Source organism: Trematomus bernacchii, unplaced genomic scaffold, assembly GCF_902827165.1.
Source record: "Trematomus bernacchii unplaced genomic scaffold, fTreBer1.1, whole genome shotgun sequence".
Taxonomy (NCBI): domain Eukaryota; kingdom Metazoa; phylum Chordata; class Actinopteri; order Perciformes; family Nototheniidae; genus Trematomus; species Trematomus bernacchii.
This window is the reverse complement of record NW_022987558.1, coordinates 857,434-986,007: the sequence shown is the minus strand read 5'-3', so window position 1 is coordinate 986,007 and position 128,574 is coordinate 857,434. Positions and strand designations below refer to the sequence as shown.

Genomic DNA, 128,574 nt, shown 5'->3' with positions numbered 1-128,574 from the left:
TTTAAATTTCAAAGAATTCGAGGCGAGAACCAACTGCCAACGTTCGACGACCGTTTGTTCCGAACCGTCCGAAGAAATGACACCGCTTGCGAGCCGAGGAAGAGCCGAGAGAAAGGGGAGGGGTGGGGGTGTAACAGCCTAAAAACTTTCTCAAATGTTTTTACCTAGCAGTACCATGGACGACTGGGAAACATGTTACCTCTCTTCGGAGTGACATTACAACATTGTGGTGAATATTGAGTACTTTTCCATCACCTTACAGCTTCCGAGTTTCGAGTAGAAGCGTCGCTAGTAAAACGCTATCGACCTATTTGCAGCATTGCAGCCCAAATGTTTACTAAATAGCAACACCAGCTAATTTGCTGTTTATAAAATGGGGACCTGGGAGAAAAACTGGAAAACAACAGCGTCCTGTTTCCTTGTGGTCTGGCTGACGGTGTCACTATGTGGGTAGGCTACTAGTAGTCTGCTACCGTACTACGACTACTACAAACCACCAGCAACACTACTACTACTAACGTTACCGAGCTGCTTACTAGAGCGAAACCACCAAAAGATGCATGCTATTTTTCCAAGTTTCTAATGCAGACATTGTCCTCCATTAAGGAAGCTTCCCGGAGTGGTTTCGTGTAAACACTATAGGCGTTGCGTAGTGGATATTGCATGCCAAACGTCGCTGTGTAAGAAATAATTAGGCCCCGTCTAGTTTGGGATAATAAAACGTCACTTGAAACGCGTTGTTTGTTGTTTGTTATCGAGCGACCCGGCTGACTGCCTCGGAGTCATAATACTCCTTTGACATTGTGCAGCGCCTCTCGTAGTACTCGCACAGATCAGCGCAGAGAAGGCCCGGTTGCAAATCCGTGTTTTCTCGGCTTTTCCACTCGACTTTTTTGCACTGCAATCAACTGTCAATGCACCCCAAACTCATCCCTGACTGGACCATTTTCTAACATACATTATCAGTCATGTTTTTCATTGGTTGTCACATGAATTTGAATGCTTGTTTTTGACATTTGGACAAAACATGTCCTCATCTGTCCCTGCAGATTCACATTGTGGCATGCATTCCTCATAATTTACTTTGTATAGGCAGCAGACACATCTCTGATGGTATAGGCATTTGTGCATATGTAGAGCAGTTGGTCATTGATGTGGCATTGGCAGTTCTGCCATTTGGTCCCAACAGGAACAGTCACCTCTGATCTATGCTACAGTCTCATGATCAATATGGGCCAGAAAAGCACAAATCCCAGGCCTCTATGTTTCTATTTTATTGATATAATATCTACAGCCAGGATATGCCACCCACAAAAGAGCTGCCAGTATTTATACTACGTCACAATGGATGTTCTCCATAACAAGCGCCAGTCGCACACTTTGCTCGGTCTATTGCAAACCCAAAATACCTTAATTAAATGGTCTCTTTTATTCGTCTGCATGTAAGATCACATCCCACTCACTCATGATTGCATACACCTAAGTGTGTGAGACAGAGAGCATGTTCTTTTTTTTGCTGTTTCATGTGTAAGTGTGTTCCCCGCTGACCCAGTTAAGGGCAAAGCCGCCCTGCCAGGCTGGAGTACGAGGGCACCAAGGCAGGCTTTCACCATCACATACTGTCTTCTTCTGTATCACCAACAAACCTTCTTCCCTCTCCATCCCTGTCCCCGTCACTGCAGCCCTGCGCCCATACAGACACCCATAAAACGCTTTTAGGGAGGGATGAGCTGCAGTGTGCCTGGTAACTACGTACACAATCACGCTGACATAGAGTGCAAATGCAGCTTTCAAGAGGGTAGACACAATCTGAAGACAGCTGCATACAGTCATATGCCCTGTGTATTATAGGCAGCCTCAAATGCCAAAACGTCTCACACACACACATCCTGTGCATGTTGCGGTGGGGCATAGGCTAAATTCTCTTCGAAACTGCCCGGACAAACTGGCATTAAGGTGGAGGTCTTTTAGGGTTGTTTAGTCCAGTAATCCAGTAATAGATAGTGTACAACTTCTTCTTCCTGAAGTGTTGACATAAGATTGCCTTATGAATGACCATTGTATGTGTGTGTAGGTGTTTGCCCCCTTGTCCAACCTGCTCAAAAATCACAGCAAGGTTCTCTTTGCATGAAAATCTATATTTGTAATTTTAATTTCAATATCATAGAAGTCATAATTTGTTTTGGTATGTTTATTTTACAGAAAAGCAAAACTTGTGTGTGTGTGTGTGTGTGTGTGTGTCACAATGAATGTGAGTGTGAGGCAATATATAGGTCCAAGGGAGATTTTAACAGTGTATGCATGACTGCACTGTAAATTCCACGGGAGCATTTAGTGTGTGTGTAAAGTTTGATGTGGCTATATGCTGTGGAGGGGGGTTGCATTGTGTGTTGGGTGAAACAGCATTTTTTTTGCTGTTTAAGGGGGAGTCCAGTCCAACGCCATGGAGACAATAGCCGTCGATTATTCGTCGATTATTCGTCTTATTAGGGATTTACAGTAGCTTTATTCCAGAGCAGCAAATATCTCAGTTTTAACCTGCTGTGCGGCTGGAAGGTGCAGACGTCCTGAATCGTCTAAATTATGACTGAGCTCCTCTCTGTTTCGTCTCGATGCTGCCCAGAGGACAGTCAGGATTCTCCAACAATTTCCTTTATATTTTTAGTCCTTATAACTTATGCACTAAAACCCGAGATAAGATATTTAGCCGCGCTCTCGGCATCTCTGATTGTAACAAACAAACATTAAGAGTTAAAGGTCTGCAGTTGTTTCCATTAAGGCGATGTTTGTGGATCGTACACTGTGTGTGTGATGCTTTTGATCTGTTAGAAAGAACGGGTTTTATGTCAAATGTTAAAATATTATAAAATGTATTATATGGCAGCACTGCAATTATCTATCCCTCCTGCATGCATTTGTATATTTTTACCCTGTCTTTTATTTTAACATTTGTGTCTGACCAAATTGGTATTTTGTCTGTGATCTCAAATGAATTTCTGTGGTTAAGATTATTGTTTTAAGAGGAATGGATTCACAAATGGGAACACATGGTTGAGGATTAAATGGTTCCCTTTTTAACTACAACATATGAGGCTATCTCTGATTTAAAAAAAAGTAGTTTTAGACTTGTAATAAACTCGCGCTTAAAAAAATACGACGGTCCGTTTTTTAATTCTGAAACTCCTCTTAATATCTACGTTTAGCACACACTCTCTAGTGCACTACAGTAACGTAAGAGTTATATAAAGTGACTACACATAAATGCAACTGGCTTATCAGCCAAAGCCTCAAGCATTTTGTAAAGGCCATGAGCATGATCCAAACACATTTTTCTAAGCTAAGATCAGATCCTCCCAAGTCATTCAGTCCAGCAGACATCCAGTCAAGTGGCTCTGACTCCTTCCTGTCTCTCAGCGCAGTACGGCGACTACAGGACCAACAATCCCCTCTAGACTAGATGAGGAGTTTCATTTTAGGTAATTCTAATTATTCTGTATTTGTTATTGTCGTATAATGCACAGTATAATCTGCTAAGTGGGAAGGAAAATGTATGATAGTGGCAGACAGTTACACACTTTTCCAAATATTTTTTTTGAAAGGCATAGATATTGCCGTTCAAATGGCTCCATGACAGTAACTGTAGATCAATTCCACACATTAAGCGACCATACTAAGTGCTATTTTGCCAATTAGTAAACAAATTATGAAAAGGGAGGTTTGATCAATTCTAATGGAAATAAAAGCCTGTGTTGTGTGTGAGGGCAGAGGTCAGAACAAAGAGCCAGGGATGTGTGTGAATGACGCAGGTTGGGTTTTAGCCATTCAGGAGCGAAATAAATGCTTTCTGTACTGCAGAAAGTAGGAGTGCTGTCGATACGGGTCTATGTTGTGTATGTTTTGTTACAACGCACAAACGGTTATCAACAAGGTCATCTTATGTATGTGTGTGACAACTTTTCCGATGTCTTGAAGAGGAACTGTGAATGTGTAGCGTGTGAATTTGTCTACGTGTGTGTCTGTATTGTAGAAATGCTCGGCATCTGCACATGTTGATGAGCTTAGTCGAGGGGAGCACATATGTACGTGTGTGAGAACAAGTGTGTGTGTGTGTGTGTGTGTGTGTTTGCCTGTGTGTGTAGACTGTATTTAGCCTGTAATCTTGCATCAGTGAGTGTGCCTGATCCAGAGCCAGCCTTTTACTTTCCCTCATTTTGGGGTGTATCTTACCGTGGCAGATAATTCCAATTATATTGCCGTTTTGTAGAAGTGTGTGTGTGTGTGTGTGTGTTAGTCAAAGAATAAAGGACGACGGGGAAAGACTGAGACATTGAGAAAGAGTGAGAGAGGGCCAGCGAGTACTAGAATGACTGTGGAAATTCCCAGTGACTACACAAGAACAGCCCTATTTGAACAAACAGCCAAACAGCCGCATACTCCCACCTCTCTCTCTCTCTCTCTCTCCCTTTCTCCCTTTCTCTCTCTTTCTCTTCTCACACACATGTTACAGGGTTACCTCACTCAGGCCATTGCAGGCCTTTCCATCCCGTAGAAGTCAAATTAAATGCTGTGTGGCTGTTGCAGGTCCGACGTTGAAAATGTAAAATCAGCCTGAAACACACAGCGTGAGAAAACTACTCCGTCGTATGTCGAAGTAGCTGGAGGGAGTATCGTGAAGAGATCAGGTGTGTGTGTGTGTGTGTGTGTGTGTGTGTTGTGTGTGTGTGTGTGTGTGTGTGTGTGTGTGTGTGTGTGTGTGTGTGTGTGTGTTGGTGTGTGTGTGTGTGTTGTGTGTGTGTGTGTGTGTGTTGTGTGGTGTGTGTGTGTGTGTGTGTGTGTGTGTGTGTGTGTGTGTGTGTGTGTGTGTGTGGTGTGTGTGTGTGTGTGTGTGTGTGTGTGTGTGTGTGTGTGTGTGTGTCTTTTGTGTATTTCAAGCTAAAGACATGTAGGCCTCGTTAAAGGCAGACCTTTTGGATAATGGAGTACTTAAGCGAGTGACCTTGAATGTTTAAGTTTCTTTCTTTCTTTGAATCGTCATTTTTGGCCCAATTTCCTTGTATGCTCATCCGTTAATTGCCTTTTGACAATTGTAGCAATGATATAAAATAATTTTTTCCTACATCGCGTTTATCTCACTATCAGAACCAATATGCTCACAGAAATCTAGAAAGTGTGATTATTAACATCTCAATTCCTAAATTCTAGGTGGTTCTTGTTAAATATAACATTTTTCCCACTTTTTCATTAACCCACATAGAACCTGACCCATTTATACCTTTGGGAAAATGAGAGGAACATAATTTAGACTAAATAGACCACCTAGAACACATTTCCGACAACGAAACCCCCCCTAGTTCAAATATCTGAAATGTGACATATGTCACATTGGGCTTTAATGGTAAAATAACTCTCATATTTAACTTAATTAATGAGGATGATTTTTTGGTTTAAATTAGTTTGAACATTCTTTGAATTGAAGAATAAGAAACATATTAACTCAATATAATTGAATCAGACTAAATTAACTGAGCAGAAACATAATCGTATTTCTAATTGTGCATATATGTCACTTTGGGTTTACTGTGAACGTTTAGGGTTAAAGTCCCGATGTGACACCAGTATCACCGCGATGTTTGTCTCATTTTGTTTCATATCAATGTGATCAAGAAATGTTTCCACAACAGGTTAAACGTAATAAAGGACATGTTATGTAAGCATTTTCATTCTTAAATGGCTTGAAATTTGACCTTTATCAACAAACATTCGTTATGTCACATGTGTTAGTCTGGACATGTTGTTATGGGAACACAAAGTCACATGACCTGGACCAGGACCCACCAGACTGTTCATGGTGTGGTCACTTAGGGACTTCATGAGATAAAAACAAGGCTAAAGCTGTATAAGGAACATTTAAAGTTCATGTGACACCCGTATCACGGTGGTCCTTATGGGTTAATATTAAGATAAATATGACACGGTCTGGAGAAAAAATATGGATGTTATAGGTTGCTGTCTAAATGGTGGATAACAAAAAGAGACATTTAATGTTTTGACTATACAAACTGCATGTATGGACAAACAAACACGGTCATGCTCGCATCAAGGCTCTAGTATATCAGGGCAGTCATTGAGAGCATACGTCAGATTTAGAGCCAATGCGATAGCCGGTGCAGTGTAGCACACTTCCAGGACTGACGTCATTTTTATTCTCAGCAATTTTTGATTATGAAGATAATAAATGACCACCTGTCTTCTGTTGTCTCCCTCTTCTTTCCAGCCTGCATACAGAGGACAGGAGAACAGGGGACAAGGAAAAGAAGAGGGAGACACAAAAGGAGTGCCTTAGGGAGTGAAAGAGAGGAGCGCAACAAAATCTGCACTTTGTGAACAGCGAAGAAGAGATGAGACCACTAAAGAAGCACAGAGGGCGTTCACCCCCGTTAACGAGAGGCAGAGGGGGGAAAAGGAGGAGGAGGCTCGCAGCCCCTCCAAGAGAAAGACCCCAAAAGAGTCAAGAGAGGAGACGCTCGTCCAAAAACCACACAGCATACACCCAACACCACCTGCACCGCAAACAGACCCCCGCCAACAGCCCTGAACACTAACGAAGAACCAAATCACAAATAGCAATACCCCCAGGGGGGAGGGAGGCGACTGAGCTGAGGAAACCTGTGAGTCAGGAGAGAAAATAGCACAGAAGGCAGACGAAAGCCAGAAAAGGAGAAGATAGTTGGCACGAATGGAAATAATCTTTTGGCCATTAATACTGTAGCATTTTCCTCCCTCTGCCCCGACGCCACTCTCCACAGCCACGCCCCCTCCGGCCACCATCACGTCCCCAGTTTAGGCTCAGTCTCTAGTAGGAAAACAGCCACATTCAAGGCTCGTATACCCAAGAAAAAATACACATATGAGCACTTTGCTACAATGCCCTGACCACCATTACTACCTCCAACCCTGCACTCATACACAACAGTTCTATGCACTATTAATAACAGAATCAGTGGTATTATTAATACACCCAATTAATAATTCCAAGAACCATATAACAAATAGCATTTATAAAAGCATCAATAGTACTACGAGTAAACACTACAAGTGGTATTAACACTGACTAACAGTAGTGCTGGGAGCCATCTTTTATCAATAGCAGTAATAGTAGAAGTAATATTGCTCAGGTAATCAGCCATCAGTGCTAACTGTGGATAGTAAAGCTACAGAAGCAACCATTTTGTTTCCACGGAGGACAAAGCCCTCAGGCGAGCAGATTCCCACGGAAAAAGAGTCCCAAGCTGGGAAAATGAGTCCGAGGGGGCCCCCTCACTCAGCACGCTCCTCGTCCACCCGACACAGCCAGCGAGCACCAGCTGACCTGGACGCGATGGACGCACAGGACCAAACCTTCATCAAAAAATAAAACTCCCAGCTACCCAGCTCCTCTCCATAACTCGACACATTAAAGAGCCCAGTCTGTCAGAGGGTCTCGCTGAAGCTCTGGCCAAAGGCATGAAGAACCAGAGAGTTATTGCTCGCCGGCCAAGAGGAGAATGAACAATGGGGGTAAGGGGCGTGACTCTTTGACTTTATCACCTGCGTTCAGACCAGGGGGTGGTGCGTAGTGTGAGTGGAGAAACAGTTGAAGTGGCAGCTCCATGGAGAGGAGACCCTTGTTAAATACCCTTTCCATGTTGGGACTGTAATGGCATCACCTTAGGGGGCTGAGAGCACTGTGGAGTCTTTTGGACGCCGCCCCCCACCCGGCCTGGCACCTGTGGCTGTCAGGACCCAAGTATGCGTGCCCTTTGGGGAGATGAGGGGGGTCCTCTGCTGTACAGAGAGGGGGGTTGTCATTCCGGTGGACCCCCACCCGGTGTGTCATTTCCTTACCAGGTGCTCCTGAGTGAAGACGCAGAGACTCTTGGGGAAGAGAAAGAGAAAGAGGGAGGAAAGCTCTGGCTGTGTGGGTGTCCCGACAAGTCTTAGGCTCCTCACCCCTCCCTGGGAGGTCCAACAGTTGGACGGAGGGAGGGCCAAAGAGAGAGCGGGAGAGGGAAAGGGAGGAGAGGGAGCGGAGGGAGGAGATGGAGGTCGAAAGGGAAGTGTGCCAGTTGAGTATTGGCATGGGGGCTGGGAGGGGGAGCAAGGTTGGGCCATGGTTTCTCACATGAAGGGGTTGCAGGAGGGCATCCCTATGGTAACGCACTCCCGACCCCCCACTCCTCCACTGCGTCATCGAGCGTCGCCGGCAGCACAGTTCATGGAGAAAACTCCCCCAACAGAGAGAGAGAAGCAGCCCAACACTCCGGAAGAGGACGTAGAGGTGTCCCGTTTTAACACTGCTGGCCCCAAGACAAACGATGGCACCTCTCAGCACCGAAACATCATCTCCAAGTCCAGTCGCTACCCCCCCCCCTCCCCCCCCACCTCTCTGTGGTGCGAGGCCTGGGACCCCCTCACCCCTCCACCCTCGCCAGCCCACAGCCACCCCATTCCCCTGCCTTATTGGTCTCTGAAATGAGCCCGACCACACCTAACCTACCTCCATCAAAGACCACTCCCACTCAGACCCCTACTCCCACTTCTGGTGTGGGTCCTCCTTGCTCCTCTCGCTCCAGGACCCCCCTCTCATTGGCTCAGCAGAAATACAAGAAGGGCGACGTGGTGTGCACCCCCAACGGGATCCGTAAAGTTCAACGGGAAGCAGTGGAGGAGGCTGTGCTCCAGGGAGGGATGCATGAAGGAGTCCCAGCGCCGGGGCTACTGCTCCAGACACCTGTCCATGAGGACCAAAGAGATGGAGGGAGGAGGGGGGGGGAGGCAGCAGCTCAGGGACAGTCACCCCTGACCTGCGGGGGAGAGCCAGCAGTGAGTTTGAGTGGGATGACACCTCAAGAGAGAGCAGCGAGGCAGGTAGCAGGGGAGACTCCAGACCCCACTTAGTGCTCCCGTCCATCCTCCCCCATGACCTCTCCTCCCGCTTTGACTTCGATGAGTGTGAGGCCGCCACCATGTTAGTGTCTTTAGGGAGCTCTCGATCTGGCACCCCCTCTTTTTCTCCCATCTCCAACCAGTCGCCCTTCTCACCCGCCCCTTCTCCCTCTCCCTCCCCGCTGTTTGGCTTCAGGCCGGCCAACTTCTCCCCGATTACCGCCTCCCCCATCCTGCAGCACCGGAGGCACAGGCAGCCCAGCGGGACAGGGGGAGGAGGAGCAGGGGGGAGTAAGGTATCAGCTGGAGGAGGAGAAAGGGAGAGACACACTTCAGGCATCCAGCCCTCCTTCCACAGCAACCTGATGTTTACGGTCCCAATGAGCCCCAGCAAACGAAAGCCCGACGCGCCTCTTCCTCCTCCCCTCCCCTCACACCACCATGATTACACACCCAAGACGGAGCAGGAGTCGGGGGACCTCAACAGCTCCTTCAGGGTGCTGTCGCCTCACACACAGGCTTCCCGCACACACACACCCACCTTCTCCCGACCCAGAGGAGTGACGACCCCCTCCAGCAGGCCACCGTCCTCCACTAATGTCTCCCCTCCTCCTCTGCTGGTGTCCCCGACCCCTCCTTCTCCCCTCACTCCAGACGGAGGGCCCCGTCGTGTGGTCCCTGTATCCCAACAGGCCTTACGTGACTCCCCTGTCATTGTGAGAAATCCCGAAGTCCCACTGGCCACATTTACAGAGTGTCCCCTAGGAAGAGGAGGTGGAAACGAGGGAGGGGGAGATAAAAGTTCATCTAAAGACCTCACACCCCTCGCCCCTCAGTCAATTCAGGGCCTCCAGGTTCCTGTCCCCATTAACGCTGCTGCAGCCACAGTACCTAATGGCACAATTCTGCTGCGGAGCGCGTCCCAAACTCTGGTGCTCGCGTCCCCGACCCCCTCTTCACTGCCCACAGCTGACCCCCCCGCCGCCCCCCTGCTGGCCCTGTCAGTTCCCAGCAGCACAACAGTCACAGCTCCCGCTCCCAGCAGCACGGACTCCTCTGCGGACGAGAACAGGGGGACCGGGTTTGGGGGTGAGGTCCAACAGCCGGTCCCCTGTCACCCCTCTCCCACCGCTCTGCTGCCCCTGATCCTTCCTGCCGAAAACCTTCACCCCGCCCCACGGAAGGACATCATCATGGGACGTCCCGGCACAGGTGAGAGAGTCTTCATAATGTGTGTGTGATTGGTGTGTGAGGTCAGGGATTTTGAAGGAATGAGAAGGAGATTTGAGCTGCAAAGTGTGAACTGGGCTGCATTTGGAAAGCATATTCAATACTCTGATCACATGATCAATATTTGTAATCACTTGACAAAACTCCAAAGCAAAACTCCTGAAGCTAAATATATAATTTTGAAAGGAAATAAGATTAGAAGAAAAAACATTGACTAGGTAATTTGAAAAAAAAAGTGTTTTAAATATACAGTCTACCTATTACAAAATGAAGAATAGTTATACAGAATTCTGAGAAAGTATATATTTTCTGTTATGAATGTGCTTTAGTTAATTTTGTATACTATACATGAGATGTTGAGACAAAGTGTATTCTTACACGAGATACCAAATTGTAGCTCTGTACAATTAATCGTATTTTAATCGCAATTACGATTTTGGCCTGCCACAATTACGAAAACAACATAATCGAAAAAAACGATTATTGTGCTTTGCTAGGTTGTGACAGTGCACTGCAACATATTTGATCTAATGTATTTGTATTTATCATATTTATATATGTTTAGTAGCTTGTTGAAGTGCACTCCAAAATATATGTTGATCTTGTTTATTGGTATTTATTATTTTGATATTATTTATTTAAATGTAGATATAAATGTATCATTTATTTTTGTATTGGTTTTTCAGTTGAATTATACGTTCAGGGAAATCAACAGTTAAAAATACTGTTCAAATTATTATTTGTATTTAAAAGTTCAATAAATGGATGTTTTCAAAGTCAATGAATAATCGTATTTAATAATCGTGATATCAATTATTGACCAAAATAATCGTGATTATGATTTTTGCCATAATCGCACAGCCCTACTGTACATACAAATGAAAAATTAAGGAAATATTCTCCTTGATTTCATTTTTTTTTTTTTATAAATCCAAATATTTAGAAAGTAACATTTCTGTAACATCCCCTAGTTGTGTGGCATAAAGGCTTAGGGGCTCTCTGCGTAATTAATATCCTTTAGTTTGTGTTTATATTGTATTTACCATCCATAGAGTAAATATGACTAAATCCGGAATGGTCTCGTACCTTCATAATGGATGTCTTGTTTGGTAGCTGTGAGGCTCTGTAGTGTGATCTGCTGCCAAAACAGAGATCCCTCTGAAAGGACTGACGAGTCGCTCTGTTCACTGGCCTTGAACTAGCAGGTTATCCAGCATTTTGCAGTAAAATACTAATAATTCTTGTAGTGAGACTCCACAGAGAAATGCAGAGATAGTGCAGCTACATCTTGAGAAAAGCACCAGAGGAGAATCAGAAATAGTTTTCTTTATTAATGTGAATTCAGTTGAAGCTATTGCAAGTTGCATTCATAAATGAGACGAAGACGAGACAAATGATGTGAAAATGTAGTTTCACGAGTTGGCTTTTGTTTAATTTTTGTACACACACAAACACACATGTTCACACACAGATTGAAAGAGAGGGAGATGTATTGAAGCTTTAATTTTTTTAATTTAATAAAGGACATTTTCCTTAAAAATAAAATGGAGACTAGAGGACCATCCATCTTCTCCCGCTTATCCGTGGTCGGGTCGCGGAGGTAGCAGTTCCACAGAGAGAACCGTGCTTTGTTATTTGCTGCTCTATTAATATTTTTTCATTATCAAATTGTGTGTGTGGTGTGTGTGTGTGTGTGTGTGTGTGGTGTGTGTGTGTGTGTGTGTGTGGTGTGTGTGTGTGTGTGTGTGTGTGTGTGTGTGTGTGTGTGTGGTGTGTGTGTGTGTGTGTGTGTGTGTGTGTGTGTGTGTGTGTGTGTGTGTGTGTGTGTGTGTGTGGTGTGTGTGTGTGTGTGTGGTGTGTGTGTGTGTGTGTGTGTGTGTGTGTGTGTGTGTGTGTGTGTGTGTGTGTGTGTGTGTGTGTGGTGTGTTGTGTGTGTGTGGTGTGTGTGTGTGTGTGTGTGTGGTGTGTGTGTGTGTGTGTGTGTGTGTGTGTGTGTGTGTGTGGTGTGTGTGTGTGTGTGTGGTGTGTGTGTGTGTGTGTGTGTGTGTGTGTTGTGTGTGTGGTGTGTGTGTGTGTGTGTGTGTGTGTGTGTGGTGTGTGTGTGTGTGTGTGTGTGTGTGTGTGTGTGTGTTCTGTCCACCATCCTCATGTCTGCTGGTAGAACTAAACTCAATGCTACAGCTGATCATGTGACCTATGTAAGCTCTCAAACGGGCACTTAAAAAAAGTTTGTGAGAATCTCTGCTGATGACTCAAACATTTTTTTTTAAATCACTATATCAAACAGTTGCAATAGGGCACCCAGTAAAGTATTTACCCTCACGGTAACTCAGAGGAAGAGAGCCCCGATTGACATGGTTGGACAGATCATTTGTGCATACTTAAGTCATTGCAAGATAAATACACCAAAGTAATAATACATTGTTTGATTTGAAATGCAAACAGTAAGTGACACACTATTCGGATGAAAAAATAATTTTCTCTGTATTAATGCATGTGCGTGTGTGAGAGAGAAATAAATATATGCACAGGCATGGGTGGTTTTCTGTTGGGATTAGGCCAGTACGTTATACAGGAGTAGTTTGGTCGATATTGGAGAGTCCCTCTTATATTCTAGTCCTTATAGACAGAGACTTCGTGGCTGAGTGGTAGCAATCATACCTACACTATATAGACAAGAACACAATGCAACCACAATGGATTCATATAGAAAGGAACGAAGAAGTTCCATAACAATCTGAAGAAAAACTAAATAATGGAGTGTAAGCTGCTTCAAATCAGTGCTGCACAATAAATTAACATTTAAAGACGGCAGCAAAAGGGTTGGTTTGGAGCGTGTGGGCTACATGTATGTAGGCCAGTTTCCATCAACTTGTTTTTGATTTTGTGTTTTAGAGAGAGAGGGAGAAAAAAAGGGATTAGATCAGAAAGAGAATGAGGAATGCCTCGGAGAGTACACCCAGCGTAGATAAAAGACGAAGACGGAGGAAAAGAGAAATATTTAACAGCAAGTTTTGGACAAATCTTGCAGTTGTTTGTTTCTTCAAAAAGTCTGACAACATGCTTATGATAAGTGTGTGTGTGAGACTTCCTGACCTTAGCGACTATTATCGTCTCACTCACTACTCACTATTTCCGCTCACTCTTGCTGTGAGTATGTTCATGTGTGTGTGTGTTTTTAAAACAAGGCGTAGGTAGCAGTCTTAGCCTACACTACAGTATAAGACTGTTGGGGTGTGTGTGTGTGTGGTGTGTGTGTTTTGTTTGTTTGTGTGTGTGTGTGTGTGTCTGTGTTTTTTCTGTCTGTGTGTGACTATGTGTGGGATATAGGTTGTATGTTTTGTGTGGGTGTGTGAAGAATTTCTTTTTCAAGCCCCTGTGTGGGAAATGCTGTACTATAAAGTGTGTGTGTGTGTGTTATTCATCATCAGCTTAGAATAAGAGCCTACTTCTTCAGTTCTGTAATATACAGACATACAGTGTAAGTTATTGTCATTCACTTCCCCAGAGCATTTTACTCTCAATGTGTGTGTGTACTTATCTCTGCGTGGACTTTTCCCAAGTGTGGACAGAGAAGTGGACAGGAAAGGGAACGCTGGTCATTTTGAGTGTACGCTCCCTCATCAGATCCCCTTTTTTCCGGCAGCTGAAAGGACGCTGAATGAATGAATGGCATCTCTTTGTGTGTGTGTGCGTGCACGCTCGCCAGTGTGTGCGTGTGTTTTTATTTTAAAGATCTACGAGCACGAACATGTGGGTGTTTTTTTTTGCAGAGTTAGAAAGCATGCGTTAGCTTCTGCATATGGTCGTAGGAGAGTGTGAGATGCGAAGGAAAGTAGGAAACACCGTGTGCAAAAACACGTGTGTATGTTTGCAAGTTTGTGTAGGTGTTGGTGTCTGCTTAACAGCTTGTAAAATATCAGCAAATGATAAACAGTACGTTTTTTTTTTGAATAGGTTGATTAGTGTTCTGTGTATGTCATTGGGAATTTTCACAGAAACTTGATCTTGAAGAATAATTGCAAATTGAAAATGTGCGTCTTAGTTTTATGGTAATAAATATGATTCAGAAAACAGTATCAGTGTTCATTTAATCAATTTATACCAAAAAGACCACACATTTGATATTGGTCAGAAAGTTTTTCTATTAGATTATAAATAATAACACATGCACTAACTCGGGGGCTGGAAAAAAACTTACATCCGGTCTCTCAATTAAAAAAAACAATTGGATACATAAAAGTAATTTGCAAAAACCAAGTGTTCGGTATGTTCGTGAGGTTAGTTAGGAACTTGTATTTCATTAGGATTAAATACAATTACTGTAAAATGTGTGGTATTTTATTAAAGGACAATATTTGAGCAAACCAATTTAGTTTGAACAGTTTATAGATCTTACAGTTATTTGCAGATGTAATGTGTAAGAAACAAAGAGAAGATGATATGTAAAACGCCGTGAGATGAATTAATTACATTTAATTCAGGGATAAGTATGTCTGTGAGATACTCCTCTTATGTTACACACATTATAATCCTACATGTACACATTTACTGTATATTCAGTGTTTTTTCTTCATTCACACAGAATAATGCATCAACCCGGGCTTCATTTAAGCTCCGCAACTGTGACTGTCACGCACTTTTAAGACAAAGCTGTGTATTTGTCCGTGTGTACATGTTTTCCCACGTAAAAGTGCTAATTTGTACGTTAATTAAACATCTTTAAAGGCGTCACCGTAACTTCCTGTGAAATCAAAACTGTTAAAGGGACAGCGAACAGAAGTCTTAGCGACAAAGATGAGACCTTTTTTTTCTTTTTTCTCATGGTGTCACGTGTGTGTTGCATGCAGTGTGTTTTTGTGTGTGTGTGTGTGTATGAGACAGAGTAACCAAGCGTCAATCATCAGAGCACCGGATATGATGTGTGAGCGCCAAAACGTCTGTTGCCATGGCAACAAAGCAAACATCACACGGAGGTAGCCAGAACACAACTGTGTGTGTGTGTGTGTGTGTGTGTGTGTGTGTGTGTGTGTGTGTGTGTGTGTGTGTGTGTGTGTGTGTGTGTGTGTGGTGTGTGTGTGTGTGTGTGTGTGTGTGTGTGTGTGTGTGTGTGGTGTGTGTGTGTGTGTGTGGTGTGTGTGTGTGTGTTGTGTGTGTGTGTGTGTGTGTTTGTGTGGTGTGTGTGTGTGTGTGTGTGTTTGTGTGTGTGTGTGTGTGGTGTGTGTGTGTGTGTGGTGTGTGTGTGTGTGTGTGTGTGTGTGTTGTGTGGGTGTTTGTGTGTGTTTTTGTGGTGTGTGTGTGTGTGTGTGTGTGTGTGTGTGTGTGGGGTGTGGGGTTTTTCTTTCTTCGTCCCCGCCCTGCTGCTGCTCCTCTGCGGGTTTCCTCTCCCTGCTTCCCGCCTTGTGTTCCGTTTCATCTCCTTTCCCTTTCCCCCCGCCCTTTCCCTTTTCTCTTTCTCCTCTCGTACCTCTTCCTCTTTTCTTTTTTTTTTGGCTCCCCTTTCCCTTTTTGTCATTCTTAGTGCCATCGTCTATCGATCTAGCTCTGAAGCCGATAAGGAAAGTGTCCTTTTCACAGAGGGACCTAGAGGACTTTGTCTCTGTCCGTCTGTTTGAATGTGTCTTGTGTCATTGTTCTCTGTTACCCAAATCCCCGCTTCAACAGAGACTCTGTATTGTCCACGTCCTCAAACTGCTCGACAGCTCACACTCTGTGCTGCAGGATGGAGTCTGTGAGCATCATCATTATTAGCATCATTGTTTCTTGAACAGGATATCTTGTATTGTGCACATATCAAATGAAGGTTGCATGAGATATATTTCAATATTAGCTAACATAAAAGTGGTTGAAAGTCAAATGACAACATGATCAAGTGTGCTTGATTCTCCATCTGTCTTGTGTCGCCCGCACATGCAGTTTGTGCAACACTGAGTAAACATGTCACACTCTGTGTACACGTCAACGCACTTTTTCACTCTCTTATTTAGCACTTAGATTTTTCTCTGCCCTCTCGATTCCCTCCGTATCGTTTTTTATTTTCATTTCGAAAAATAATGTCACATTTATTTTAAACCCTTCGCTCCATCGCACTGCAGTGTTTTCGCTTCTCCTCCTCTCCACTTCCTCGCTCTCTCATCCTGGTCTACCCGGATACGGATACCCGGGAATAACATCCCCACTCCCTCCCTCCCGCCCCTGCTTTACGTAACGCTTAAAGCCCTGCATATCCTCCCTGGCCATGGCAACAACCACATCTGGATCACACAGCCATCTAGACTGGCACCAAAGCACATATGAGGCCTTCAAGACTTACTACAATACTCACGTGCAACGATAATCCCATTTACTACCGTGAGATGCATACTTTTGGGAGATTCTCAAAATGCACTGGTGCAGTGGGAGTCCTTAAGTGACTCCAAGACTTTGACTGAAAGTTAGACCCGTATTCAGACTTGCTTCTCACTTGAACCCACAGTAATTGTTCTCTGAAGATCACAGTTTTCCCCACAGTCCCAAAGTTTCCAACGATAGGACTTTAGCTCAGGGGATGTCTTTCTTCCCCTTCATCGCCACTCTGCTCTTCTCCTATCCTTGAATCTGTGCCTTCACAGGCTTTGCTCTGGTTGTTCTGCTGCTGCCTGTCAGTTGGCCATTTATCTGCAGGCTAGTACTGCCCCCAGATGGCCAACACAAACATTACAAGTTCCTTCACAGTTGCTGAGAGAAATCTGGGTCCACGAACGGCGATTTGAAGTTTGCCTTTCATGTATTTGCTTCGATGCTTATTATTTAGAGTCGGAGCATCTGCATGTTTAGCCATGGAGCGTGAAGTGTGTCATGTGACGGATGAGATTTATTCAGTTCCCAGTAATTGTTGCTATGTTCTTCTCAATACTCAGCGGTGCGTTCTTGTGACATTGAACCAAATAGCAGTTTTCTTAACATTAGCTGAACCATGATCAAGCCCAGTGTCTTAGAAATACTTTGCTCTCCACAAATCCGTCCCTCTGGGTGTCCGCAAGCCATCTTAACAAATAATTGCCCAACTTTTATTTTGATGATGGCGATGGTCAGTGGCACGGGGACCTGTGCCCGACATAGCTGTTGCCATGGTAACTGCAAAAGGACTGGTGGATCGAGTTATAATTGGACGGAGCAAATGGTGGGTTGTGAGAGGGAGAGACGTGGAAGATGAATTAAGGGATGAGAGAGATGGGATGGGAGTGAGCGAAGAGGAGGTGCTCCGCCTCCACGGTGCCAGCGTAGGTGAGGAGGAGGAGGAGGAGGAGGAGGGAGGAGGAGGAGGAGGAGGAGGAGGAGGAGGAGGAGGAGGAGAGGAGGAGGAGGAGAGGAGGAGGAGGAGGAGGAGGAGGAGGAGGAGGAGGAGGAGGAGAAACAAAAAAGTTTCTTGTATGAGGTCACGTGGTGTTTGACAGATGTAATTGGGGGGTAGAAACCTGCATACATGCGCACATTAATAGCATGAAGTTCTGCTAAGAGGAGACAGCCAATGAACGCTGCTGAACACCTACACAGATATCACACGGCAGCACGGAGAGAGAGTTAAGCTCAGCTGAGGGGGATTTCTCTTCTGCTGTTTTTTCACCCTCTCCCTGCTTTTGCTGCTTATCACATATGACTAAGTGCCAGAATACTGTGGTTTCCCCACCAACGTCTCATGTTTACCTCACCTCCCCTCTGCAGCTCTTCATGCTTTTAGTCAAACATATTTTCTTATCTTGCATCGTTTTGTGCTCAGATAGCTGCTGAATGACACATCTCTGAAGTGACACACTTGTGACTCAAATGTATTTTGCAGTATTTTCTTGTGAATCAATCCAGAATGATTCAACCCAGGCTAAATGAAAAACAGATTACTCTATACTGTGAGTAATTGGATAGATGAAGATTATTACTAAGGGGTTTTTTAATGTTTACAGAGGGTTGTGACCACAGAGCGGCCGCAGTAATCCCTCATCTCCACCCCTGCCCTCCTTCAGCCTCCTCTCCTTTCACTCACACAGCCAAGCTGTCCAACTCCCTCCATTTAGCTCATTGTGTTTCGCTGGGTTGACTTATTGAGAGCTTGGTGCAGTTGATAAGCCTTAATCTCTTATTCTCTCTCTCTGTGTCTCTTATTCTAAATCCTATTAATTCAACCCTAACCCTAACCTCCTACTCATAAAAGAAGTACATACAGTCCACCCACACTTTGACATGACACAAGATGACCTACTGATGCTAATGGCTGAGAAGATACGTTTTGAAGGAGCTTAGGCACACTGCAAACATGCTCCTTTTAGTTTGAGATGTTAGCATTTGTTTTCAATTCACTTGTACAGTAGCAAAGACCCAAATGTAATTCTGAAGGGTGTGTTTTAAGCCAGGAATTTTTTTGAGGTGGACTTATTTTTTGCATAAGGTTGAGAATAAAGTAGGCAAACTTTCAGTATGTGTGCCAGGCATAAGGAAATGTAAGAATAAAGTTGAAATAAAATGTTAAGAATACAATTGTTGTATCAGGAATACATTTTACGATTAAAGTTGTACTTACTACTGAGATTAAATCACTATCATAAGCCCATACTGAACGTTTATTTTTATTTTTGACAACTTTATTTTGGATCTTTAAGCTTTATTCAGGCTGTAGACTCTCCCCTACTGTAGAAATGAAACCTGGGAGGGGTTAACTTTGTTTACTACAGAGGACAGTGGCTGCCAGTAACCCTCACAGCCTTATTGGTCAGTAACCGAGCTCCTGATGGTCATTAAGTCCCTCCCAGTATTGTATTTGTCTCATGAGCATGACTTCTTGACTCATACAGTGTGACGGGAAACCAGATCATGGTTACACAACTGTGTGTGTCTGTGTGTCCTCCTGTATTATAATATAGGTTTCTTTAAATGCTTTCCCTTTGTCTCCCTTTTGCCTCCCCCCTTGCCTCCCCCGTCTCTGGCCCCCCACGCCCTTCCTCCATTTAAAGAGAAAGTTCTGTTTTCACAAGTTGTTTTTCTCTGCACCCACCCACCCTCCTCCTCCCTCTCTGCCTCTCCTGCTGAAAATGACTCTCAGTCTATTTTTACCCTCTGGTCCTCTCCACCCATTTTCCCTCTGTTTCTAACCACCTCTATACTCTCCTGTTTTCAATTATTTTCTCCCTCTATACCTCTGGCCCTGTGAGTGTTGCATCAGAATATTTGCTGCAACAATTCTGTCTCAAAGAGGCACATTTGCATGATGGAGGGAAGGAAAAAATGTTTGAGGATTAAAAACAGCTTTTTATGGTGGAAAAATATTACATCACTATCCTCTCTACTGTTAGCTGCTCTCCCTAAAACCAAAGTAGCATTGCCAGGAAAAATATTTATTATCCCTCTCATTAGTGTATTTTGCTGATTCGGTCTGGACGTGGATATGCATTGTCATCTTGAACCCAGAGCCCTCTATAACACCAACCCCCTGTGCAGATTGCATAAAAGACTCAAAGGCGGCGTGGAAAGTAAACAGTAGCTCACTAGCGCCACCCCGCATAGGATGGTATGTATGGAAATAAAGCTATATAACCGAGCTATTGCGAGTAGGAGGGATCGTGTCTTACTTCTGTTAAGCCATTGGTTAGCCTACATCTGAGTGTCGGCTTCTGATTGGTTGTTTCAATCATCAATCAAGGTTTACTACGACTCCTGCACCAATGACATTAGCGTGGGGTGGGCTTACTGAAAGAAACATACAAATACACATGTTTTGATTAATGACTTGAACTCCAACTCAGGTTTTCAAATAGATACAAAACACGATATTTATTTTATCTATCTGTATTTTATATTTAGGATCAGCTCAGTTTGTGTGATAAGAACATAATTTGAGTGTAAAGCCGGGTCACATTGCATATGACTGGCATTCCAGTGCACACGCCGACCAATCAGGGTTGACGGCGGGCAGATGACAGCTGGCCGCAATAGCCAATAGGAGAGTTGGATTTGCTGCGGAAGGCGGGATAAGGCTGGGCGAGGTTGACAGGACGAGAAGGGGAGGGGGCGAGATGCAGGGGGGGGCAAACAGCCTAGTTTACAACAAGAGGGAAGAGGGAGGGAAAGAGAAAGAAAGGGCCAAGGCTTGTGAGAGAGAGAGACGAGACACAAATAAAGGAGTAAGTAAAGTCAGGCTGGGATGCTGTACGGGGACTTTTCTGGAACAAAACAACACGCGTTACACCGAAATTAACCGAAGTGGAGCCGATGTCGTCCGCACGAAGTGGCTAGCTAACCTGCTGCAGACGGACGGATCTCACCGACGGCTTTAACGTTGCTGTAGCGCTTCTTTTAAAGCCCCCCCATCGGGTTCAGGTCCTGTATTTTGGTCATATTGAACCAAGCACTCGTTTGCTGCCTTGAGGAGGAGAAAAAACTGCGATTCATCCCATCTTTTTCTCAGTTCGCAGTCTGGAGCCAGGAGTCCTCACCGTGGTCGCTTTATAATCGCTGTGTTGTAGACTAATCAGTTGCTAGCTAACGTCAGGTCTGTGGTCAGATCGGCCAGGTAGGATAGGAGCTAGTAGACTTATATACTGTACAGAAGAGCTTGTAGTAGAGAACAGTGTTTGTTAGCTCTTTTGCTAACCAATCAGATAGATAGTGGGAGCACTGGGTGATGGATGAATGCACCAGATTTACTGTCAACGACATCTGCTAATGCCTAGTAAACACGAGTGAACCCAAGTTTGGTGGTTATCCTTTTTACTAAGTGATTTCATATCTTGGCAGGTGTTTTAACCAATCTGCCAGGTTTAGACAGGTGCATGGAAGCAGATGTTGGTAAAAATAATTTGATCTAATGCAACTTCTGAAAACGGTCCTTGCTTGATTTTCTTTTCTCTTTTAGCAGGCTCTACGTGTGAATACGCTTTAGTAGTTAAGACATGAGAACAATTTCGTTTATTTTGCCTCTGTCTGTGCGGCGGGTGCACGACCAGGGGCGTTCCCGAGAGGTCGGTCCCGTTTGGAGCGGTGCTCTCGAGGCTCCGGTTGTTGCAAGAGGCAGATAAACTGGCTTCTCTGTTGCTTTATTACATGAATCAGCAAGTATTAAAGTCGATGTGTGGGTAAGCAGTGCACACTTGGACATTAAAGCAGTTTCCTCTGTCGCACTTCCCAGTTAGACGAATCACATTAGTTTTGATCGCCCCAATTTGCTTGTTGCAGTGTTTCTAAGCCTGATCGATACAGAGCCCTCTTACAGCAGGTAGTGCTTCTTAAACAGCTGCCGAGCCCACCTGTCTGCAGCTGTATGGTGGTGCAGAGTGAGCTTTGACATGGCCCAATAACACTGCGTAGTTCCCGGGCGGATGTTTTAATCCAAGCCGTGGATGGGCTGCAGGCCTTGTTAACCCCTTCATGACCGAGCTGCTGGAGTAATGTAAACAAACAGAGAGAGGGCATCGGGGGTAATTAGACCAAAGTGAGGAGAGAGAGCTAGGCTTCGATCATAATCATCGTTTTAAATTGGTCGTCAATACTCTGTTGCATTCTGACTTATTTAACTTACGTTTTGTATTATATTGAATTCGTTTATAGTACATTCTGTACACTGATGTTTGATTCATGTGCAGTTTTATATGGCGGCATTCTGCGATACGGATTGATGGACTCTTGTTGACAGACGTATTTAATGTTTACTGGCATTGTAACTAAAAAGGATTCTTCTTCATGCCACATCCTGAAATCCCCTTGATGCAGTTGTTATTGTGAATGATGAACGCAACCTCTTGGGATACAGACACCATTGAGCACTGGTCATCTGTGAACTCTGCAATATCTGCTCGAGATTTTGGATTAAAGATGTCTCTTAACCCTGGATTTATGTGTGTAGAAAGGAACTTTAAAGGGACACACTTTCTTTTTTGATTATTCTTTTTGGGAGAAACATCAAGGATTTCATTCAATCATGTTCTCATCAGAGAATCCACAGTATCTCCGCCAAGGATTAAGCATGTTTGGTTAGTCCTTATCACTTACCTTACTGTTTATATATTTAAAAATAATCCTTTTTGTCAGATCTATTCCATACAGCAACATTATATTTTTGTGCACTTGAGGCATAATGCAACAAAAATGTTAAATTATTATTAAACAAGCTATTTTTGTAGGTTTATATGATACAGATACTTTAGTTCATGGAAAAGCATCCTCATCAACTTGTGTTTTTCAATAATTAAGATAATGATGATGTGATTTATACAGCTCTTACTCATTTATGGGGGTTCAGAGTGTACTAGCTTCTGTTCTCCATCCAGCCTGTTATTGAGAACAGACAGTCCTTTTGTACATCTGCTGTTGTTGGAGTTATTTAACCACTCAAGTGGCTGTAGGTGGGCTACTGTGGCAGTGCTGTTATTCTGGGTTGCTCTCATTTATGATATTGTTATATTCTGCCAGGAAATGAATAGCTTTCACCTAATGTCTCAGATGCCCATTATTAGAGTGCTAACATGAAAGCTACTGTGAAAACAGTGACCCAGAATTTAGTAATTTATGTGTGGTTATATGACTCTAAAATGATAACAAAAACATGAATGCTAGCGTCACAAACATATTGGAAGAAATTATTAGAGTTTGTGATGGGAGTAAGATTGCACCTCTTGTCTTGGTGTTGCACTGAGGATCTTGATTTTCCAAATAAGGACATATATTATCTTTAAAATCTGAATGTAACACAACCTTGTTGTCTTGAATGTGATTTCTGAGCAGCTTTTTATAAACGTCTGGACATCCTGTGGTGTTATCTGAAATAAACCATGCTGTTATCCTCCGCAGTCTGGACCAACGTAGAGCCCCGGTCAGTTCCAGTCTTCCCCTGGCATTCATTGGTCCCCTTCCTGGCACCCACCCAATCAGATGCTTCTTCTCTGCCAGGAGAGGGCCATCACCCTGTCAACCACCCCCAAGCAGCCAGTCTGAAGACAGGTACTGTATTAATTTATGTTGGATGCAATGTAACCTGTATTATCAGTTACTTGGATACTGTTTTAAGTTCCATATATTGGTTTCTATGCCCCGGACAAAAATGCATCTCTTTGTTGTTTTTCCTCAGACTGTCAGGGGGTGGCAGCACAGTCACAAGAGCCTGCAGAGGCACCTCCCATGGTAGAGAGAGGTCCTCCATCCCGGCCTACCCCCTCTTCTGATGAGCCGCCTCCAGAGAAGGAGAAAGGCGATGCGGAGAGGGAGAGGCCAGACAGCGAAACAGAGAGTGACGTGGATGACCCGTAAGAGCACTTTTTGCGTTATGTAGTGATTCAATGTGCAAAGCTGTGAGATTACATAAACACTTAAAGATACACCCTGCACCTGCAACCTTGCCAGTGTCTTTTTATAAAAAGTGGTTATGTATTTGTCCCAGTCAGCCCTCACAGTAATGTTCTCTTTGTGGTACCCACACATACAATATGGGAGTGTGAAATGTTCTGTATCTTTGCGCTAATTTGGGCAGAAGAGCTCAATGCCAGAACAAAGCAGATGGGAACAAAAGCATTCCATCTCTGGGCTTTATCACTATATGAAAGGCAGTGGCCAGGCCGTCAGCCATTGAAATGGATGAGCTATCTGCTGAATCTGCTGATGTATCTCATGGGAGATGAACTACTTGTGCTCTGTGTCTGCATCTGAGAGACTTGAAGCTCGGGGATAAATAATACCAGAGACAAAAAAACCTCTTACAGTTTCAAAGCGAAAGCAGATCTGCATGTGCGTTTTGTCCTCAAGGATACAATCTAATATAGATTACACTTTGTTTCAGCTTTCTCCCAGGCGTTGTACCAGAGCCTCCCCTCGCTATATCACCCGTGAAGAGACGCACTCAGTCCCTCAGTGCGCTGCCCAAAGATGGAGATAAGAGCAGCCCTGGAAAGGTTGATCTTTATATTGCTCCTATCATCATCATCATAATGATCGGAATTCTCAATGTTCCCTTTACTAACACATGTAATATCTTTCTGTCTTTCAGAGGGAGAAGGACCACATCCGGCGACCAATGAATGCATTTATGATTTTCAGTAAGCGCCATCGAGCATTGGTGCACCAGCGGCACCCGAACCAGGACAACAGGACAGTCAGCAAGATCCTTGGGGAGTGGTGGTATGCCCTGGGACCCAAAGAGAAACAAAAGTATCATGATTTAGCTTTCCAGGTACACACATGCAATGACCAACCAATGTATCAACATTAGTGGCAATAGACAACTTTTCTTTCCCAGCTTTTTCATGTGATATATTTAAAGACAACTGATATACTTTCCATTTTCCTCAGCCTAGAAAAAACATATTATTGTGATTATTTCCTTCTCCTGCTGAGAGTAATTGCAGTCCACAGCTCTTCTGCGGACAGCAAGGGGTCTTTCACTTTCCTCTTGCACTACAACCGACACAACCTCAAAGCTAGGATGTCGTCATCAGTCAAATTAGCATATGATGCTAATGGTTGTGACTTTTGGAGCTATTGCTAGCTACTTTCTTTGGAAAAAAGTCGGCAACACTGCTTTTGATATACTGCATTTATTTTCCCTTAGCTTTAAATTAAGCATTTCCGGCGATGACCGTACCCCCGTGGCAGACAACTGCATTCTGAAAGCAAGGCTCTGGAAACCTAAATCTTAACATCAATGGTGTCACTATTCTATACCCGTTACATTGTGAAAACAATATTTACAGTTCATGCATTAAAAGTATCTATTGCCTCTTTAATCCTTTTGTGCTAACCTATAGTACACATACTACATTTTTGTCTTCTTTTTCACTTGCTCATTTTCCCTTCTTCTGTTCCCAGGTGAAAGAGGCCCACTTTAAGGCCCACCCGGACTGGAAGTGGTGGCAACAAAGACAGGAAGAAGTCCAGCTCTGATGGCCGTGGGGTCCCGGGGGGGGAAAGACATCAGAGAGAGGAGCATGTCTGAGTCTACAGGTTGGTTTCACCTAAGGCTGTGCAATTAATCGTATTTTAATCTCGATTACGATTTTAGCTTGCAACGATTACGAAAACAACCGTAATCGAAATAAAACGATAATTATTTTTATTTAAAAAAAAAAAAAAAAAAATTATTGATTTTTTTTTTCTTTTTTTCAGTTGAATTATACTTAAGTAAATGGATAATCGTTTTAATAATCGTGATATCAATTATTGACCAAAAATAATCGTGATCAGCCCTAGTTTCACCCAGCTCTAATGATATCACATAAAGATGTATATTTTACAACATGTTTTATTTACAGTATCCTTTCCAGTACTTTAACAGTGCTCTTTTTTGCTCCCTGACAGAGCCCCATTCTGTGGAGATGAAGGGGGTTGGGCCTAGTCTGGTGGGCGTGTGTGAAAGAAGCGCAGCAGAAGGTCATGTGGGCCAGCTCACCCGACCCCGGGCCTTCTCTCAAAGCGCCGTGCACAGCCTGGAGCGCAGTGACAGGGGGAACACACAGGCTCTGGCAGAACTGGCACAGGTATGGAGGAGCAAATGTTGATTTCGTTTTTTTTAACCTTGAATATTGTGAACATAGAATCAAGATCATTATCACTGTTGGATACAGCAACAGTTCTGCTGATTTTGTAAACATGACTTGATGAAAGTTAGTTTGTTTTACAGGAGAGTCACTGCAACAGAAATACTTTTCTCTGACAGATTTTCTTTAACCCTTAGATGCATAAGTGGGTCTTTTTTGACCCGGTGAGGTGGTTTTCTTGAAGTATCTTTGTAATTACATTTTTTTTATCATTTCATATTCCAGCTATTCCTCAAAAAACATGTTTTGGATATCATGCCATTCAAATTTTAAATTAAGTTTTTGTATTTCTACCCCAAGCTTCCATAAGTGGGTCAAAAATGGCCCGCATGCATTTTCTATGGGATCCTATGGGAACCTTTGATTCTTATCACCTGTTGCTGTCAGGAATACATTCACTGTGGACCACACAGACTACATCACAAGTGACACCTCTCAGGAAGATTATTTTACACAGCCAGATCTGATACCTGTCAGTATAATAATAATAATAATAATAATAATACATTATATTTTTATAGGGCTTTTCAAGGACTCAAAATCGCTTTACAATATAAGGGAAGGTTAGGGTGGGGGGTATAGGACTATCAAACTTGATCAACCGGCATGGATTGATGGGGGGTGGGCTATGAGTAGACAAGAGGAGAAGAGATGAGTTTTGAAAAGGGACTGGAATACTGTGAGGGTCTCAGAATAGCGGAGATCTTGCATCAATATGTTCAAACGTTTTTTTTCAAAATGTAAAAAATCTCTAAAATTATAAATAGTGAAAAATTAAATATAAAATATTTCTAGTGTGAACCAAAATATAATATTAAATATTATAAAGTGATTTTTCTTAACCAAAATGACAAAAATTGTATAAAACACATATTATTCTAATACGTGTCCTTTTTGACCCCCTTATGGAAGAGAGTAGGGTCCAGTCACTCGTGCATCTAAGGGTTAATAGCATGTCAATTTTGACAGTAGAATATAAGGCATGTTTCTATAATGAGAGGTCATGTCATACTTCAGATAAAATAAAGCAAACTGTTTCAAAAGCATCTCTGCTACATGGTTCCTTACTTTTTTTCAGATGTGTGGGGATGGTGGCAGTCAGTATCCGAGTCATGCCCCGTCCCTGTCTCGGTCCCAGCGGGGAGTCAGCGAGGATATGACCAGTGATGAGGAGCGCATGGTAATCTGTGAGGAAGAGGGAGATGACGATGTCATTGGTGAGAATTAAGACCATCTCTACACTGAAAACGATTGTTGGATTACCTTTGTTAAAGTGTTAGTACACTGCTTCTGTGTCATTAATGTACTTTATACATTCCCAGCATCTGCATATTGAACTCATCATTGTTGGCTGTATGTTTCCTTTTGAATTAAATGCACAGAATGTGGCTGAATTGTGTCCAGTCTTTTTTTACCACTGCCTTGTTTTGATGTTAAAGATCAGATAGGATTGATAGTAGACTCTAAATACACGCTGAAGCGATTGGATTATGAACTGCAAGGATTATCAAGTGTAGCTGTAGAGTATTTTTTCTTCTCCACAGAGGACCCTTATCCTAGCAGCTCCATAGACCTCAAGTGTAAGGAGCGGGTGACTGACAGCGATAGTGAGAACGGTTCTGGAGATGAAAGTGATCGCAAGGTAACCAGCTTGAACAATATATTTTTATCTATCTATCTGTCTATCTGTCTATCTATCTATCTATCTATCTCTCTATCTATTTCTCTATCTATCTATCTATCTATCGTCAGTCATTCAAAAGTACTTGCCTTCATTTAATCTAAAAATAATGTCTTTCTTTACAGAGGGTTTTCGCTCCAGTCATTTGCTCCTCGTCTTCCTCGCATCATACCCCGCATGGCAGGAGTGTCTCACTGTCCTCTTACCCCAGCAGCAAGCGTTATGAGGAGGGGCGATCAGGAGGGGGAGGGTTTTCAGATCACAGGAGGAAGGACAGAGGAGGAGGAGGAGAGGGTAAGGACACATTTGGGGGAGAAGGAGGAGGAGGAGGAGGAGGAGTGCAAGCCACATCTCTCTCCCTCACTTCTGGCCAATCAGTCATCACCACTTCTTCAGCTGGAGGGCATCATCCCTCCACGGTAGGATCACTGAGCGGGACCTTTCTCCCGGGCATGGGCGCTGTGAGGGTGGCGTCCACGGTGGTGACCAATGTGATGCGTCCTGTCATCAGCACACCGCTGCCCATCGCCAGCAAATCCAGAGACGGAGGCACATCGTCCAGCCCTCATCCGCCAGAGAGGAAGTCCCTGACTCCCCAACAGCAGCCGCACTTTCTGATTGGATCAGGAGGCGGTTTGCCAGCCACAGGGGGTGGGTACTACTCTTCATCATCACCTCATCCTTTAGGTGCAGGCCATGGTGGTGTCGTGACTAATTTGGTGTTAGGAGGGGCTCTGTCTGCTCAGCCTGCTGTACAGCTCCTCACCCCCTCCCACCACCAGCAGCAAGCCTTCCCCTCCTCCGCTGTGTCTCATAGCCAAACCAACGGGCCCCTGCCTCTCTCCCTGCTTCATCCCCAGTTCCTTCCCGCCTCTTCCCTAGCCTCACACGGGGGTAAGGCCATCACACAAGTCCAGTACATCCTGCCCACCCTACCTGCCAACACCCACCCCAAGAGTCCTCCTCAGCATCTCAGCCAGCCAACCAGTATCTTCAACCTGCCCACAGCTCCACCCACACACATGTCTCTGGCCAATGGGAAGCAGCAGGGGTCCGGATACACGTCCAGCTCTGCAGTGGGAGTGGTCAGCCCGGGGTCTAGAGGTGAGAGTTTTAGTAGAGGCTTGTTTGATCTACCTTAATGGACTAAAACAGAACAGTCTATTTCAAACACACAGATCATCTTAAAAAAGTTATATTAAACCTTTTGATTCATATTGAGAGAAATTATGCAAAAGGTATTAATTGTTAATCACACTAAAATATCAGTCAAAAATAATTGTGACAAGTTATTTTTTCAGAATCAGGCAGCTGAACACTCTGAACAACTAATCGCTCGTGCATAGCCTTTTTATACTGCTCCTAATCAAATTCTATTCTCATCTAAACTCCTCCCAGTTATGAAGTATGTTTTTCTCGGTTTCCAAGCAAAGCGAGAATCCTAAGAATCCTTGTGGTACTGTCAGCGTTTCCGCCAGGGGGGCGTCTTGCCGTCATTTGACGCCCTTATTCAGCTCAGAACGCCCTGAACTCGAGCCGAGGGCGTCCAAAAAAAAAATAATTCGAGAGAAGATCGAGTTTTTATCGCTTGAAATGACGTAAAGGAAAAAGGACAAGGACATCCCTCCCTGTTGGAGGGGCAAAGGAGTCTGGTTTGATTATTTTCGCCGCCAGCAAAGCGTGTTCCTGTGACGGAAAGTGTACTGCCGGCGAGCCTTGACGGGGGGGGGGTGCTAGTGGAGCACGCGCGTGAACTGCGAGCGCCGGAGCCTCGCAGCGGCGAAACTGAGGCTCCGTGGTAAACTGTGGTAACATGAAGAGCAGTTTAGGAGCCGAAAGACTCTTCTTAGTGAGCCGAGCCAAATGATTCGGCTCACTAAAAAGAGCCGGAATTCCCATCACTAATACGTAAAGAGATAGTATCTATAAGGGACGGCTCAATTCAAAATTCAAGTCACGTGACACGACGTGAAGTCACTCAGCCCTGCTCTGGCGGAAACACTGGGTACTGTTACATTTTCTTTGTTGGCTTTAGAAAACGTGCTCCATCTGAACGCGTGTCTCACATTGAGCACAGATAAGCCTTTTAGAAAGTAGAGTGCATTTGGCTATAATTCCGCGGTCACTACACATTAAAATCACTCATTCTTCCTTTCTTCTCTTTCTCTTGCTTCAGTGCAAACACAATCTCCAGTGCTCCAGGGCAAAATGTTTGTTCCCATGGCAACAGTACGGACAGCGCCAGCCTCTGCCCAGCAGTTTCCCATCGTGGCTCCACCCCTTCCTGTCCAGAACGGCGCTCAGACGGGAAGCAAGGTCAGTGAGACAGCTTCACTGCAGACACTGATATGAGAATCAAATTGTATCAAAGTAGGACCACTTGCATTGTAAATCTATAAATGTGTATTTGTTATTTTCTTTATGACTTCTCCTTTCCATGCCAGATCATCCAGATAGCTCCCATGCCAGTGGTCCAGTCCCAGTTGCCTCAGGGCGGAGCGGTCCATCCTGCCAGCCCCTTCTCTGTCTCAGTGGGCACGGCTGCTCCAGGATCAGCCCCCTCCCAGACTTTACTCCTGCCACCAGCTCCTACCAGGTAGAAAACAACACACAAACTACATAATAAAGCTTTATTTATAGAGCACTTTTCATACAACGCATGCAGCTCAAAGCGCTTTACAAAATGACACATCACAAGTTCAAAAGAAATTCCCCTCAGATTATTTGTTAAGAACTTTTTAAAAGGTACATGCAGCAAAATATAACATTTGATCAGGTTAACAGACACAAGGAGGTAAAATGTATGATAATAAAATAAAATAAATAATGGTTTCTCTCTGACAGTCGATGCAACAATATAAAATATACAGGGTTCTTACGGTCATTAAAAACCTGGAAAAGTCATGGAAATTCTAAATGCTAATTCCAGGCCCTGGCAATATTTTTCCCAAAGTTTTGGAAAAGTCATGGAAATGTAACTAAAGTTGCATCAAATATAATTTATATTTTATCTAATCGCCAAAATAGTAATACTATAATGATAATAAATACTGTATCGTATAGTAATGAAACGTAAAATGGCATTTAACTCACGAGGTATTTTGCTGGTGAGAGATGTTGGTTGCTTTAGCGTGTAGAAGCTAGTAAGCCTATTTGATTTGTTTTAGATAGGCACAACATGTTTCATATGCAGACCTTATTTTCCTGTTCCATGTTCAAATAAACTATTTTCAGTGGTACGCTGAGAAAGAGTAATTTTTTTGGTCATGGAAAATGAGGTAAAGGTCATGGAAAATCATTGGTGAAAAAGTGTATGAACCCTGGGTATAACAAATTGAATATGGATCCTATTCTTTTTGAACTTACGACACCAACCCTTTTGTGCTTTTTGTTCTGCATTCGCCACTGGCTTGATAACATCTAGCAAGTTATATACACAATTTGTAGCAGGACTATTCTGTCAATCAATCATTTCAAATAACCGTGACCTCATAGTTTGTTCTGAGGTGGTAAACATCACTTTTTTCGCACCAGAATAAACGTAACAAAGAATGTAAATTGAGTTTTCAGCCCCAACAGTTATTCTAAATTGACTGAAATGCTTTTCTGAAATTGCCTGCCAACCCCTTTTTATTTTCATGAGACTAAACCCACACACCTGCCACTGAAAGAAGACTTCAACAAAAGGTTACTTCAGAAAGTCACCATGTAAATATATTATCATTGAAGCATGCTGCTTTCTGAAAAACACAATAAGTGTTGATTAAACGCGTGACTAGTGAAGCCTTCTTGAGAAAACGGTTTAATTAGTATTAAACGTCGGCCAAATTAGGATTTTTCATGCACATAAAGATTCAATGCTGTTGATGAGCCAATTTAAGGGTACGATGTTCTCCTAGTTATTTGATCTAAAAATATTTGTACTGCAGGGAAGTTATTTTTATCTCTCAAAGCATTTATCTGATAGCCCTCCAGTTTGCCCTAAATGTTTAGCTTCCTTCATTCCAGCTGCTTAAAAGATGAAAATCTAAAAAAAGCTTTAACTACAAATTAAGCAGCTTGAACAAAATAAGAAATTGGTTGAGCTATATTTGATCTATTTCCTGCTGTGATCGATGTCATTCTGTCTGTTGTAGCGCTGAAACGTCCTCTCTAATGCTGCGTTTCCATTACAGTTTAGTAGCTGGGGCAGTAACTATAGTAACGCAGTGTAGGCGGAGCCGTGACGTCATCTTCAATGCGAACCACAAAACCAACATCAGCCGTTAGCTGTTAGCACACAGAGCTCACAGCTCCTCATATCTGTTCAGAAACTAGACAAAAGTTAAACAAGTACAAACCACAGACTGCCTGTGTCATGGTGAATACAGTCGCTGCTTTATTTATGTCTGTATAGGCCGTTGTTGTGAGTGTGGACGGTCGGAGCATACACTGCGTTAGCTTAGCCGATCTCCATTCAGAAAACACGCATTTTAAAAGGTTTTTCGCCTGCCGTCTGTCTGCAGACTTGACAAAGCATTAATTCATGGTTTTTACTAACCGGTATCAGTATGTTGTTACTTCGGCATCATTTTGAAACGTGTATTACAATTAAATCACGGTCAAATATGTTCATTTTGTTGTAGTTGTAGCCCCCTTGCCAGCGATTCTCTCACTAGTTTAGCATACTCAGCCCGGTTGTTGGCCCGGAAAGAACCTGGATTTTGGAGAGCCAGAAAAACTGTGAAAAAGTACCCGTTAGCCGGAACTACCCCTAGTGGAAACGCAAAAAACGGGCCGGGTTTAAACCGTGCTACGCGCTGCAGTGGAAATGCGCCATAACACTGGACTTGTAACGTCCTATGATGGAGATCTATGTTGGAAAATCCAAAAGCTATTTCTTTGACAGATGGATGATGATCAGATGTCTGAAAGGGGCTATAAACTCATTATGTGCCAGTAAAGCTCTGACTAAACAGGCGCCCGTTTATGAACATATGCCAGCCTCAATCATCCATCATGATCTCAGTGAGCCAAATATTTGTTACTGTATGATATAAATCCGGCTGATGCCTTCTATCAAATGATTCACAAAGCGCTTCAGAAGAAAAATGGATAAGGCGTGCTGTGAGAAGATCCTGTGTACATGCTCCATGACAAATATTTATAAAGAGGAGTTCCAACACATGAGCAAACATTTGAGAGGATGCAGCAGCTTGGATCACCGTTATTGGTTTAGTGTTGTGCTTTCTGTTGAAGCAGCATTTATTTTTCAGAAGACGCCACTCATGGAGGAATTAAATGGGGGACAGCAGGCCGCTCATTAAGGATGCACAACTTTTTTTTTGCCAATAGTGGGAAATGCATATCATTATGTATATTGGGATAATCACATTCTTGGTGATAAATTGTCAACTGTTAATACAAAGCTAAATGACACAAAAAATAGGTCAATATTTCATTTTCTTTGTAAAAAATGCTGCTAAAAGTACTGTGTGTATGGATGGAACGTCTTTACATAAAATACGGCAGCAGTGTTGCATAACTGAGTCATGTTGCAGGCTGCTTGCTTTAGGGGAGGGTAGAACATACAGTGTATTGTTTTTCAGATTGCAATGTTGAGCAAAGGCCATCGATCCAAATGTATTATTTAAAGATACTGGTGTTGGTATCTGCACAAACTCAAATGTACCATCATCAATAACAAGCTCTATGTAAACGCAGATATTACTTATAATCTGAAAGGTGGGGTAGGTAATTCACCTCAGAAACACTTTTTGTTATATTCCATGGAATGCTCTTAACATCCCGATAGCAATGAATACATTAAATGCTTTGACAATAAATGCATTAAAAAAAAGTCATCTGTGGAAGCCGTGGCGCTGTAAAAAGCACGACCAATCATCTTGAGCCGGCCCGGCTAAAATAACTGGATGGCCTACCTGCCTGTCAGCCTTCCATCTGTGCACAAACTTATCTCGTGCCCTCATTGGTCATGTGCACGTCCGTGTGTGTTGGAGGAGGGGCTCTGTAAGGAAGTCTGAAGGAAGGGGCAGATTTTTTTTGGCTGCGTACTTTCAAATTCTAGCGCACTCGAGCTGGTTTCTCCATTCTTACCTACCCTACTTTTAATTTCAATTCCCCAAACAGGTTTAATTTTCAAAGATAAATTAATTTTTTTTGTTGTTGATGCATTAAAGTAACTCCTGTTATGATCTGGTACTTTTAGATTGATAATACATTACATGTTACTTGTTAGACACTTTTATCCAAAGCGACTTACATACTCAATACTGTGGACAATCCCCACAGGAGCAATTTGGGGTGAAGTGTCTCAGGGACACAACGACATGCTGACTGCAGTGGGGTTTGAACCTGTGACCATCTGATCCCCTGATAATAATGATATATAAGTTCAGTTGTATTGTTTCTAAAGGCAGAAGATTTCCTAAAGCACAGCGGACAGACAATGGGAGAAACAAAAACTCCATGAGGGGTGCATCTGCAGCCGAGCAGCTCTATTCTGGATGTGTTAGTCATGCTGCTGGTGGCTCATTTTGCCTCTGCCTGCCACCCCCACACTACCTCTCAGCTTCTAACACACACACACACACACACACACACACACACACACACACACACACACACACACACACACACACGTCATCCAGGGCTGCACGCTGTGATGTACACTCGCCCCCTGACCCTCACTGCAGTTCTTGATTCCTGCTCATTACTAACACCTTCTGTCACCTTTCTTGACATTTTCTATTACAAAAATGTCATCCTTTCCTCCTTTTCTCCTCCTCCCTCTATTCAACTGTCCTCTTATTATCCTCTTTATTTTCTCTGTGCCTCCTCACTCAGGATCACTTATGTCCAGTCCACTCCAGGGGTCTCATCCACTCTGGTCTCCACGACAACAGGCTCCTCCATCACCCATCAAGCGCTGCCGGTGTCTGGATCTGCCTATGTGCCATCGCCCCTGGCAACACTGGGGTTTCACCGCCATCGCACCTCCTGGACAGACCCTGGTGCAGCCGCTGATCTCAGGTCAGTGCTGTGCTGAGCTCCTGCTTCACATCTTTAGACGCTAACTCTGTTTGTGTCATGTATACATTAAGTGATGTGAAACTCAGCAGGAGTTTGAATGTTGCTTCTTCTGTGACAAACCCAGCCAAAGTTAACCATTGTAGCTTCTATTAAAACTTGTTCTTGTTATGAATCTACTATTGATGAATAGATAGATGGATATTAGATACTATATTGACTTACTTACAGAGGCTTCTTCAATAAATACAATTAATTTGACCGTACTTTTATACACGTGTAAGGCTCTAAAACAGAGTTGTGCTTACACATTTCAATCAACCATAATCTAAGTGAGCCAGTGGTTTATCATGTATGGATACACTGTCAGTTACATCTCTGGTCTCTTCGTGCAACACAGAATCTATATTTGAATATACAAATATTTCTTTTTACAAAACGATTATTAACATCAAGTTCTTTAACTCTGTTAGCTTGAACATTCTAGACCAGGGATGGGCAGTACTTGTAGTCCTGATACCGTCCACTAGACTCCTCGTTACGTCCCGAGCTGCGTACATGATTTCATTCGGCAGCCAAATACCGCAAAATAATCTGTGACACGTTTGTGTGTATTGTGTCACAAGAAACACCGGCTGTTGTTATGCCTGCTGTGACGTTAAGTTACCGCTTGTAATTATGCCGTTACAAGCGTCAAAGTTGTATTTATCATCTGAATTTGGCGAAACAAGTTTAATATTCTAAAAACCAAGACTTTGTTTATTTGAAATCAGATGAAAACAAACTGTCACGGACCCTGCCGTGTTATCTATGATTACTATACACTTTTCATTCATAATTTCAGCGGGAGGGAGGGGGAGCGGCGCTGAGGAACAGCAGGGTGCGGGTTGACAGGTGTCTGTGTTGACATTCCCCTTATTGTGCGTCAGCAGAGACAGGCTATAAGTGTCTTAGGTTCAAGTTAGACAACTAATGTCTGGGTTAGTGTTCATGACTTCATGTTCAGGTCATCTTAATGGTTCATCTTAGTTTCAAATAGTTTTATTCCACTGTTAAATAACCTGTTCAAAACAAACATGCCACTTGTAAAAATTAAATAACATTTCTGTGAACTGATATTGTTTTAGTGAGCTTATTACAGGATGTTCCCTGAAAGATTGTAAAAAGTCAATGAAGATGTCAGATTTAGTATATTTGTTAATAATTACATACAACACATGGAATTTGTGTGTGTGTGTGTTCCAAGTGAATCTGCGGCCCCCTGGTGGCCAGTACATAAATGATGTGGCCCCCACCACCATCAAAGTTGCCCATCCCTGTTCTAGAAACATACATTTCCCCTAGAATATTTACAAATGAGGTTTTAATGCAGACTACAATACTTATATATATATATATATATATATATATATATATAATACAAAACTACAACAACCACATATGACTCCTGATTATATACACATACAAACGTGTTTTGACTAAACCTTTGGTGGATATTCATGTGGGTTTCAGTATGACGACGATGTGAAACTAGGACAAGGACTTGTTCAAATCACTTTAACAGAGTCATATCAGGACTGCAGGACGGACTTAATCCCTAAATTGTTTTATAAATCGGGGGAAAAAGCAACAATTTGGACATTTATTGATGTGAAAATGTTGTGAATTATCACTGAGTTTTACACAACATTAAATATGAGTTTTTCTTCCTGGTCTCCTGTCTCTTCCTCCAGGTCAGCCTCCGCTCCTGGCCCCCTCTCAGTCTCCTCAGCCCTGCACCTCGGCCCCTGTCTCGGGCTCCGGGGCCCAGATAGTCACCGCCATCTACCCTCCTCCTTCCCCAAACGTCACCATGGCAACAGGGATGGTCTCCATGACAGCCGTGCCCTCCAGCATGGTCTACTCGGTCTCCAGTGCTTCCCCTCACATCCTGTCCAAACACACAGCATCCCCCGGCACTGTCACGCACACACACCAACATCCAGACAGACACCTGCCTGCAGACAGACCTGCAGACAGACCTGCAGACAGACAGGCAGACAGACAGGCAGACAGACAGGCAGACAGACAGGCAGACAGACAGGCAGACAGACAGGCAGACAGACAGGCAGACAGACAGGCAGACAGACAGGCAGACAGACAGGCTGACAGACAGGCTGACAGACACTCAGAGATGCTGATGCATTCAGACAGACATGCGGAGAGGCAGACCTCCAGCAGCTCAGCGGCCCCCCCCAGTGGCTCAGCTGTGAGATCCTGCAGTCCTCCTCTTCAGAGCCAAACACCGGGTACGACTGCACATGATGCTTCTTAAGTTAAAGTAGCAAGACGACATCGTAGAAATACTCTTTCACAAGTACAACAATCCTGGATTCAAAATGTTAGCTGTTTCAGAATCATATATAATACACATAATTGTAGTGGAGTAAAAAGTACAATATTGAAGTATAAAGTAGCTTAAAATGAAATGTTGCATGTAATGTTTCTACCAGAGGTGGAAGAACTAAGATCTTTGAAGTAAAATTAGCGAGACCAAATTGAATTGTTACAAGTAAAAGTTCGCAATCAATATCTTACTTAAGTAAAAGCACCAAAAGTACAAGTGCTTATTTAGCTAAATATCAGATTCATATATATTACATATTATGATGTTAATTATTATTATTGAATATCACAGCTAGTAAAGCTAATTTTGGATAATTTGTATTCTGCTGCTGGATGTTTTAACCTATAATGATATGTCATTATTAACGTATTAGTTGATTTGCATTGTCTTATAATCTGAATCTATAAAGTAACTAAAACGGTCAAATAAATGTAGTGGCGTAGAGTATTAAATGGCGTACTGTGAAAGTACCTCAAAATTGGACTTAAGTAAAGTATTTAAGTTAAGGTACTTCACTTTCCACCACTGTTTTTTTTTAATCTGATTTACATGTTAGTAATTGTTTGTGTTTTTACAGGCAGTGCACCGGGAACACCCAAACTAATACAGCTCTCTGTCAGGACCCCTCAGAAGGTGAAGGCGACGGTGGCGAACATCCCCGTGGGCAGCTACGAGGGAGGGGGCCGGGGGAAGGAGAGAGAGAGGGAGAAAGACAGGGAGAGGGGGAGAGAGAGGGAGCGGGAGAAAGAGAGGGAGAGAGAAGCTGCTGCTGCCGCCTCTAGTCGCTTCTCGTTTGACGCTGAGCTGCCGGGGCAGACGGCGTCTCCATCGACACATCCTGCGGAGGAGCCCCCCGCCTCAGAAAGACCCCAGGAGGGGGCTGCAGACCCCCCCGACACACGGCACAGAGAGAGCACAAACAAAGAGGTGAGAGAGCATCACACACTGGCTGTAGGCCCGGACATAATGAGGGGAAACTGTATTTATGTATGCACCATCATAGACCAAAGCAGATTCCTTGTATGTGTAATCCTACTAAATGTTTGATTTAGATTAATCTCATCTCCTCATCTCCTCTCCTCTCCTCTCGTCTCCTCTCATCTCATCTCATTTCCTCTCCCCTCATCTCCTCTCCTCTCCTCCTCATCTCCTCTCCTCTCCTCCTCTCTTATCCTATCTTATCTTCCCTGCAGGGTGGATGGAAGGAGTCTCTCCCCTCCTCACCTGCGCCTCCTCCCGCCTCTGAACCCCCTCCGCCCCCCCCACCCACTGAGAAAGAGAGTCCGACACCCAAGAAAGTCAAAATGCGCCCTCCACCCCTCAAGAAGACCTTTGACTCTGTGGACAAGTGAGTTACCACCTTTAAGAATCTCTCGTGTAGGTCTGCAGACGACTCGAGGCTTTGATGTCATGTGAGCATAGCTACAGTGTGACAATGAACATCTTAGGTCACAGTAAATCAAATAGAATATAATAGAAATAGTGCAGAATAGTCTATATATGTTGTGTAATAGAAGCTTCGGATGAGTCTTGTCCAAAGTGAACGTGTTTACTTTTGATTAATGTCACAGTTTCCAACAAGAACGGTAGAAGACGGGAAATGCACTCGACATACTCGTATTCATTTCCAAATCATGACTGGAAGGAGTAAGAGCAGGACACATACCTGCACTTCAAAATAAAAGCATTTCCTGTGAAACATTTTACCCTTAACTTCTGTCAGGAAGCAAATAAACAAATGTTTTCACTGCCTTCAATAAGAAGTTACAACAATATACTATGTCATTGGAATATTGATATATATAAGTTTCGACCAGATGCTATGGATGTTCTTTCAAAAGTTCAGGTGTTTAGCAGTCTTATGAGTGGGTGTCTGTGGACGGTGTGTATATACTGTGTGTGTGTGTGTGTGTGTGTTGGTCTGGCAGGGTGCTGTCGGAGGTTTACTTCGAGGAGCGCTTTGCGGAGCTGCCGGAGTTTCGTCCTGAGGAGGTGTTACCCTCCCCCACCCTGCAGAGCCTCGCCACCTCGCCCCGCGCCATCCTGGGCAGCTACCGGCGCAAGAGGAAGAACTCCACAGGTCTGTCATCTCACTCTGAAGACATTACACTTTGTTATACTGAACATTGGAGGATAGCTGCAGAGTAGGGTGGATTTTGTCAGCAATTTGTGTCTTAGTTAGTCTTGTTGTAGTCAAATGTCCAAGTTAGATTTGATCATACTGAGTGAAAGTCATTCTCTTTTTATAGTGAAGTTTATATTACATAATTGTCTGAGAATTTTTGTCATTTTTGTCTAAGTAATCAGATTTGAACATTTATGTCAATATAGTCTATATTCCGTACATAATGGCAGCCCACTGCTCCTAATCAAGCCCCCAAGAAGTGCGCCGGACTCTGAGGAAAATATTCGTTGTGGCCAAACGGCGGTACTACACTTCTGTATCAGTCGCTGGGCCCGGAAAGACTTTTTCCCATTGACTAACATCGGGAAAGAGACGTCTGTAAATCGTTGGATAATTTTTTTTAAACTAAATAAACTACCCAGTATGAACATTTGTATAGCTCTTATTAAAAACATTCGGTCCTCAAGTTGTAAAATGTGCTAATAACGTTATTCTGAGAGTTATTTGCCTCTGCATTATGAACGCGGATCTAACCCACGGGACTGCCGCCCGGCACGTTCATGTGACGTGTTCAGTACTACATGAGTTTTACCTTTACCCATGGATGCACAATAAGAACGGATTATATGATTATATGAATACTTTCGTGACGTTTCGCTCTCAAAAGTTGGGCCATTTTGTCTTCATGCGCCAATGAGCAGCTCTCATAGGAATGAACGAGACCCCACCTCCCACGCTGTATCCAGTTCTTATTATACATCCATGCTCCTAACACTAGGATTGGTCAAATGCAGGGAAGACGTTTCGTTAGTAGTACCTGTACTATGTAATGACAATACCATTTGAATCTAATCTAATCCAATTAGTATAGTCTAAAAACATTTTTATTTCTTCCAAGCTGTGTTGCCGCTGAGGTCCTGATTATGATATAGTTTCTATATTCAACCAGTGATAGTTATTCTGCTCTTTTCACTTAAAGGGGACCTATCATGCAAAATGCACTTTTTGATGTCTTTTATACATAACTAGGTGTCCCCGGTGTGTCGGGGAACTCACGCAGCGTCAGCAAATAAAACCCTCTCTCTTTTCCTCCGTACCCAAATCTCTAAAAACGGGGCTACAACGGAGCTGATCCAGATTTGCGTCCGATATGACGTAATATCTGAAATGTGGACCCACGGCACTATCAGAAACGTTGCTATCAGAAACAATGCCCGACTGTTTTGGACGTAATATGGTCGGTGTTTACATTAGCATCGCTAACACTCAGAGCTAACCTGTACTGGAGAGCATGTGTGTGAAGAAGCAGGAAATAAAAAGGAACTCACCTTGTGGTATAACCGCCAAGAGAGAAAGCCTTTGAGCTCCATACTGTTTCAGAAATAATCCTTGATAATCCATGATATGGCGTTTCATCACCGCAGTATTTAGTTTAGACAGTAGCTGCCGGTAGAATCTCCCGCATGAGCAGGCATAAGCTCCGCCCCTCTTTTTGATCAATTTTTTAAAAGCTTTATACCCAAAATCAGCACTTTTGAAACAGGAAGTGAAATAGAGGGATATGAGGCATGGCTAGAATGGGTGATCTGTTTGGTATTTTGAGCAAAACACTTCATAGACATGTTTATTTGCGATTCTATTATTTGACATTTTTTAAACCACGTATTGGTTATCTTTTTCTCTAGAGTCACAGTAACCCAGTGCCATGAAAATGGATAAAAAGATCAAATAACTTTAGTCGTAGTTTCCTATAAAGAAAGGAACATTGTTGCACCGACTGTCATACATGTGCAATCATTTGGAAAACAAATGTATGAATTGATAAGTTAGAACTACTAGTTTGAATTGACTTACACGATGCTCCTTACAGATTTATTTGTGATGAACCCTGATAAATACATCGATGTGATTTAAAGTGTGTTTCTTCTCTCTGCTTGTAGACCTGGACTCAGCCACTGATGAGCAAGTCTCTCCGAAGAGAAAGAGCCGGCGGCGCTCGAGCTGCAGCTCCGAGCCGAACACGCCCAAAAGCGCCGCCAAGTGTGAAGGAGACATCTTCACCTTCGACAGAGCAGGTGACGCACAGAGAAGAGTCCACATGTGCTTCATTTAGGGTCATTGTGTTCTGATATCCTCACTCTGAGTGCTGGATAGGTAGTGTATTGATAGATGGAAGTACATATATATGAATAGCTGTGTAGGTTGGGCGCCCTGTTTCTGTGTTTTCAATTGACTTTCTTTGTAATGTTTTATCTTTTTTGTTTGAATGATGTTTATGCTTATGACATAAACAAAGATGTTTATCATAGTAAATAGTTTCCTGTTGACTGAACCCCCCCACCCTGTCTGTCCCTCCCTCCCTCCCTCCCTCAGCCACAGACGGAGAAGACATCCTGACAGACATGGAGTTTGACAAGGTGCCGTACTCGTCCCTGAGGAGAACTCTGGACCAGAGGAGAGCGCTGGTGATGCAGCTGTTCCAGGAGCAGGGCTTCTTCCCATCAGGTGAGAGAGAGAGAGAGAGAGAGACACACACGCACACGCACACGCACGCGCACGCGCACGCACACGCACACACACACGCACACACACACACACACACACACACACACAACAAGCGGTATTTCTACTAGAACTAACATTTTCTTCGTCAATCAACCTGCTGATTCCGTTTTTGGCCAATTTTGTTTCTTTTCTCTTCTCACTATAATGGACAGCATGCACAAACACTTTTGTAATACACCATTTTTTCATTTATTTGTGTATAAATGTTATTATAACTTCTGCGGCATCGTCCTGCCTGCCTCACACCTTCTGACCAATCACAGTGCAGGAGGACAGGAGCCATTATTACTCTGAGCAGCATGCATGGGAATGATCTACAATATCAAATATTGATCACCTTTCTTGCTTTTTTCTTAGTTTTCCTATAAAGTTGCTAAAATTGTAGTTGTTTTGAAAAGTCACTACATCTACTGAGAAAGTCCCTAAGTTGTGAACAGTGTGTGTGTGTAACATTAGTCAGTAACTCTCCGTGTTTTTCTCTTATCTACAAGCATTTCCACAATGAGTTCAAACCATTTGAGTTTACACTTCATATAGCACTGTAATTTGGTTTTATGTATGTTTTGTGTGTGTGAGGACCCCAGGAAGAATAGCCAATGCTCATAGATGAGTAACACATGCGTCACTTCTGGGCAAAAAGTACGGCTCCGCCCACTTTTGGGGGAAAACAAAGCTGTCATTTGAATGGCGGTCAATACAAATTCTGAAGTTTTTGCCAATCCGATCAGAAATTTAAGAAAACCGTGGATTTGTGGATCTTCAAAGAGCCCGATTACGATGGCCAGACAGCCAAACAATTACATTAAATCATTTGAAATCGACGATCGGGCTCGATATGTGGTTAAATATAGCAGTAGGCGATCGATGTCCATAGATGAGTAACATCGTCACTTTACGGCCCCGCCCACTTTTGGGGGAAACCAGCGCTGTCATTTGAATGGCGATCGAGCCTGAAGCCACAGAGCTCTACTTTTACTGTCCTTTGTTCTTAGAGGAAGTACAGAAACACTGACCTCTGGATTTGTTTTAATGTTTGAGGATCAATAAACGACACAGCAGCTTGTTGGCATGATACAACTATTATTTTCCGCCTCGCTCATGAGAGTAACAGCTGGAGAAATGACAGCCTCGCCTGCTGATTTGAATTTAACCATATATCGAGACCGATCGTCGATTTCAAATGATTGAATGTAATTGTTTGCCTGTCTGGCCATCGTAACCGGGCTCTTTGAAGATCCACAAATCCACGGTTTTCTTAAATTTCTGATCGGATTGGCAAAAACTTCAGAATTTGTATTGACCGCCATTCAAATGACAGTGTTGTTTTCCCCCTAAAGTGGGCGGGCCGTAATTTTCGCCCAGGAGTGACGTAGGTGTTACTCTCATCTATGCTAGTGCTAATGTGGATCCTAATTAAGAATAAGTTCCCACTTGGAGACCCTGACTCACGTTGTTTTTCTTTTTGTTCTGGTGTTTCCAGCTCAGGCCACCGCAGCCTTCCAGACTCGATACTCGGACATTTTCCCCACCAAGGTGTGTCTGCAGCTGAAGATCCGGGAGGTGCGGCAGAAGATCATGCAGACGGCCGCGCCCTCCGACGTCTCCGCGTTAGGGATCCCCGACTCTCTGTGCTCCATGCCCGGCCCCTCGGGCTCCCAGGCAGGGGAGGGCTCTCTGCGGGGGGGCGGGGACCTGCAGGACGACGACATGGAGGGGGGGGCGGAGGGGAGCCCTGAGGACCCTCGGGATTCACACGACTTTTCAAGATGAGGGATTGCTGACAGATTAGACCAATCAGTGACCGCTGACGTCACACATTCCCCCCCCCCCACATGCTTTTTATAATTTTTTATTCTTTTAAATCCCACCCTCCTCTGGTCTGATCATTATTCCTTTCTCTGAGATGTTTGTATGCAATGTTCAGCCTTTTGTTTTTGGGTAATGTGTCCTATACCAAAAGAGGGAACTGGCACAAAAGCACGCACACACACACACACACGCACACACACACGCACACACACACGCACGCACGCACGCACGCACACACACACGCACACGCATCCTACAAACTCTTAATTCCCACACTTGACTCAGCACTCTGTATTAACCACCTTTTGAGAACGTTGCCAGTGAACGAAGGACCGTTGTGAGACCCTCTTACCCCCGCTCTGAAACGGTTAAAAGTCAGCAGTTTTAAAACACGGACATTATGTTTTGATATTTGTTTTTAAAAAAGAGCAGTGAGTATCTGCTTGAGGAACAACGTGTGTGTTAGATGAACTGTTAGCGTGTGTGTTTTGGTTCCTGCTGACATCAGGGGGCTGGGCCCTCAACAGCCGGAAACTATTTGATTGAGAAACATCACCGCGGACCTGGAGAGAGATCTCCTTTTTATTGCAGACCTTCAGGGGAGGTCGAACCGGAGGGACTGAAACAAATTGACTGAAACTCATGTGCCATCATTCCTGCAATTTCCTGTGTGTCCGAGTCCTCCCTTCTTGCGGCAGCACGTGGCACCGGGCGGAGCATCCTGTGCCTCTCTGAAGGAAGGAGGTGGGAGTCAACGGCACATCCTGGCTCTGAGTCCTAAAGGTCTGACACGGCCTTAATCCTCTATTGCCAAGCAGTTTTATTCACTTTTTTAAAATAATTTGTATTTAACATTGTCATATTCAGTTTGCTGTTGTACTATCCCTATGGTTATTATTATTATTATTACTCTTTATATCATTGCAGTGACCCGGTCCTTGGTTCTGACGTTTCCTTTATAAGATTTCTTGTATTTGTTTTTATAATTTTGGAGGCAGGTGAGAGAAGCTGCTGCACACTTCCTCCTCCGTAGTCTTCCCTTCGCCGGCCTCTCGCCTCAGCAACCAGTTTCTTTTTTAAATGTGCATTTCAAAGAGGAATAACGTTTTTTAAAAATTCTTTCAAACATAATAACGGTATGTTTTTAGCCTCTCTAAGTTTGATCTATAGCCTCAAGACTTGTACATCTCCTTCCTCCAGCCCTTTCCTTCCCTCCTTCCTCCTTTTGTCACTTTATTGCTCTCTCCAGACCTTTTTAAGACGGGCGGAGAGGAAACTGGAGGAAGAGAGGGAGGGTGATGAATCAAAGAGAGCGGTGGGATCTACTGGTTGTGTCTTTGTACAAGACTTGGTGTGTTGTAAATAATTACTGTAGAGTCAGTAGACTCGTTATATTATTGATAAGGAAAAATCTGTCATTGACTTTTAAGAAACGCATTACCCAAGGTGAAACACATGAAATGGAAAAAAAAACAAATAATAAATATGGCTATTAATGTTTTTGTGTTCTACTCGTTGTTTTGCAGTTCCAGTATACAGGAGAGGAATTTATATGAATAATTTAAGTTTGTATCTGTATCTTTCAGTATGCAAATAAAAATAGGTGTTCAATGAAAGTGTTTTATCGCTGGCAATGTGGAGAACGGGTTTTACTTTAGCAGAGATACAATCAGGGGTCGAGTATGTTCTCGACAAAGGCAACGTTTATTGTCCAGCATTTTTTTTTTTTAAAGGAATATATCACCGCAAAATCAAACACTTACATAATTCCTCTGATCTGTAGGGCTCTTTATCAATCAGTTATTCTGTGCTAGCGTTGGTGGGGAAAAGCTTAAAGGGGACCTATCATGCAAAATGCACTTTTTTTATGTCTTTTATACATAAATATGTGTCCCCGGTGTGTCGGGGAACTCACGCAGCGTCAGAAAATAAAACCCTCTCTCTTTTCCTCCGTACCCAAATCTCTAAAAACGGGGCTACAACGGAGCTGATCCAGATTTGCGTCCGATATGACGTAATATCTGAAATGTGGACCCACGGCCCTATCAGAAACGTTGCTATCAGAAACAATGCCCGACTGTTTTGGACGTAATATGGTCGGTGTTTACATTAGCATCGCTAACACTCAGAGCTAACCTGTACTGGAGACCATGTGTGTGAAGAAGCAGGAAATAAAAAGGAACTCACCTTGTGGTATAACCGCCAAGAGAGAAAGCCTTTGAGCTCCATACTGTTTCAGAAATAATCCTTGATAATCCATGATATGGCGTTTCATCACGGCAGTATTTAGTTTAGACAGTAGCTGCCGGGTCCCGCATGAGCTCAGACCCCTCCTTTTTTTGTAAAGCTTTATACCCAAAATCAGCAATTTTGAAACAGGAAGTGAAATAGAGGGATATGAGGCATGGCTAGAATGGGTGATCTGTTTGGTATTTTGAGCAAAACACTTAATAGACATGTTTTTTATATATTTTTATATATCTGAAAATAGCATGATAGGTGACCTTTAAGGTTTGTCAGATGGAGAAAAATCACACATCAAAATATTTCAAAATCAAATAATATGAATGGATATTGCAGCATTATTGAAGGGTTCACTATTCATGCTTTCACAACATTCACTTTTGATAAATAATTCTCAGTCATGTTAAAATAATGGCTCAGTAGGTTAAGGCAAATCGAACAGCTAGAACAGTCAGGTAGGATCAGAAAGCCCAACATTGTAATTTCATGAAGCCTTTTAAACCAAAAATAAACATAATATCAAAAATGTAAGCCGATACGTAGTCTTATAACCATTTCTTGCTATTATATGGATGTCTTCCCTGCCTTTTATCTAACATGTGTGCCTTTTCTCAAATATAAAGGAAGTAAAACACTCTTGGCGCTCACTGGCCAAGGAAAGAGAAATATTGACCCTGTTACTTAAGATAATCCACCGCTGTGTTGTGAGCAGTTTCATGTAGGTCTTTCTTTTGTGTGTTGTGATGGTTATAAACTAAAGGCATTAGGAAAACATGTATTTTTTAACTTTGTATTCTGTCCCTTTAACTGTAACAGGCTCATGAAGTGAAGCTCACATCATCTCTACTAGTTGACGTCATGGATGTATAATTAGAACTGGATACAGCGTGGGAGGCGGGGTCTCGTTCTTTCCTATGAGAGCTGCTCATTGGCGCATGAAGACAAAGTGGCCCAACCTTTGAGAGAGTGAAACGTCACGAAAGTATTCATATAATCATATAATCCGTTCTTATTGTGCATCCATGGGTAAAGGTTAAACTCAGGTAATACTGAACACGTCACATGAACGTGCCGGGCGGCAGTCCCGTGGGTTAGATGCACGTTCATAATGCAGAGGCAAATAACTCTCAGAATAACGTTATTAGCACATTTTACTACTTGAGGACCGGATGTTTTTAACAAGAGCTATACAAATGTTCATACTGGGTAGTTTATTTAGTTTAAAAAAAATTATCCAACGATTTACAGACGTCTCTTTCCCGATGTTAGTCAATGGGAAAAAGTCTTTCCGGGCCCAGCGACTGATACAGAAGTGTAGCACCGCCGTTTGGCCACAACGAATATTTTCCTCTGAGTCCGGCGCACTTCCTGGGGGCTTGAGAAGAACCCGTATGTGCATTCACAGAGCATGCGCCCCTTAAGCCCCGCCCCCCGAGCTCCCACTCTCGGCTCAGTAGAATGAATGGAGAAAATAAATATAGATTCGGCTTTTAGTGCATTTTACAACTTTAAGGACCGAATGATTCTAATAAGGGCTATAAAATAGTTCATACTGGGTAGTTTATTTAGTTAAAAAAAATGTATCCACCGATTTACAGACGTCTCTTTCCCAATGTTAGTCAATGGGAAAAAGTTGTTTTGGGCCGGGTGACGTCACGGACTGATACGGAAATTGCAGTACCGCCGTTTGGACACTACGAATATTGGGCACAGAGTCCGGCGCACTTCCTGGGGGCTTGGTTAACGTTAGATATGTCAACTTTAAAACATGGCTGTGTTGAATGAGCTCCAGGGTTTCAAATCATCATGAAAAAACATTTATTGATTTCACTTATATACACAACAGCACGTCAAACCTTTTAACAGAAGAAAAATCACATCCCGTTTCATACATTAATGATAAAAATGAATCATACAAATTTCATGAGGCACAAACATTGGTGCTATTCATAACGATTGCCATATCTTTAATTTCCATAACATCAAGACTGATCCCTCACATAGTCTTATAAAAAGTGGAAGATTAATTACTTTGGTCTGTTTGCTTAACTTAACTTAACATCAATTCTGACATGTTATAGCTTATCCTGCAGTACTCAATCATGTGGTTCCAGTGAGTCTGAAGTGGAAGCTGAACCCCTCACTTAGTCTTCGTTAGAGTCAGACTTCAGACTGAACTCAGTGAGCAAAGTGTGTCTTTGTCCTCAGAGGAGCTGCAGTGCGTCCACAGAGACCGTGTCCATGGCCAGGCCGTTCTCCAGAGCGCTGTGATAGATCTCCAGCGCCTGCTCCAGTGGCAGCGGCCCCCCCTCGCTCGTCTCGATGATGGCGATGGTCTCCCCGAACTCGTTACACATGATGGTCGGAGTGCCCTGCGTCTGAGAGGAGGAAGCAGAAGCAGAAGCAGAATCAGTTCAACTGACAGCAGCAGGGTTCATACACTTTTTCCACCACTGACTTCTCCATGACCTTTACCTAATTTTCCATGACCAAAAAAATTACTCTTTCTCACTACGACTGAAAATGGTTTATTTGAACATGGAACTGGAAAATAAGGTCTGAAACATGTTGTGCCTATCTAAAACAAATCAAATAGTAGGCATACTAGCTTCTACAGGCTAAAGCAACTAAAATCTCTCACCAGCAAAATACCTCGTCAGTTAAATGCCATTTTACGTTTCCTTACTATACGATACAGTATTTATTATCATTATAGTATTACTATTTCGTCGATTAGATCAAATATAAATTATATTTCATGCAACTTTAGTTACATTTCCATGACCTTTCCAGGTTTTTAATGACCGTAAAAACCCTGCAGCAGGAAGTTTTATTGATTGATTTGTTTATTCCACACATGGCAGTTATTTTAAAACAAAACATGTACACTTATCCTAGTTGTTTTTTTAAAGCGCATGGTGGAAAGGAGCAGGGAGAAGAACATTTATTTTACCTGCCCCTTCTTACAAACAAATAAAATAAAGCAATATTCTTTCACTCTCAGTTGCTTACAAATACTGGAACATAAAACCAGAACACATGTTCTTACAGCCCTTTAAATCATTCGGCAAAGAATTCCACTTCTTCACGCCAAGAGACACTCATCTGCTTTAAAGTAGTGCGTGCAAACTGATGCTTAACATTTCATTTCCTCCTATGATCCTCTGAAATTAAAACAAATTAGTTTTGTATATTTTCTGGCAGTATTCTGTTTTTTGCTCTATGCATAACTAAAGCCGTCTGTAAGTCAAGTATGCAGATATTTAAAGGTGCTGATTCAGTTTCATCCTGTTACTCATTTTAAATGTTACATTTTGCTCACCCACAAAATAGGGAAATTGTATATTCATTACTCTGTGTTATCTTTAAACAAAGAATACAAAAAAGAGAACAAGTCTTTATGAATGGGGGCTTGTTTAACAACAGCAACACTTCATCAATACACCTGTTTACTAACTCACAACTCGTGCAGTATAATCCGAGCTCTTTTGGGAAGAAGTGAGCATGTGACTGGATAAATGAGGATAACGTTTTGAATGTACTGAACGAGTTTGAATAACAGGAGCTTTAAAATAGCCGGTTTTAGAATTCTCCTTTCACCTTGGAGGCCTGCTAGAAAGGTTTCTCAGCAATACAAAGTGAAAACATACAAACATGCCCTGTTGTTAAACTCAGTTTGCTGCTCTGTGATGCTAGTTCAAGCCAGATACTTGGCATCTCATCTTGGGTGCAAGTTCATCAATGTTTGGGGTCAGGCTCTGAGCTGAGGAGACCCTCAGGATTGAGTGAAGGTGTGCGTGCAATATACCGGCGTGCCAGATCTAATAGTAATTTAAAATTATCCTGCGGGCCGAAATGAAATCCACCCCGGGCCTCGAGTTTGACACATGTGCTTTAATAGAACTAAACTTGGCCCATATGGTAGCTAATGACGTGCTTTTCTGATGAAAGTTTTATGTTTTTGTCAGAGATTTGAGAGTAGGATGTTCAAGAAGAAGTGAGCGTATGACTGGATAAATGAGGATAACATTTGAATGTACTGATCGAGTTTAAAAGACAGGAGCTTTAAAATAGCCAGTTTTGGTATTCTTCTTAAACCTCTGAGGCCTTTTTCCAGAAACCTATACAAATAGTAATTTTGTGGGATAGCTACTCCTTTAATGGTTAACCAGATAAAACTAAATGGCTTTTTTTCCAGAGATTTAAGAGTAGGATGTTCATTCTGACCTGCTGCAGATCTGAGGTCTGTATCTGGATGATCTGCGGCTGCCCGTTAGCCAGCTCCACCGTCGCCGGGTCGACCACGGCCACAGCAGAGCTGGTCTCCATGGTGACGGCCGCTTCGTCCAGCCTCTGCTGCCGGGCGTGCGTCTTCTTGTGGTTCCTCAGGTTGGAGAAGGTCTTGAAGGCTTTGCCACACAGCGGGCAGACGTGCGGCCGCTCGCCCGTGTGTGTGCGCCGGTGCTCCGCCAGGTGCATGCTCTGGATGAAGCCCTTCCCACACACCTCACAGCGGAACGGACGCTCGCCCGAGTGTGTGCGCAGGTGCTCCCGCAGGTGTGTGTTCTGACGGAAGCGCTTGCCGCACTCTTGGCAGGGGAAGGGCCGCTCCCCGGTGTGGACCCTCTGGTGAAGTGCGACTCCAGAGGAAGACACGAACAGTTTTCCACAGATGGGACACTGGTGGGCTTTGGTTCTCTTCCCTGTGGCGCAGCGCGTTCGCCCGGGGCCCAAAGAGAAGTGACTCAGTCTGTGGAGTCGCAGGTTGGCGGGAGAATTGAGCTTCTTCCCACAAATATTACAGTCTAAACCCCCACGCGAGAGACCGCTTGAATCCCCTGATTCTGTCTCTGCTGAGGTGGAGGGCTTTGAGCTCAGATCTTTCCCCGCCACTGCTTCTGTTTCGTTGTCCTCTTCTGTTCCCGTACCGGGCTGCACCAGGGTGGGGTGCAGCTCCAGAAAGTGTCCCTCTCTCTGTCTCCGGGTCAGGAAGCCGGCCTCGCAGTGGGGACACGGGAAAGGCGCCGGAGACCCCTGGTGTTGGGTGTAGCGATGAGCCGCTAACTTAGTGGGCCAGCGGAAGGTGGCGGGGCAGTCGGGGCAGCAGAGCGTGGCGGCGCTGGAGTGCAGCAGGCTGTGCTGACGGAGGTTGGACGACTGGGAGAAGGAGCGGTGGCAGACGTCGCAGCGGTACGGACGCACGCCCGAGTGGATGAGTGTGTGCCTGGTGAGGTTGGCGAGAGACGAGAATGTTTTCCCGCAGTCGGAGCACTGGAAGGGCCGCTCCCCGGTGTGGGTGCGGATGTGGTTGCGCACATGGATCTGCTTCTTAAAAGTCTTTCCGCAGATGCCACACATGAAGCTGCGCTCGGTGACGTGGGTCTTGCGGCGATGGTGAACGAGCTGCAGCTGGGAGGGGAAGGTCTTGGAGCAAGTACGACAGGAGAAAGAGGTTTTGTCTGATGAGGCAGGTGGAGAGACAATAGCTTTGACGCCTCCTCCGGTGTCACCCATGGGGGCAGAGTTAGTGACAGACTTCTCCTGCTGGGGCTCGATGGTGGTGCCTTCAGGTGGGGCAGACACCTCCATTTCAATGTCTTCCCCCTGCTGCTCCCCTTCCCCTCCTGTCAGTTCTGGATCTTGTCCAGGTGTACCCATCTCTTCCTCCTTGTGAGAAGTCAGTATGTTGATCTTCAGCTCAGTAGTGTGAGAGTTCTTCTCTCTCGCCCTCTGTAGGATGGCGAGGGTAGAGAGAGACACTCTTCTTGGAGCCAAGACCTACAGAAAATAACAAGCATAAGTAAAATGAAATGCTGTTGTTACTCTGAGGTTGTGAACTAATTTGGAGGGGCGTCTGCTTATGTTACTACCGTGGAGGTAGGGGCTGGTGTGTCAGCTGAATTGCGGTGAATGGGGGCTGGTGTGAGGGCGGAGTCGCGGTTGAGGTGGGTTCTGCGGTGGTAGAGGTACTTGGTCATGTTGGTGAAGGTTTTGTTGCAGAACTGACACTTGTGGAGGGGGTCTGCAATGTGGGACTTCCTGCAAGACACCGGGAGGAAAAGATAAAACAGAAGTGATTAAATATATACGGTTTTAAGAATAAAGCTTTTAAGATTCAAGCACTTCAGTACAGCCTTGATCCATGGTAGAGATCAGTAGATATATCTTACCTGTGCATGATCAGAGTCATCTCAGTGGTGAAGCCGGTGCCACAGTCCACACACAGATACCTGGCCACGCCCGAGTGTGTGCGCATGTGTGTCTGCATGGAGGTGGCCTTCTTGAACACCTTGCCGCACTCGGGGCACTCGTGCGTGCCCTGCTCGTGCACGCGCCTGTGAGCCGCCAGCCTGTTCACGGAGGTGAACGTGCGGCTGCAGAGTTCACACTGTTGGGGCTTGGTCCAGACTGCGGCTTTCTTCTCTGCCACTCTGATCCTAATGTCCTCCACCTTCTCCGTCGCCTCCTCCCTCCCCCGCACCTCCTCGAAGCCGCTCATGACGCCTGGCTCCCCGCTCTCTTTGTCCTGACACAGGAAGTGCTCCCCCTGGTGCTGGAGGAAGTCCTCCGGCGTCTGGAAGAGAAGGGAGCATTCTGAGCACTCATACGGGTGGATGACCAGCACCTCTGTGGCCTGCTGCTCCTCCCTCACGCTGGGGGCCAACCTTAACTCCAGTCTCTGCACCCCGTTCTCCAGGACCCCCGATGACCCCCGGCCCAGCGCAGGCAGCAGGGGGGGCAGCTTGGAGCGGCGCTGGCTAGGCGACGAGGAGGAGTTATCTGCCAGAGCCTGAGCGGTGAGGATCTGCAGGTGCATGGTGGCAGAGCCGGGGGCCGCCGTCACCGGGGGCAACAGGGTGGAGCGGGAGGGGGCCGCAGGTTTGAAGACAGACTGACGTGTCTGCTGTTGCAGCTGCTGCTGAGCGAGAACCTGGGAAACACACAGAAATGAACTTCAAACCGCTTTCTGATTTAATTCCCCTGTGGCTTTCTGTTAACATTCCCCAGGTACCTGCGCCAGGATCTCCCCCGCCTGCTGCTCACTCAGCACGTAGTTCTGCACGTTGTTCAGAGGAGTGATGGTGCCGTCCTCCTGCAGCACATACTCCTGTTGCCAAAAATACACAGATTATTACATTTTTGGGTTCCCACAGCTTCTTAAACCTCAAATTCAAAGTCTTTCTGCTTAATTTTCCTACATTTAGGAACTAAAAACAGCAAAGTTTGACAATCGCATCAAAGTGAATTATGGTTGAGAATTTTTTGAGACAGCTCTTGTAGAAAACAATCAAGCTATTGCAGGGACATGAAGACAGTGTAAAAGTATTTTAAAATGATCAACGTTCGTAAAAAACATTACAATATTTGTTTTTAGTCTTGCACAAAATATATATATGTAAGCACTTTCAACGATCCATGTGTCTGTTTTGGTCTATTTTCAAAAACATTCAAGGCCTTGATATTTTCTTCTTTATATTCACAAGCTTTCAATGATTTTAAAAAGGACAATCGGGAACCATTTTATATTCAATCAATGTAGTGCATTCTATTAACCTGTTAAGCCCGAGCCTGTTTTTCAGTGATGATACTTATATTTCTAGAATCTGTGGAATCTCAGTTTACTAGCTAATATCTTTATGTGCAGATCCGATAAGTAATAAAGTATTTCTACCGTGAGTTCTGTGCTAAGTGCGTTAGCATTTTTTCCGCTCAGGGCTCATTCAGACGCTTGGCGTTAAGAGTTGTGTTTTGTTTCGGTAAAAATGGTTCGTATCGTCGCTTAGCTGAGTTTCTTACCGTTAAGTGGGTATGACACATTCATAGGTTGTTAAATGTTAAGAAGCCCCCGCAGGGCCGTGGGGCTCAACAGGTTAAGTGAAGCTTGAGTGTTATTCTATCATCCAGGCACTCTGATTCATGTGTTTTGATTCTCTAAAAATGCTTGAAGCCGAGGACTGTGGTGTTTGCGTAACAACCACTCAAACTAGTATTTTCTAGAATTACAGAGATCTGACCAATCTGTGCTGGCCAACACAAAGTAAGAGACTCGTTGAGATAAATGTTTCACTTTGAAGCACTTTGAATGCACTCTCAAACTCGAAAGGTCTCACCCAAATGAACAAACTAGTTATAGATATGTTTAGTTTTACTGTCGGGTCACTCATTACTAGATGCATGATTACTGGCGGGCTGTCAGGAGAGAGAGAGAGCGCTCCGTTTATTATTCCCGTGTTATTGTAAGTTACTGTACACTTTTGAATAATGTAGTTAATCTACTATAATTAGTTTGTTTAATATCGAATCATATCCATTTGTTTTAAGGCTCAATAAATAACAAAGAAGACCTTTGACCGGCACTTTTCTAATTTTGTCCGGAAGATTTCAACTTTAACGGACATTTTGACCGGCAAAAAAATATTCTAACGAGAACTCTGATTCATAAGTTAAATAATTCTCCTCACCACGATCTCTGTGTTGCTCTGCGTGTTGCTGTGCGTGCTGCTCCTGCTGTGCGTCCTCCGATGCTCCAGCCAAGTGTCTGGGGAGTCAAAGAGAGCCAGACAGTCCAGACACTGGTACTGAACGGGCCCCGACATCTGACCCTCCGACCCTTCCTCTGTCTCCAAAACCTCACACAGCTCTGAAAGACAGTCATACACACTGACAGTTAGTGTTGTGTCTCACTATTATGCTAACTGTCACTTCACCTTTAATATATTGTACTTATGCTACTGTTTGCTCGTCTCTTTATATGTTGCATCATGCATCGGCAATGCAGATTCAAAATTCAAAGACTTTATTGTCATATGCACAACTGCTACTTTTAATTTAACTTTTTTAATTTGTAATGTTATTTCTGAAATATTTTGGACTGTTTATTTCTTGTGTCTTAATTTTTCTTATGTACATTGCCTTGTGTTTTTTATGCTGCTGCAACGCAAACATTTCCCAAATTGGGATCAATAAAGTACTTATTTATTTATCTATCTATCTATCTACCCATCCATCTATCCATCTATCTATCTGTCTGTCCATCTATCTATCTGTCTATCTATCTATCTATCTATCTACCTACCTACCTATCTATCCATCTGTCTACCTACCTATCTATCTATCTATCTACCTACCTATCTATCTGTCTACCTATCTATCTATCTATCTATCTATCCATCTACCTACCTATCAACCTACCTATCTATCTATCTATCTACCTACCTACCTACCTATCTGTCTGTCTGTCTATCTATCAATCTACCTGCCTGCCTACCTATCTATCCATCCATCTACCTATCTATCTATCCATCCATCTACCTATCTATCTATCTATCTACAGCGTCGTTGTTGGAAATGAAAATCTTAAAAAAATATATATACTCCTCCAACAATGCAACATACAAACAGTGCTCAATTAAATGAAATAGCTCGAGAACCTAACATTGTATAAGATGCACATCAGGACAATGAGAAGCGGTGGGTTTCAAAGTATACTGTTCCCTTATTGCAGATGTCTACTACTCCCTGTAACTGCAAGTATATTTCATTGCAACTGGTGAAATGTCCTCAACTGTCTTCTAATTAAAGAATACAAAATAAAAAAATATTTCGAGAACCTAATGGTGCAATTATAAATACATATAATAGAATAGAAAATATCCCAACCAATGTCTGGACAAAATCCACGTTTTAATGATTGCTCAAAATACACACAATCAGACCTCTCACCTTGGTGCTCCACCTCCATCCCCGCCTCCCTCATGTGCATCTCCTGGTGCTGCAGCAGCTCCTCTGGGTTCACCAGCAGGGCCCCACACTCCAGACACTGGTACTGCTGGGTCTGCCCCAGCTCTGGGACGCCCTCGAAGTGCATGACCTCCCCTCCCTCTCCTTCTCCATCACCTTCTTGGCCCGTGTGGATCTGCTGGTGGATCAGCACATCCTCCAGGGTGTTGAAGAGCTCGTGGCACTCGCTGCACATGTACTGGTGCTCCACATACTCCGTCTCCTCCTGCTGCTCCTCCATGCTGGTGTTTATGTGTATTAATGTGTGTCTAATGTTGGTGTCAAGGGTTTGATGAAAGATGACGTCTTGATGTGGAATTTCTCCGCTGTGTCCAATGAATTAAGACTACATGTGTCATCAAGAAGGCCAGTGTAGGTGCAAATCTGTGGTAAACAAAACATTACAATGTTAAAGCAACGGAGGGTGAAAAAGTAATCAGATCTTGTACTTGATGTATTGCTGGTAAAGGTGGAACTCATGTAAAGTACTTAATTTACTGCTGGGTAGCATGTGTAGCTAAAGTCGTATTTAAGTGTTGATCATATTGTTTCTCATTTATCTATATCTGAAAAGTAACTGTAGTGGAGTGAAAGTACAATATTAACCTCTGAGTTTTGGTGGAGTAGAAGTAAAGTGTAACATAAAATGCAAATACTCAAGATAAGTACAAGTACCTCAAAAGTATACTTTAGTACAGTACTTGAGTAAATGTACTTAGTTACTTTACACCAATGATAAGCAACAATACTAAAGTAGCAGTTATGAACCAGCCATCGAACGAGTAATAGCCTACATGATAACACTGTTACTCTCAACGATACATGTGTTATTAGTATGTACAATGAAAAGACCCAACAGTGTTTACATTCATAATTTTTAAATAACCCCGCGAAAAAACATCGCACTCGTTAGCCAGATAGCCGTTGGCCCTCTAATGCTAACAACACGAGCGCCACTCATTAACAACTTGCAAGTCATTGTCTGATTTTTCTTCCAAATGTGATTCATATCATTCTTTACAGTGTGCCATGGCATATGGAGAGCTGTTGGCGGCGCTCCCTCCGATAATGCAGACCTGTTTTCGGCACCGCGGTTTCCTGACGGCGGCTCCCCGGTTCGGCGGTCCGTCAGGCGGCGCTACCCACTTTTCCCCGAAGCTCAACGGCTGCGACGGCGGGCCCTTCTTTCCCTTTAGCTCTCATTTACTCTCGTTGGACGAGCCCTCGTGTGTTCACCCCTCTTCGGTCACACAAAGCGTACGCCCGTTCTGTTAGTCCCGTGTTACCATGTATGGCTTGGAAATAATTCAATATGAAACATGTCCGTGGGAAAATGTCATTTCAATGCGTGAAATGAAGCGTTTGCCCGCCGATCGACTCCATTCTTGTGATACGAAGTCCCGCCCAATGCGGTAGTCTCAAAATGTCCGAGTCTGTGATTGGATGGGCTGACTGTCGATCATAAACGAGTTTTACTGCTGGGCATTGTAGTTTTTGGTCAGAGGAAAGTTTTCTCTCGGTTTACTGCAGTTGATGGATGCCGGCCTTTTTCAGAATCATTCTTACTCAAACTTAGTTTAGTTTAGTTACCTAAACACAACAAATTAAATAAAAACAACTAACATTTAAGAAATTATTTTTAAAATAGTGACAACCCTAAGCAAATTAACACTGACCTAAAAGTATAGGCTGAAGCCTCAGCTTATTACACCTACCCTTATTACACTAACTATTTAGAAAATGTTCATTCAAAGTACACACTAAAATCGTAAGAAATAAACTAAACTAAACAAAAATATATAATGTTGTGTATTTTGATTGAAAATGTATTTTGGTAACATGATTCATGTGTTTTCCAACATAGTTTTTAATTGAATAAATATTCCAAACAATTATTATTCTAATATTAAGCAATAAAACAGTGATCTCCGTCCTAAACTCGAATGTACAGTAGTGTGGACTCTCAGACCCCAATGACTCATTCCCCCAGAAACCCTTGCGCGCTTTACGTAGATGTGCGTCAACTCCCCAGTCCCCCCACCATCACCGTTCTACAGAGGAAGAAAGGGGGAGACGGGCAACCTATACAGAACGCTGTAAGTGTAGTTTATATTCATACCGAATATTAAAATACACATATATATAGCTTAAGTTTGTGCCGGTCTGGCCACGAATAACGTCCAACCTTGCCCCGGCTTTAGTTCATACAAATATGAGCGGCAGCGGGCGGCCCAGGACCAGCTCCTTCGCTGAGCCTCCCGGAGCTCCCGGGTCCGCTGCAGCCGGTGCCGGATCAGCAGCAGCCGGTGGGAGCTCGACAGGAAAGACTGGGGCTTCAACAGCCAGTGGAACCAGCTCGACGAGCTTCGGGAATCTGAAACTGCCTAGTGAGTATTATTTTTTACATTTGTATACTCCAAGAGCAATATACATATTATTACAAAGACCCGGGTTGAGGGTTATTTTTAGATAAATGTGCCGGAGTGTACTTAGTGTCGATCATTGTCGCGAAGCTAACCCTTAGCCAGCAAGCAGTTAGCTCGTTAGCTAACTTAAGCTAGCTGCTAACGTTAGCTGTGTTTTTCATTAACGAACCATTGCGATCAAGGGCTTTTATCGCATAGCTAACATGATCGTTAGCTGCTGATGGCAAGCGTGGAACTAAACCATCCATATTTTGAAGGTAAAACATGTTATTTAAATGTTTTCGGCAACATTACCTAACCCTTATTTTTGCATTGAAACCCAAGAATAGAGTTGGTGTAAGCCGTTGGTCAAATGTATTCGTCATTAATATCAGATGTGGAAGCTAGTTAGCCTGCTAACATTTGTAAAGAGTAGGTTTAAATGATCCAGTCTAACTTTTTAGGCGTCGTCCTCGGCCCAGTCTCATGTTGAACAGAGCTTTTTTGCCAGACTAGGGTAGCGATACCAAACGTCGTGTGATAGCCTGCAGGAGTGGACATTTAAATCAGTGGAAATATACCAAAGAGTTCCAGATTATAATGTATAAGCATATGGCAACCATATCTAACCTAACCTAATGTCACAACTCATCTTGATGCCTACACTGGTGCATAATGAAAGAATCAATGCACAGATTTAAACAGCTGGAACAGTACTTATGTCCATACTAGGCCATCTTTCAGAAAGAAAGTGAGAATTCTAGTTTAGTGTGGTGGAAACAGTTTGGTAAACCTTGTTTTGCCTCTTTGCCTTTTCAACTGGGTTGGCGTCCTTTAAAGATGAAGTTCTACATTGTAGTACATTTCTGTACACCTTAGATGAAGCTATTATTCTCTTAAGTAGCCTGTCTGATGGTTAATATGCTCACCATTTTGAGGCCCCTACTAGAAACCCTGCTCTGCCAACAGCAAAGTCCCTCCAGTTGTTTTACTGATGTGATGACAGGAACATGCAGAATGCTCAGGGGTCATGTAGCAGTGAGCTGAAGATAAGCAGGGTTGGACAGAGGTTTTCCAAAGAACATGCATGGAAAGACTAAAGAAAATGGTGTCACAACTTTTGCGTTTGATATCATGTTTTTGTTTAAATAGGGGGGGAAATGCAGTTATTTGGCCCCTGACAAGTAAACCTGATTTTGATTTAATAATCAATTCTAAGAACAGTTGAAATAACAAAGACAATGAATGAAAGTCAAAGTTGTCTTAAGCTGCTGTGTAGTAAGGCTTAGCTTGTAGGTTAGTACATGCAGTCCATCAGCAGTTCTCCATCAGGTGATTTGCTCTATTCACACAGTTTCCATTTAAAAATGGTTTCCCTTCCTGGAAGATTTAAAGGTCCCTGAGAAATGAGAGACATTCTAGTGAAATATTATCTGTGTCTATTATAATAATAATAATATGCCGGTCAAATAAAGATTGTGGTTGGGGCATTCATATTTATTACCATTTTAATTGGAAATTAATTTGCTTATTGCCTACATTTTATTTCATAGAAATTAAGTCCAGTAAGACCCGTGCATAAACAGGCACATAACATTTAATTATGTTCTGCCGACTTCAAAATGAAATCATTTCCATTCCCTTTCCCTATCAGCCTTTTTATAGATAAAAAACCAAATTGCCTCGAATTATAACTCTTTAAAAGCAAACAAAGAGATTAACTGTAACCCATAACTGACTCATAATGGGTTGGGTGGCTCGCTTTTACAAGCATCGCTGTCATCTCAGCAAGAGGGACTGTGACGGTGCAAACGCATCGCTGGCACTTTCTTGGCCAAAACACATTTTACAGGTTGAAAGAAAATTCAATCAGGTTGATTACCTGATTACCAAAACCCTAATTCACATACATTGCTTTTTATTTTATGCTCTCTTTTTCCTAGTTTTAGTTTTCACTCTCTAAAATCATTTTACTTGATTGCCTGGGCCCAGCAGAAGTTCAATAAAAGTGCTCTTTTAGACTAAATGAACACTAACTGGCAAGCTCTGAAAATATCTCTTCCTTTTTGCCTTTTGGCCAGACTAAAGTGTCTATTTTTGCACCCCAAAACTAAGGCATCTTCTGTAAGAGATGCATCCGAAAACCCCGGGCTCCACATTTGACTGTGCATGGGAAAAACCGAGCTTGAGGCACTTTGCCTGCTCGGACATAGTTAGATATTGTGCAGCAGCAGCAATGTTAATAAGGTCACTTTCTGCAACCTCTGCTCTCAGCGATTGTGCCAATACTGCCAATCACACAAGACAGATGTCACTATTAACCTCTATTTATTGTTGTCAGATGACTTGGCAGCATGTTAAAGTGATTTAATCAATGACTTTGCTGCAGCAGTGAAGGAATAACCTTTCTTCATTAACGGGTAGCGTTAACAAGCAACAATTAAATCAGTCTGAGAACAGAAATAAAAAAATGATGTCAATGGTGTCTTTGACGATATTGACAAACATTTAATGTCATCATTTAAATCAAGAGGTGACAGAGATCAGCTAAGCCTGACCAGAGATACATTATTTTGCAAATCAAAGCTTTTAGGTTGTTAACGATCAATGTAAAGTGACAAATAATCTGTTATTAGCTAGCATATATGCATGAGATTCATCATCTTATATCAATAAACTCTTGCTTAGTTAAGCCACAGTTTTGTGACAGGGAAGCTGGACTAATCCACATTCAATTCAAATTCTCCATCAATGTCATTATCACTATTATATTAAGGTGCCTGAGCAGTCATGTCAATCCCCTGCCTCATTTTACCTCACTTTAAAAATAATCCACGCAGGGTGGTATATAGATTTGATATGTAGGCAAAAGAGAGTACATTATCAGCAATTGATATCTGTCAAGGCCAAGTGCTAATCCGGTTGAGTTGAGGTATTGAAGGGAAAAAGTAGGATCAGTGCATTGCAAGAGCGTCTGTTTGGGGGCTAAATGTGGACGTGAACTGCTTAACTTAAGGTTCCTGATCAACAAATGTAGTTATTTGTATTTAATGTGATCATGTTTGATGTATGGTCAGTTAAAGCATCTTATATTACGGAGGAGGGGAAACCTTTAGGCGTATGGATTAAGGCTCCAATAGCTTTGGAGTGATTTATCCAAGCCACACCCAGAGTAAATCCCTCATCAGGCGAGGTGTCCACTAATGATAAAGTACTTGTTGCAATTTATCATGCAATTGCGGATACTTTCATCAAGTTAAAAGTGTGCCTGGGTTTTACACTTCCAAAGGTGCTCCAAGCTAATTGCTTGTTAGTGTGGGTGTGATTTCGTCACTCTGCTCATCCCATTTCTCTTACTCATCAGGCGTGTGCTGACGTATGAGAAACCAAAGCGATTCACTGACAGCTGGGCAAAGTGCTCATCTTTGCATTCATTATTCAAGGCACTATCATGCCACAGCTGCTCCATATTTAATGTGCTCCCCTCTGACTTAACTTGTTTAAAAAAAGAGTGTGAAAGTGATGCTAAAAGGAGAAACAGAGGAACATTGTTTTGAGGATACAGGAATTTGCAGGAACCACAAAGTGACTGATCTCTAAAGATGAATGTTTCGCGCTTCCCTGAGGGGGGGGGGGGTCGGATGTAGGCCAATCATGTGGATAAGCTATCGGCCGTTAACTAACAACCTTGATACATTTCAGGCTAGAAAATTGCAAAAATACCAAATTATACAGTTGTCTTTTGTCCACATGAGTCAATTGGTTAGCTTATTTTGGTTTTATGATTATATTTTTTTATACAGACAGAAATAGCAGTTGATGAAGCCAAAATACTGTCTTGTTTTTTTGGTCAATTCATGGGAGAGCCCAAAATGCTTCATTGTCTGACTCCATTTTGAGACTCGGAGACCTACTAGAGATCAGGAGGGGTCCTGTTGAGACAGGCGAAGTGAGCAAGCTCAGGAAATAGGAGCACTTCTGGGTGTGCTACTGTCCACATCATTTTTATCACAGGCTCTGACAAGCCTTTTGGCAATGGGCCTCTTCTCTGCTGTTCTTCCCCTTCTAGTGTCATTGCTCCTGGTGCCGATTTGTCAAATCAGTCTTGACCCAACACAGGCGCAACAAACACTGAGCAGCAACTTGACCCTAACGAGAGCTGTCAGATCTTAAACATCTCACTTTGCCTGATTTGCACACGGACAAATACTCTGTCATAAATAATAAGAATATCTCTACCTGTATTTTACCTCCTTAAGAAACACTTACGGCCCGTCCACACGGAGGCGTGCGTTGAAGCTTCAATGCTTCTGCCCATTCACTTTGAATGGGGTGATGCATTGTGGGAGCGAAGCGTAGCTTCAGAAGCGTTGCTCGCTGCAAAAGTTGAGCAATGTTCAACTTTTGAAGCTTCGGCGGAAGCGTCAGCCAATCGAATCATATGCCAGTACAAGCTCTAGCCAATCAAACCGCGTGCTTGTGTGTCCAGGGCGGGAGATTCATGTGATTGGTTGTTGGTCGAGTTTCAGCCCCCCCCGCCGGCAAGCTTCAACGCACGCCGCCGTGTGGACGGGCCGTTATAGCTACGGCTGGGCGATGTGTTGATATTATATTGATACCCTGATACGAGACTAGATAGCGTCTCAGATAATATAATATTGTAATAGCGTAGGTGGTGTCTTTTTACTGGTTTTATAAGTTTAATTACATGAAATTACAATGCTCCCCGGGCGCTGTACAATAGCTGCCCACTGCTCCTAGTACTAGACTCCTGGTACTAGGATGGGTTAAAAGCAGAGAACAAATGTCACTGTGTGCTGTGTGCCGTGTGCTCTGCATGTGTGACCATTAAAGAGGGTTTCATCCCTCCCAATATAAAGTGATGTCATTTTCTGAATTTATGAGATTGTTATAGCTTTTATTTGCTTTTACCCACTTAGTCAATGAATACACATTCCTGATGACCAATGGTCAAAAATCTCATTGTGTAAATATTTGGTGAAAGAAACCCTACAAAGGTATTTGATAAGAAAATATAATCTGCAAATCAACCTATATCAAACATAAGCCTAACCCTATCCTAGTCAACCTATATCTTACTATTTTATAATGTATCCATAAATGTGTAGATATTTAACTGTTGTATGGGTACAGGGTATATGTATATGATTGCAATGGGGACGTTGAGGTGATTGAGAATGCAGAGGTTTTGAGCTGAAACTGTAATTGACGCAGAGACACAGGTTAAACCTGCAATCCCTGCTAGTCACCGCGGCGCCGCCTCTGGCCCTTTCCAAGCCGACCTCGAACCAAGAGTGTATCTGCCGGGCGTCGGCCAATCAGCTCCCAGAGGAGAGCCAGGCCCAGTGAGCGGTGTCTCTGCCCAGCAAGAGGTGTGCTGGATTTATAACACAAGACAAAACGAGAGCACCATAGCGAAACGTTATGTTGCAATAGTCATTTCATTCCGATTCTTTTTTTGGTGATAATCATTAGAAGCCAATACAGTAATTGACAATAAAATGAGATGCATTGCACAACCATAAGTTCTGTCGGGCTGCACCATATGTGTTTCTCCCGTTTATAAAGAGGTTGGAGCTGGTTTCACTCAGTGGGGAGCGGGAAATTGTTGTGTGAAGTATCAGCAGCTCATTACCAGCAGCCAGTGTGTGTCTGGGGAGCCACCAGATTGGTCACAACCATTTAGAGACGTTAAATCTCTCTCTCAGGGAAACTGGATTAATAGCCGAACTGTAGAGGGTCATTTCACTTGACTTCTCACTCGTCTAAACTTCTGTTCATCAAAGAAAATACTGGTCTTTTTATTACAAAAATATCCATACTTTTCACATTATCAGAATCAGAAACGGGTTTATTACCAGGTAGGTTGAGACGTACGAGGAATTTGACTTGGTGTCGTGGTGCATACATAAAAGTAAAACAAACATTTAAAAACACAGATGGAGAACTATTTTACATATGTAACTTGATTGTCATTTTGGCTTTTTCTAACAAGGCGTGTTTTCTGCCCACAGGAGACAGTGGCAAGGTGACGACGGTGGTAGCCACACCTGGCCAGGGCCCCGACCGCCCACAGGAAGTCTCTTATACAGACATAAAGGTTATAGGAAATGGCTCCTTTGGGGTGGTCTACCAGGCTCGCCTCATCGACAGCCAGGAGATGGTGGCCATTAAGAAAGTTCTCCAAGACAAGAGGTTCAAGGTATGTTTAGAGAAGCTTAAACTAACCAGGTCATTACTGTTTGGGGGTGCTTCATGGAGTTTTTGAAAAAGAATGTTGGTAATGATCAATAAAACCAAAGACCAGGGCGGGGAGGGGGTCAACGGGAATACGATTATAAAGTGTAGTACCTCACGTCATATTCTTTCCTATTTCTTGACGATTTCTGTACTTTGTTATCCCTGTATCATCTGTATACTGACCTGTGTTTATTTACATGCCTAATAATTTGATTGTACACTGTATCTCCCACCTAGACTGACCGTTTTATGTATGTGTAATGTTCGTTCTATTCGAAAACTTCAAAAGATCATTACTGTTAAAGTTGCACCTACAAAGAAGTGGTAATGGATTTGTTTAAATACTCTTTTGTTATGGATTAAGAAAACAATGTTACCTGTGCATGTTTGTAATGAGTCCTATCTTTTCTTTCTTCATTACAGAATAGGGAGCTGCAAATTATGAGGAAATTGGACCACTGCAACATTGTGAGGCTACGTTACTTCTTCTACTCCAGTGGAGAGAAGGTGTGTACGCACTGACGTGACGTTTTAATGCAGCATGAATCAGGTTTCTAGACGAAGCACTCTCCCTCCACACCCAGCATGCATCAGTGATGACTCATAGACACGTTTCAGACAAGTTGATCCTGGTCTTATTGTACTTTGAGTTCCACTCTCTTTACTTAACGGTTTACAGGTTCAAGCTCTTTTGATGAATTGTTGGCTTATAATTGTGGTTTTCTTAACCTGTTTAGCCCTGAGCCTGTTTTTCAGGTCTCAGGCTCGAAAATGACATTCCCAGAACAAATGACCATATCTTCCCTTCTAAAAGGGGAAAATTAATAATCTTTTTTCTCAAAGTAATGATAAACCTGTGAGTTGGATGAAGAAAAGTCAGAACACTATAGATGTTTTTTATTTTAAAGAAAATTCAGATTGAACATAGTAAAAAAAACTGTAAATTATAGTGTCCGTCCAAAAATTATTTTTTACTTATAGTGAAAACTACCCTTGGATGATGGTAAGGTAGACTAAAAGCTTTAGGAATCCAAAGTACAACATATAATAAGTACCCTGTATCAAGATTGATGCAAAACAAGTGACATTTGACCTTTTTAGAGAGATTTAGCAAAGAAAACTCCACCTCTGAGGTGATTTGGGTGATTACCGGTTCTCTGGAACCCATTGGTCGATTTTGGTGATCTCTTTCTGACCGTTAGAGCCAATAGAATCGAGGGGAATCTCCCCACTCACTAACATGGTACAAAAAAAAGGTGGGGGCTTCGCGCATGCAGTTTTGCATCAGAGCGAACCTATACTCTAGCTCTGACATCTGGAAACGGAAAAGCAGGTTTATTGCTTATGGATTATCAGAAATCATTTCAAAGGGACACAGACACATTGGATTAACCTATGGATTAACTTCAGCAGCGTTTTTATCGTTTTAATGCCATTGAAGACCAGTTTTGACCAGACAACGACACAGTTAAGCCATGTTAGCGTTTTTAGCTACCTAGCGCCACATGTTTTGATGTCTGTTTTTGTTTATAAAGTCGCGAGTTCGTATCATTGAGTGATAATGTATGTACCCATCGATTCTGTGTCACCTCACGATGTGAAACGATGTGTTGGATGTGCAGCAAAGATAAATAATAAGGTTTTGTGAGTGAATTTCGGTGCAGTAATCTGTTAGCATTTTTCGCTCGTTGCTACTTCAGAGGCTCAGCGTTAGCATTGTGGGTTTTATTTTGAAAAATAAATAAAAATGATCAGTTAGATGAGTTTCTTCCCGTTACATGGATATAAAACATTCATAGTTTTATTAAATGAACATGCCCTCAGACACTGTTTCCTGCAAGATGTTGCGGGAGTGCCCCGGTACCGGGGTCTCTCGGGCTTAACAGGTTAAATGTATCTGCACCTAAGAAAACATGAGCTTTTGATCCATACCCTGTGAACTTAACACTACACAAACTAAATACTTTTGCCTCTTTTTTTTATTGCTTTATACCCCAAATCAGCACTTTTGAAACAGGAAGTGAAATAGAGGGATATGAGGCATGGCTAGAATGGGTGATCTGTTTGGTATTTTGAGCAAAACACTTCATAGACATGTTTTTTATATATCTGAGACCCTATAGGTGCTTTCACACCGCAGTACTTTTCCCACTTTAGTTCCGCTATAGTTCCGAAATGTCGTGTTCACACCAAAAAAATCGAAACTAAAATTAGTTCATGAGAACCTTTTTACCCCCTTTTCCGTCCCTGCTAGAGAGCAAAAGGTTCCTATTTCTGATTGGCTGGGCGGATTGCAAACCACGCCCCGTGAAACTCCCAAAAAGTTTTGTGAAGCTGCCATTTTATTATCCTCGCATTAGCATTATTAGCATTAGCCCAGCGCACAAACGCAGAGATACTAACTTATGGCAACACAAAAGAAAGCATGGGAGCGGTGGAGTGATGAGGAGGTGTCGGCGTTCTGGCGATTTACTCGGAAGGCTTCAGTGGAAGCTGCTGGGAGTCCCAGCAGCTTCCACTGAAGCCAGTCCCCAACTCCGGGGACTTCCGGCCGGGGACTTCGGGTGGCAGTATACACCGTGAAGTGGTTTGCAGCCTGCCAGTAAACCCAAAGCAGCAGCAGCAGCAGCAGAAGAAGAAGAAGTGACGTCAGCGGCTTCATTTGCCTAATCCTCCCCCAGGGACTTATTCCGGTGTGAACGCGATCTGTACTTAGTTCATGAGAACTAAAGAGTTCTCATGAACTAAGTTCTGATGAACCTTTGTGGGAAAAGTACTGCGGTGTGAAAGCGCCTTATGCTATTGCCTAAAAATAGCATGATTGGTGACCTTTAAGAAAATAAGTCCAAAGTATGAGATACATATTTCATTATGTCCTTTTAAAAGCAGTCTGATAACTAATAGTATTTATTTGTTGCCTAATTACTCCCCCCCATGTACCACACAACACATTTTATTAAATTGGTTTTATACATCCCTTTTTTCTTTCCACCTATAATTAAACAACCTTTGTCCTTTCCCCCCCTCCTTTTCAGAAAGATGAGGTGTATTTGAATCTGGTGCTGGACTTCGTTCCCGAGACCGTGTACAGGGTGGCTCGGCACTTCAACAAGGCAAAGACCACCATCCCCATCATCTATGTTAAGGTCAGTACACACAAAACATATTCACACACACACACACACACACACACACACACACACACACACACACACACTGCTTGGTGTGCACAAAGGCACGTCTTCCACCATGCCACTATAAGCATTAAAAGGTTAATTCAAGTCAGTTATTCAGGGTTTAAATACTTACATTCTCACAAGGGAACACAAGCTGTTCTAATCATAGGGGCAAATAAACTGTCTGGTCATTCTGACTACAGTCAAAGTCATCATAAGAAGTCCACAAAGCTTGCAGAGGTCTTAACCCCTGTCTGTTTATCTATCCAAAAGTAACAGGAATGAATGGATATCACTGGTTTTGTGTGGGATTAATACATCTGAAATGCCCTTTAGCTGTAATTTAACATAGTGCATTCACTCGTTTTTGGGAACCCCTGACACCCAGACTGCCAAACAAGACAGATACAGTACTTCTGCTTAAAAGCCTTTTGCTTTAAAAGTTGGAGAATGTATCGTCTTTGGCAGAAGATCTGTGTGCTTACTGCTTTACGTCTTTCTAAAATAGAGACCTTATGTCACACTCTGCGACATCACATGGAATATATGATACTTACATCCTAATGTTTGGATTTGAGCTTCATCCGTTACTTAAGGTCGTATTTAAGGAAACTACATTTCTTCAGTAATTGCCTGAGGATGTAACAAGCAATCGAGTATGTTCCTGTTGCCTCAGCTCACTGTTTAAGGATTATAGAAGCAGAAAGGGAAAGGTGGTCCCAAGGGAATTCATCTGTTTGCAATACACTTGGCTCCCTGTCTAAAAGGGTGCTCATTTCGGAGAGAGTGTTTGTGTGTTTACTGTGTCTGCAGCAGCAGAGGACATTATAGCTGTCTCATGGCCCATTTCCCCTCCTCAGCCTGCTGCTCCCCCACGGCTCGGAGATGCATGCTGATCTCTCCCTCACACACACACTTTCTCTCTGCGCTGTCATCCCTCCATCCTCCAGCTCCACACTTCTATCTCAACGTGCCATCTCTTCCCGTCCCCTGGGACTCAATGTTTTCACCGTGTCTCTCATTGTTTCCCCTCTTCCTCACCCCTGTCCTCCTCTTCGACCTTTTTAAACAGCGTCCTTCACTCATCATTTTCTCTGCAATCATCTTTTAATCTGTGTCACTGCATCATGTGGGTAATAATGGCGAGATAATGGTGATGGCGGTGATTTGTCATATTAAGATGCTTTCTGTCGGCATACCACAGGCACATTTAATAGCTGCCGACTTATTAGTGAGAGCCATTTTTACACAAGGACATCACCATTGACCTAGGATGTTTAGACAAATGTCAAATAGGGGTTAGTCGTACATCTTCTGGGGGGGTTTTTGCCCCCCTAATGTTATTTTGTTGTAAAAAATCATGCCACTGCGGGCTGCAGCAGACGTCACACAGCTGCTTCTTTCAACACTGCATCCAGAAAACAAAATTAGGGCACAAATTGATGTGACTGGTGTGTGATGAGAAACCTTACAGACACACACAGATGCTCCTGCCTCTGCCAAAAAAAAATACAAACTTGTATTATAGAGCCAGATGGTGTGTAAGATTTTTAATTTGTAATGCAGTTTCCCAACTAAAGTCAGCTAAGCTTCAGCTCAGTAGTTCCAAAAGTTCAAACATGTTATCTTGGTCCTCATCAAAGTGTATTTAGTGATTTATTTTCACAAGAAATTAGCAAAGTTTAAGCATAAGTCTGAACAACTCAAAGCAATACTTCTTACTTCAACTACTTCCTGCTTTCTGTGCCATTTATAATGCTATTTCAGGAACCACTGCCTTCGCTCGGGTCAGCTAAGGTCACACGAGACTTCCAGTCCAAAGGGAAATGACATTAAAGTATCTGAATGTATACAAGGCAATTAATTAAGTGGGTATTGGTAGATCCTGAAAACTCTTTAAAATTCAACAGGAAAGTCTTGCTTGTTAGTTGTTGAAGTCTAAGATATTGTCTCTTGCATGTTGTAGGCAGTCATTTGAGTATTTTTGCATCCAATTGCAGGCTTTAAGGAGCTGTTATATATCTATAAACCTTTGAGTTTGTTACACTATGTGCTCGTAGGAGCGTATATAATTTTATGGAGAAGAGGACATGGGAAGCTCATTGTTCTCAATGGAATTAATTACATTTCAATTGGTTAAGCAATCCATTTTCTGCCAATTATCGGTCCAGATTGCATTAATGAATGAATTAAATATTCAACACATTTATTAGAACATGTTATACAGTGCGTGGAAGTAATAGAACATTTGTAGTAAATTGTCAACGGGGGGGTGGGAGGGGTTCTAGTGATTTGTCCGACCGGCCCACTTCGGTACTGGCCCATCCCAAACGTCCCGATGGCCAGTCCGCCACTGATTCTTGCCAAAGTATTACAATTCTATCAACTAGTCAGAAAACTTGAATTTGTTTTAAAGGTAAATTGGTTTATTGTGCTTTTTGTCAATTTTTCAGCTGTTATGCATTTAGGAGACAAAGAAAAATTGGGAAATATTTACACAACATTATCATTGGTGTATTATCAACATGGAATACATTTGTATTTATTTTAATATCGGTAATTATCAATTATCCCAACACCACTCATTCAAGCTTCCTACAAGCTTTCCAACACACTTCAATACTTTGACCAGTATTATAGAAACAAGAGGTATTACATTGCATCCAGTGTGGTATTAAAAATGTTTAAATAAGGCGTGAATGTACCTTGTTGAACTCTGATAGGGATCTGGAGCCTCCCTGTGAGTCATGAGTCACCTGACTTCACATGCAAACAAGGGGAACACCTGACAGCTCTTTTTTGCTTTTTATTCCTGGTTTATCTGTATGTTTCTGTCTGAGTTGATGCTAACCCTCTCCCCCCCCCTCAGGTGTACATGTACCAGCTGTTCCGCAGTCTGGCTTATATCCATTCCCAGGGCGTGTGTCACAGAGACATCAAACCCCAGAACCTGCTGGTGGACCCGGAGACGGCCATCCTCAAACTCTGTGATTTTGGCAGGTCAGTACCAGACTCTGCCTCTGGACATCAAGTCTGTCTCCCATCATCCTGTGCATTGTTGTGACAGTCTGTGTCTCTGTGTGTCTGTGTTTACTTAGCTGTCTGTTGGTGTAGCCATCTTATTTTATTTTTTTATTGAAGACACATAGAAAATACATTTCAAGGTTCAAGGCTTTTATTAGTCATACGTACATAGCTATAGTGTAGTTATGACGATGACAATCTTAGGTCCCAGGCTCCAACATTGATAGGTTAGATTGAACAGTTCAAAGCTACTAGTGTTCAGCTTAGTCTCTACTATTGAACATCAATTGACAAACCATACATAGAAGATCTTCACTTGAAGGCGTACAATATTCAAACCACAATTATAACCAAAACAGACCATGTAGCCAAAATGTAAGAGGGTTGTACAGACTAACAGGACAAAACAAAAATAAATAAACAAACAATACAAAGACAAAACAATTATATATAATAAAGAGGAAAGGGGGGGGTTTACCTTCTACTCACTGCTGAACATAGTAACTAACTTGGCACTAACCGGCAAATATATATATAAGCAAACTAATTAACCAACTGTCTAAATACTAGCTTATTTACTAGGCTACTAAACCAATTGTCTAAGAGATTAGCTACAAACTTTCTAACTAGCTATTTTGCTACTCGTCTAGCAACAGTCTAACATACTAGCTAACCTAACATAACTACAAACCAAATGACATAAGGTATTAGCTTAGCTATAAGCTTCTAACAGATATTAGCTAACCAGCTACTAACTCACTGACTAACGCAATAGCTAACTTAACATTACTTCTGACCAACTTCCTGACATTTTAGCTAACTTGCTACAATTAACTGTCCATCATACCGGCTAACCTAAAATTGCTTCTGACTAACTGCCCAATATATTAGCTAACCTAAAATTGCTTCTGACTAACTGCCCAATATATTAGCTAACCTAAAATTGCTTCTGACTAACTGCCCAATATATTAGCTAACCTAACTAACTTTCTAACATATCTAACTGTCTAATGAATTTCTAACCTAACATTACTACAAACCAACTGCCTCACATTGGTTACTAGCTAAATTACTACTAACCCACTGTCTAATATAAGAGCCAACTTTAAAATATTGCTAACCAACTGCCTAACATACCTTAACTTAACTACTAAGACACTGCGTAATATAGACAACTAGCTAACTTGCTATTGACAACTGTCTAACAGAGTATCTAACTCAACATTACTACTAACAGATCTGCCTTACAAGCTTTTAGCTAACTTGATACTAAACAACTACCTAACACAGTGTCCATTAATCAGTAGACACAAATAAGAGGGAATTGAAGAAGGGTTTGTGTAGCCATCTTTTTCTGAATCTCTGTCATAAGTCCTTGTCACCTCTCTGTCTTCGTTTGACATGCTGTGGTTTTGTGAAAACAAATTAAGGAAATGAAGGTTCAGGTCGGGGTGTCATGGTCATATCCGACTAGATATCATCTCTTATTTTGAACACCGTGATATTCTAGCTGTTTCTTTTCCTGGTTCTAAAAGCTGCATTACAGTAAAAGGATATCATTTTCTGAATTGACCAGCCTTGTAGCTTTTACGTACATTTCCATTTCATTTAGCTGATGCTTTTATCCAAAGCGACTTACAATAAGTGCATTCAACCATGACCACGATACAAGCTCAAAGCAGCAAGAGTCCTGCAAGTACATTATCTTTAAATAAGCCAAACTGCTGCAAGTGCTAATGCATTGGCTTCAAACAAGCATGCTAGTTTAAGGTACATGTTCTCTCTCTCGCTCGTTCTCTCTCTCACTCTCTCGCTCGTTCTCTCTCTCACTCTCTCGCTCTCTCTCTCTCTCTCTCTCTCTCTCTCTCTCTCTCTCTCTCCAATCCGTGGAGCCGTTACGTTAAGCCCCCGCTGATTGGTCCAAATTGACCAATCCACGGACTTCCTCACACACAGGCAGCTCTGCTGATTTCTCCTCCCTGGCTGCAGGCTGATAACAGACAGTTGGGATCGCGGCTAAATTCTCTCTGCAGACCCATTCTCACAGCGTTTATCAACCTTTTTCTTACTCAATATCAAGCCACACTTATTGTTTTTACTTCGGCTGTGACTTTGCGTGTGCTCAGGATGAGTTTGGCTGTGTTTGGCTGTGTATCGCTAAACAAGGAAACCACACCTCCACGGAGCTCAGCGCGATTCACAACGTCCCGACCAATCAGAGCACACTGTGCTCACAGGGAGGGTGGGGGCTGGAGCTATTGGAGCTACAACGAGCCGTTAAAGGCAGAGAGTGAAATTCAGTGAATACACGTAGTTTACAGAGATGCTGTATGAGAAACCAATGTGAGTTTGGAAAAATGCACAGTATAAATCTATTCTAGTAGACCTCAACAATGGAATTATGATCAGTGGAAATGGCCATGACACCTCTCCTTTAATAAAAATCTGCTTTAGTTTTAAGTTACTTTACTATATATGAGATTGAAGTGTGTATATATATATATATATACAAACCTTGTAAAGACGGTGTATACGAGAACAGCGTTGTCCATTAGTCAATTAGCCAATTATATCAAAATTCGTTAGCATCTACAAACAAACTGATTTTTAGTTTTTGTTAATATTGAGTACTTGTGTTTTACTTCAGTAACATTTCCAATGCAGCACTTAATTGTTTGTACAGACGGAGAGATCGAAATACCGTTTCCCACAATCCTGAATACAAAAATACAAATATGTATAAAACATGTGTATCCTATATACAATCAACAGACACATTTATACATATGAAACATTAAGATGAAAACACAACAATCAATATATACAAAATAACAGTCACTTCAATATCTTTGGAAATGTACATTAGTGCAAGATTGTCCATAGCAGCGTAAAAAAGTAATAAACTAATACACCAATGCACAACTTTTACAGTGTTGTATTAGTACTTTTACTTATTAAAAATATCTTAATACTTCTTCCACCACTAACTATATATATATCTCTTATCTCTTGTAGTGCGAAGCAGCTAGTGCGGGGGGAGCCGAATGTTTCCTATATCTGCTCGCGGTACTATCGCGCCCCGGAGCTCATCTTTGGAGCCACCGACTACACGTCCAACATCGACATCTGGTCGGCCGGCTGCGTGCTGGCCGAGCTGCTGCTGGGCCAGCCCATCTTCCCCGGGGACAGCGGGGTGGACCAGCTCGTAGAGATCATTAAGGTAAAGAGAGGAAGACTACAGACACTGGCACAACGCCGACTGATGCACGGGGCAAGATGAAAGGAGACATGGAGGAAAGTTTGGAATCCAAACTACTATCAGTGTTGGCTTTGGGTGTCAGGAAACGGCTGGAAATGTGGTTGAAAACAGGCTATACTTAGCTATTCAACCTGGTAGATTACTAATTTTCATTTGGTTAACAATCCATTTTAGTTTTGCTTATCCTTGTCCAGATTGCATTTATTAATTATACATTTTCTTTGGTCTTATGTACTGCTTAGAAGTACCTGAGGAGATGTCACCTAATAGTTGCCAAAATAAACAACTTCTATCAATACTATAGAAAATGTGAAAAATATATTAACACAGTGAAATGTTTACTTAGTTTTTTGTGGGTTTGTTTATTTGAATTTATTCTAAATTGGAGCGCTGCGTAATCAAAATCCAACCCGACTAAATAAAGTATTTTGTGATTCTGATAGTAAAACATTCATTGATACCTCCCCAGTCAATGCATGTGTACTTATATTTCAACACAGATAGTATTCAATAAAGAACAGTAGCCCTGGAAAGATAATGCAAGCTTTACACTTAATATAACAAAGGATACATTTTGTTACGCTCCACATTTAAAACCCCTTCTCCACATTTTGAAGGACACGCCAATGATTGTAATTCATATTAATATTTTCCTTCGTGTGCTTCAGGTCCTTGGGACACCAACGAGGGAGCAGATCCGGGAGATGAACCCGAACTACACAGAGTTCAAATTCCCTCAGATCAAAGCACACCCCTGGACAAAGGTACGTCCCGGCTGCAGCAGAATATTAATGGATAGCCGTTATCCAAACATCAGCTTGAAGTTGTTTTTGCTCTTTATGGAAAAATAAACGTATGTAGGAACCATACAAAAACAGGAACATGTTTATATCTACATACGAGTAAACTGATGCTGCTCCCCAGTATGATTTATTTGCAGTGTTGAACAGAGAAATTGACTGACTGTAAATAAAGCAAGTTTTTTGCCTAATAGTAACAATCAATAGTACTTTAGTGTGTGTGTGTGTGTGTGTGTGTGTGTGTGTGTGTGTGTGTGTGTGTGTGTGTGTGTGTGTGTGTGTGTGTGTGTGTGTGTGTGTGTGTGTGTGTGTGTGTGTGTGTGTGTGTGTGTGTGTGTGTGTGTGTGTGTGTGTGTGTGTGTGTGTGTGTGTGTGTGGTGTGTGTGTGTGTGTGTGTGTGTGTGTGTGTGTGTGTGTGTGTGTGTGTGTGTGTGTGTGTGTGTGTGTGTGTGTGTGTGTGTGTGTGTGTGTGTGTGTGTGTGTGTGTGTGTGTGTGTGTGTGTGTGTGTGTGTGTGTGTGTGTGTGTGTGTGTGTGTGTGTGTGTGTGTGTGTGTGTGTGTGTGTGTACTAGCAAGCCACATGAATGTCTGGGAGCAAATACATTTTATATGCGACACAAATATGACCAGGATCCGTAGAATTTTCTGAATATTGGGTTAGGGTTAGAATTTTCAAAAGGGGGGATTGTTTAGCATGAAACACTTTCTGAAAAGAAACTATTTCTGCTAAAAAGTGAGCAATGATTGAGTCAGAGCTAAACATTTCAGATGTGTGTATCTCACACTGCACTGTCACTTAAATGCATGTACCTTTGTTATTCATGTTTTATAGAGTGCCACAGTGATGCGTCCTAAAACCCGGAAGTAAACTCCTTCCGGTTCCTTCGGCAAAAAAGCAATGCAATTTCTCCATAGGATTTTGGAAAATAGCTGGAAATAAGGTCTGTGGTTGAAACGCATTTAAGAGACGGATCACGCTTTGTTCAGTCGGATAATATCCACATGTCTACCCATCTTTTATAATTTTCTAATCATAAATCTAATCGCCAGAAGCAAAATGCTAACGTTATGCTATAAACGAACTACAGCAGGGTCGCTGCTTCAACGTCACGCCAACTTAAGATCCATATTCAAACATACAGATTCTAAATGGCGCAAGTTGAAGTGTTTGTTTGAACAGTTTGCAGGAGGCAGGTACTTGCTTTCAAGCAGAACAGGGCTAACAAACTTAGAGGAGTGTTTACGTGTTCGGCGTAATGACGTACAACGGCCTGGACAACTTCTGTAGTCCTATTCAGCCACTTGGTAACAACCATCGTTTCTCAGACACGTCAACTCTTCAAAAATCACCAGTGGGGTCACTGCTGATGGATTTAATGTCGTAGAACAAAACGTGATCCGTCTCTTAAATGTGTTTCAACCACAGACCTTATTTCCAGCTATTTTCCAAAATCCTATGGAGAGATCCCATTGGCTCTGAGACGAGGGAACAGGAAGTGGTGAAAATGCTAACTTACCTCCGGGTTTTAGGACGCGACACTGTGGCACTCTATTATCTTTGCTTTTAAATGAGTGTTTTTAAATGCCATTTTATAACCTGTTTCTTAATGTCTTTCATGTTTGTAAAGCACTTTGAATTGCCTTGTGTTGAAAGGTGCCTTATAAATAAACTTGCCTTGCCTTGAATCTAAATAACCCTGTGTCTCTCTGACTCTCTCTCCCCTGTCAGGTGTTTAAGCCTCGCACGCCCCCCGAGGCCATCGCTCTGTGCTCCCGGCTGCTGGAGTACACGCCGGTGACCCGGCTGTCTCCGCTGGAGGCGTGTTCGCACGCCTTCTTCGATGAGCTCCGTCAGCCCAACACCCGCCTGCCCAGCGGGCGAGAACTGCCGCTCCTCTTCAACTTCAGTCCCGTCGGTCAGTTCTCCTCCTCTCCTCTCATCTCATCTCCTCTCCTCTCTCCTCCTCTCCTCTCTCCCCCCCCCCCTCCCACGTCACTCTGCTTCTGTTTCAGCTCCTCTGAGTGTCTTGGATTTTGTCCTAAAGGGCTGCACAATTAATTGGAATCTAATTCAAATTGCAGTAACGACTAGTGCACTATTCAAATCGCAATAATAATAAAACTGTACGCTAACAGTGCAGTAAAAAGAGCAATTCATTAACTTCAGGAAACATAGATGGTCACATCATGAATCTAAATAACAGTTAAATTAAAATAATATTTGTTAAAGGGTAAATGAGTTCAACTTGAGTAAATGATCAGTGATTTGCAGCGATGTTCGGCTTACCTAACAGACATTTGTTTGGTTACGATCTGTCCTTAAAACAAATCACACAATGATCGTTTTAATATAGTCTCCCTCGCCGATGCACTATCAGTCAAAGTAGTCGCAATTTGTCGTTTCTTTCCCAAATCATGCAGCCCTGTTGTCCTCTAAAGACCTTCACTCAATCTAAAGACCTTCACTCAGTGTCTCACTGCACCCAAAGTGTTTTCTGTGTCATTAAAGCTGCCTCTCTCTCTCTCTCCTCAGAGCTGTCTATCCAGCCCCAGCTGAACTCCACACTCATTCCTCCTCACGCTCGTGCACAGACATCGCCTGCCTCACATGGTATGTATCTCAATTCAATATTACACTCTTAGGTGTTGTCTTTTTCAGTGACAGATCCATCTATACAGTATATTGTCCATTAAGCACATTGATACTGCAAAATAATTATAAGTAGGGCTGGGTGATAAGACATTTTGGATATTGTAATATCCAATGTGTCTTTTCTTTCTGTTATTTAAAGTTGGACTGCATTTCAGTTAAATAATGTGATTTTATTGGTATAAACAGTCATATAGAAATGGACTATGAAAACACTAGAGACAGTTATTGAAACTTATATGATCAAATATGAGTTATACATATTGTGATATGTAATTGTCTCCCAGCCCCAATTACAAGTAACCCTTTGTTCAATTTGAAAACTATAGTAACTAGTGTGAGAATCAAAATATTTGCCCACATTCATGGACTATATAATCCTCCGGGAAAAACTGCTTAACCGCCGTCTGAAACTTCAGCCCATTTGTAAACCAGACAGAGTAGGCTTTGCTACTTTAATGAAGATAACCTGGAATACTTTTATTTTGATTTGTAGACGTATATAATGTCATGATAGGCAGTAAAGTATCCTATATGAATGGTGTGTTGTTATCTCTCTGTTTCTGACCCTGCTGTCCCTCTCTCCCCCTGCAGAGGGCGGTGTGTCAGACAGTACCGCCCAGCCCAGCTCAGCACCCGGATCCATCAACAACAGCACCTGAGCACCACCCCTCTGCCATCCTTTTATTTTCGTCTTCCCTCCCCATCTTCCCTTTTCTCTCCTCTGCTCTTCTTCCCCTCAACCTTCCTCCTGGCTCCAAAACCCCCCCCCCCTTTAAAAATAGAAATAACTTCACACACACACACTCAGCAGTGCTATTGTCCCTGAATCTTTAACCATTTCCAATAGAAAGCAATCTCTGTGGCTGCTAGCTTCTGGAAGGTGTGGGGTTGTTTTAAGGATATGTGGGGAGCCAAGCGTGGGTTTAAAATAAGCTGCAGTTCATCTGGCCTGTTAGAATAAGTCAACTCGACATTGGTTGGGATGATTGGGATAAAAAGGAGGGGGGGTTGTACATGTTATGTGGATTTTCTCTGTATTATAACTGACTTTTATCCCTTTTTATGTTCATTTTTATTTGCATTGGTGTATTTTATGTGGCCGTGGTGCCATTAAATGGGGTCCTGATTGGCTTTTGAGTTGAAAGGCCGTGTGAGAGGCCTGACTAATAATGACAATCATCTTTAGTGGCACGCATGTAGTGTACACACTTGATTATAAGACCCACTGTGTAGACTGGAGGCTTTTAGGCCTCTTTCTACCTTCAAGTATTGTCAGTTCATCCAGCGGCACGGTGGCCACGTGAAGACTTTTTTTTTTAATCTTCAACTTTGACCCCAGAACATATTGGCTGATTTTAGAGTTGGTTTTACATTTTATTAAAAAAGGAAATGCACCACAGCCTGTCTTTTTAAAAAGCTCCTCGACTGCCTTTTATGTGAATGAGAGGGAGCAGAGTGCACAGTTTCTTCCCGATAAGCTCATGTTTTCATCGATTAAGCTACAAGCTTCTCTTATTGCACATCTCCAAAAGGGAGTAGAGGGGAAGCAAAGGGGTGAGTTATGTTTGTCCAGCTGTTATCATAACGCCACACAGGTTGTTGATGTGGGGCTCCAGTTACATCTAATACAGAAGTGTCATAAACACCACTTCGTTAATTATGTCACTTTGTGGTTTCTTATGGGCTTGATTATGTTGATCAGGCACCTTCACCGCTCGTCATCGTCATTTCACACAGTTGTTTCGTGCAGGCGGAGGACTGAATTTAGTTTGGTTTGTGAGAGCGACTGGCTGAAAACCCTCTTCCCAAACAGTGCAACGCTTCCATCATGTTCTTAGTGTCCCTCTGTGGAGTTAGTCGGAACTGATGGTGAATGATTTGCGCAGCCTACCGTCGGCAGTTGTCTTTCAGACGTGCATGTTCAGCCCACACTATATTGCTTCCACTAATCTCAGTAATAATCCGACCAGCTCAAACCCTGAAACCCGGCGTCTTTTTGGAGCCTCCCCTTCCTCCTCCTCCTCCTCCCTCTTTCCTCCTCCTTTTTTCACTGCTAAACTGTAAATATCAAGTACCTTTTATTTTATTTTGTTATTTTTATTGTTATTATATTGTTGTTCTTGTAATTTTTTTTCTCTAGTAGACCGGCGCAGCAGCGTCCGGACTGTTTATCCTCAGTCGCAGTCTGTAAATACGATTTCATTTCAGTCCCTGGTTCAGGAGGGGAAATACAGAACAAAATGTTTCATTTTTACTCTCTCTCCCTCCATTTCTCGATTCACCACTTTCCCCTTTCCCCCTATAAATGTTGTCATAACTGTTTTATTTATTGTATTGTGTTGTTTTTTTTGGGCGGGGGTGGGGGACTCGTTTCCACTGCGGTGGTACAATTGAGGTTCTTTTTTTTTTTTATTCCAAATTTGAGTCCAACTATGTCACATGCAAAACGATTTCACATCCAAGATACTGTACAGAGATCCGGACGTTGGTGTGTGTGCTTTCCAATCAGTGCTGTCGTGTGTATGCTCATAAGAGCCAACACGTGGAACTCCAGTTTTTTCATTTAACTTCAATGTGAAGGGAATGTTACAAGCCTCTGGATCTACAGGGTCGTGGTGTTGAGGGAGCACGGATAACCCTGTGTGAGTGTGAGTGTGTGTGTGTGTGTGTGTGTGTGTGTGTGTGTGCGCATGTGAGTGAGTGTGTGTGTGTGTCTGGAGGAAAGGGGAAATAATGAATCTGTCCATTGACATGTATCATCTCCTGTGTCCGACCGTCTCCTGTTTCGCTTACTGTGTTTAGTATGAGTGTACAGGTGTTAGGATGTGTGTATGCTTCACAGATACTTTGTGAGTTTCTGCAGGGAATGTAAGTGTGTGTGTGTGTGTGCGCTGGCAGACCATTGACATTATTCTCAGTACTCCTGACTTTTTTTCCTAAAAATGAAGAGCTCATTAAATGTGCTATTTTAATGTTTTTTTTTCTTCCATCTTCTGATCTGTCACACTTTGTTTTTAATTTGCTGTGGCCCTGCTCTTTTATCTCTCGTCTGAGGGTAAATGTCAAAGTTGGTAAACAGAACGGTTGGAAAAAGGAGATGATGAAGAGAGAGGGATGGAGGGAGAGAGACAGTTTTTGTTTGTTGGTATAAATAATTAAACTCATTAATAAAGTGATGAAACGGTTCCTGTCTCACATTCGTTATTCAATTATATTTAAAAAAAAAAACTGTTAACACGAACATGGAGGAAACAAGGCCCTCTAAAATATATAGTCAAATCATGCCATAGCATTTGTTGGTCAAATAAGTGAAAGTACCATTAAAGTAGAACTGCCACTATTCTTTGATTAGTTGATCGTAAAAACAAATTATAATCAGCCTTTTCAATCATTTTTTTTTTCTAAAAGCTGTTTTTCGCCTCTTAAAGGTGGGGTATGTAATTCACTTCAGAAACACTTTTTGTTATATTCCATGGAATGCTCTTAACATCCCGATAGCAATGAATAAATTAAATGCTTTGACAATAAATACATAAACAAATGTCATCTGTGGAAGCCGTGGCGCTGTAAAAAGCACGACCAATCATCTGAGCCGGCCCGACTAAAATAACTGGATGGCCTACCTGCCTGTCAGCCTTCCATCTCGTGCACACACTTATCTCGTGCCCTCATTGGTCATGTGCGCATTCGTGTGTGTTGGAGGAGGGGCTCTGCAAGGAAGTCTGAAGGAAGGGGCAGATTTCTTTTGGCTGCATACTTTCAAATTCTAGCGCACTCGAGCTGGTTTCTCCATTCTTACCTACCCTACCTTAAAGTATGGATTTTCCCACTTCTCCCTGTTTTCATATCTTGTTACACTAAAGGTATATATTTGTGTAAACATCCCTGTTTTCTGATATTTCTTAGACCAAAATGTGAATCTAAAAGATAATCTGCATATTACTCATGAATGGTAATTGTTAGTCGCAGCCCGACAATACAGATAAACCGATATGGGATTTCAGGGCTTATAATTGTAACTTATACAATACAATCACCTGTAATATTACTCGATCAATTAAGAAAACTACTAAGGAATATTTAGGCCTTGAGGTGTTTTGTGTTATTCTGGCTGAACTCAGATGAAGGTATTTTCATCTCCGTGTGATGAGGGTTCAAATAAATGTTTTTGTTCATCTCAGGTGCTGAATTTTGGCTGAACCAATAAGGAATATTTTTCATTCTCATAGCAGAAGTTCTGTTTTTCTTTTGTGCTTTTCTCTTCTTTTTCTCCTACAGATGTTGATAGCTAAATGAAAACTTGAGTATGAGTCACAGTATTTTGTCTTCAGCTTTGTATGAAACCTTTCATCATGCAAGGATTAATGAAATTACGCTGGGAAGTGGAATCAGGGCTGGGTCAGCAAGCCTCTGAAGGGACCAGTTACACAGCGAGGAAATCCAAACAGTTGTTATGGGAACCATGCTATTGCTAAATGTCAGTGAAAATGTTTTTGACCTTGACTGATGAAGTCTTGCACTTCCACAGTTTGATGTCTATCAGAGTGAAGCTGGTTCACAGACAATGAACGTGCTGCTGTTCGTACGGTTTGCTGGCGTATTTATATATGTTAACCCTCAGAGACTTAAACTGTTAAAGAGGCTCTGATGGGCTCAGTTTTAGAGCTACAGTGGAGATAGGCAAATTAAACACACTCTAAAATGTGTCATAACAAAAACACAATATTTCTGATAGATTTTCTACTTTCAACAAAGTGTTTTGTTGCATCTCAATGAAATCCTCAGGTTTCAAGTTTATCTATTCACCCATGCATCTATCCATCCATCCATCCATCCATCCATCTATCTACCCTGTTGCTGCTTTGTACAACTGAATTTCCCCACGGGGATTAATAAAGGTCCATCTTATCTTATCTATCTATCTATCTATTTACCTATCTATCTATCTATCTATCGGACTAAGTATAAGATATGAATAGTTATTTGGTTTAATTAGCAAATCAAAGAAGCCTGTATCACATATCTCTAATTAGTCATACAGACCAGAATCTGTTATTCCCTCCTGTAAAAGAAGAGCAGGATTTAATGAAGTCTCCAGACGTCTGTGAACTTTCGTCTTTCGTCTGTCTCCCGTTTTAAATAGAAAATATTCGAAGACTCAGGCAGAACCTTTGCAGTCCGGTGCTGGACGAACATTCCTGGTTTCCTTTGAGCCGGCCCCTCGAGTTCAGCTCTGATGAATTAATAAGTTTGTCTTTGTACAACCTGGACCTGTCCTTGGTCTCCATTCATAAAAAATGAATAGCCATTTTCATTTCTGTAGAAAGTTTTCAGTTCACAATTTTTTTTATTGAAGGTGTAAAAAAAGTTAGTTTTCAAATGAATTAAAGGTTCATTACAGGTTGGTGTCTTTTCTTTTAAATGTATGGTAACGCTAATGTGGGAAAACTAAACGGAGTCATTATCAATCTTTAAAGATAACAAGACTGTTATTCCAAGGAAGTTATACAAAAAGTTTCTGTGGTTCCTGTTTTAAAATGCTACAACAAAATCCTAAGTGGAAGAATATATTGTTATGACGTTTTTATTTTATAGAAGGGGCAAAAAAGCAATGACGACTATCTTTGCGATAACATTTTAAATGAGTATTTCAAGCTCGAAAAACTATAATTTGAACTCACAAAATAAGTGGTAAACTTATTTATCTTTCCATTACTTACATTGTTTGGTACAACGACGCAAAAATGTAACCCCCAATATACATTTTTCAATTTCTAAAAATATATTTATACATCTATCCCTAACTGATACAGCTTTGTAATTATTATCATTAACCAGTTCAAGAGGAAATACAGAGAAATTATTTTCTCGAGGTACAGGGATGGGGAAGGTGTTTGACTATGTGTATATGTGTATATGTGTGAGTATGTAGGTGTGTATATGTGCATATATGTATATATGTGTATGTGTGTGTATGTACATATGTGTATATATGTCAATCAACAGGTAAAGCAGATTCATAATAATAATAACAATAATAATGAATGATAATTATTGCAGATTATAGATTATAAATAAATCATTTAGGGACAAGGGGGTGAGATTAAATAAATTATATTTCTTCTCACTCCTTTTCGAACACTAGATGTGGGACTGTTTATGTTGCTAATGCTGTTGTTGTTGTTGTTGTTGTACATTTTGATTTCTCTTACATGACTATGCACTGCAACATTTGTTTTGTTTTGTAATTATTTATTTTACTTGTTCGAAATAAAATGTATCAATCAATCAATCAATCAATCGAACCTTTCCGTTTCATTTGAACCAAAAATGCAGATAATTGAGAAAACCTTCCAAAAAAATCTTAATTTAGGGAAAAAGTGAGCGAGAATTATATATTTGACTTCAATAAAAAGTATAATAGGTGATATTGCTATTGAGATGTTGACATTTTTAAATGTTTATTTCTTGTCTTTTAATTTGATTGTACAATGCCATGTCTTTTTATGCTGCTGCAACACAAACATTTCCCAACTTGGGATCAATAACGTACTTATCTTATCTTATCTTATCTTATATAGATGTGTCATTTTCAATAACAATGTTCACAAAATCATGTAAATTGCTGTTTGTATCCTTTCAGCATTATAGAAAATGACATCCCCCATTAACAATTTCTATTGTAATGCAACATCACATGCACTCATGAGACTATGGACAAGGATAATGAATGAAACAACACAACGAGAGATGAAGAGAAAATAAAAAGATGTGTGAAGTCTTGTGTGGCCAAGCATCTTCCTCCCCTGGGACCTGCAGTCTCTGAAGAGGCATGCGATGAAAAACATGTCCGCTAAGTTGTCATCGTGGTGATGTGGTATGTCAAGGTTAAATAATGTTCTAATGTGTCAGGCAGATTGCAGTTTCTGTGGAGCCTGTGTGGCCCCGGCCTCTGGCAGGATGCCCGGCCGGCTCTTTAATACCATTTGCAGTGGAGTTAAGCAGTCTGCAGGCTGCTTGTCTTCACAATCAGCCAAAGGGGCACCGGGGGGCACTGTGTAATTCTGCAAAAGGAGTGGAGTGGGCTAGTCTATACTTTCTCTGACCTCTGTATATAACGCTTGGTGCAGCTGACTCTCAGGAGGGTAAATCTGATAAGTGTGAGGCTATAGAGTGTGGATTTAATAAACCTCTGCGGGCATTCAAGTGCAGCTGAAGCCATGTGAAACAGTAATGGCTGTCACTGGATAAAAAGAGGTGAAAACTGTCAGCAATCAATCGTTGAAGAGCTGCAGTAATGAACTCTGACCGTGGTTACATTGCGTGTAAACAATATTAATATAACAGACTGAAGCATTAGCCTCGTAGCAGTGCTGTGTGTGTAGTCAAAGCGTGTCAACCAGCTTTAATTAAATATTCAGGCAACCTGCCAACATCCCTGCTGAAGAAATATGTTGTATGTTTTCAATGTGCTATATAAGGTTATTGCCTTATTTACAGTCTATAGTTTTTTACTCCAGCCATAAATAAATACCAGCAACCCTTTTGGTTATATTATGTTAAATTGTATCAATGATTTTACAGTTGTTTTCTGTTCCAGATGTAGTGCCACATGTTCTGTTTTTTGTCTGTCTCTTAATGTTATGCTGCATGAACTTAAATAAAGATATGTATATGAGGGGGACCCAAGTTCCCATCAGCAAAAACACGTGGGTTTGGTATCCTGGCTCCAAAATGGTGGAATGAGCTCCCCATTGACATCAGGACAGCAGAAAGCTTACACATCTTCTGGCACAGACTGAAAACTCATCTCTTTCGACTCCACTTCGAGCAATAAAATGAAAAAATGAAAAATAAAAAGCACTTATATTATACTAACTAAGCACTTACATACTAACAAAGCACTTACATATAACAAAGCACTTATATACTAACAAAGGACTGGCTTATCTAAAGCTAGTTGAGTAGCACTTGAAATGTTTTGGCTCTATGAAACCTGATGTACTTATATGATTCAGTTTTCTTCAAGTTTGTATCTTCTTGGTCGAATGCACTTATTGTAAGTCGCTTTGGATAAAAGCGTCAGCTAAATGCAATGTAATGTCATGTCATGTATATATGTTTACCCTTTATCTGAGATACATCAGGGTTGGTTGGGACACTTTTTACTCCCGGCTTATTTTATGTAACCATCATAGACTGTATATAGGGTTAGAATATTCTTACCAGCAGCACATGAAAGGTTGAGGACATGTGCAATTATACAATACTCAAAATAATTTAATTCTGCTTTCCCTACATCACTCTGGCATTTCAAATGTATAAGACTTTACATTTCAAGCTATATTTGTATGTGTCTTACTTAAACTATTTGGCATCACCAATCACTATAAATCCCATTTGAGCATTCTTATTGTTTTTTTGTTGTATATATATTGTCATTTACATAATTTTACATATTCATTTTGTTGATATTATTGTTATACTGTATATTATCTAAAATGGAGAAACTGTAACCAAACCTTATCTACCACCCAGGGATCAATAAAGTATTTCTGATTCTGATTGAATGTCAGATAGAATAATAATAACAATAACTTTATTAATACAGCACTTTTTTTAAGTTACAAAGTTCTTTACATGTATTTAAAACAAGCCGTTCAGGAGAAAACAGAACATTAGGTCAACCATCCCAACCCCATCCCGGCGTAAACTATATGAATACAATGGAAAAAATAAAGTAAAATCAAACAAAACATGGATAGATGTAGATGGCATGGCATTATTAATGATGACAGGCTTTAAAAGATATGAGTTTTAAGAAGTGATGTATCAGTGACATGCTGCTGGGTATACTATCTGTCATGGAGCAATACGTACAATATTTAAATATAGTAAAGTGTGAGTACAGAGTAGATTAAAAACACTCAAGTAAAATACATGTATCCCAAATGTGACCCTTCATTTTATTCTACTGCACTGACCCAGAGCCCTACAATAGACATCTATACGGCGCTGCAATGACCCCTCTCGCGCGCTTTTGGACTACAAACTCCCTCAGTGTTATGTGTAGTCCAACCTCATTGGTCCATGAATTGACCACCACAGCCAATCAGTTCCCTCCTTCCAACACGCAAGAAAACCTGAAGTTGTTGTCCTATTTCCTCGACTGGTAACGTCTGAGTGCGGTGAGTAATGAGGAATTTATTTGACTTATTTTTACATAAACGCTACTGTTTCGGTGAGATGTTGCTCATTGATTTTCATGGTATGGAGTTTCTCGACGGGGGGAGACAGCTAATGGTAACTTTAAGTCTGTCGCCGCCATTACACCACCGAAGAAGCGTATCCCGCCCTCCTTCTTCGTGTCTTTTCTTCTTCTTCTTCTCCTTCTACCAGAAACTAGTAAGCACCACTGGTCCAAGCGGCAAAAAGTGGTTTAGACACCGGCTAATGTAGCTACAGCTCCCCGCTATAAATACATGTTCTCACGGTTGTTTGATTAGCTTCCGATATAGCAAGAGAGCTAGCTAACCACGCCGGGGCAACGTTAGCCATTTTGCTAGAAACATGGCCATCGTTGCATGTTAGCAACACAGTAACTGGTCAAAGGTAACACTGTATGCTAGCTGGATGCTAAGATGCTAGCTCGGGTCAGACAGGCTAAACTGTCAAATGAGCTAACATGAGGCTTTATTATTGGCCTGCGATTGCATCAACTGGGAGTTATTGGTATTTTGCTGGTTTTACATGTCCCCTTGTGAGTCAATATCGCTCTGACATTGACCCTGTAACCCTCACAGCTACCTAAACATTGAATGTCATGTAACCATAGACATGTAACTCGCATACATGGCACATGTTAAGTACACCTGTCTAATGAATACATGCACAATGTAACAAAAGCAACTGTTACACCAGAATACTAAATTCTTATTTAAGTGTTGTGTATATTTCACATTATTAATCAAAATCTACAAAGTCACTAAATATGTTATATAAATGTACTGTAGTAAAAGTACACTATTAACCTCTGAATTGTAGTGGGGTAGAAGTACAAAGAAGCAACCATTTTAAATACTTAAGTAAAGTACAAGTCCCTCAAAATTGTAGTTAAGTACAGTGCTTGAGTAAATATACTTAATTAATTTTGACCACTGGTGTGTAGGTCCCTTTTTGGGTCAATATTGGACTGACATTGACCCTGTAACACTCACAGCTACCTAAACATTGCATGTCATGTAACCTAATGAATACATGCACAATGAAAAAAAAAAAGAACTCAGATATTGTTTTTTTGGTGTAAAGAAGTACATCCTGAAAATCTCACAAATAAAGATTTGAAAGATCAAAATCTCTCAGTTGTTACACTTTCTTCTAAATCATATTGGAGATACAAAGGCACAACAAATGTATTTTATCTGACCAATCAACCTGACATTATAGATTCAGCTGTGAAGAAAAAAGCACCTACTACTAGACTATCTTCCCAACGGGGGGTAGTGAGGCACTATTACAATATTTGATGGTTTAAATTATGTGTTTATATTCAATATTTCCTTCATGCATAAACAAGACACACAAAACCAAAATCAACATTAAAGTTATCCCACTAACAAGTTTTGCCACTGTAGCAAATACCTGATCATTTGTTATAGATCCACATTGTTGTTCACAAAACTGTGGAAAACGTTTCAGTGAGCCAAAATATTGCATTTAACGAGATGAAACTTCAAGTTAAAATTACTTTTTCAATGATTTAATCACAATAATACTGTCCTGCTGCTTCAAAAACTCACTTAATCACTGAACCTGCCTCTGAAAACCTTCCCCAACAAATGCAACAAAACCTTCCCCCGATTTGATACTTACTTTTTCTAAAACTGCCCAGCTTTTTTAGGCAATTACTTATTTTAGACAAGGTTCCTTTTTTTATCTGTAATCCCTTTTTTAAAGATGTCAGTAGGAACACATGAGATGTCACCGACACACTGGGGAAGTTACAAAGCATTGACAGCCAGACTAACATCGCACTGATCTTCTCTTGTCATGGGATTTGTCGACAATAACAAAATGTAAAATATTGCCAGAGGCCTTATCCTTTTAAGTCTTTTATGCCTTGTCTGTCAATTAAAAATGATCAACAAAGGTGTGTCACTTTGGTGTCTATCAAAGCTATTCATATGTTGGTCTTTCGAGGGGTTCTCTGATTAATAGGGTTCTTTTTTCAAAGGAGAGCTTTGCAGCTGCAGTCAGAGGTCTGATTGGTATCCAGAGAGTCGGACGGATTGCAGAGATTGTGTTTGATTATAGCTACTTTCAGCAGCAGCATGTGCTAGACTGCACTTCCAGTGGGTCCAATTACAGCACATATCTAATTGATGTTGGAGCTAAATGTCTGTTCAGCCCACGAATTGGCAGGAAAAGAGAGACTTGGCGAGGTCTCCACCTGATCCCCAACCTGCATGGTCAAAATAACAATTAGCTCAGGCTCAGCCACGGTGAGTCATCCTGGCAACCCGGGGTTCGCCTCCTGCCGCTGTGTCCAAGCTGTTGTCTTGATAATATATGCAGGCACTTCTTTTCATCAGGAGAGGGCAATGTTCACAACCTAACTTAATATACTGCAATGGTTGGAAGGCATCTGTATAAGGCTCACGTTCTGATATTACTTTCTATATTCTAAGCATGGTGGGTTTTGTGAACTGTTTCCCCAATCAGTTTTGCATTGCTTTGTTTTTTAATTTAATTTGTTCTCATTCCCTGGCAGCCATGGAAGCTCTGGAGGCCATGGAGAGTTCGTCGGTGTACATGTGCTTCCCGTGCTACCAGGAGTTCAACACCCTGGAAGAAGTGCTTCAGCACCAGTTGACATGCACTGCTGAGGATGAGCCACAGGACACATCTGCAACCACCCCTGTCACTGTTCCCCTGCTGCAGAACCAGGTAAATACTCACTTATCATCTTGATTCTAGCTGGCAGACGAACCTAAGAACACCAATTTAACACCAATTCAGGTGTGGTCTAACACCACAGCAGCGTGATCACATAAAAGCATTTCAAAGAGATCTGGGCAGTGACATTGAAGCGACAAATATAACTTTAGTAATAAATTCACAATGTTCTGCTACTCATCATAGCAATAGTGACCTTGATCAGAGCACTTAACATTGAGTTGTTTGCGATAATTTACTGACTCATTTCAAGGGGTTGCTGCGTATTAAAATCTGATTTAGGTGCACGTTGACGTCATAAATTCAGTCATAAAAATAACCAATAGGTGTCTTTTGGAATAGAAAGTGATAGTGTTTATTGGGGGATGAAAATTAGCTATAATATTCACTAAGTTGCAAGTTTATTCGGTTTATGCAGCAGTCTTTCTACAATCATCCTGCAATAAATCCTACACTCACGAAGGTTATAGAGCAGAGGTGTCAAACTCCTTTTAATGTATGGGTCACATATAGCCCAATTTGATAAGTAATAAAACCAATGCGTGATAACATGTACAGAACAAAATGTATAATAACAACTTTTTTTGGTGAAAAGATGGACAAGAACATCCTGAAACTGTCACAAATAAATCCAAATCACATTTAGTTAGACTACTCACTGTCAAACTCAACAACAATATAGTATTTTATGTTGTTATCATTCAAACGCTTGTTAAGATCTCAAAATGTTTTTAAATCTCCATATATTTCCACCCCCAGGTAGTAATGCTTGCATCAGCTCTGCTCCAACTAAAGTGCAAGATATTGGGACATCAGGTTAAGTTATCCCCTGCCTTACAAACCTTTTATAAATCAAACAGTTTGGCAGTGCCTTAACTGTGCACCGATATAGTTTGGTCTGATTTAGTGTTGGAGCTTTAGGTTTTTAGAGGTTTAGGGTTCAGTATGTGTAGATCTTGACATTATGATGAAAGCGTTGGGCTTCAATCCACCTTTTTTTTAAAATTGTCAATGGAAAGCATACATGACAGGGTGTCCGCGGGGTCTTAAAAAGTATTAAAAGTTGATAAATCAATTTAGCCAAAATTAAGGCTATTAAAAAGTATTAAACGGCATTTTCCAAGGTATTACATTTTGTAGCTTGTTTTCAATAATAAGTATATAAATTGTCCAAAGAGGTTGTATTCTACAGTCTGCCTGAATGTAATCATTGCGTAGGTGTGTGGTGTGATTCTGTGTAGTTTATTTATGGCATCCCGTTGGATTTTACGTCATCTGAACAGGACATCGCACGCTCACTGCTTGATAGCGCGCGAAGGTCCGTTTACGCCGGTTGTTAAACAACATCGTTATGGGGAAATGCAAGTTTGCGTCCAAATGGTTGGAAGATAAGGAGGAAGGACAATCAATACTGTATATAGTAAATGTGAGGTCAAGTGTGTCGCCAAGGTAACCGGTTAAAACTCCAAGTGGCGATGAGGTCTTAAAATGTATGGAAAGGGTCTTAAAAAAAAAAGGTCTTACATTAGACTTCAGGATTCCTGCATATACCCTGCATGAGCATATACTGGTGAACTTATACAAGACCAATATGAGATCTGTCAGACCTTTTAACTTGTACCCTGATAAATTGCCTTTGGCTGTGCGTTAAGGCCTGTAGATTATTCAACAGTTTTCTAAGTACTCGAGTGCCACCTGGACCGGCTTTCTGTCTGGGGTTGCTGCAAAATAACACATTAGCACTTTGTTTATCAGAGTAATGAGTCACTAGAGAAGCAAACAGGTGTAACAGGCACAAATGTGGCAGTGCTGAAAGTGAATTGATTATGAAGTGCTGGATTTTCTTTTTAATTAGGCTTTTTTATTTCAGAATTTATTTGACAGTGAATGTTTTATAGGTTTAAATCGGGTCTGTTGTAGCATATAAAGCGTCGGGTTGAGCTGTTTCTGAAGTCAGGGCATTGCTTAATGGAGAGAATGATTTTTGTTGGTCATATCAAATCAAATCAAATCAAATCAAATCAAGTTTTATTTATAAAGCACATTTAAAAGCGATTTTTGGTCGAGCCAAAGTGCTGTACATGTAATAAAAACACATTACTACAATCACAATAAAAGACAATAAATTACAACAGGTATATATAAAAAATAAATGACAGTCTTGCATGCAATATGGTAAAATATAAACGTGCATTTTGAGGTCCAGGATGCCACATTTACATGTAATCGCACAAGTACGTGCTCCAAAAGTATTGAACGATTAGGTTTTTAAGAGATTGAAAAAACCTCAGTGTGATAAATGAAGGCTATGGTTCAGGATGTAAATCAGTTGTTTTCGCTCATACGATATTTGAGAGGATTTCGTGGATTTTTTTGCATCGTATTTCAATATTTTTTAGATAATATGTCCTGTTTTTAATATTTTATTTTGATATGAAATTTGATTTGATTTTTGATTTTTTTTTTTTTAATGTGTAAAACAATAATACAAAAATGAACCATGATAATTATTATACAATACAAAATTAAGCAGTGTCAAATTGATATACAAAAATATTACTGATTCTAAGTTATGTATAAACAAATAATCTACTTAATTACACATCCGAAAAGGGGTGGGAAGAAGTTTACACTTATTCAATCCCACCCCTTCTCCCAAAAACTACATTATTAACATATATATATATATTATTTTCTTTTCTTAAAGAAATACATTTTTTGAAATCCATAACTCTATTAATTCTGATCCTGCAAAGATGCTATTTGAATTGCAGAGTTTCAAAGGTGAACAATAGGACGACTTACTGCGTTTAACTTTGACATATTTCGGTGAGACTTGACATTTTTCTTTTCTCTCAGTGTTCCCATGGCAGCCTCTGAAAGCCCTTCAGGGATAAAAACAGTCATCGGCTCTCGTTGGTCTCCAACACGTGTCCATAAAGCACGGTGACACGCATGACAGACAAATTGCTGCCCGAGTTGCCCGACGGGAAGAAGTGCTTGAGAAAAACATCAGTCAGTGCCCGCCTTCCTCCTGATGAACACTCATTGTTCTTCTCTCAGCTTTGATGAATCAGCCGGAGAAACACTTTCAAACCGGGCTTCTTTATGGCTTCCTCGGCCCCACGTTGCTGTAAACTGAGTTATTTCAAGCATCCTGACTTCTTAGATTATCATAGTGTCTGTGTACATAATGTGACATAATGAGAATGCTTTATTTACCCCGGGGGAAATGGGGTTTTCTCACAGATGTGCCATTTTACAATTAAATAAATATAAGTTTAAATGAATAAATAACCAAAATGCCCATTAAATAATAATATGGAAGACAGATATTTGTATAAACATGAAAAGTTAAAGTATGAATGTTTAGATAATTATATAAACGTAAGAAGTTAGAATAAAATCGTCCATTAAAAAGACAAAATAAAGATTTTAATTTAAACATAAATTAGATTAAAATGACCATTAAACAATAAAATAGAATACAAATATTTTCATAAACATACGAAGTTAATACAAAAAGGTGTTATATATTTGTTATAATTGAGATCATTATACAAACAGTTAAAGTAAAAATGTCCGAAAAAATATACAATGTATGTAATGTGTACATATATCGCTAAATATAACATGTATATCACAATATATACAGTGAAGTATTAGTGAGTATTGATGCTGCACAGTTTAAAAGGGTTTGGCTGTTGATGGTGAAGTAATCCCACTCTAAGAGCCCTTTTCCCTTTTCTTCAGACGAGTGCTGACATTGAGGTAACTATGATGATAAGACATGAAGAGCACTCAAAGTGTTCCTTCACTCTGCTCTTACTGAACAAATTCACCCCTTCCTCTGATTTCCATTTCGGACTGAAGTATGACTCACCGGCAGCACCTGCAATCCTCCTTATCAACATACTAAAAATATGCACTTCACATATTCCTTCATTTGAGGCGCTCAAATAAGGATTAGGTTATTTGGATATCACATTTAGCCCCAGGGCTGCTCTCTGAAAGCTTTAATCCATTTCTTAGTTCTGAAAAGTGTAATAAGTCAGCTCCGTGGTCAAGTGTTATTTGATCCTAATACAGGGCTTATTATTCCAAGCCTACAGGAAGTCAATATATTCTTCTTTTCAGTCTAGTGGCTTGCTACCTGTCGTGATAATAATGTAATCTCTTTAAAACCCCCCAGAAAACTGGCTCTCCATTTAAAGGTCACCTATCATGCTATTTTTAGGCAATAGCATAGGTCTCAGATATATACAAATATATAAAAAACATGTCTATGAAGTGTTTTGCTCAAAATACCAAACAGATCACTCATTCTAGCCATGCCTCATATCTCTATATTTCACTTCCTGTTTCAAACGTGTTGATTTGGGGTATAAAGCTTTAAAAAAATAAAAATTGATAAAATAAAAAAGGAGGGGTCTGAGCTCATGCGGGACCCGGCAGCTACTGTCTAAACTAAATACTGCCGTGATGAAACGCCATATCATGGATTATCAAGGATTATTTCTGAAACGGTATGGAGCTCAAAGGCTTTCTCTCTTGCCGGTTATACCACAAGGTGAGTTCCTTTTTATTTCCTGCTTCTTCACACACATGCTCTCCAGTACAGGTTAGCGCTGAGTGTTAGCGATGCTAATGTAAACACCGACCATATTACGTCCAAAACAGTCGTGCATTGTTTCTGATAGCAACGTTTCTGATAGTGCCGTGGGTCCACATTTCAGATATTACGTCATATCGGACGCAAATCTGGATCAGCTCCGTTGTAGCCCCGTTTTTAGAGATGTGGGTACGGAGGAAAAGAGAGAGGGTTTTATTTTCTGACGCTGCGTGAGTTCCCCGACACACCGGGGACACATAGTTATGTATAAAAGACATCAAAAAGTGCATTTTGCATGATAGGTCCCCTTTAAAGACTGTCCACGTTATTTTCTTGAACAAGGTGAACGCTTCATTCCCAAAGGTTAAGACCTGTCCATTATAATAATCACATATATCATAATATCAATAATCATAATAAGCATAATCACAAGTGCTTCTTTTTGAAGCATTTTAACATCGCAGGCTCAGTTATCAAAGTGAGGGAGAAGTATGACATGAATTTAAAAAACACAGGATTTCTTTCTGTTAATATTTCCTACTGATCTTATTTTTTCAAACCTTTCTCTAGTGGAATAACAAAGACTGTTTTTCGTTGTGGGATTTGTTGTGCTGTATATGAGAATATTGGCGTTTTGTGCATGCTAGAGATGTCAAAGGAAGATTTACAGAAACATTATTATGTATTGTGAGCGTCCTCGGTGTGTTAAAGGTGTAATGGTTTTTCCACCAGATCCAGTCCTGCCTAGATTACAGATTTTTACAAAGAGCTCATATCTATCTGCTTCCAAGTCCATCATTGTGTAGAGCCGTTGTGCAAAAGATAAAAAGCATTTTTTACATTCACTATGAGTCAAAACATCGATCTTGATCTGGACTAATCCTGACATTTATGCTCCATTACAGACATGAGTGATGTTGATAAAAAAAAAGCAGTTTGTCAGGATCTGCTTCAGAGATAACAATGTTATGTTCTCCACCACAAAATGTGCGCTTTGTTGGGAAGAAACTAACGATTCTCACGAAAGAAAGACACCGTTACCTAATCCTCAGATGTGACACGATGATGTGTAATATTCAACCTTGGATTATCATCAATGGCACTTCTAGTTATCATTTATTCTGCACAAGGACGACATAATCAAAGCAAACCAATTCAGTTTTGAAATGTTTTGAATTGTGCCAATTTCAATTTATAGAGACGACACAGATTTATATGAATATACTTATTTCAGACAGGAAAGCCAAGTCTCTACGAGTACAATCTGATGGCTGGTGTCTACTTATTGGTACTTATTTTCATTTAGTCCTATATCTCTGCTATTTTAGACTGAAGTTGACGTTTTGGGCCCATTTAGTAGTTAGGGTTTGGTTCGTTTTAGTGTATTTAGTGAGTGTTAGGTGTTTTTTTTAGCCTGTAATGTTGCTGTAAAACACATGAACTCCGATGTGTTTGTAGTATTTATTGTAAATACTTTCTATTTAGTGTCTAGGCCCCTATTTTAAAGCTTCAGATCGTCCACCCGGTTGTCCGATTTCACACAACTCCCTTTATGCCTCTCTGATTCTTGGATTTTTAAACTGTGTGTGAAGGGACACATTGAATTGAATTGAATTGAATTGCGCTGGCCTTTTTTAGTATTCACATCCCTGGAATGCTAAAACAAAAGCCCATGAATCTTTAAAGTATGTGAGACATATTGAACTCGTCGTAATTGAGACAGTTTCAGACGTCTTTAACCTCGACCTTGATGCTCAGGTTTTATCATCCGGATAGATTGAGGGAGCGGAGGTAAAACCACGTGGAGTGACCCGCTCATCCCTGATGGGACTCTGATAGTTATCGGCCAGGCGGAGGTCTTATCTGTCTGGAGCTCTCCGAGGAAACTTGGCTCAAAACACATGCTGCTCTAATTGACCTCAGTACCCCCATCACTGAGTCCTCATCCCCCATCTGCCAGAAAGCATAAAAGAAAATGAAAAATACTGCAGGTTGCATTTACACGAAACAGCTTTTTATTAGTGTTGCACAGAAATGACGCAACAAGTAATCCATTAAAGATAATGTCTTTTTCTTGTCTTTGCAGCAACAGGTGATTAATATATCGGGGGAAGTTGCAGTCCCACAGATTGAACCTGTGCTCAAGCAGACAGCGCTCAGTGCAGAAGCTGCAGACCAGCCCAGAATCCTCTACCAGTGTGGGGACTGTGATGAACTTTTCAAGAGCCTGGACCTGTGGCAGCAACACCGTAAAGAAGAGATATGTCAGAGGTCAAAACCTGACTCACAGCCTGAGCCCGAGACCGCTTCAGCTCAGAGCTCAACTTTTAATCCAGATGATTGTTCGGAGACAAGTGAAATCCTTAAACCTGGACCAGAGGAGAGTCCTGTTGCAGATGAAATGGAAATGGAAGAAGGGCAGCACGTTGCAGAGAGCTCTGATGTGTCCGAGGCGGCCCCTTCCACCTCTCCTCAAGAGGATTTCTCTCCCAGGAGGAGAGGAGTGAACAAGAAGCCCAAACCTGAGCCCGTGCTCCTGTGTGTGGACTGCGGCTCTTGCTTCGGCCTGGTGTCTGAACTTGTGTCCCACCGCAAGACCCAGCACGGCTTTGAGGAAGCTCTGCACCGCTGCTCTGTGTGCGGAGAGAGCTTTCTGAACACCACACTGTTCCTCTACCACCGCAAGCAACACCGGCAGAAAGGCGAGGAAACTGTGGTCGGGGACGACGTTTGTCCTCAGGGAAACGGCACTGAGGAGCAGGACCAGGATGTAGCTGCCTCCATGGAAACTGAGCCTTCAAGTTACACACAACCAGAGTTATTCATGTGCACCCAGTGCGGGGAGAGCTTCAATAACGAGGGGGGGCTGGGAACCCATCGTAAGCAGAAGCACGATCTCAAGGAGCCACTTCACAGCTGCCTCCACTGTGGAGAGAGCTTCATGAACACCACCCAGTTCCTGTACCATCGCAGGCAGCACCGCTTCACTTCAGGCACGGAGGAGGTGGTGGATGGAGTTAAAACGAGTGAGGAAACAGTCGAGGCTGCAGCTCAGGCGGCAGTGCAGAACTCCAAGCGGCTGCTCTCCCCCCCCGCCTCCGCTAGTGAGTCAGGATCACCCCTTTTTAAGAGAAGCAGGCCCTCCTTCAGGATCCTCAGCGGCTCGAGTCCACTCAAAGGTCAGAAAATGATTTGATTTTAAATTGAGATTGCAATTTTCTTGTTTGATTATTTTACTTTTTTGATTTCCTTTTGAAGTCAAAATGAATGTTCAAAAGAACCAGAGAAGAATGGAGTGTGTAAATCCAAATGTAGATCATTTCCATGTAGGTTTACACATATAAGTAATTTGCTTAAGTGTGTAATGATGTATAGATATAAGAGAAACAAATATAACTATTTATAATATAATGTATGTTATTATGTCCGATTAGGTGAGTTGTTGTTTGAAATGTTTTTACGGTTTTTCTTCCACAGTCGTTCTTCACTACATTAAAAGGCATTCGGCCTACGCTTTTACGCCAAGTGACTTACATCCACTTCAATACGTTGAACCGATTGAACCGGTGACCTTATTTGCAGATCTATCTGTGTATTGGTATTCTGTACGTCAAACAATATATAAGATTGATCAGCTGACAACTGACCCATTTTGACAGGCAGCAGATTGATTATTGCTTTAAACCCCATTTACGTAAAATCATGTCATTTATCATGGGATGTTTTTGGCCTTAATGAACAGTTTTGTGTTTGTCAGGACTCAAGGGCATCAAGGATGAATCGGAGGTCGGCACTGCGGCAGACTCGGACCACACGAACCACCCCCCGCCTGCCAAGCTGCTGCAGGACTGGGCCCGAACCCCGCTGCCTCACGTCTGCCCGTACTGCGGAAAGACCTTCACCCGCAGAGTATTCCTGCGCACACACGTCTACAGCCACACCGGAGAAAAGCTTTTCACGTGCAAGGTGCCAATCTCCATGTTACGATACGATAATACTTTATTGGTTTATCTGAAATTTGACTTGCATCACAGCAGCTCCATGTGTAACATCAACATGGACAAATGTCAACACAAACAAACATTTAAAGGTCACCTATTATGCAAAATCCACTTGTTCATGTCTCTTCTACATCAACATGTGTCCCCTCTGTGTAAAGAGACTCTGAAAGTTTCAGGAAAAAAGATTCTCTCTCTTTTTGTCCTGATCCATTTATATAAAAACCTGTCTGAAAATGAGCTGATCAGATTTTGGACACTTTATGATGTCATAACGATGTGTTGGCTTGTGTAGCCATTAGCCAATCACCAACCAAGGTAACCCCCCCCCACCCCTTATCACCTGAATCTCTGTCACGATCTGTCTGTGTTGTGTTTTGTCTTGTCTTTTTCTGGTTTCCTGTTTTGTTTTGAAATGTTTTCCTTTTCTGATAGTCTGCATTTGGGTCCTACCCTTCCACGCATCCTTACAGAATGAACCGACCAAATATGGACCCAGCGGATTTTGAAGATTTTAAGGTAGATCTGTTCGATCTAGACTTTACCCTTCAATGTTACTATGTCGAGTGGAGTGGAACCTCGTCAAGAAAGGACAAAGAGGCTATCCTCAAGAAGGCACAGATGGCGGTGTCTGACATGCCATGGCTGAGGAGCTCGTTGCCTGAATGGCTCAGAGTTTTTGCACGTAGCCCCGAGTGCCAGTCTCCATTCTCTGACCCTTTTTTGGGATCCCGTCTGGCGTTTGGAGGTCCACGGAGCCTCCAAAAGACCTCAAAGAAACGCAAGGTCAGGAAGCCAGCTCATAATCCAGTACCGGTCCACACAGCCATGGATCCGTGCACCAGTACTCGCCCACACAGCCATGCTTCCGTGTTCGATTACCTGGCTCACACAGTCAGGTTCCAGGCTTCTGTTCCATGCCCAGCAGCCAGGGTGCCTGCTCCAGTACCGGCCCACACAGTCATGGTTCCGTGCACCAGTACAGCCCCACACAGTCATGGTACCGTGCTCCAGTACCATCCCACACAGCCATGGTTCCGTGTTCCGGTTCCGTGCCCAGCAGCCAGGGTGCCTGCTCCAGTACCGGCCCACACAGCCATGGTTCCGGCCCCAGTTCTGGCCCCAGCAGCCATGGTTCCAGCCCCAGTTCTGGCCCCAGCAGCCATGGTTCCGGCCCCATTTCCGGCCCCAGCAGCCATGGTTCCGGCCCCAGTTCCGGCCCCAGCAGCCATGGTTCCGGCCCCAGTTCCGGCCCCAGCAGCCATGGTTCCGGCCCCAGTTCCGGCCCCAGCAGCCATGGTTCCGGCCCCAGTTCCGGCCCCAGCAGCCATGGTTCCGGCTTCAGTTTCGGCTCCAGTACTGGCTCCCCGGCCGACGCCAGCCCCCCGTGTCCTGTCGGTGGTCCGGCCGCCTCCAGCACCTCGTGTCCTGTCGGTGGTCCGGCCGACTCCAGCACCTCGTGTCCTGTCGGTGGTCCGGCCGACTCCAGCACCCCGTCTCCTGTCGGTGGTCCGGCCGACTCCAGCACCTCGTGTCCTGTCGGTGGTCCGGCCGACTCCAGCACCTCGTGTCCTGTCGGTGGTCCGGCCGACTCCAGCACCTCGTGTCCTGTCGGTGGTCCGGCCGACTCCAGCCCCCCCGTCTCCTGTCGGTGGTCCGGCCGACTCCAGCACCTCGTGTCCTGTCGGTGGTCCGGCCGACTCCAGCACCTCGTGTCCTGTCGGTGGTCCGGCCGACTCCAGCACCTCGTGTCCTGTCGGTGGTCCGGCCGACTCCAGCACCTCGTGTCCTGTCGGTGGTCCGGCCGACTCCAGCACCTCGTGTTTTGTCGGTGGTCCGGCCGACTCCAGCACCTCGTGTCCTGTCGGTGGTCCGGCCGACTCCAGCACCCCGTGTCCTGTCGGAGGTCCGGCCGACTCCAGCACCTCGTGTCCTGTCGGTGGTCCGGCCGACTCCAGCACCTCGTGTCCTGTCGGTGGTCCGGCCGACTCCGGCCCCCCGTGTTTTGTCGGTGGTTCGGCCCACTCCAGCCCCTCGTGTTCTGTCGGTGGTCCGGCCGACTCCAGCACCCCGTGTCCTGTTGGCTCTATGGCCGACGCCTACCCCATGTCCTGTGATGTTGGAGGTCCCGCCGACTACTCTTCTGCCGGGGGTCCTGCCAACCCTGTGTCCTGTGATGTTGGAGGTCCCGCCGACTACTCTCCTGCCGGGGGTCCTGCCAACCCTATGTCCTGTGATGTTGGAGGTCCCGCTGACTACTCTCCTGCCGGGGGTCCTGCCAACCCTATGTCCTGTGATGTTGGAGGTCCCGCCGACTACTCTCCTGCCGGGGGTCCTGCCAACCCTATGTCCTGTGATGTTGGAGGTCCCGCCGACTGCTCTCCTGCCGGGGGTCTTGCCAACTCCATGTCCTGTCCTGTTGGGGGTCCCGCCGACACCTGTCCTGCCAGGGGTCCTGCCAAATCCATGTCCTGTCCTGTTGGGGGTCCCGCCGACACCTGTCCTGCCAGGGGTCCTGCCAACTCTGTGTCCTGTCCTGTTGGAGGTCCCGCCGACACCTGTTCCACCGGGGGTCCTGCCAACTCTGTGTCCTGTTCCGTTGGGGGTCCAGTCGACACCAGCCCATGTCATGTTCAGGACCCCGTCTACGCCTGTCCCGTCGGCTCCGGTTCCTGTCCGGCCGATACTGGTTCCTGCTCGTCCTCCGGAGCTGTCCCGTCGGCGCCTTCCTGCCCGGCCTCCGGAGCTGTCCCGTCGGCGCCTTCCTGCCCGGCCTCCGGAGCTGTCCCGTCGGCGCCTTCCTGCCCGTCCTCCGGAGCTGTCCCGTCGGCGCCTTCCTGCCCGTCCTCCGGAGCTGTCCCGTCGGCGCCTTCCTGCCCGTCCTCCGGAGCTGTCTCGTCGCCGCCTTCTTGTTCGCCCTCGAGCCCGGCCTCCTGAGTTCTCCAGCCGCGGTCTTCGCCCTCGAGCCCGGCCCCCTGAGTTCCCCAGCCGCGGCCTTCGCCCTCGAGCCCGGCCCCCTGACTCTTCCAGCCGCTGCCTTCGCCCTCGAGCCTGGCCCCCTGAGTGCCGCGGTCTTCGGCCTCGAGCCTGGCCCCCTGATTTCCCCAGCCGCTGCCTTTGCTCTCATGCCCGGCCCCCTGAGTCCGCCCGCTGTGGCCGTCGCCCCTTTTTGGACTCTGCCTTGCCCCCGGGCTGTCCGCCCGGGACCCCTTTCGGGCCCGTCCTCCGGACCCCCTCCACCCACCCTTTTTGAAGTGTTAGACTATGTTTTTTGGGACGTCTGGGATCCGTCCCTTGAGGAGGGGGTTATGTCACGATCTGTCTGTGTTGTGTTTTGTCTTGTCTTTTTCTGGTTTCCTGTTTTGTTTTGAAATGTTTTCCTCGTGTCTTCTCTGTTCCTTCTTCCTGTGTTTGCCTTCCTGTCTTAGTTTCCCTGGTGTGTCTGATTGTTTGATTGTGTTCACCTGTTGCCCTTGTGTTTCTGCCTCCCTTACCCCAGCTGTGTCTCGTCTTGTGATTACCCCTCTCTGTATTTAGTCTTGTCTCTTCCTGTGTTCCCCTGTCGGTTCATTGTTTGTTTCTCCTGTCTCCCACCATGTTGGTCACGGTCAGTTTTCTATAGAACCTATGTGTTTCATGCCATGCTATTGTTCAGCTTTAGAATAAAGCTCGTTTTTGTTTCGAGACCGTTTACCTTTTCTGATAGTCTGCATTTGGGTCCTACCCTTCCACGCATCCTTACAATCTCCTCCTAGAGCACCATTGTGTTCTTTGTAACCAAATCTCTCTCAGAGGGGCGTGGGGAGGGGCTCCTTATTTTCATCTGAAGTAACAGACAGAGAATCAGCTCTTTTGAAACAGGGCTGAAACAGAGGGGATTATGGGATGCTGCAATGATCTGTTTCGTGTTTGGAGCCAAACACTTCAGAGACATGTTCTGTATATTTCCGAGAACTATAATATATTGATGGAAAACAGTATAATAGGGGACCTTTAAAATAACAACACAATCATTGAGAAAACATAGCGTGCATTTGATCTGGGATTCAGCTCTGTATTTACTGTGAGGATTGACTGATGGAGTGCTTCAGTCTGACTTTATTGAATCGCGGGACCCTGTATCTCCGTATGTATGTTCACAGTTTGTCCTTTCTTGAACATGAGAGATAATTGTATCTGTTGGAAATGCCATGTACGTCATGCGGCAGAGATAAGAGAGATGATGTAATGCTTTTGAACTGTGTGATGTTTTGAACCTCATTATATTTGACATATTCTCCATGGTCTCCGCACGATGCTAAGAAAGTGATAATGTCAGCAAGTGTAGCCTTTATAACAACTTGATTTATTCCCTTACAAAAACAGTTTTTGGCACTGATCCTGATTGTTGTTTTTGTTGTTGTTGTTAAGGTTTGCACAAAGTCCTTCACTAACTCCCAGAGCCTGCTGCGCCACAGCATGAGCCACACGGGCAACAAACCCTACAGCTGCGAGGTTTGTGGCAAAAACTTCTCTCAGGCAGCCACCCTGAAGAGGCACCAACGCATTCACACATCCACCCTGCCTCGACGCAAGAGGGGACGCAAACCGGTACAGTCCCTTTCCTTTTCTCTTATTCTTTCTCACATCAAACAATCCCTCAAAACTCACCTTTTCACTCTTGCCTTCAAATCCTAATCCACTAACCCCTCGCCCTTATTCCACCTGTCTTAGCACCTTTTACTTTAGTTGTTATTCTGTGTTACTTTGAGCACCAGGAAAAGAGCTAGATTAATGTATTATTTGTAATAAAACGCCTCTAAATTTGAAGGGTTTAATTTCGAATAAAAAAATGTTTTCAATCGAAAGCTGCATACATTTAAGCATATTAATTAGGACTGCAGAACTTGAAGACAATGACTAACGGGGATAAGTATTTATTTTAGTAGGCTCTGCAGAATCTTCCCAATACTTACATTACTACTGCATTAAATACTTTAAGGTTTTATAATGTGCTTCTTCCACATTTAATATTCATATTTGGATAACATTTTGATTATCTCTGCAGCGCTTATATTTATCACTTATGCACTTAAAGGTGAGGTAGGTAAGTTTGAGAAACCGGCTCGAGATCGCTAGAATTTGAAAATACACAACCGGAGAAAATCTGCCACTTCCTTACAGAGCCCCTCCTCCAACACACGAACGCGCACATGACCAATGAGGGCACGAGATAAGTTTGTGCACAGATGGAAGGCTGACAGGCAGGTAGGCCATCCAGTTATTTTAGCCGGGCCGGCTCAGATGATTGGTCGTGCTTTTTACAGTACTACAGCTTCCACAGATGACATTTATTAATGGATTTTTTGTCAAAGCACTTAAGATATTCATTGCTATCGGGATGTTAAGAGCTTTCCATGGAATATAACAAAAAGTGTATCTCGAGCCGGTTTCTCAAACTTACCTACCCCACCTTTAAATGTGTTTTTTTATCACACTTTCGAAACTTTTCGTTTAATAAAAAATACATATATTTTCGGCTGTAAAATCATGTTTTTTCCTGACTTCTGTGTCCCTTATTGCAGGCGTGTACTCTGGACAATGAAGGAGCCGCTCATCTGTTCCCGTGTACTAACTGCCCGTCACGCTTCAACACGGAGGATCAGCTTAACCATCACAAGTAATAACACAACAACAACAACAACAACACTTTAGCAACACTAGTCTTTCACAGAGGTGGAAGAAAAAAGGAAATACTGAAGTAAAGTATCTCACAATTGTGTTTAAGTACAGTACTTGAGTAAATGTACGTAGTTACTGCCCACCACTGGTAGTTTAGCATTCTGTATTTGCAGGAGTGTAGGTGTAAATGAAAACAACACATCCATTACATACCATACATTATATTCACCATTTCCCCATCCCTGTTTACGGCGTAAATAAATCAGCATTACGGTTCCAAACTGAACCCAGGACAGGATTTAGATAAACCTCCAGCCTCTGCCCGGAGCTTTAGTATCTGAGTCGTGTCTGACTGCTGAGCGAGACCTTAAAGCTGTGGAGAAACCCACCGACTGAGATGTCTGGCTGCCCTTGAGACACATATGATTGACAGACAGAGGCCCAGCAAATTAAGATGATTAAGATAACAACCCAGGACGGGGGCAGAGCCTGGTCCTGTCCTGCATGGCTGAGCAAGAGAGAACGGACATGGTGTGTGTGTGTGTGTATTAGAGCTGAACGTAGTGCTCAGCGGTATGGAGAAAGTCAAACGTCAACGTATTTTTGATGAAATACTTTGATATTGTAGCCAGTGTTTCCTCCAGACCAGGGCTGAGAGGTCACGTCGTGTCACGTGACTTGAATTTTGAATTGAGCCGTCCGTCCCTTTATAGATACTATCTCTTTACGTATTAGTGATAGGAATTCCGGCTCTTTTTAGTGAGCCGGATCATTTGGCTCGGCTCACTAAGAAGAGTCTTTCGGCTCCTAAACGGCTCTTCATGTTACCACAGTTTACCACGGAGCCTCAGTTTTGCCGCTGCGAGGCTCCGGCGCTCGCAGTTCACGCGCGTGCTCCACTAGCACCCCCCCGTCAAGGCTCGCCGGCAGTACACCTTCCGTCACAGGAACACGCTTTGCTGGCGGCGAAAATAATCCCACCAGACTCCTTTGCCCCTCCAACAGAGGGATGTCCTTGTCCTTTTCGTCATTTCAAGCGGTAAAAACTCTCGATCTTCTCTCGAATTATTTATTTCTTTGGACGCCCTCGGCTCGAGTTCAGGGCGTTCTGAGCTGAATAAGGGCGTCAAATGACGGCAAGACGCCCCCCTGGCCGAAGCGCTGATTGTAGCGTTTTATATGGTGGCTTCAAGAAATACTGATAGCCATTCTATGGGTTAATTATCATAAGTATTGTACTATGCAACTTTAACCAAAACTCTTTCACTTGAATACACACGCCGTAGCAAACAATGTAAATGTAAACACGTGTGGCCATTATCACATGGAAACACTTTTTACTTCACCTACTCTCAGCGCTCGTGCATGTTAAGTCTTTGGGACCAGTTGTTTCCGACCCAGGTTCCTTTTTTTAATCGTAGCATTCACAATTCAAGTATTCGTTTCTATTACATTGCATTGTGAATAAAACAGTGCTAGGTAAAAGCACACACTTTAGGCTTTGAAGTGTGTTTTACCAGCAGGGCCATGATCTAGATGTAGACATGAACTCTGTCAAATTAAATCTGAAAGTTGTGAGTTTCCAGAGTTTCATGTTAAATCCAAGAGGCGCTTTCACACCGCAGTACTTTTCCCACAAAGGTTAATCAGAACTTAGTTCATGAGAACTCTTTTAGTTCTCATGAACTAAAGAGCAGATCGCGTTCACACCGGAATAAGTCCCTGAGGGAAGATTACGCAAATGAAGCCGCTGACGTCACTTCTTCTTCTTCTGCTTTGGGTTTACTGGCAGGCCGCAAACCACTTCACGGTGTATACTGCCACCCGAAGTCCCCGGCCGGAAGTCCCCGGAGTTGGGGACTGGCTTCAGTAGAAGCTGCTGGGACTCCCAGCAGCTTCTACTGAAGCCTTCTGAGTAAATCGCCAGAACGCCGACACCTCCTCATCACTCCACCGCTCCCATGCTTTTTTGTGTTGCCATAAGTTAGTCTCTCTCCGTTGGTGTGCGGGGCTAATGCTAATGCTAATAATGCTAATGCCAGCAAATACAATGGCGGCTTCACAAAACCTTTCAGAGTTTTACGGGGCGTGGTTTGCAATCTGCCCAGCCAATCAGAAATTTGAGCTTTTTTCTCCCCAGGAAAGTACCACCTCTCTAGCAGAGACTGAAAAGGGGGGAAAAGTTCTCATGAACTATGTTCTCTTTTTGGTGTGAACGCAAACTCCCAGGAACTATCGGAACTAAAAGGGAAAAGTACGGGGAAAAGTACTCCGGTGTGAAAGCGCCTTTTGTGTTTCATTCCCAAGATCAAGAATGAACCTTCAGCTGTCCAATTCTCTTTCCTGTCTTAAAGGATGAACAAAAGCAGCTTCTTCACATTTGACAAGCTGGCGTGTTGGCTTAAAATGCCTTAAATGATTCAGTGATTATCAAAATTGTTGCTGAATAATTTTTGCTGTGGGCCAACAAGTGGATTTAAACGAGTTAACGTAGCAGCTAAGGCTGAACACAGTGTCACCGCTCCTCATTAGAGAACATCTGGCTGGGAGAAGAGGTGACCCTGGCTGAAATGTTAATCCTCCCGGCTGCCTCAGGGTCAGCTGTCCCTGAAATATTGATTCCTCGTGTCTCTTAAACAGGGAACAGAAACAGCCTGGCCTCGAATCCTGCCAATGAGAGGTCCTCGCACATCACCTCGGGCATCCTGCTTTACTTTAAATGACTCACACGGTTAAGTGCTTCTGCTGCATTACCTGTAGCAGTATAACATACATAATAAACAGATAAGCTTGTGCAATATCTAGAGGAGCATTATGTTTCATCACTTATACATCACCCTTGTTCGTTCTGATTATGAGAAGCCGCTCAAAGAACCAGCTTTTTATTTATTTCCCTCCCATGTTCTTGAAGCAGCATTAGGTGAATTCATCCCAGCACTTCTCTCCTCCCTTCAGGCTGTATCCACTGTAACGTTATGCAATGGATAAATATAGTCTTTCATGTCCTTATTCGGACTCCTCCCAGTTAACTGCTGGGTTTTTATTCATTTTTTTGATCTCCCGCCGTTCAACAGTCAGCTAATGCCCCTTATTTAACCTGAGCACAGCTAAGCACATACTTACTGGTAATCCTCCGACGAGTCTAATATAGGGTGGAAGCCGAAGATTAAAACACAACTTTTCCCCCTCATTATTGCAGATTTATGTGTCTTCATTTATGACCTTTTAAGTCTTAAAACTGTGTAATGCAATTTTTTTTATTCAACTCTTTTCGGCCTCTGTGAGGGATTTTTGCTATTTCTGTTATCTGGAGTCCATGGGATTCTTTTGAAACAAGTTCAGTCGGACAACTCCCGTGTTTCTTAATATGTTTATTAGAAGCAGCATATAGTTTGAGTTTGGCGTCTAGGCTCGGCCTCATCACTCCACAGATTTACAAAGAACATTGAGTGATGATTAGATAGCTATCCCCCGAGCCTACAGGTGGAAGCTGGAGTGGTGGTGGGGCAGGCGAGTAGCAGCAACGTGAAACACAGCAGCAAGAACATGAACGCAGCAATAGCAAGTGAACACAGCAGTGGCAGCAGGAGCATGAACCTAGCAATAGCACGTGAACACAGCAGTGGCAGCAGGAGCATGAACGTAGCAATAGCAAGTGAACACAGCAGTGGCAGCAGGAACATGAACGTAGCAATAGCACGTGAACACAGCAGTGGCAGCAGCAACATGAACGTAGCAATAGCAAGTGAACACAGCAGTGGCAGCAGGAACATGAACGTAGCAATAGCAAGTGAACACAGCAGTGGCAGCAGCAACATGAACGTAGCAATAGCAAGTGAACACAGCAGTGGCAGCAGCAGCATAGCGAGGCAGAGGCAGGCAGATCTCGCAGCTTAAATAGAGCGGCATGTTTAGGAGAATGTGTTTGGTTGGTTGTAAGAGGGACGAGGTGCGTCACGTGTTAATGTATCATTGGTGCTCGAGTTGACTGCCTGAACTAGCTCGCAGGCTTCGCCCCATTTATGTGAAAATGTGTGTTTTTATTTATTTAACAGATTGCTCCACACCAGCCATCCGTTTCCTTGCGAAGAATGTGGAGAGGCCTTCAAACGCAGGAGAGACCTGGATCTGCACTCGCTCACGCACCAAGGTGAGAGTTCAGGGCTCAGTCTGGCATTTTATCATTCACCAAAAGATCTTTATAGTAAAAAGGAGAAACTGGAAGCTAACAGAAACACACAGCAGTCCTCTACGCTGGAGTGTTTTTCTCTGTAACTAACTATTTCTTTTTCACATATGTCTCATCATTTCCTCCTTTGTGACTATTTCCTTGAGACTAAATGTGAAAACATCAACAAGTCAGCATATTGGAATGAATTTATAATGTTACATTCATTATTCTATAAAAGAAGTTCCGTCTCGTTTTAAAATGTAATATTGAATCACATATTATGTTAAACGTATTCATTAATTCTATCCAGCTCCAAACTATTCGATTAAAAAAGATTTCAGAGAGACTTTAATTGAATTTTAGTTTTAGTTCACTGCTGTCCAAAAACTGCATTTATTTACATTAACATTTGCCTAATTGGCCCAATTATAAAGATGTATATTCTAAACATCAGTTATTTGATATCAGAGAACACTAATGAAAGTTTGGTCTTGCTTTAGAGCAGGGGTCTCCAACCTTTCTTCATCTGAGAGCTACTTTCAAAAAATGAAAGTGGCCAAGAGCTACTTGCATCACATCGCTTACATTTATTCACATAGCCCTCATTAGTTGAATTAAGCTATACTTTTGTACACGTGTGAAATTGCAATACCTAAAGCTTATCAAAAATCTTAACTTCACATCAAGTTCCAAGAAAACGAACATTTCTCACATATTATTATGGCCCACATAATAAGTACATCACTTAACATTCACATAAGTGTCCTTAATCACCACCTTACAAGCATTTCACTCTTTTGTTAGTGAGATGAATGGCACTGCATGCAGTCCACCATAGAGGTGTATGCTGGACCCACTTAGGTTCACTTAATAGAGTCATTTAAATGTTCTTCAGTCAGTATTGTTCTGTATTTAGATTTCATTCATGTCAGAAAAAGCTGCTTCACAAAGGTATGTAGAACAGAACCAAATAAAGCAGACATTTTCAGTGCTGCTTGGTGAATGTTCTTATAGTTTTCTGGGTCTACAAGGCTCCAGAAATGTTGTGAGTTTTGCTGAGACTTAAGCTGAACATTATTTTGGAGATCTCCACAGGATTGACACTGAACAGTTGTTCAGCCATCTTTTTCTTCTTCTTCTTCGTCTTGACATTAAATTATAAACCATAATAAATCAATTGTAGGCTATAGGTCTAGCCTCCCTATATCTGTGTGTGAAAATGGTTCCATCCTCAAAAACAAAAAACTAATGCTTCTGCAGTCTAGCTGCAGCTTCTAGTAACGGTCTTCTGTTAAAAAAAAGACACTGAATGTCTTGAATGTGGCATCACACACAGGACTTGAGTCTGAAAACAGCAGACAACAGGAGTATTTACAACAGCATTATAAAAAAAAAAATAGTGCATGTGGGTGCACACTTACATTCTCTGTCTTACTGTTACATAAATCCCATGAATGTATGAGATTAAGTTAGCTTCATCATATCTCAATCAGTGATTAAGTGAATAATAAAGTTTCTATCGGGTCCCTATCAGCCTGTCACTCATTATTTTCAGGAGGGGGCGGGGTTTGGAGGAACGGAGAGGAAACAGTGATCGCGGAAGCTTTCCTCCTGCCTTCACAAACTTTACACAAGTATTTATCAACTGAAAATAGCAAGAGGACATTCATACTCTGCAATCCAAGACTTGATTAAATCCACCAAAAACCTGACATGACGATAACGAGTGTTTTTCAAAAAACACAAATCCCTCCGTGTGTGTCTCTGAGCCGCAGCGACACGGCCTGATTCAGAGCGGGTCATTCTGCTGTTAGTTCTGGACTGGTGTTGGTGGAGAAAGCAGACTGCTCCGTGTGTGTTGTCGCTGTGCAGCTGTCACGTCTGTTCCTTGATCTCTGCGTCACCGACCATTTGATATTCGTGTGACAGAAAAAATTCTAAAATAAAAAAACGTTATTGTCCAGCCGCGGCCGAAAAATCAATAAGCAACCTTACTACGCTATAATCGATAATCGAGCGGCGAGCTACTGAAAAGCTGCCCGCGAGCTACCGGTAGCTCGCGATCGATGTGTTGGAGAGCCCTGCTTTAGAGGAATATGTTGGTTGGTCTCCTTGAAAATAACACAGCAATAACAAGTGTACAAGATTATTATTCTGATTACTATAATAGGCAAATTCCAGATATACATTGCATTCACAGGTAAGAAACCACGCCTTAATAACCTTTATCAACGTCTTCAAACAATGCATTCAATCAATTCACCTTCATTTACCTCCATTTTTGTTAGCCTTTACTGTTTGGATTTCGGTTATATCGCTTTGAAGTGTCTGTCAAAGCACTTCATACACTCTTTATTTAAATAGGGCTATATATCAGAATCAGAATCAGAAATCCTTTATTAGTCCCACAGCGGGAAATGTACATTGTTACCCCAAAAGTGGCATATATGCAAAAGTGGCATAGCAGGCATGCAATAACACAGAATAAGCTAACATATAAATATATAGAAGACTAAACGGGTTATCGCATAATAAGCAAGCTATTGTTGACACAAAAAACTGTCTGCATCTGAATCACCAGCCCTTTCTGTCTGCACCACCTGCTGCTTCATGATTGTTGTTACAACAGCCAGCAATCAACAAACTCAAATCAGTAGCACTGCCACTAAGACTGGAGTCACACGAGGACGATAACGCAAACGAACCGAATTCGATATCAAAAAGTCTTCCGTCCACACGCAACAGGCACCAGAAACGTGTCCGTTCACACGAGACCGCTGGAGACGCTGTAGTACATATGCCGGGCCTGTAAGTGGCGCTGTAGTCCTGCCACAAAATACACAAAAAATCGGCGAAGAAGACTTCCCGTGCATGGTTGCCATGGTTGCCCTCTGTTTATTCTCCGCGGTGGACGCTCTGGCTCTTTTTCTCCCTCCCCGAGGCAAGCGTGTGCTCCTGCTGTAATTCTCTCCGGTTAGTCCACCAGCAGATGACAAACACCCACCTCTCCGCCTCTTCAAAGGAACGAGCGAACCGTGCAGCAGAGTTTCCGTTAGATTTTTTTCCGCCGGTCAACATGTCCGTTAAAGTTTAAATCTTCCGGACAAAATTAGAAAAATGCCGGTCAGAGGTCTTCTTTGTTATTTATTGAGCTTTAAAACAAATTGATAACGATTCTATATAATAATATAAGAATAATAAACGGAGCCTCTCTTTTCCTCCCCCTCTCCTGACAGCCCAGCAGCTGATCTCTGAGCAGGAGAGGTGGGAGAGGCGGGGCTATTGCTTCAACGTTATCAGGAAATGATCGTATAGGGCGTAGACACGGAGCCGTTTGGCCCCCCAGAGCGTTTCGCCCGCAGATCTACCCACCTTGGGACCCGTTATCGTTTTCGTTATCTGCGTTTCCATGTTGGCCTCGTGTGGCCGAACCGTCTATATGATAGAGAACTGTAGCAGATACGACCGTTACCGTTCTCGTGTGGCTCCAGTCTAAGAAAGTGGATCACATCACTCCAGTTCTGAGGTCTTTACACTGGCTTCCTGGAAACCTTGCCTTAATAACCTTTATCAATGTCTTCAAACAATGCATTCAATCAATTCAACTCATATTTATTTTCCTTATAATATATTCCCTTTTGCACATGTGACGCTCTTGAAAATATAAGATATTAGTACAAGTAATAAGGAACAGAATAGACCATTAAAAAAACATATCAAGAAATCAGACACAGGCCAGCTTGTAATAGAAACCAATTAGACGTGATGTTTGCATCATATCAGAACAGCGTGCAGTGAATTACTATTGATTAACGCATTACTGCTACAACACTCTGCCTGGGTGGCCTATCTTGTTTATTTCCAAACAAGCATCCAAGTTATATGAAGCATTAGGTCAATGACTTGCCATTGATCTGCGTCCCATGTGGAGCGGAGGAGCAAGGTGGAGGTAAATGAATTGGGTCAACATGTTGGCTCTTCATCTTAATCAGACGGGGCGTTGGCAGGGCAACCTCATTAGTTAAACTGGAGGAGTCAGCGTCAGAGAGATGATTGGAGAGATTGAGCCATTGATCAGTCTAGGGCCATAGGCTGAGACTGTCCTTATTCTAGGTTTAATTATGGCGCGTTTCCACTACAGCGCGGAGCACGGTTTAAGAGGGCTGTGACGTCAGCGGCCCGTTTTTAGTTGTGTTTCCACTTGGCCTAGTACCGGCCGGCGGGTCCTAATTCACAGTTTTTCTGGCCTCATAAAATCGTGGGTCTAGGGCCAGAGACAACGAGGCTGAGTCGGGCTGAGTATGCTAAACTAGAGAGAGAATCGCTGGCAAGGGGGCTACAACTACAACAAGATGGACATATTTGACCGTGATTTAATTGTAATACACGTTTCAAAATGATGCCGAAGTAACAACATACTGATACCGGTTAGTAAAAACCATGAATTAATGCTTTGACAAGTCTGCAGACAGACGGCAGGCGAAAAACCTTTTAAAATGCGTGTTTTCTGAATGGAGATTGGCTAAGCTAACGCAGTGTATGCTCCGACCGTCCACACTCACAACAACGGCCTACAGACATAAATAAACCAGCAACTGTATTCGCCATGACACAGGCAGTCTGTGGTTTGTACTTGTTTAACTTTTGTCTAGTTTCTGAACATATATGAGGAGCTGTGAGCTCTGAGTGCTAACAGCTAACGGCTGTGTTGTTTTTCTGGGGTTCTCATTGAAGATGACGTCATGGCTCCGCCTACACTGCGTTACTATAGATACTACCCCAGTTCCTAAACTGTAATGGAAATGCGCCATAAAGTGAGCCAGTCCTAACGAGGCCTAACCATACCGAGCGAGGCCGAGCGAGGCCGTGTAGTGGAAATGCGCCATTAGAGGGTCCCAGTGGGCAGTAGAGTGGGTCGCCCCCACTGGGACAGACAGTACAGATGGTTAGCAGATTGAAAGGTGTTGGCGACCTACAGACACGCTGAGGAACCATCAGTGTCAGCGATTTCTCCGCCAGATCCTCAAGAGCAACACAGTGAGAGTGGGCTTTACTCTGCCAAAATACAACCAGGGCAACAGCTGATCGCAGCGGAAATGATTAGCTGATTAATTGGTTAACCGACTGACAAGAAAATCACTTAATATCAAGTAACAGGACCAAGCTTTTGATTGTTCTTGGTCCTACGTTGTGAGGACTTTTCTCTGTTTTAAATATATATGCAAATCTTCATAATCAGTGTTTACTCACCAACAGTCTAAAATCTAAAAATATATATATATTTGTTTTAGTACGTTTAAGCCTAAGGAATAATGATTATTGGACGGTCTGTCATTGATTGTATTGATATTTAAATGAGTCTGTGAGAAAAAGGGAAAAAAGGCTCGCTACAATTTCCCCAAAGTGACTTCTTCTGCATTCTTGTTTTCTACGACATTCAAGAATCTGAATATATTTTATTTATTCTATAGAAATCAGAGAAAAGAAACAAACCATCGCATTGAAAAAGCTAAAAGTAACAAGTGTTTTGCTCCAAACTACCCTAAAAAATGAATAATTTACAACCAGTGTAATAGTCAGTTTATAACTTAAAATCAAGAATAAATGACAAAGATTGGCTGATTCTCAGTTCTCAAGAGTGGTCATTTTTCTCAATTTTAATATATTTATAAATGTAAATGTAATATATTGAGGCTTTGGAAATAAAAGCATATTGAAGATGTCACATTGGATCCTAGTGAAACGTTCTGAGACTTCTAGACGAAACGACTAATCAGTAATTGAGGCTCAATTGATAATAGAAATAATTGTAAGTTGCAGCTCCAGGAATAATGATTATTGATGAAAGTGTCAATGACTGTATTGATTTCTAGATTAGTCTGTGGGAAAAGTAAAAATGCTCACTAGAATTTCCCCAGAGCCCAAAGTGAATTGATGTTTTCAGCATTCCTGTTTTGTCCCAGCACGAGTTCAACATCCAAATTTAGTTTTCCTTTATTATATGAATCAAGGAAAACATAAAATCCTTACTTTGATAATGATTTTCCTGTCAATAAAAGCAAGTGTGTCATTTATATTCTGTCAATCGACTAAACCATTAAGTCGCCTTTTTTCACCGCAGACATTTTAACTAGTCGTAGTTAACATTAACGATGCCTCCTTCCTCTGTGGGAAGTGTGTCTCAGTGAGTCTATAACCGAACATTACTTTGATTATTTACACTTGTTTTTCCTGCCGTGACGTGTCAAAATTACTTTCACTTAAAGGGGACCTATCATGCAAAATGCACTTTTTGATGTCTTTTATACATCAATATGTGTCCCCGGTGTATCGGGGAACTCACGCAGCGTCAGAAAATAAAACCCTCTCTCTTTTCCTCCGTACCCAAATCTCTAAAAACGGGGCTACAACGGAGCTGATCCAGATTTGCGTCCGATATGACGTAATATCTGAAATGTGGACCCACGGCCCTATCAGAAACGTTGCTATCAGAAACAATGCCCGACTGTTTTGGACGTAATATGGTCGGTGTTTACATTAGCATCGCTAACACTCAGAGCTAACCTGTACTGGAGAGCATGTGTGTGAAGAAGCAGGAAATAAAAAGAGAGAAAGCCTTTGAGCTCCATACTGTTTCAGAAATAATCCTTGATAATCCATGATATGGCGTTTCATCACGGCAGTATTTAGTTTAGACAGTAGCTGCCGGGTCCCGCATGAGCTCAGCCCCCTCCTTTTTTATTTTATCAATTTTATTTTTTAAAGCTTTATACCCAAAATCAGCACGTTTGAAACAGGAAGTGAAATAGAGGGATATGAGGCATGGCTAGAATGGGTGATCTGTTTGGTATTTTGAGCAAAACACTTCATAGACATGTTTTTAATATATTTGTATATATCTGAGACCTATGCTATTGCCTAAAAATAGCATGATAGGTGACCTTTAATTTTTGTATCACTAATTACAATCCGAGCTCACGCCTTACATTTTGTGACGTACATTTGTTTAATCCAACTCACCTTGTGTTTTCTCATTATTTAATATATGTATTTTTAACTACCTCTTACAACCAGTGGCGACTGGTCATTAGGGGCAGGTGGGGCACAGCCCCACCTAGTGTCAGCAGAAAGTATTACAAATAATGATTACAAAAATGCAAAAAAAAAAAAAAAAAATATATATAAAATATATTTTAAGATCATGTTTAATCATCTGATTCGTCTGTACATTGCTGTTTTAGTCTGTGTTCTTCTAATTAGTGTGTCTACAGTCACAGTGTGTGCCTATTGAGCTGTTTAGAGCCATGTGGGACAAAACCTGATTATGCCCCTTCCTCTCGCTGTGAAGTCAACGTGACTGTAAAAACTACACTGCGCATGCTCAGAGTATTTTGTAATGTAATGTGTGTGGCAAACAAATAATGACCAGAGGGGCACGGAGCTACCATCCCCACCATACGTCATCTCAAATCATTCAGAGCTGATTGGCTGTAAGTACGTGTGCCGCGAAAAGTGTGCTGTGTGAAGAGGAGACGAGAGAGCTGCAGTGGCGCGTCCTAAAACCAGGAAGTAAGCACAAAAAAGCAATGAGATTTCTCCAGAGGATTTTAGAAAATAGCTCAAAATAAGATCTGTGGGAAACGTACCTGTTAGATAAATGCACGTTTTGATTAGCCGGATAACATCCACATGTCTACCCTACTTTTATAATTTTTTTATCATAAATCTATGGATTAGATTTATGATAGACTTTTGAAACTACAAGAAGATAAGGAGGACTTTTACAAAAAAGTAATAGAAATGTTTGTCCAGAAGGATAGGCAAATGGACTTCATCTTCAAGTCAAGGTAAGACCGCCATTTTATTGAAAATGGGATCTTACCAAGAGAGAACAATTCAATATTTAAATGATAAAATTACATTTTTTGGGTATCCTTTTGTTGAACTGTCTGTTTAAAATTAATCGAAGCATCAGACAAAAAAAGCTTTTGAAAATAATATTATATTTTGGTTTAGGTCAAAATATAATATTTGTAAACCTGAAGAGTCAGTGCCAGTGCCTCACCAGCCATGAACCTCACTGCACGTCACTGCAGAAGCTTATATATAGACATCTAAGTTTTTTGTGCCCCACCACTTTTGTACATATAAAAACGCCACTGCTTACAACCCATTTGTTATACCTATTTTAATGTTATGTTATCTTTTCATTGCTTTTATTATTATTCTGTTGACATCTACTTTGTTTTTGTGTCTTTTGTACTTATGCACTTTAGTAGCTTTCACTGTTTGGCTTTCGGTTATATCGTTTGAAGTGTCTGTCAAAGCACTTTATACACTCTTTATTCAAACAGGCCTATATATCAGAATCGGAAATCCTGTATTAGTCCCACAGCTGGAAATGTACATTGTTACCGCAAAAGTGGCATATATGCAAAAGTGGCATAGCAGGCATGCAATAACACAGAATAAGCTAACATATAAATATATAGAAGACTAAACGGGTTATCGCATAATAAGCAAGCTATTGTTGACACAAAAAAACTGTCTGCATCTGAATCACCAGCCCTTTCTGTCTGCACCACCTGCTGCTTCATGATTGTTGTTACAACAGCCAGCAATCAACAAACTCAAATCAGTAGCACTGCCACTAACACTAAGAAAGTGGATCACATCACTCCAGTTCTGAAGTCTTCACACTGGCTTCCTGTGTGTCAAATAATTGATTTAAAAAATACTGCAGCTGGTTTATAAAGCACTGAATGGTTTAGGCCCAAAATACATTTCTGATCTCCTGCTAAATGATGAACCATCCAGATCTCTCAGGTCTTCAGGGACTGGTCTGCTTTCTGTCCCCAGAGTCAGAACTAAACATAGAGAAGTTCAGTTATTATGCTCCAAATATCTGGATCAAATTCCCAGAAACCTGCAGGTCCGCTGCAACTCGACTACTTTTAAATCCAGGCTGAAGACTTTTCTTTTTGCCGCTGCTTTTAATTGAGCTATTCACATCTTAAACTGCACTGTAACTTGTATTCATGTATTTTTTCTTTTAATGACTGATTTTAAATGCCATTTTCTTAATGTCTTTCATTTTTGTAAAGCACTTTGAATTGCCTTGTGTTATATAAGGTGCTATATAAATAAACGTGCCTTGCCTTGCCACAGTAGCCACTTACTTGTAGTTTGAAGACGGACCAGCTGACTTAAACCTGACTCTGTTCCATTTCAGACAAGCAGCCAGCGACTTGTCTTCACTGTTCAAATCAGTTTGTGAACCAGTCCGTTCTGGAAATCCACATGCAGCGCTGCCCCTCCACAGAGGATGACAAGAACGCGGGGCGTGGACGAGGCCAGGGCCGAGGACGATGCACCGGACAGGTAGGGAACACTACAAAGAAATGTTCCTTTGCTTTAAGGTTGCTCTTTTGTACTTGAAGATTTCAACCCTTTTTCTGTATTTCAAGTTTCATTCATTGATCCAAGATTTAAAAGCTTTATTGTCATATAGCTCAATAGCTACAGCAAAGTGGTTGGCAAGGACAATCTTAAGTCCCAGGTTACTCCAAGGATGCAACATATAACATAAATAAGACACAAAAAGAAATAAAAATAGTGCAAAAATAATCAGAAACAAGAATAGGAAATAAAAAAGTACAAGGGAATGGTGAAGGTGACACAGTGGTGCAAGTAAAATGCAAAAATACGTACTATATACAGTACATGTAAGATCAAATAAAAAGCTAATGTATATCTAAATAATGTAAAGTGTAATAAAATACTGCATACATAAATATTTAGAATTTAAAAAATAAATCTGGCAGGAGATATCCTTTTTTATTCTCATTCGTTTGTTGAGAGTAATGAGCCTGATTGCACTTGAAATGTTCTGTATTCACTTCATACAAATGTTTATCGTTAAAAATGATGAATTATAGTTTATCTAGAGGATGTATGATGCAGGTTTTGACTTCTCCACTCTAAAGATATTCATAGCGTGAGAGATTGTACTTGTTTCATCCTTGTTAGAAACATATCTGTCACTTATGATTTAGCAGAGCCCATTATGGCATTTTGCCAATCCAGACGGGAAGGAAGTGGGGTTAGCGAGAGGGGGACAAACTGTGACATTGTGGTTACGTATCAGTCAGACGATGAAGACGCCGACCTTTTCTCTTTTCATTAATTGCCCGGCTCTCTGTCCTTTCTCCATCTCCTTATTTCACGTTTTTCTTCTCCTTCAGGTTGAGTGTGACCTATGTGGCCACCGCTGCATGACTCAGGAGGGCCTCGACCTCCATCGGTTATCCCACACGGGCCAGACGCCTCTCAGATGCCCGGTGAGGCCTTGCCGCCGCAGATTCACCTCCGACAGCACCCTGGAGGAACACGTGCTGGCGCATTTCCAGGGAACGCTCGGCAAGTCCAAAAACCGACCCCGCTACCGCTGTCAGATTTGTCAGAAGGATTTTGCATACAATTCCACCTTCAATGTTCACATGAGGACACATACTGATGAGAGGCCCTTTGAGGTAAGGTGTGTGTGTGTGTGTGTGTGTGTGTGTGTGTGTGTGTTGTGTTGTGTGTGTGTGTGTGTGTGTGTGTGTGTGTGTGTGTGTGTGTGTGTGTGTGTGTGTGTGTGTGTGTGTGTGTGTGTGTGTGTGTGTGTGTGTGTGTGTGTGTGTGTGTGTGTGTGTGTGTGTGTGTGTGTGTGTGTGTGTGTGTGTGTGTGTGTGTGTGTGTGTGTGTGTGTGTGTGTGTGTGTGTGTGTTGTGTGTGTGTGTGTGGTGTGTGTGTGTGTGTGTGTGTGTGTGTGTGTGTGTGTGTGTGTGTTGTGTGTGTGTGTGTGTGTGTGTGTGTGTGTGTGTGTGTGTGTGTGTGTGTGTGTGCTGTGTGTGTGTGTGTGTGTGTGTGTGTGTGTCTTCCTTCCTGTCAGCCCTGTGAATCATATTTTGTCCTTTTTTTAAACCCTGCATACAAACTATTTAATGCCTGTATTTCAAATTGACACCCAGCACTGCCTCACACCCCATGGACACACACCCGTTCATATCTGTGGCCGTTTCTCCCACACTGGACCATGGCCATTTGTGCAGTGTGTGTCCTGCGGGTGTTTCCTCCCTCCCGTGTACCTGTGATTAATGACGGGGCTGAGTTAGGGCCTGTCAGCTCCCCTCTGTGCCTGTTACTATTCTGGGACTCTCTTCCCCTCTCCCTCAGTTGCTCTGGTGACGAAGCAGGACATCAACTATAGACCCACCCGAACCCATCAGAGAACTGAGACTGTAGAAATTGATTTAACATTGGTGGCTTTGCTTTGAGCCATTTCTATCAGGCATGATAAGGATCGAGGTTCAAGGAGCATCGGTCCTCAAACACACTGTTATGGGGATGAATTTGAATTCAAATCAAATTTACTGTGCGTTCCTGAAGGAACACCAATATTTACTGAGTATATAAAGATCAGACTCAACGGCAAAGGTGATTTTATTAGAGTATATCTCACAGAGATATTGAAACAACAGGGATTACTGATTCAATCTGAGTGTCCCCAGTGGGGAAAAAAGCAGAGCACACAAAGTCATTCCTTTGTAAGGCTTCAGATTTAATCAAGTATCTGTTTGTAGTTCATTGTCTGCGCTCAGGTGTTGGCAAGCAGAGAGAGACAATGTTTTCTTTGTGATGTCCACTGTGTAGCTGATCATTCTGTCCCTTGAGGCTGGCCCATACTACAAGATTGTTCACATTTGACCAGATGTTCAGAGTGTGAGAGAGCCAGCACGTTACAACATGTCATGATAACTTCTGGCTGTCCTCGGGGTCCCACAAACACACAACAGGATCGTAAATTAACAACATGTTTTATTTTTGCGACCGGATGGACTCCCAAGCAGATGGGGGGGGGGTGTAAAAAACACAATTAACATTCACTGCATCAGATGAAAATCTGGCAAGATAATCTTTCGAAGCATTAAAAAGTGAGGGCTTTGCTCATCATGTCAGAAGGAGGGAATCGGGCCAAAAGCCTTATTCTCGTGTAATGTGTATCGTCACTATCATTTAGTTGTTTAACAGAATATTAACCTTCATCTCATAATCAATTGATTTATGCCATTTTTTAGGCAAAATCTAAATACTTGCCTGTTTTCTATAAGAGTAAACTGAATATATTTGGGCTTTGGGATGTTTGGAGGACAAAAGAGGACGTTGAGGACAGATCACCTTGACTCTAGGGCATTATAACGCACATTTAAAAAAAATAATTTCTGATGTTTTATCGACCGAAACGCTCATTGATTCATTGTCTGAAAATAATAGGCAGATTAATCGACAATGAAAAGAGTTTTAGTTGCAGTGTAAGACTCTTTTGTCTTTTTTATTGCTTTCTATCTCCCCCCCTTCTTCCCCCAAATCTCTCTCTCTGCTCTCCTCTACCCCGGCAAGAAGTGCTGCATCTGCAGAAAAATATTGGTCTCCAGATATATTAATTATAGTACACTTTTGTGCATTGGCACTGAACATAACTGTACTTTCCTGCCACCTTCTTACATTCTCTATATTTCTTCTCTTCCCCATCCAGTGCGCCACATGTGGGAAGCGTTTCCGGCAGCTGCCCCACCTCCAGGACCACGAGCGCATCCACAGCGGCCTGCGACCTTTCTGCTGCTGGATTTGCGGAAAGAGCTTCAGCGTGGCGGCCCGGCTCACAGAGCACGCCCGCACCCACAGCGGGGAGAAGCCCTACCCGTGCCCCCACTGCCCCGCCGCTTTCCGCTCGCGCTCCAACCTGGATAAACACATCCGGCTGCATGGAGACTTGCCTTTGGAGAGCGCTGAGGAGGCGGCGCAGGCAGCTGAGGCCGCCCACGTCCAGAAGGTCCTGGAAGGGGCCAAGGTATGTGTTAGAAAATTATCACTCGTCACCGGCTTGATCTTAAATATCAGGATACATGTATTTATTATCCTTGCAAGAATGGAAGTAGTCATCACATACAGAGCTGCATGGGACAAAATAGTTCTCCGAATAGTGTCCTTGGCATGCTTATATACAAGAGAGTGTTACAGTCACAAGATGCAGGAATACCGGTTCAAAGCAGTATTCTGGCCTTAGTTCAGATTAGCTAAGGCCTGCGTAAGCAATACACATGACAGTCATACGCCTATCTCTCTTCAGTCATACGCCTATCTCTCTTCAGTCATACGCCTATCTCTCTTCAGTCATACGCCTATCTCTCTTCAGTCATACGCCTATCTCTCTTCAGTCATACGCCTATCTCTCTTCAGTCATACGCCTATCTCTCTTCAGTCATACGCCTATCTCTCTTCAGTCATACGCCTATCTCCCTTCAGTCATATACCTATCTCCCTTCAGTCATACGCCTATCTCTCTTCAGTCATACGCCTATCTCTCTTCAGTCATACGCCTATCTCTCTTCAGTCATACGCCTATCTCTCTTCAGTCATACGCCTATCTCTCTTCAGTCATACGCCTATCTCCCTTCAGTCATATGCCTATCTCTCGAGTGACTGTGTCTTCATGTTTAATCGTAGGAACATAGCTATCGTATATAAAACAGTGTCTCATGAGCATTATCCATGTAATCATACATCTGGTTACGTACACAGTTACAGTTGGGCCTCTGTTATCATGTGCTACTCTGATATAGAAAGAGTACATTCAGTATTTTCCCAACAGTATGTTTTATATTTTATATTGTTGCATTGACTCAGTTGTCTTACCTGTCAGAGAGAAACCATTGTTTGTTTTGTTTTTGTTGTCGTACGTTTTACCTCCTTGTGTCTGTTGGCCTGGTCAGATGTTATGTTTCGCTGTGTTGTATGAAAAGTGCTATATAAATAAAGCTTTATTATTATTATTATTAAGGTGCTGTCCTCGCTGGCCTCCACGGGGGACCTTGATTCCGGTTCAGTGCAGACCATCTACGTGCTGCAGGGCGACGGAGGCACAGAGACCGTCATGATCCCCTCCGATCAGTTCGGCAACATAGACGGCACCTCGCAAGTCGTCATCCTGCCCTCCTCTGTGCTGGGAGGGCAGGGCATCAACGTTCCCACCATCACCATGGATGGAAACGAAATCACCATGGTGGAGACGAGCCAGTCGGAGCAGCACGCCATCGAGTTCATCGTGGAGGAAACGGTGTAATCGAGACCTTAAATACTATTTTCAGAAGGATGATATAGTAGAGAAAAGGCTGAAAGATTAGTTGACTGTTGAGTTAAAAGTTTTGAGTTATTACCATAAATGTATAGTTTGATTGTTTGACTGTGGAACAAAACTATTTTACAGCTTGGGAGGAAAATCTAATAACATTGTTCAAACAGTGTAAAATAAATTAATCAAAAGTCATACACAGATGAAATGCTCAAGAGAACAGCAAGTACCTTAAGTTAATATTTTAAACTGATTGGAAAACAGGTCATCAAATTGGCCCCTCGATTATAATCGGACAGCGGAGCCCCCTTTTTTATTAGGGGAAGACAAGTGGTGTTAGCCCCTGAAATGTCTATTGCTTTCTTTATAATAAAACGCTTCCACTTTCACACTTGTAAGCGTCCGTCAATTTATAAGGTAGATGACACCGGGGCATTGCCCTCATCCTGTCAGATGGGATGGACTTTATAGGTCCTGCTGTAAATTGCCACTTCTGCCTTTTGACAAACATTACGAGGTCCTTTACTGAGAAATATACTGACAAGTCACTGTACAGCTTTTCAAACCACTCAGTTTCTCTCTGTCAACGAAGTGCTGTTGTTTGTATAGATCAATCGTAATGTTCCAATAATTTGTAGGACATTGTGTTATTGATTGCATTTGCCTTGTAATTACACACAATGATAACAGGGAGATGGCAAGATGTACGATGCTTTAGCTGAAATACAGCGTTATGCAGTGGCAAGTAGTGCAATGAAATTATCCAGCACTTGCTGTATAGTTATCAAAAATAATGATCCTATTTGTGTCTAAATGGGAAGAGGCATAATGATATAAGTTTTGCCAGTGCTGCACTAGCCCATTATACAATTCTAAAGCTCAGTTTATGGCTGTCTCCTACCCAGTGATTGCTGACAGGGGGGTTTGAAACTACACACACGCAGAGGCACTCAGTCTTAGTTTGTTTTCATGTCATGGAGGGAGAAATGCTGATGATTGTGATTGGTACTGAAATGGGGGAAATGGCAGAATATCTGCAGAGTGAGAGGCATATTGGGAAATAGAGGACACCACAGGAGCGAAAAGAAGCCGGTGCCAAGAATTTAGATGCTCCTCAACGCTCAGCCTGAGAGAGTCAACAGGCAGCCAGTCGAGAAATTCATACTATTTCCCCCCTTCCTAGAAAATCTTGAGAGGTAATATTCTGGTAGAGTGCCGTTTATCATACCTGCTGCCTAGCGTTGAAAATGAAAACACTCTATATATATATATATATATATATATATATATATATATATATATATATATATATATATATATATATATATATATATATATATATATACGCACACACACACAGACGTGTAATGAAATGGTGGATGCTGGAGGTGAAATCATGAGACTTGTATGCTCTAGGGATGCTGCCTCACTGAAGTGTAATGGTCTTTTTGCTGTACAGACTGCACTGTATGTTCATTACTTTGCTCAGATTTGACATTGTGGTTTCGTTTTTTCACTTCTTGTTCTGGGATCCGGGCTGTTTCTCAATGTCGAGTAAAGCTGTTCCAGAGCCACTATTTCAAGCATACTACGTCATCGAGTGGCGCCGAAGGACTGTTTAAATGCCCAGCATACATGTGCTACCAAGCAAGCCTCCTCGACATTGAGAAATGGCCACAGTTTAACTTATGGCCCTTAGTGTGATTTTAACATAACATTATGATGTCAGGACTTGGCTGACATGTCTTATCTGGTTTCCCTTGTTATGTGTGACCAAAGTGGTTGACATTTACAAAGAAATGCAGCTGTGAAGTGCACATATAGTAATATAATAGTAGTCAAGGAAACCGCAGAGTTTTATTATAGAAATGTCCTTGGACTGATACTTTTTTTTTTATTATTTCAAGGACAGAAAATATGTTGTTAAATGTTTAACTGAATAGCTTTTCTATTTTGCACTTCACTGATGAAAATTCACACAAACCAATATGCAAGTAAATGATTCATAATCATGCATGTATATAGCTGAGAGGAATATAAACTACTGTGTATGCTGGCATGTGCATCATTTCTACAATTATGTATGTAAATTATTCATGGTATTTGTAGGCAGTGAAAATAGTTTTTTTTTTTAAATCTTTTAATACAACCAAATTAAATAGACAATTATGCAGATTCACAGGCCGTTAAATAACCATCAAATTTAGAAGTGTCCTTATTACAAATGAAAACAGGAGAAACAAGCACACATGATGTAGCTGCCCTCACCGTGGGCAACCCTTTGATTCACACCTCTTTTTATAACACAATCACTAAAAATACCCAAGTGACCCTCAGGAGAGAAATGTGCATATTCAGCTCTCACGTCAGTAAACTCGCTGACATCACCACGTCCCTGGCAGGTGGAGGACACCGTTTCTCAGGCTCATTTGACACCTCCAGGTAAGAGGAAATTATAATATATGAAGGTGATACACATGTTTTAAACAGTTACATGTTGCTTTGAATTTTGAGTGTGGCAATATTTGAAGTTTTCTTTCTGTAGTCAGCCAGAGGTGGACGAATGACTCAGATCTTGTACTCAAGTAAAAGTAGAAGTTCCAGAGTGTAGGAATACTCTGTTACAAGTAAAAGTCTCGCAATCTAAATGTTATTCAGTAAAAGTACAAAAGTACTACTGTAGCATCAAAATATACTTAAAGTACCAAAAAGGTACTCATGGCCCTTTTCAGAATGATAAATTATGTGAAGCTAATTTGTATTCCTTTTTAAAGTTCAGGGTAGCTTGTGGATATACTCCAGGTGTAACAAAAGTCTTATTTAAATGTTGAATATATTTCACATCATTAATCCAAGTCTGCAGAGAAACTAAATATATTAAATGCAGTGGAGAAAAAGTACACTATTTGCCTCTGAGTACTAGTGTGGTAGAAGTACAAAGTAGACACAAATTGTACTTAACTACAGTACTGTAGTTAAGTGCATTTGTTCCACTGGGTGGAGGACACCGTTTCTCATGCTCATTTGACAACTCCAGGTAAGACAACAATTGTAGGATATGAAGTTAATACACATTTTTTTAAACGGTTGCATGTTGCTTTGAATTTCGAGTCTGTAAATATTTGAAGTTTTCTTTCTGTAGTCAATGAGAACTTTTACAAATTCAGTTGGAAGGAAAATTGACGTTTCAACGGTTTAGCATTAGCTTAACTACTTTTAGCTAGCCTATATTTCAACGATTTATCAATTTCGGCCGTATGCCCACAACTTTTGTCAAAGAAAATTCGACCTATTAACATTACCTTCATGCTCTGTATATGTCAAGGTATCACTTTTTAAAGCTTTCTGTACACCATTGTACACGGCTCACCTGTGGAGTAAGTAACTACAAACTACATGCAAAAACTAAAAGTTGCATACAATGATGCTTTACGGTTGCTGGTGAGGGTACCAAGATGGCACAGTGCCAGTCAGCTGTTTGTTAACTTGGGGGTACCTAGCTGTCAAGCCCTTTTAAGAAATGTAATGTACAAATTCATGTGTCGCCTAGAAGAGTCAGACAATCATGTTATCTCGATTTTAATTAACCCTGTGAAGAGTTCTACTCTGTTCTCTTCCATGATTTGGAGACAAAATTGGCGCAACAGCCTCTACAGACAGTGAGGATATATCTGTGGCTAGCTGTAATTGGACTGATTTTATGTTTTTCATTTGTTTTTTTGTTTAGCTTTTTAATCTTATTTATTGTTGTGTATTTTGGCATTTTGTATGTGATATGAAAAAGAAGAAAAAAAATCCAGTAAGCGAAGCTATACGTCTGATATGGGCGATATACTATAATGAGTATTTTAACATTTGGTACTTTATTACATTCTAATGCTTACACTTGTGTACTTGTATTTGAGTAAGATTCTTATTGCAGGAGTATTTTAACACTGTAGTATTTCTGTTCTTCTTTTAGTAAAAGATCTGAGTACTTTTTTCTACAAATGTATCCATTATATTTGAAGGATGTTGTTTTTGCTATATTTTTACCTCTTATTTGTGACTTTATACTAAATGTTTCAGCTTCTCTGCTTCTTTGCTTACAATTTTTTTTACAAACTCTTAAAACAAAATATGATGTTCACGCTTTACTGCTCGATTGAATAATCATTTCGATTTTCTCACATGAGTTGATCTTGCTAATTCTCACACTTTTAACCGACCCCTTGCAACTGCAGAAATAACCCACAGGGTGCTAGGATCACTGCTTGAGTATAACTAATCTATCTTCCCTTAAAAGTTGATTTAAAAACACCAATAAAGTAGTAGTACATTTGGAGAGGGCAGACCTACTCCAAGGCCATTTCTGTAAATAATGTAATTTAAAAGTAATGCATGTATCCGCCCCGCAATTCAGATCCACTCCAAAATGTATTGGGTTCTTTCCTCTTACCAGGTTTTATGAAAATGGAGGCAGTAGTTCTTATACTATGTTGGCAAAAAAGACAAACAAATCATACTGAAATAAATAGCCCTCTTGGTGGAGGTAATGAGTAAATACTTCTGTATTCTGAGCACTTTTGGCTCCTGTTAAATATAAATTGAATCTTTTTCAGTTTGCAATATGGTCTTTTAGTATAAGCTCTCCTGCAGTGTTATCATCATCTGGCTGAAGGACGCGCTGCACATTTGCAAAACTAGGCTCTAAAATGCTGGAGGTATAATATATAGTAAATCATTATAATCCTACAGGGAACTTCAATACAGTCTTTGTTAACACACAAACCACTGAGTCCCCTGAGAAGTATTAAAGTCATTCTTTGTTGATGGCATTTTTATTGAAACTTGGCAAGTTTAAGATGCTGGGCACAGCTTTGTTTCCAAGGCAACATAATATGAAACTCTGCTTGCTTTTTAAATATTAATTGCAGCTTAACTGTGTTATTCTTTAAAGTGACATATGTGTTATGTCTTTAAGTGCTGTCTAAAACCCTTAATGGATTGATTGAAGTATTTATATGCTTGAAGGATTTTTTTTCCCCTTAGCATTTAATGCAAATCATTTCCCAGTTTGATGTGATGGAGGGGAAATGTATGTCATCTAGTCACTTAAAATAATAACCAAAGTACACACTGCAATGTTTCTGAGAAATGCAGTATGAAAAACACAGCAAAGCTATCATGTATCACTAAAGGTCACCAGTGGAAATCACATATGCGGTAATGCTAAAGGAGAAGGAAAATATCATAAATCCTGTTAAGGTCAATGCACTGAATGTACAATTTGTCCCGGCAACATAAATAATACTGTTTTTATTCACAGGAAAAAGACATGTTTTATTAAGTTATATCTGTACGTACACTACGGGGATGTTCATGCAGAATCTCAAATGACCATGGTGACCTCTGCTTGAGGGTGTTACATACAGTCTGATATTTAAATGTTTTTTATTGAGCTAAAGAAGACAGGTTGTGTAGTATATGATTGTTAAAAAAAAAATTGTTAATGCATTATTATTTATATTTAGTGCAAATGCTGTTTTCTTATTTCACCAAATAGTTTGCCGTCGAATAACTTCAGCCTACTTTCAGCTACAGAAACCATTCAAATATAAAAAATATTCAGCCTTTTCAGCACATGATTGGAAACTTTCAACTTTTTCAAAATATTTTATAGTTTTTTAAATATTCAGCTTTTTAAACTCTTTTTTTTAAACATGTACTCAATGGGAGGAACCTTCAAATCCTCTTTTACCTACACCGTACGCCAAATGCTACTCCTTCCACATACTTTCAGCTAGAGACTTCATTCCAACTTTAAAATGATCACGAGACCTTCAGCTATAAAACTTATTCTTCAGACTTTTGATATTTTTTACACTTTTTTAGATATTTAACTTAGTTTGGAGCTTAGTAAAGAGGCCTTCTTCAGATTTTAACATTAACATGTGTATTATGCAGCTCGTTAAGGCTTAGAGTGCGTGATGTCACAGCTAGAGTGGAGGAGAGCTTGAAATTCGCCTTACATTTTTATTTTTAAACTGCCATAATTCCCAAACCCTACACTCCTGGGACAACATTGTATGCTTGAATTGTAGGAAAACCTCTCTTACGTTGAAAAAATAAATAAAAATTAAGCAACATAATTAAAGGGCCCATGTCATGCTTTTCTGGTTATTACCCGTCCCCTTGTGTGTTATGAAGGTTTGTATGCATGTAAACGGTCTGCAGAGTAAAAAACCCTCAAAGTACACCCTGTAGCGAGTAAAACTCTAACACAGAAAATACCTGTTTATGCTGCCCCAAAACGCCTCGTTGGAGATTTCTCATTTTCCATTGTTTTCTTCCTGGGTTCTGTGACGTGTGAATACCCAAATCAACAACAAATGACCGGATTGGCCCAAATGGACCAATCCGCGGATCCCTTGGCTAACTAACAGGGAGTCCCCATTGACTTGCATAGAGCTCCCTGAACGCTGGTAATAGACGAGTTGGGATCACGGAGAAATGCATGGAAACCTTTGATCTCTGGGCTCACGTACACAGGTGTTTGATAACGTTGTCACCATGGTAACCTTTGATCTCTGGGCTCACGTACACAGGTGTTTGATAACGTCGTCACCATGGTAACCTTTGATCTCTGGGCTTACACACGCAGGTGTTTCATAACGTCGTCACCTCAAACACAAACAAACAGACTGGAGTTTATCAGACTGTCTCAGCCTATTCTTTTCTGTCTGATGGAGACTTCATACTGACTTCAACACGTTCCACATATTTTATACATTATTGGTGACGTTTGGTTTTAGTTCAAAAGTTTGCAGTTAAAATATTCTGCTGCTTTTCAAAGTGTTTTTACTTTCTTTTCTCTTCTTAATACACATTCATTCACTACTACTTACATTTAATATTTAACTCCTTCAGCCTACTTTCAGCTGCAGAAACTATTCAACTATTAACTTATTCAGCTATTTCAGGACATTGTAAACATGTTGTTGTTTATACCTTTTTTAAACCTTTTCTTTTAAATATTAAGCTTCTTCACTATTTTTCCTACTCTTCCAGTTTAACATTTCACTTTCAAGTTTTCAACAAAGTCATGAGCTGCTAAGTTCA

The 128,574-nt window shown here is 42.2% G+C and overlaps 4 protein-coding genes and 1 pseudogene across 5 annotated transcripts; 4 read left to right on the top strand and 1 right to left on the bottom strand.

Annotated features, from left to right (window-relative positions):
* Positions 1 to 7,368: 7,368 nt before the first annotated feature.
* LOC117477285 lies at positions 7,369 to 8,189 on the top strand (annotated as a pseudogene).
* A 296-nt stretch (positions 8,190 to 8,485) lies between these two features.
* Positions 8,486 to 44,914, top strand: cicb (capicua transcriptional repressor b). Its single transcript, XM_034123906.1, is given in 25 exon segments — positions 8,486 to 8,681; positions 8,683 to 8,808; positions 8,810 to 10,137; positions 22,969 to 23,118; positions 23,246 to 23,420; positions 23,951 to 24,062; positions 24,158 to 24,340; positions 24,976 to 25,020; positions 25,022 to 25,066; positions 25,068 to 25,110; positions 25,465 to 25,643; positions 26,782 to 26,920; positions 27,248 to 27,345; positions 27,510 to 28,488; positions 29,561 to 29,700; positions 29,829 to 29,980; positions 34,231 to 34,363; positions 34,365 to 34,416; positions 36,147 to 36,701; positions 37,377 to 37,726; positions 37,993 to 38,147; positions 38,719 to 38,879; positions 40,865 to 40,999; positions 41,298 to 41,429; positions 42,970 to 44,914. Coding segments are annotated over 25 exon segments (6,027 nt in total). The 5' UTR covers positions 8,486 to 8,511; the 3' UTR covers positions 43,260 to 44,914.
* A 2,422-nt stretch (positions 44,915 to 47,336) lies between these two features.
* On the bottom strand, positions 47,337 to 56,719 carry znf526 (zinc finger protein 526). Of its 2 annotated transcripts, none has more exons than XM_034123957.1 (8): positions 56,344 to 56,719; positions 55,266 to 55,706; positions 54,005 to 54,183; positions 52,555 to 52,650; positions 51,713 to 52,473; positions 51,413 to 51,581; positions 49,770 to 51,320; positions 47,337 to 47,920 (listed from the first exon to the last, which is right to left on the bottom strand). In XM_034123957.1, the coding sequence occupies exons 2-8, from the start codon at positions 55,561 to 55,563 to the stop codon at positions 47,747 to 47,749; spliced, it is 3,228 nt and encodes a 1,075-aa protein (XP_033979848.1). In that variant the 5' UTR covers positions 55,564 to 55,706; positions 56,344 to 56,719; the 3' UTR covers positions 47,337 to 47,746. The 2 variants fall into 2 exon arrangements, with proteins under 2 accessions (XP_033979848.1, XP_033979847.1); XM_034123956.1 differs by having other exon boundaries at positions 56,399 to 56,719.
* Positions 56,720 to 57,307: 588 nt separating this feature from the next.
* Positions 57,308 to 80,085, top strand: gsk3ab (glycogen synthase kinase 3 alpha b). The gene is made up of 11 exons (XM_034123928.1): positions 57,308 to 57,418; positions 57,524 to 57,709; positions 63,763 to 63,950; positions 64,412 to 64,495; positions 67,024 to 67,134; positions 70,034 to 70,164; positions 73,204 to 73,408; positions 74,116 to 74,211; positions 75,977 to 76,163; positions 76,781 to 76,858; positions 77,492 to 80,085. The coding sequence occupies exons 2-11, from the start codon at positions 57,535 to 57,537 to the stop codon at positions 77,557 to 77,559; spliced, it is 1,323 nt and encodes a 440-aa protein (XP_033979819.1). The 5' UTR covers positions 57,308 to 57,418; positions 57,524 to 57,534; the 3' UTR covers positions 77,560 to 80,085.
* A 5,898-nt stretch (positions 80,086 to 85,983) lies between these two features.
* On the top strand, positions 85,984 to 121,862 carry znf574 (zinc finger protein 574). The gene is made up of 11 exons (XM_034123927.1): positions 85,984 to 86,088; positions 88,671 to 88,846; positions 95,554 to 96,646; positions 97,225 to 97,433; positions 101,876 to 102,055; positions 103,030 to 103,124; positions 107,182 to 107,276; positions 116,530 to 116,678; positions 117,542 to 117,829; positions 119,878 to 120,192; positions 121,183 to 121,862. The coding sequence occupies exons 2-11, from the start codon at positions 88,673 to 88,675 to the stop codon at positions 121,462 to 121,464; spliced, it is 2,880 nt and encodes a 959-aa protein (XP_033979818.1). The 5' UTR covers positions 85,984 to 86,088; positions 88,671 to 88,672; the 3' UTR covers positions 121,465 to 121,862.
* Positions 121,863 to 128,574: the final 6,712 nt, after the last annotated feature.

What these genes read in the sequence shown, in the direction of transcription:
- znf526 (XM_034123957.1), bottom strand. Translation starts at nt 55,563, where the DNA reads ATGGAGGAGCAGCAGGAGGAGACGGAGTATGTGGAGCACCAGTACATG. An exon ending in AGAGCAACACAGAGATCGTG is followed by an intron (nt 52,651 to 54,004) that starts GTGAGGAGAATT and finishes TTTTGGCAACAG; the next exon opens with GAGTATGTGCTGCAGGAGGA. An exon ending in ATGACTCTGATCATGCACAG is followed by an intron (nt 51,582 to 51,712) that starts GTAAGATATATC and finishes GGTGTCTTGCAG; the next exon opens with GAAGTCCCACATTGCAGACC.
- gsk3ab (XM_034123928.1), top strand. Translation starts at nt 57,535, where the DNA reads ATGAGCGGCAGCGGGCGGCCCAGGACCAGCTCCTTCGCTGAGCCTCCC. An exon ending in TCTACTCCAGTGGAGAGAAG is followed by an intron (nt 64,496 to 67,023) that starts GTGTGTACGCAC and finishes CCTCCTTTTCAG; the next exon opens with AAAGATGAGGTGTATTTGAA. An exon ending in AAACTCTGTGATTTTGGCAG is followed by an intron (nt 70,165 to 73,203) that starts GTCAGTACCAGA and finishes TATCTCTTGTAG; the next exon opens with TGCGAAGCAGCTAGTGCGGG.
- znf574 (XM_034123927.1), top strand. Translation starts at nt 88,673, where the DNA reads ATGGAAGCTCTGGAGGCCATGGAGAGTTCGTCGGTGTACATGTGCTTC. An exon ending in CGGCTCGAGTCCACTCAAAG is followed by an intron (nt 96,647 to 97,224) that starts GTCAGAAAATGA and finishes TGTGTTTGTCAG; the next exon opens with GACTCAAGGGCATCAAGGAT. An exon ending in GATCAGCTTAACCATCACAA is followed by an intron (nt 103,125 to 107,181) that starts GTAATAACACAA and finishes TTTATTTAACAG; the next exon opens with ATTGCTCCACACCAGCCATC.